This window comes from Xiphophorus hellerii, chromosome 19 (assembly GCF_003331165.1).
Source record: "Xiphophorus hellerii strain 12219 chromosome 19, Xiphophorus_hellerii-4.1, whole genome shotgun sequence".
NCBI classification, from domain to species: Eukaryota; Metazoa; Chordata; class Actinopteri; order Cyprinodontiformes; family Poeciliidae; genus Xiphophorus; species Xiphophorus hellerii.
In genome coordinates, this window is record NC_045690.1 from 7,995,998 (window position 1) to 8,140,176 (window position 144,179).

At 38.0% G+C, this 144,179-nt stretch overlaps 5 protein-coding genes and 1 non-coding gene across 7 annotated transcripts; 1 reads left to right on the forward strand and 5 right to left on the reverse strand.

Annotated features, from left to right (window-relative positions):
- Positions 1-9,927: 9,927 nt before the first annotated feature.
- Positions 9,928-62,444, reverse strand: eipr1 (EARP complex and GARP complex interacting protein 1). Its single transcript, XM_032546834.1, has 9 exons — positions 62,234-62,444; positions 62,078-62,161; positions 54,162-54,294; positions 52,094-52,250; positions 41,800-41,899; positions 33,114-33,250; positions 16,419-16,586; positions 13,373-13,540; positions 9,928-10,237 (listed from the first exon to the last, which is right to left on the reverse strand). The coding sequence occupies exons 1-9, from the start codon at positions 62,273-62,275 to the stop codon at positions 10,063-10,065; spliced, it is 1,164 nt and encodes a 387-aa protein (XP_032402725.1). The 5' UTR covers positions 62,276-62,444; the 3' UTR covers positions 9,928-10,062.
- Positions 62,445-62,495: 51 nt separating this feature from the next.
- Positions 62,496-92,298, forward strand: trappc12 (trafficking protein particle complex subunit 12). 2 transcript variants are annotated; one of them, XM_032546832.1, is made up of 12 exons: positions 62,496-62,563; positions 63,580-64,870; positions 65,702-65,818; positions 80,365-80,478; positions 80,848-80,986; positions 83,804-83,916; positions 85,678-85,750; positions 86,653-86,726; positions 88,077-88,175; positions 89,114-89,217; positions 90,289-90,376; positions 90,552-90,794. In XM_032546832.1, the coding sequence occupies exons 2-12, from the start codon at positions 63,590-63,592 to the stop codon at positions 90,792-90,794; spliced, it is 2,445 nt and encodes an 814-aa protein (XP_032402723.1). In that variant the 5' UTR covers positions 62,496-62,563; positions 63,580-63,589. The 2 variants fall into 2 exon arrangements, with proteins under 2 accessions (XP_032402723.1, XP_032402724.1); XM_032546833.1 differs by lacking the exon at positions 62,496-62,563 and having other exon boundaries at positions 63,590-64,870; positions 90,552-92,298.
- Positions 92,299-92,713: 415 nt separating this feature from the next.
- adi1 (acireductone dioxygenase 1) lies at positions 92,714-96,113 on the reverse strand. The gene is made up of 4 exons (XM_032546835.1): positions 95,868-96,113; positions 95,596-95,715; positions 93,647-93,826; positions 92,714-93,267 (listed from the first exon to the last, which is right to left on the reverse strand). The coding sequence occupies exons 1-4, from the start codon at positions 96,039-96,041 to the stop codon at positions 93,160-93,162; spliced, it is 582 nt and encodes a 193-aa protein (XP_032402726.1). The 5' UTR covers positions 96,042-96,113; the 3' UTR covers positions 92,714-93,159.
- Positions 96,114-97,395: 1,282 nt separating this feature from the next.
- LOC116709456 (kelch-like protein 10) lies at positions 97,396-106,720 on the reverse strand. The gene is made up of 5 exons (XM_032547998.1): positions 106,569-106,720; positions 103,096-103,579; positions 100,810-101,412; positions 99,853-100,002; positions 97,396-97,845 (listed from the first exon to the last, which is right to left on the reverse strand). Exons 1-5 carry the CDS (start codon positions 106,718-106,720, stop codon positions 97,459-97,461), a joined length of 1,776 nt encoding a protein of 591 aa, XP_032403889.1. The 3' UTR covers positions 97,396-97,458.
- Positions 106,721-107,418: 698 nt separating this feature from the next.
- Positions 107,419-107,500, reverse strand: trnas-gcu (transfer RNA serine (anticodon GCU)). Its single transcript has one exon. It is a non-coding gene; the product is annotated as a tRNA-Ser (tRNA).
- A 1,618-nt stretch (positions 107,501-109,118) lies between these two features.
- marcksl1a (MARCKS-like 1a) lies at positions 109,119-111,913 on the reverse strand. The gene is made up of 2 exons (XM_032547382.1): positions 111,599-111,913; positions 109,119-110,513 (listed from the first exon to the last, which is right to left on the reverse strand). Exons 1-2 carry the CDS (start codon positions 111,680-111,682, stop codon positions 109,983-109,985), a joined length of 615 nt encoding a protein of 204 aa, XP_032403273.1. The 5' UTR covers positions 111,683-111,913; the 3' UTR covers positions 109,119-109,982.
- Positions 111,914-144,179: the final 32,266 nt, after the last annotated feature.

Here is a 144,179-nt window from a genome sequence, read left to right on the forward strand (position 1 = left end):
ACATCAAATTATATTGTAATCAAATCCATTGTTTTGAGACAAAAGTGCTACTGAGAAACATACTACATTTCAGACTTAAATGGCATCTTCTTTCTTTGTCAGCATATTAGTAAAAAGTTTTAGCAGGAATAAAACCCCTTCTGGCTTTTTAGCAGTCTTAATTTTCAATCCCTTTTATAGACTTGATAGTTTCCAGTCTATGTTTCAGTTCTTCAGGTTGAATATTGGTAAACTAAAGAACAGCATGTATCCAAAGACACCCGTTCCCCCCTTAATCAAAGTTGTGGGAGAGAAGCACCTCAAAATTAAGTCACTCACTAGTTTTCAAAGCTGAGAAGCGACCACCTCAATTCCTGTTCACTTGACAGGCTAATTCAGAGTGGAGATGTGTGTGTGTGTGTCCACTATGTGTGTGCGTTGTGTTCAGGGGTTCACTAGGGCAATATCACGGCAAAGGTTCACTGCTTCTCCTTGTCACCTGGGCTCCTCTGTCCTCACCTGATGTCTTGTCAGCGACCCAAATGTCAAGTGCATCTGTGGCTGACTGTGTGTGTGTGGTCAGCTGGGCAAAGGAGGAGACAGATCTGGGTCAGGCAGCTCCCATGAGTGTGTCCGAGCGCGCTGCGCCGGATGACAAGTCTGATGTGAGCGAATGAGCAAAGAGGAGAGGGGTGAAGAATCAGCGGATGAGTGAGCGAGCAGCATGACAGAAGAACAGCGAGGGGTCAGGAGAGGACAGGAAAACTGCAGGGAAACACTCACATAGAAAGCAAAAAAAAAAAACATACAAAACACAGGTAGTTTTCAGATCAATTTAAAATTACTAAATTTTAAATTGATTAATTTTAATAAATTTAACTCCCATGTGTGCAGAAGAAGACTGATATTGCACATTTTTATTTTCTTGCAGACACATTGTTTGGTAAAAAAAAAAAAAAGTATAAGAAATCCTACAACAATGAGTTCTTCTGTAACTATACATGCAGACATTTTAAAAAGTTCAAATAAGAACATGAAACCAAACATGACAAATATGCCATAATTTGGTTGAATATGTAAGTTCTCTGACTATATATCTCATCAATATTTGATTTTTATGGACTGATCATTAATTAGAGCACAGACATTGACAAAGGAGTGAAACGTGCAACAAGCAGTTCAACAGAAAGACCATTTATCATCCAGATTCCCTTCCTTTTCTCAGCTACGTCTTCCAGAAAACATTCCCAGGCAAGCTGTGAAATACTTTTCTGTTTGGTTTCTTTTTTCGCATCCTTAGAAAACTCTTAGCTCCCTTCACAGACAGGACCAGCCAGTTCTCCACTTTCCAGCTGCCAACTAATGCCTACAGTCTTGGAGACTGTAATTCTCACCTCGTCTGTTTCAGACTTCAAAACGTCAAACTGCTTCAGTGGCTGCTGGTGGCATCTTTCAGCTAAGGCAACTCCAAACTCTTTAAACAGGAAGTTATTCAAGATTTCAGAGAGATTGCACAATGGCATTGTATCTGAAGTTCCTCATTAATGTTGGAACCAAAAAAATGCGGTGTTTCATTATTTCTCTCAGGTTTAGACTTTCAGACCAGACCTTATAGACCATCAGAGTTCTGTAAACATTTGAAAGATGCCTATTTTCTTCTTTCCTCTCTTTCTCACACATGCTCCAATCACTCTTTGACTTAAGACAATTGTGCATTGTCATTTGTTTCTGATGTGATCATATGACTGTCCAAATGACTAAATATTACATTGGTGTGTTAAATGTATGTTCAGAACACTTGGAATATACAGTATTAGCCAACAATTATTGCACTCCAAATAGACCTCTGTGATATGAATAATGTACACACTGATATTGTGACGATTATATATTTGTGATACATTGTGCAACCTTTTTAAATACACTGTGTCTTTTAACTACATTATGGGAAAACATCCAAAGAGACATTTGGACAACTTTGGTTCATCCTTGTGCACTATTTCCAAATACCGGCAGGTGCCATTTTCACCTGCTATTGCAGTTAAAACCAAGTAAAAAAATAACTGGAATGTTCGACCAATATATTAGTGAAACTCTCAGGAAGGACATAGGTACTGTGTCCCTAGATTAACCTATTTTGGTGCAAAATGTGTACATCAACTTCAAATCAAATGTCTTTCACTTCACAAAAGTGAAAGACCTTGTGAAGTGAATTAAAGCTGGTCGGAGAAAGTCATTATGAGACACACAGTATGAGTGCAGAATCACATAGAGGAAGAAGCCATTACTCCAAAAGCAACTTAAAATGCCAAATTAAAGTTTGGAAATACTCTCCAGGACAAAACTTTAACGTTTTAAACTAATAATAATAACCACTGTCACGTGTTTTGTTGCAGGATAGACTAGTGCACTTAACAGCATTGATGGCATCATGATAAAATTAAATATTCACATGAACAGTAACTCTCAGCAAATTAGGAGGCTTGAGGATAAAAAGGCCAGTGATTTGTAGTGAACATCACAAAGGCCTGGTTTAAATCCCATGTAATATTGGTTTGAATAGCTGAGAAGATGCATGGAAAAAAATAGCGTGAAAGCTTAACTCCAAACAGTTCTGTGATGAGGGAGGGGATAAATTCCAGTTAACTTTCATGAGAAGGTCATCGAAGGACACCTAAAAAAAAGTTCTATAGTTTAAAAGGAAATTAGAGCAAATAGAGAGCATATTTTATAGAGTACGTAATTATTTGTTTTCAGCTGTATGCCTTGGGAACTTCCATTATTAACATTCAACAAAGCTGCACTTCAGCAAATAAGAAACATCAAAACAACACTAAAGAAACAGAAAGAGTGTAAAGGGCACATATTTCCAGAAGAATAAAAAAAAAATGCCTCCGACAGTGAGCTCTTTTTACCATATAATACTTAATGACGCCTCAAACTCTAAAAATATATATATATATATATATTCAGCCAAAAACTCAAAGCTCCAAAGTTTTGAAAACCATCATTAATTCACCATGGACTGGAGAGGAGCTCCGAGCTGTGCAGTTCTTGCTAAATTGGTTTTAATGGATTTCATGGTGAGCCGTTCGCTGGCTGGTGATTGACAAAAAGGTTTGAGAGTCGCTACGGCCCCTGCTCCTGCTCTGTCCCCCAGCCACGCACCAATGATCAAACACATACAGTCTGTCAGTCTGCATTGCTGGGACGCCGGTGACGGGCTCAGCGTTTATTTCCGTCACTGGCCGATCACGTTCCAAAAGCCTGAGACACAAATGCTGACTTTTTCTGCAAATCGGACTGTTAAATCACCAAAACTACACAATATGTTGATCAAGCAGTTCTAAATTATTTCTTTAAACTTGTTGTTATGTACTGCATCCCAATGAACAATCTGATCCACAATGTCTCTCTGTGGCAATTGGCTCTCAAAATCTGAACCGAAACAGTAGGAGGGCAACTGGGTGGCGAGTGTCTAAGGTGGATGTGAGAAATGAGCACAATTATGGCTTTGGAGAGGTAATTATAAGTGTGTTGTGGTAGCAAAGGCTCATAAATAACACTGATAGACTCTGTGCTTGTTCCATAATTGAGGAACAATAAGTCCAGGGAAAGAAGATAGACATATCGTGATAGAGTCTTGTTCACCGAACCTTCTTTTCTCACTCATTCAGCAGGAAGGGATGGTTGATTTCAGACGAATGACATCGGCTACAAATATTAAAATTTATTTATCCCTTAAACACCTTAAAGAAATTCAAAGAGTTGTGTGGTTTTCGGGACCAATAAAATTGTGGCCAAAGGCTGGGTAAGGAAAAAGGATGTAAAAAATGAGAACAATGAAAATAAAATCCAAGTCTGCCCAAAAATCTTTTTTTATTCTTTTTAAAAATGCATGCCAAATATGAAGCACAGGGGTGTTGACATCAAGGCTTGGGTTTATTTGACTGATGAGTGTAGACATTGTTTCACCATTATGTATTGCTTTTTTTTCTTGGGGGGGGGGGAGTTTTTCACCACAAAACTTTGTGGTGAAATATTCATGCTGTGAGCCTACAGATCTGTTCACTGCAAAAGTCAGACTGCTTTGTTTGGTTCATTTGAATATTGCATGTTTACTCTTGAGTAGGTAAAATGTAAAGCCACAATATTATTTTTGTGTTTATATGCATACATGAATAAATAAACTAATAAATAAACAAATAAATGAATAAATACATATTGTGGTGTCGTATTTCTCTCATCCCTGTATAAATTGTAGGCAGAAAAACTTGATATGGCTTAGAGACATGGAAAGAACATTTCACAGCTTTGGCAAAGGCCGTTCAATTTTCTTCGCAAACATAACCCCAAAAAACAGGCAGAGGCTCCTCCTGTAACATCAGGGATGGCTTCATGTTCTCTCCAGTTCTAAAGTAGTTTATCTCCTCGGGTAATAAATAAGTAGCTTACGGCGCACAGAAGATTTCCCCCCCCCGACTACAGGCTGCTTGTCAGTGTTAAGTAGTCATCCTTGCATGCGCCAAGCCAACATCAAACGTGATGGGACTGTGTTTCATCCAGGCTTCCTCTGCTCCGGAGTTGAGAGCCTGAGAACGCTCCAACAAAGAGCGCTCTGCGGCTCGGGTGCAACTAGGTTAACAGCTAACTGATTTTATGCCAGGCCAATTCTCCTGTACGGTAAATTCCTGCCTGTTTCACAGGCTTTGTTTACTTTTAGTTTTCCACAGGTTTCTGATCCTGTAAATGTTCATGTTTGGAGTCCCTTCCAGCTCTGGAATCACTGTATTCTCATAAAAACTAACAGACACTTAAGAACGGACACAAAACGATGGATTTGCATGAATCTGGAAGTCATTAACTCATCATTTACCCTGTCTCTTCTCTCCTTCACACAATCCTCAACATACATTTGCAGTTCGTCTTCTCCCATGGGAGTCTTCTCACTACCAGCCACTTTCTCTTCTTTGTCTTTCTCCCTCCTCTTTCTGCAGAGAGCGGCCTGTTTGTGAATAATTTTCATTTCAAGGGGGTCACATAAACTCCCCTCCATGCAAATGAGTCAAATTCTCAAAGGTAATAATCACCTGAAGCCCCCCTCCCACTCCCACACAAACATACACACACCCCAGGTGGCTCCATATTGCTTAGCCGACATGAATAAATAATTAAATGAAATCTAATTTTTTTCTATTTCATTTCCACAGCCGCTGAATCCAATTCCGCCTCCACCCTCTGAGAACGACACCCGGGCGACCCTCAGGTGCAATTACCTCCATTCAAGATGCTACGCAGAGACTCACTTCTTAGTGATATGATTCATATGGTGGGTGTCATGTCCCAGAGACAGTAAAAATATTTACTGAAAGACACAATGAACAGAAGTTTATATATATATAAAAATATATAAAACACCAGTTTTATGCTAATATGGCAATTTTCTCAATTTAGCCCAGAATGTATACAGAGAAGTACTTTAATTTGTAGTGTTGTTCATTTTGTCTGCACCAAAAAGTGTTTTTTTAAGGAAGTGAGTGTACATGCTCATCATTTCCTCTTTGTTAGAGTGGGTCAAAGATTAAAGACAGTAAGACCGTTGCCTCATTTTGCATTAACCCATGGCGTACAGTAAATAGATATCTCAAGTGTTTTTGAGTGCTACGTTCTAGATCTGTAGCTTAACATATGGAAATCTGAACTTCTTTTAGGTGAACCAAAACACTCACTGATTTAAACAACTTCATAGTTGTATGGGAAACTCTATGATATTCTATTCGTAGAATTTTCCTCTACGCGTAACGTTTTGCATGCAGAAAAAAACGCATGCAAAGCTATGTCTGACCAGAGCAGCTCTTCCATGTTTTCTGTTTAACAATCCAACTCTGCTTGTTCACCAATGTCCTCTCTGAGTCCATCAGCTATAATCTTGGCTTTGCTTACTGATTTGGTGACTTAAGAAACCGGTAGCACTGAATCTTATTTAAGGGCTGAAAACACATGCGCTCAATACTTCTTTAAATTTGTAAAAAAAATTACAAAAAAATTTGAAAAAGAACATAGCTTCTCTTTCACATTACACTTATGTGGTACTTTGTGTTAATGTGTTAAATTAAAACTTAACGAATGCATAGAAATTTATAATTGTAATGTGACAAAGGATAGAAAGGCTAAAGGAATGGGGATACTTTGCCAAGGCATTTTACTGATTAAAATCCTCCAGTGACATTAGAAGACTAAGCAAAAATTTTGAAATGACTAATTTAAATCCCATATGTGGATGCCAGGTTTTGGTTTCCAGCTCTATTGGTGCCCTGGAAGAATATTTAAACTGCCTTCAATAATGTACCCAAATCTCCCCATTGACAATCGATGCGTCATAGTTAATGTAATTTGTCCAGGGAAAGGCTTTCAGGCATGCTAAAGAGATGCTCTCATTGATTCAAATGCAAAAACTCGGCTGTTATTAGTAGACGGATCGACGATCGGTCACAAAGCTGAGCTCATATCAGCTGCTGGAAGTTCCTTATGAAGGAAAGCTCTGACTCTCCTTCACGCACACTGTTTATACATGTGCAGAAAGATTCACATGTTGTTCTCTGTCAGGTTTTTTCACACTCTGGTACAGATTAAAAACAACATGACATATTGCTGCATTTCTACTCGGATCTCTGACTGCAGGGTAATAGAAGCTCTCTGTGAGCCGGTTCTGTGGTCAGTCAGAGAAACAGATTCAGGATTCAGCCACAGAACTGATGATAATGAAGTGTCCATGTCCCTCCCTCCCTTCTCTTGTGTGTGAGAGCATGTGAAAGTGTGATCCCTGAAGTCAAGCTGCAATTAAGAGGCCTGTCGATGATGTCCGCTATCACAGAGGCTCGGACTGTCACTATCGACCAGCCGCAGCACCTACAGACTCAGAGGAGGCGGGCATGTGGATGGCAGCAGGGAGATGAGTGAAAATGCAGCGAGATACAGATGGTGCAAAACAGACAGAATAATAACATACCATGTTCAATTCATGGAAAGACAGAAGAAAAAAACCCATAGCAAATCATTTCAATCACCTGTAAGTAAACGTGCATCATAGCTCTGTTAAGTTTGAATTTACAGCAGCATTTAAGTCTGTATTGGACAGAAGCACTCCCAGTAAAATCAATAAAACTATTTGAAAGTTAATTCAAAAATCAATAGACACAAAATCAACAGCAATTTTGAGATCTGAGTAATGAATTAAGCTGCCTCTCCCTGAAGCCTTTTAGAGTTGTGTGGCTGCATTTGTTATAAAATCAAGACTGAGACACTGGTTGGCGGTAAGGTGTTGTACAGCACACTCCACACCTATAGGCAACAATGGTGAAGACGGGTAGAAAGCCTGGCATAAATTCATCTCACATCAAAAATCAAACCTTTCATTTGAGTAGAAATAATACAGTGGGGGAGAAACAGATTAAAAAAATAACGTTTTATTTGTACCTTCAGCAATTCTCATAAGATAAAATGAGAATTTATCTGACATTGACATTCTTAAAACTTGTGCTTTACTTCTTGGGTTTCCTCAACTCTAAACATGTTTAGGATTTAGATTGTTTTGGTAAAATGAGACTAAAATTGATCTTTGCAGTAACAAACTATGAGGTTCTGATGTATAGTGGGTTTCAACAGTTTGCACAAAGCTGTTAAAATACCAGGTTTTTCTTCCAAAATGTAAGTCATTGATAAATCATTTCATCTTTTTCCTCAATATGTCAATTATAAACGAAAACAAACATTTTTTAGAAAACAATATTAAAAAATGCACCACAAGAATATCAGTGTGATGAATATCTGTGGAAAAAAACACCATGATAGATATGAAGAACTTGGAGTAGAGCTTGAAACAATGAAGTGAAACTTTAGGATGTTGACAGATCCCTACAAAAGATGAAAACATATGCGTATTAAAACATGCATCAGCAGACATTAGTTTAAAAGTGTGGTTGTATACCTAACCAGGCTAATGCAGCTTCAAACAAATTCCAGAGTTAAAAAGGACAAATGTCACTCTTAAAACTGAATATCTCCTAGTTTTGTATCTATCTAATATGCATCACACTGTAAATTAGTTCATCTAAAATCTGAGAGCCTCAGACTCATTACAAAAGGCTAGCATCAATGATTTTCGTTTTGTTTTCCCATCAACCAGAAAGAGTACTTTGTCTGAATCTTACACAAGTAAACTTTCTAAATTAAAAAAAGAAAACTATAAACTTAATTTCAGGAGTCAAGGGAATATTTTTAACTTTACAATCTGTGGGTTGACAACACGAAGTCTTCATGAAATTAGGACATCAATTTGCTGAAAATCTACAAAAAATAATCACGACGGGTAAGCATGAATTAAAGATTACAGCTTATGAAACACATTTAATCTTTATTTGCTCCAGGAAACTGACAGGTACAAGTACGGCTCATTAGGTGAGGATGCAAGAGTGCAACACTTGTTTAAAATTGAGTGCTGGACCAGTTTTAGCTAAGAAAATACTTTAACTACATTTCCATTTATTTGACACTAAATTCTCACTGAATATTTATTATTTAACTCATTGTTTTGGTTATGTGGGAGTGAGACCATCAACTCTCTGTGGCGGAGTGACACAAAAGAATATTAAGTTGTTGTTTTTTTTAAAATTATGCTTCTTACACATAAACTTATAATAATCATATATATACAGTACAGACCAAAAGTTTGGACACACCTTCTCATTGAATTCAATAAGAAAGTGTGTCCAAACTTTTGGTCTGAACTGTATAATACAGACTTTATTAGAAATTGCTTTGTAGTCACATCTAATGCAAAGTAAACATGCATCTGCTTCTATACGTGCAAAAAGATAGAAAAAAATAGAGAACCAAGAAACCACGAAACTAAAAGTAATACATACAGTATATAGCTATAATAATGTCACTGAAAAGAACATGGTAATAATATGAGACGTATAACAATAATAACTCACTAGCTGTTTCAAACCAAACTGCGCCCCATCAAACTCAATTCTTGATTGGGGAACAGGTTAATGAATTACCTTTTATTTTGGGTGAAAGAAACTGACCGAAATAAAAAATATGTGGCACTGATCATTGACCAGAGTTACTCTTTGCACATTTCCCGACAATTCCTTCATGTGTGTCAAGTCTGTTCTTATTTGTGAATAAAGTGGTCCGAAATCAGATGATTTTCTTCTTGTTTGTTTTTGCTTTCTTGTATAATTAATGTTCTCTAATGGAGGGGTTGTAAATAATTTAGGCAAACATCTATTTACGGTAGTATTCTTGGTCTTTTCATATTTTTCTATCAGAGTGTCATTGTTCTTTTTACCAAATAAATACATACAAATCTAAAAAATGTGGTTTCTTTGTAAGCCTATTATAAACCAATGTGAAACTAAGAGTACTTTAATTTGCCAGAATTTTATCTCTTGCCAGAACTTTCTCATATTTCAGTACAATGAAAAAATAATGTAAAAGTGTTCCTTTTTCCCTCTCACATTTATTGCAGACAATGGTTATGGCAAAATTATAACCATTATGTTTTTCTGACGTTATATAAGTTTGAATCAACCAAGTACATTGTGATAATTTAAGACGAGTATCAGTAGTGCTTTAGGAAGGTCGTCCTCTAAGAGATGGAAAAATTAAGTCTCCAATTACCCTAAATAGTTTATGGTAATTGGTATTTCTATGGTAGACTTTGAGAAATTGCATAGTATTTGTTTGTTTTAATTAAACTTCTCAGGTATTTAAAAACGTGACACTGAAATATATAAAATTAGGAAATCCTTTGTTCAAATGTTAGGTCCTGTTGGGCATTTTAAATCAGTTGCATTGGAACAGAAATGCAAGCAAAACTGGAATGTGTTAGGACACAGTTTGCAGATAAAACTTTAAGAGCTCAAATATTAGGCACACTTTGATTCAAAGACTTTACTTTAATGGCAGTTAGCAAGATATTTCCTTCTTTACAATGCTACAACATCCAGACTTAGATATTTACAGAACATCAGACAAAGTTTTAGAGTCACACTTGTGGGGTAGCTTTCTTTCTCACAGAAGGATGCGGTATTTAAGAGCTCGGGGAACCCTGTTGATGACCAGGCGCCCATCATAGCTAAGCGATGCAAACAGCCATGGGTCAGCCGACGACCACTCTGCTGCATATACGCTGTCCTCATGCTCCTCGTAGGTGGACACCACGCTGTCTTTTAGGGGCTCCTTACTCCTGCAGTACAAAAACACATTACAGAAATATCTAAGACACTGAAAAGGAGTGCTTCATGATTTGCTATCTGTCAAAGTAGAATTCTGCAGATTGAGTTTGTGAAAATGTCTCGAGTATTAAATGGTATTCATAAAATCAAGTCTCAACAGCACCATTAGCAAGGGGAAGAACAGCAAATTTACTATTTTATTTTATTCACTTTATTTCCACAAAACTTTCAGAAGTTAAATTGAACTATCAAACATTAAATTTGGGTATTAAATTATGAGTAATATAATAAAAAATCTGCCAACCAATAACGTGTTAGAGTGCTTACACATTTCTGCTGCTGCTACAATACTGAGACAATAAATAACAATTCAAGAATATGATCCAGTATCACTGCCAGCTCAAATTCCCCTCAAACCCCCGGGCTGCAAGCGTTCCTGAGGGGAAAACAATGATTTAAACATTTGGATTTATTTTACACATTTACGTTTTTACTCTGACAGTAGCTGCTCCCTCTGGATGGTGGCCTAAAATAAAATCGCTCTTAAATGTGTCACTTGTATACATTTAGTGAGAAAGAACAGAAAGAGAGAGCACAAGTGGGAGCTCTTGAGTGATCCTAACAAATACTGGGCTTGGTCTCAGTTACACCAGGGATTGAGAGCTTTTAGGGATAATGTGGCTGCACAGTTTAACCACCGACAAACTGCCATAGATCACACAGCTAGGGTCACATATTTAGGAATCTTTAAGTGAAAACTTGTAATTGAAAATTAGTTTAAAGGAGCCGTAATAATAATAAAAAAAAAACAGTCTTGGGCTAGTATATAAAATCAAAGTTTTATAAGTTAAAAGGAACAAGGCAGTTTTTCATTTTATCCAACGAGGAGGACTTGCCTTGATAAAAGTGATGAAAATACTTATTTTTTAAAGATAATTCCCTGCCCATCTCCACTTTTTCTCTCTAAGTGTCCTCTCTTTCTCCCTTGTCGTGGAACCAGAGTACAAACTTCTGGTTTTCAGACTTCTTGTGATTTTTATATGAGGTCAAATATCCAGAACAACTACAAATGAGCAACTCCCTTCAAGTAGATTTACCTAAAATTTACAAGAAAAACATGACATTTTCTGATTACAATTGATTGTGATGAAATCTTAAATTAGCTTATCGCACTGAATCCTACAAAAGGATTCTTCTTTTTTTTTCCTTTAAAAAAATTCTTTATCCCAGATGTTCTGGCTGCAGGTGGAGGATTGAACGCTGTGTTAAGGTACTGTTGAGTAGGACATATGGACAGTAGGTCAACAACAGCTACAGAGAAAGGGTTAAAAGTAAAACTGAGTGCTGGTAATTAGGAAGAAGAGTTGATAATTGTGGATGAGAGTTGGCCATTGAGTGTAAGAGCTGGTAGTTATGGCTGAGAGGGGGACCATAATGGATGTTGGACTGCAGCAAATTTGGACAGCAGTGAACAGTAACAATTACAGAGGATTTTCCTGACTTTTTCAAATCAACTCTGCTAACTCTACAGAGATAAAAAAAAAAAGTCTCCTGAAGTGTTTTGACAGTAACACATTTTTAATATTTTCCTTTTTATCACTGAGAGTTTCAAAGTGTTGTGAGACAGAGGGGTTCTGGCTGTCAGCTTTAATCTTAGGAGGACCATTATTGAAGGAAAAAGTTCAAATATACACTGAATATTTCCTTACAGTCTTGAGTATCTCAGTTTGTTTCATTAGACCCTTTGCACAACTAAAGACAGAGAAGCAGAGACAATATTTTTCTTAATCCTGATGAAGACTTGTGTCTGTGCAATGACTACCCTTCTAAGCCTTTGGGAAGGATTAAAGCAGATCAGACCCAAAAGGTTAAACCTCTCGATTGTCAGCCCCAAAATGTTCACTTGTTACCCAATTGGTCCATGAGGACCCCAGTGTCCTCATGAGAATTAAGGAAACCAACCAGAAAGAAAAAAACCCCACAAAAAACAACTGTTAGCTTAAGACAAACAAACAAGCCAAAAAAAAACAAAAAAAAACTGAGAAAGAAACTTAGTACACTGGATGATTTCAGTGACTTGTAAAAGCACATCTGACAACAGCAATTATATTTGACATGACTATCTGCCTTCCACATTGCAGAGGAAATTGTGGGGTTCCTCTTAGTTACCCCCCCAAAGCTCCAGATCAGCATTTCGATCAAGTTGAGACCTGGAGATTGACCAGAGCCTTACAACATCTGTCATACTTCTACAGCTGTGGCTACAATCTACTAGATGATTCTGGATCACATGAGTAAGCATTCTAATAAAACGGTTGTCAGAAAAATATAGGAAGACCAATTGCCTGAAATAATGCCAGTCAGAACCAGAGCACAAACTGCAACATCTACTAGAATACTTAGATAGTTTAAGCGGTTCAAACTATTTTGTCGTAAGTAGTCTGCCGATACTCTGGTGAATCACAGGTTCAACACAAAGTGCATTTAAAATCACTTGGTAGGGTGCCGGTTTAAGTCTCAAAGAAACTTATTTTCACTACTTTCCTCCTATCTGGATACAATATTTTTTTTATTTTTGTTTCATAAACTTGACTTGGAGCTGGAGACTTAACTATGATTATCTTTGTCTATATCTATGCTATAAAGTGATGCACAAATATGGCATTATGAAAATAATCTCATAAATTTGGTAGCATTCCTCCGCTCCTTCTTTTCCTTTCATCCATTTTTACATATTTCTTGGTCTTGGAAATTCATATTAATATAACCATTGTGAGCTACAATACTGAATAGAACTAAAAAGGAAATGTAAAAATGATGGTATTTGCTGACAGCTTAAATATAATTTGATTTCATCAGCTTTTAATCTGATAATGGTGCCCAGCACATCAACAAGTCTACCAATAAAGGAAAGGTTACGGCTTCCTTCAAAAAGGCTCATTTTGAGTGTCAGATGTTATTAATTCGTTGATGTCACTCAACTTCTTTCATTTCTGTTACTTAAGTTTACTTTAATAAGCTTCTTATTAAAAATAAAATCCCATGTTCCTTCCTTCTAAAAACCCACCAACCACCAGCATAAACCAGAATGCTCAGGAAAGGTGCCGCTGCTAATGAGTTGTTAAAACTCCCAGAATTGTTCTTACTTGTCCTCCTGGTGGTTGTCCTCCCCCTCGCTGAGCTCCTCATCGTCCACCAAGTGTCCGAATGGCTCAGAGGAGATGGACACCATATTGGAGAGGATGAGACGGCTGTCGCTGCTGGCCGTCAACACCAGCTGGTCGTGGCTGTGGTTGTAGCGGACGCTCCACACCCTGGGACACACATTATTCATTCAGAGTTAGACGGCGCAGCAATGTGGGGAGCACTTTTTCTTTTTACATTTATGCATATGACGAAAATGATTGTGAAGAAAGCCGTGTGTGGGTGAAGAGCCCCGCAGCAAGCTCTGGATGCTGAGATAGTTTGTTGACGGTATGTATGAGCAGACCGCACATGCACACTCTCAGCCACCCACACACATCATGCAGAAAATTCAGTGCTCTCACGCAGGCGTTAAAATAGCTCTGTTTGAGTATTTAGATGCCAGTAATAAGGATTTGGAAGCCTGCAGTCTATATTTGAGCTCAGTTCACATGTTCTGATGATCATAATGAAAAACTCCATAATCCTTACTTTATTTCTTTCTGAATTTCCTCATCTCCCTTCCATAACTCTCTCCATTTTGTCCCTTCGTTCCCTTAGTTGCTTCCCTTTTTTTCCTCTTTTTTTGTGCACTCGATCTTTGTGTGTTTGTGTGCCTTTGTGAGCCCGAGGCGCAGCTCAGAGTGCGGTCCCAGTTCCCTCACAGGGAGGGATTGAGGGATAACCGAGGCTGTTGACAGAAAAATCAGCCTCGGCCACGCCGTTCCCTGCGCTCTGCTAATCCGCTTCCCTGCTAAAAAATAGTCCCTAATACCCCCAGCAGCCCCGAGGCCATATCCTGGCTGCGCTCCGACAAATGAGCGCGCACGACAAACACCCACACATAAACGCAGCGCACAGAAGAAGATGGGTGCTCATACAGGCGAATACAAATGAGAATGTGCTTTATAGAAATGTGGGGAGGGAAGGCACACAAACGCATGTGGCCACACAGATAAAAAGAGAGCTCTGCAAAAACACAGATTAGATGATAGTGAACACACACACACGTCACCTATCTCCCATCAGAAGACATCCCATCTGCTGCAATCTACAGTTATGGATATGTTTGCCGAGCCTGCCTCTCTTTCAGAGATAACGTCTGCTCCTGTGCGGGTGTGTGCACGTCGACAAAGTGTGTGGCTGCTCCGCTGTTGGGGTGTGTGGGTGTGTGCGCTGCAGCTGGATCCCAGTTTGGCTCATGCTGATCATCTATTCAGCTCACAGAAGAGACGGAGCGTGTCTCCTACACCGACACATCTGCAGTCGGCTGTTCAGCTTAGAGCGACGCCTGAAGCCTCAGTAGAAGACAACCCGGGGCTCGACTCACCTCCACTCCTCAATAACCAAAGGACTGGCAGTGGATTTAATTAGTAATGAGTTTATTACTGCCTTTTATTACATCAAGAGAAGTCAGGGTATTTCATTAGTTATGAGATAAAGCAATTAATGAAACAGGAAACCAATCACAAGTCCAGCAAATGAGTTATCTTATTTATTGCTATTGTGGGTGTGCTTTACTCAACATGCCTGAGTATCTGTCCTCCACACTGTCGATCTTACTTCTGCTTCTTATGCAGTCACTGTTCCCCAAATCAAAATGTTACATTTACCTGAAAATTAATCGCTATTTGCTTTAGGAATGAATGCAATTTTAAAGTGAATATTTTGTAAACTTTATAAAAAAATTTTTAAAAAAAGATGGCCGAGAACAACACAAAAAAACCTGCTTTAGTTACATTTTTATGAACTGAATCACAAGGTGAGCACAGAATGACGGCAGCTGGTTTCCTCTCCATAGAAGCTACACCTGGTGTTCTGTTTGGCTGTGATACCTTCCTGGAGGGCAGCGCCGGCTGAAATAATGCCACCAACTAAGCATTCTCTCTATTTTGCTATTAACTTTTTGCTTTTTTAATAACATATAAAGTACTCCTAAATCAGTTCTCCTGTTTCTTTTTTGTGCATTCTGCTCTGTCTTCTCAAACTCCCAGTCGGTCGTAGCAGATGGCCGCTTGTACTGAGCCAGGTTATGCTGGAGGTTTCTTCTTATTAAGGGGGCGTTTTATTTTTGTCTCCACTGTCACTACATGTATTCTCAAAATGTGGGATTGGTGTAAATGACACAAGCAAGAGACTGTCTGTTTTCAATACATGTCCATCCAGGAGGAGTAAATGCTGCAAGTCAATGACTTGATGCAATCTGCTGGGTTTCCTTAGATAGAAAACTTCTTAAACTAATTTGAATAATGAACTGATCTAAGTGCACCTTTTGATAACCAGGATCAATTGGAATGCATGTGTGACTGAATTAAAATAACTTGTTCATTTTCTTTATGTTGTTGCTACAGAAATAAAATGAGTTGAACTTCATTTCTTAGGGGTAAGTAGATTGCACCTAAACCATTGCATATCAGTTTATTTTTCTTTGTAGTAAGGCATTATTCTGAATTATAAAGGTAAACGCTTATAAAAACGCTCAGATTTAACATATCATTTTAATGTGTATCACTTTTAATACTGATAGTACCATATCCATTTATTTTTGTTCCAATTCAGTATGGGTCAGTTTACTCTAATAAAATATGATCCATTAGAACCCATGATCAAGCCAAAACAACTAAATGAGCTCCTGCTTGTAGATATTTATTGTAGTCATAAAACCCAATTTCCTTAAAATGTATAAAAATAGCAATGGAAAACTGACCTGCACCCCACTTTAAGGAATGCAGCTGAAAGTGAAATACACCTCCATTAAGGATACAATGTTTCTGCAAGACTCTGAATCTCTTGTCAAGAAAAGACAACAGAGATGAAAAACATCCATAATAATTTATATAAGAATACTAAAGATCAGAGCATATACAGTTAAATTCCAACTCTTAATTTAAAAGGGTAATGAATTTGCCTGTGTGCATCGTTGACTTACAAAGCAGCTTTTGACCAATATGGGAATTAATTATCTCCCTTTCAAGGACCTCCAAGGATTTCCCCTTGTGGTCTACCCACCAGTGTGAGTGCTCCTCCAAGACTTTTACAGGCTCCTGGACATTACGGACGTCCCAGAACTTGACCTTGCAGTCGTCTCCGCAACTGGCCAGGTAGTACTGCCGGTTGGGATTGAAGTCCAGGTCACGCACCAGCTGACCATGGGCATTTTCTATGCAGTAGATCTGACTGGATAAAAGAAGATCAAAAAAAGAAGTGATTAGAATTGAGGCAGAAGATGCAAGGCATGAAAAAAAAGATGAAGAAGTGAAGCACAAAGCGGAACTGGCACAGAGAGAGAAGACGATATAAACGAACAACAAGTGAAAGCATTCCTTAGGTTAATCAAAGCTTTTCTGTGTCTGTCTGTTCAGTGAAGGCCAGACACAAAAATGAAGCTGACGCTGGGCAGAGGTAAATGATGAAGGCAAGTCTCATAAGTGAACAGCCTTGAGTTTCAGACACAGTGAAGCTGACAGAGTGACATGATAAGGAAAAGATGTTCTGCTTAATGGGGTTCTATTTATCTCTCCGAGTCCTACTGTTATCTCCCTGTAAGTTTCTCAGATATTCTTTCTCTGAATATTCTACTATGTATTTGGCTCTTTCACCTTCCATTGCATCTCTAAGTACATTGTTTGTTTCAAGAGCTGCAACAAGTGCATATGAATGACTATTAATCTTAAAATTGGCACTGATAAAAGTTTTTCTTTTATTAACCACAGGACTATTGGAGAAAACAGAAGAGACCAAAGTGGAGATGCTTGGCTTTAATGTACACCACCATGTGTGGTGAACACCAAAAAGTGCAAATCAACACAAACGCTTTATACTAGCAGTCAAGCCTGGTCGTGGTGTTGTAATAATTTGGAGTCACAGTTGTAAAACAATTATTTTACAATGATCTAAGGGAGTGATGCTTGTTCCAAATTTGTGGTGCATAGATGCTGAAAGCTGCTTCTCCTCGTTTGGTTCTGGTTCTGGGGATGCAGAGCAGACCACTACCGGAAGACCTGAGAGGTCTGGAAGGTTGATACAACAACAGCAGATCTTTAATGTATTGTGGTGCTAAGCCGTTCAGTGATTTATAAACTAACAACAGTATTTTAAAGTCTATTCTTTAAGCTACAGGGAGCCAGTGTAGGGACTTTAAAACTGGTGTTATGTGCTCTATCTTCCTGGTTTTAGTGAGAACGTGAGCAGCAGCATTCTGGATCAGCTGCAGCTGTTTAATTGACTTTTTGTTGGACAGACCTGTGAAGACGCTGTTGCAATAATCAATACGACTGAAGATGAATGCATGGATGAGTTTCTCTAGATCTGGCTGAGACATTAGTCCTTTAATCCTGGAAATGTTCTTCAGGTGATAGAAGGCCGACTTCGTAACTGTCTTTATGTGGCTCTGGAGGTTCAGGTCAGAGTCCATCACTACTCCTAGGTTTCGGGCCTGATCGCTGGTTTTCAGTTGTAATAACTGAAGCTGTGCATTGACTCTAGTTAAAAGTGACTCTAAAACCCATTTGAATCATGGAATTAGTTTTTATACAGAACCTTTACAATTTTGGTTTTGTTTTTATGTAATAAATAATGCAAAATGCTAAATTGGATTTACAATAAATTAAATGGATCTAATGAGGCAAAACACAATCTCCCTTGAATTTAACTTTAATAAAACTGAAAGTAACTTGGACTGCATATTACTTTGAATTTCCCAACAGATCCAAACTTGTTATGGAATGGGATTAGAAGTTTATATGACCTACTCCAATGAAGATGAATGGCATATAAGGTGTCTGGGATTTGCTGACATTATCTGTAGATTTGTGTATAAAAATCTGTTTACATCAATTTCTTTATTAACCATGTCATTTTTATGATTTCATCTGTTAATTTTCTTCTCATTGTGAAAAAAGTCACAACAGTGTTTCTGCAAAGATCTGTACGTGTGCAGAACATCTCCTGTCTGCATAATTAAAATCATTGCAGCTTTTAAAAATGCTCCAAAGTTTTGAAGTTCGGTGACAGTAAATGGAGGTTTGGCACTCTGTAATGGATGGCAGCAAGGTACCATCCATCAAAAGCTGCAGAGAAAAACATGGGGACTGCTGACGAGCCAGGAATAAAGAGCTGTAAGGTGTTTTTAAGCTTTTAAATGTACTCTGGTATTAGAAGTTGTCTCTCTGCTTTGTTTTTGGATTTTGGTGTATGTTTGACTACTATGCGGCCTGTCTATGTTAACCTGAAGACTAATCATCCTTCTTCTTGTTTTATTCTGATTTCATTGCATAGATAATTTAACAGCTAAAAAGATAAAATTCAGACAATAAAAATTCTTAAATAATGCATAGTAAGTACACAATAATAATAATATCCAAAATTCTGAAAACTTTATTTGTAAATGTATAAATATATTTAGATTTTAGCTTCTTTTTTTGTCATTTTGGAGGGGGCATTTTCTACACTTTATACCTCAAATGCAAAACTTTATCACTTTATTTTGTGGGGTTAAAAACTGAGAAAGTTTTTTTTTTCCAAAATAAAATAAATAAATAAATAAATAGATAGTAAATAATGAAAAAATAATAAGGCAATAAATGTAACCCCCACAAAAAAGGTGTAATTAATAGCAACTCTAATGTCTTGCGTTCAGACACCAATAAAATACTAAGCAGCTCAGCCACACATTGTGTTCAGAAGCATTTCTAAAGAAAGGGGGGAAAAAAGACATAAGGCTCTTTTGTCAAATTCTTATGAGTATGAATCTGATGTACAGTCTTTTGAACAGCCTAAGTTCCAGACATGATCTCTCTCTAAGCCCAAAGAACAACGTGTGCTTCCAGTTGAGTTTTCCTTGTTATCTGACGTTTTTTATCTAACAGGCAAACAGTGAAGCAATGGTCCAGGAGCACAGCCAGCATGAACACACTCATATTTAAATACACACAGTCCCTGAAAACCCCTGAGTCTTCCTGACCTAAATGAAGCCCAGCGGCCTGCCTCAGGTCATTCTCTTATACCTCCCTTATTTTAATGAGATTTTTAATTAGCATGTTAATTGCCTAACGCAATCAGCAGGGTGACTAGCTTGCTGGCTAGCGACTGCTGGCACCCAACTGGGCCATAACACTGAGGCTTTCCACTCTGCCGAGCAAAACCATGCAGAGCTTTGCTGTTCAAGGCTAGCCTGCAGAGGAAATGGTGTTAAAGAAAACAAGCAGCGATTTTCCTACACACTCACGCTGCCTTTATGGTGAAGGCAGAGTTCCAGATCTAATTAACTCGCAGTTTGTTCTTTTCTCTGACCAACAGTTTTTGCTGTTCTTGCTTTCTTCTGCTGTTCTGAAAAAAAAAAAGCTTCGGGAGATAACAAAGACCATGAACCAATGTAAAACTAAAGTCACATATGAGTTACAGTATGTACAGAGCCTTGAAAAAGCATCTACAAACTACAAATTAGTTGAGGAATTAATGAAAACTTGATCAGTTTGTATCACATATACAACAACAAAAAATTATGTTGCACACACCGGCTGGTTTGCATATAAAATTAGTGACACTGAGTATGCTGACAGTAGAATCTAAAGATTTTCCCTCTACTTGTCTTGAGCAATATTTTCAGGGAAAAATATTGCTCAAATTGGGAGGTATTACCTTCAGCTTTCCGGTACCTTTCTAGTGTGATCAACTTCTACTTCACAAATTCAAGACTGGCTAGAATAGTTTTGTTAATCTAGCTCCACCAACTTGCCAAATTATTGTCATTTGCCATTTCTCATAACTTTCCACAGTTACAGGCTGATCGCTGCCCTCCTTATTCTGCTTTTATCTGATATTTTCTATCAAAATTCACCTTATCCATTTATACATACTGTATATGATCTGATGTTAATTGCACCAGTTTGTCTTGTACCAATTTGCTACTTGCTTAGCTTCAGCAAAGGTAATAAGGGCATGCTTTAATTTCTTGGTTGCTTAGGTGATGCATTTGTCCCTAGGTAACTGTAACATCCCTTTGATGAAAAAGTCTGAGGGCCAGAATATTGTTCAAAAATAAGATCAGTACTTGACAACGGCATTTAAAATATTGACTGAGTTGGAATAGACTCACTGCATTCCTTCTCAGCAACAGTAGACAATTGCAAGAGTTGTGTTGAATGTATTTGTAAAGAAAGTATTTTTTTTATACACAAACGGCTGAGTGCTTTTTCACAGATTTTAAATCTGCTGTGATTGAACCTTAAAGGATCATGTTGAACTGGACACAACCTGCTTGTAGACTATTCCTTACTACGGTCCTGTTTTACTTGCATGGGCCTGTATCACAAAGGGGCATTTGTTTAGAGAACTGCAAAATGTCCCACCTCTCAATCAATCAATGCTCTTAGAAAATGAAATGAAATCAATCAATCAATCAATCAATCAATCAATCAACAGCAGTGCTCAAGTTAAATCTTTACTACTTACTTTCAGCTCAAAAGTAAAAAAATAAATAAATAAATTCTGCCCATCATTCTAAGATTTAGCACATCAAATCTTAACTACAGCAAGTATATTACTTTACATGTTCTTAAGGATGGAATTCGCATTGATAAGAAAAAAGACGGGACATATAAATATTTCAAAGTTGCTCCTATCAAATAGCAGCATTCTGATCTGAGTCGACTTGAAACTTTTAGTGAACTTCAATTTCACTCAAAATAGCAATTTCCTGTGTAATTTTGAGCTGGGGCCCCATGATTTATTTAAACTGAGCCCCCAACCCCCACCCCTACTCTCTGGCGTGTGGCTCAGAGGTAAAAGGCGTGACCTCGGGCTGTAGGGTGGCTGGTGTTCAGCCCGGCCCGCTGTGGAATGGGACGCAGCCGCCGCGTGAAAAGGAAATGGAGCAGGAAATTGGGTTAGTTTCGCTCGTTCCCCCTTCTTGTGTCTCTGAGCAATCCCCCTCCAAACATGCACGCTCACACAGTCATTCAGAAACACGCATAAACTCCCTTGGCCCTGGCTAATAGTGGAGAGACCTGGGACCTTATATATGTGTGCCAGTGTGTGTTTACGTTTGTTTGAGTGCAGAGGATTAGAGTTGTGGTCGGCCTAAGCCACCAAACACTCAATCTAAAGTCATCCAGCCAGCTAGAGAGTGTGTGATGGGGGACTGATGAGGGGACAGGGGACCTATTACACACACTGTTGGGCGCAAGCAGATAAAAAAATATATATATATAAAATAGGGAAAACACACATCCTCGCATACTGTTCCTGTGTGTAAATAGAGAAGATGATAAAGGTGTGCACACAGGAAACTACAAAGGCAGACAGGGAAGCACACATTTGGCCATCACACACAACCTCCTAACTTAGTCTGGGTGATAAATCTCTCCACTGAGGGAATCGACTGGAACACAGATGCTTGTGGTAGCACACAAAATCTCTCACTCTCTTTCTCTCTCTCACACACACACACACACTCCTCTGTTTCTATGACAACTATGGGGGTGGGGGGGCATGAGAAAAGAAGAATTGAAAGAGGTGGGCAATCATTTCATCGCTGATCAAAATTAAAGCCTGGCTTTGAGATGGAGCCAGCAGTGAAAGATGGATGGAAAAACAGGTTGAAGGAGGGAAGGCAAGATAGGGAGAGTCTGCCCATTAAAGAGAGATATCAATATATCAAACAGAATATGCTGTAAAAAAGTCCTAGATTGCTACTCATTTTATAAAATTTTATGAACAAGAATCTAAACTTGGTCATCACTGGCCATGTTTTTAATGACAGATCACACAGAAAATGAACTTTTTTTGGAACGTGATTAATTTTTCACTCATTTTCAATTCGGTTCCTGTAACCTTACTATGTAGAGAGCAATGTTTACTTTGGCTTCTTCGCCAAATCACTTAATATTGTGATTTCATGAGACAGACTTACACGAGCTAGAGCTACACCTGCACCTTTTTAGGAAACGTTACCCATAGAGAGACATATTTGCCCAGTTTTAGGCTCAGCCAAATTGGATGGAGAGCATAATCAATTTTCAAGTATTGCCACAAATTCTCAGTTTTAGCATTAGACCTGGACATTAACTCAGCCATACTAATGCATGAGTTAACCTCAATTTAACCATTCCATCGCAGAAATGGCTATATGTTTAGGGTCAAGTCATACATGGCATATTTCATGCCGCAACAAGGCAATTCAAAGTGCTTTACATCATAAAAGCATCGTAAGATCGCTAATCGTGAAACAAGCAATAAACATTAAATTTTGTCAAATGTCATAAAAACCATCAATATACATCAAATATGTCAATTAAAGGCAACTGTAAACAAGCTTTAGCTTTAATTTAAAGCAAGTCAGTGTTTCAGCTAGAAAATGTTGAAGAGGAACATTTGTCTTTTGAAGCCTCTATGCTTTCTTACAGCTGCCATAGATGTAGCAACATCTCAACATATCAATTTTCCCTGTCCTTAATTTGTCAAATGCATTCCCACATCATGATACTGAGACCACTGTGGTTAACCACAGAGTGTTCTCAAGATGGATTGTGCTTAAATATTTGTTTTCTGTAGGCCAAAATGTATATTTTTGATCTCATTTACTTCAGTTGTTAGCTTAGTCCTGAAAATGAGGCTTTGTACGGCTTTCTTTTTAAACAATGGCTTTGTTCTTGTTACTCTTTCATAAAGGTAACATTTGTTGAGTATTTGACTGATAGCTTTTCCGTTAATGAAGCAGTATTATGAGTTCTACAGCTCCTAAGTAGCTTGTATAATAGGCTCAGTAGATGCATGGTTCCACCAGGTATTTGCTAATTGCTGCTGGCTAGTCAGAGCTGATTGAGGGAGTCAGGGGGGAGGGGGCTGCTCTTGGATACACTGACTTGTCTGTTGTTGCATTTGGTCTCCATGATTTCCAGAATACCCACAGAATCTGATCCACTTGAGAGAATTACAAAAACAAAGTCTGGCTGCTTCAAAGACAAAGATAAATAAATTGGGGACAGCTCAAAATCGTTGTACAGTACTTTACAAGTACTTAGAGTAAGGTTTTCTGAAAAATTAATCACCGTAAATTTCCAAGACAATCTAAACCATCTTTGCCACCATGTATGGTCTTTGATTTAGAATATCTGTATGCAAAATGCTTAGTAGGCGGTGTTTCTTTAAGCCTTTTGGATTAACTGTAAGGTTACCTGCCGCAATCGGCAAATCTTGTGTCTGGCTAATTATCTCACAGTACTGCAGGCGTTTGTTATCCTTTCAAGGACAACAACAGACGATCATTAACTAGTTAGATAAAGGAGAAAAAAGTACAAGCTCAGTTCTGCTTGTGATTTATTTTACTTTTAAAATTTTTTATGAAGACTAACCAGTTTGAAACTGGAACAGAGGGATGCTTTGAGGTGTGTTGTGGGCGGCTCTGCCTCTCATGTAACTTTGTGGAATCAGTTTGACATGTGGTAAGGTATCCATGGAAACAGTAATCACAGTGCACATGGACATATTGAGCTTTCAATCATTATTTTTTCCTTCGTTTACACCAGCAGTTTTGAATGAAATTGGCTACATTGGACTCAAAATGGATCCAAATCCATTTTGGATTCATCAAACCACATCATGTTAATATTTATTATTGTGCGTGTCTGGTCATATATGTCATCACTTCCAAATTAGCCACCAATAAACAACAACCACCATTTAATTTTTAGTACATTTCTTATTAGACAACCAAAGTGATAGAGTATATAATAATATTGCATCCTCTAGTGATTTGACATTCGGGCTGCAAGAAGGCATGGTGACAAACATTCCCAGTCAAATAAACTATCCCACAAGGAACATTATGGCCACTTACTGGACTGGAGTTTATGAATGTTCACAGATTAGGCAAAAAGGCAGTCTTAAAGGCAGACAGAAATTGGGCCGAAGACAGAGTGATTTTTCCGACACTGCCGGAAAAAGCAGAGTGTGATGCATATGATGTGATAATATGCATCACATCATCGCAATGATATGTTTCCTTTGTCGTCGTTTGCAATTGTTCTTAGGAGTGTTGGACTGAAAAATAGTTTGCATGAGAAGCTCAGTAGACTGGGTGTTTGTTCATTGCTGCTGCCACTAGTCTGTAGGGAGCTAAGGGAGAGCTAAGCATGAGCAAGTGTTTAGGCACCACCCGAATGGTTCCCATGGGAGATTCAAGGATTTCTCAAACATGTATGAAAAAATCAAAGCAACACTCCAAGTATGTTTCTGATGAGGGAATAACATTATAACATGAAGTAGAGCTAAAAAAAAAAAATACAACCGCATTTATAATTTAAAATGACGGGAAATGTTGACAGAGGTGCCCCAAAAACAGCACCAACCATGTGCACATCTTCATAGTTCAATATGCAGATGGTTACCTGAATCATGTGGAAGTCCTGCTTTCTGGCACAAAATGACATATGGCTGCTTTAAAAGATATTTTTTAGTTTTTGTTCTTTAAAAAAATGACGGAAATGTTAACGTACAAACAGCAAGAAAAAAAATGCTGCTGTTTACAAAACAAATAATCCCTATTTTTCTTTTAATCAAGAATAAACTATTTTAAAATATTCCACTTAGCCATAACAGTAGGAAAATAAGCATAGAAAATACAACACAGCAATGTTGTGTTTATAAATCCATTTTACTTGAATTTCATTTAGTTATTTTAAAGTACTAAATGAAGTCTTGACCACACTGCTCTGAGAGAAGCAGTATGGTGCTGTGTCTTCTGAAAGGGAGCAGGGACATGAAAAGGTCACAGATGATCAGCTTGACAACAGCTGGGTTCAAAAGGTCGCCCTCAAATCAACAGTGGCATATGGAAATCTACAGTTCTAAACAAAACAGCTTATGTCTTCAGCATAATGACCTGGTTTAAATTTTGATATATGAGATTTTTAAAAGGAAGTTTGGTTGAATATCACAAAAGACAGTAGACAGTGTTTTCTGTCTGGAGTTTTAACGTCGCCTCCTTGTCTTTCCACCAACAGAAAGCTGGCGTTTAGCCTGGGCTGTGAGGGAACAACAGCATATCCATCAATCATTTCAGCCTCTTTTCTGCTCGATAGGCTTACAGTCTTTTTACACACACAAATGCACAGCAGAGGACAAGAGTAAAATCCATACTTCTCTGCAACATTGCTATGCTATTCAGTATGCATCTGGCTGCAGTGCATGGCAAGGCTGCAGGCTTGACAGCCATTACACAGCTCAGTGTGTCTGTGCGACTGCTTCATCCCCTCACTGCAAACTTGGGGTCTAAAAGGAAGCTCAGGAAAATGCGGTGAAATAGCACGCCAGCTACAAACTTCTCTGTCTGTTGCACAAGCACAGACAGACAAAGAAATCTATTATTAATACTTATATGCTCAATTTATTTTCCAAACTTCTCTCCATTGAGACAATTTACGTTTCTGAAAAAATAAGTAAGAGAGAAAGTAGAAATTGCCCCATTTGTGGATACCCTCAGGACTGTAGGTTAGAAAGGAGGATCCTCATCAAATCAGACAATAATTAATTGTACAACTATAAATTTATTTACCATTAAAAATGTTAGATAAAAAGCTGCTGTTCAAAGATCCAAAATGCACCACCTTTTGGACAAAACTAAAAGGCCATTATTACATCCATGAACAGATCAAAGACCCACTCCAGGTATTTTTTTTATAAGAGAACATAACATTATGGAAAAGTCAATTTTACATAACACTGTCCCTGTAATTTCTGCACACATTTAAGATAACAAAAATGTAGTGGCAGACAAAGTTTGAATGTAGAAAGAAATTTGAGATCAAATTCATTTATCATGATGTAAGCTTCATAATACCTAGTTTAATGTAAAACTTCTGTCACAAGATGGGTAGATTTTCAACACTGATCTTTTTTTTACTTTTTAATTATTTGTTTAGTTACAAAAAATATGTAACTTGCGACATCAAAATTTGAACATATCAAAGGAAGTTTTATTAATGAAATGCCAGTATAACGTCTAAAAACCGCATAAAAAAACAGAAAAAAAGTCTAAACTGCAGCTCTTTACAACTGGGAGCAGTCCCCTGAATAATGTAACAGCCAGAGTACACTGAAGCATCATGCAGAAGTGAAAATGTGTCACAGCTTTCTATTAAACACCACTTTCTGTCCCCAGTATTGGAGCGGAGTAGTTCATAATTTACATAATGTTGCATATTACATCAGTACAAAGTAGAACAGGATCTATATATGTTTTATAAGAAGTGTTATCTTTGTTTTTTTGTGTGACTGGGAGACAGTCTGTTCCTCTCCAGGGTGTAAGATAACTTAGATAAGGCATCTCATACTCCTGGGCTGCACTCGCTGTGCCTGTTACTGAACATGGCAGCCAGATTTGGGCTAGCAAAATCAGTGACAAGCCACAGGTCGGAGTGTGTCCAACTGTAGGGGTGTGTGTGTGTTCTCCTATATCTGCTTTTTTGTTGCATTTGCAGGTGTGAAAGAACACCTCAAAGGTCATCGGAGGAGGCATTGGAGCGTGCTGAGAGCCTGCCATCGTACAGCTGCCACGCCAACTGGGCACCAAACACACACACAAAACCACACCGACTCCCACGCTGACAACCAGGTTGCTAAAACCAAACACACACAGAGATACAGGGAGGTACCTACAGCAAAGAGCAAACACTTGTCACAAGCAGGTCACTCACTCAGACAGGCAAACGTGTCTCGCTACTCATTCACACTTGCAAGCTTTACTCTTGCAACCACTTCACACTTGTGCACGCCTGCACATGCATGAACACACACAGACATATAATGTGGTGCCCTTGGTTGCAATCTGTGTTTGTCTAAAACCTTGGACTAAGAGTCAAACAGCTACAGAGATTTAATCAGTTAATCTTTCTCACAAACAAATGGCAAGGAAACCATAGAAACCACAGACCTTTAATTCAGAACCCAAACATCACCTAAAGCTACTCAAATATTTGGGGATTTCATGGTTTTTAGCTTTTCAAAACTTTTTTTTTTTCCTTTTAGGAAAATTTCAAATATTTTCCACCAATATCAGCTAAATTGCTAAATTTCAGGATTTATTATGAAAGAAAGTTTAGATTTTTACATTTAAAACACTATAGTTAAATTTGTTTTGACCGGTTTTTCAACTCGTTCATGATTACATCCACTATGTGCTTGTTATTGCTGTTTCTCAGTGACACCTGATGCATTTGTTTAACTTTTTCTCTAAATGCACTGTTGGCTACACATTCATTTCTGTCTGCTTAATGGTTCATTCAAATGTAAATGGCCAAACCTAAATCATGCTCTGTCTAGAGAGAAGAGGTCATTACCTTTCTGAAGACACCATCTGTAGTTTTGTCACAAGACCACTATTGGTTGGTCCTGGTAACTTCAAGATAATGCTCGTGATAGGAAAATAAGTTAAATTAGACAGCATCTCCAGTCAAATGTTCTCTATTTCATTTGGCTGAGACACAGAGAAAAAAAATTCTACAACAACTTAATGATAATATATCTATATTATCCAGTATTTAGTTTAATAAATATGTATGTCCATATGTGTTTAAAATCAGATTTTTAATATTTCATGCATGCACTTTCTTCCAATAACTGTACTGTTAGAAAAAGGTGGAAGCAGATGTTACTCCCTCTACTGGTTGAAGATGTCCCATAGGAAAAAAATATGTTTTCATAGTCCTTTAAAATCCCAAATATGAGTCTAGGGTCTAAGCCTTGCACTTTACCTATTCCTTCCCTTTGTGAAAATGGTTAAATCAGCTGGAGAAAGCAGCACAAACAGAGCGTGCAGGAACTCTTTAATTTGTTATAGGGAGTGGAGTGAAATCAATGATTCAACTATCTTATCTAGCCCTGTGATACGCATCTTGTAAATACATTCTCACTTTCTCGCAACCCCCCCTGACTCCCTCACGAAGCTCCCCTCTCAATCTCTTTGGCACTTTGCTGTTATCACGGCGATCAATAGCGAGGTGATTATTATTCTTCTAGCACAGCCCACACGTACACACACACTGACCTCCCTCATCAAGTAGCTAAGAAACGCAGAGCACACAAACAAAGCATACACTTGCAATGCAGACACACAACGAGGGGTTGTGAGGTGTGCTGCTGATAACCTGCAGTTACAAGGTTAATGTGTGGTACTACACATGCTCCATGTCAAGCAGGAACATTACGGTTCCACCACTCCCACTTCATTATGTGTAGAGGTGAAGAAAAAAAAGTACTTTCTTCTGCTTGTGAACAATGGATTTTAAGCAAAACGTCACAAGTAGACACAAAAGTGTCCTAAAACTGACGGAGAATGCAACCAAATCATCAATATATATGAATGCATTTAAATAAAATATTACACATAAATACATAAACTAAAAGCACAAAACTAAAGCAGTCTATTTTTTTTCTAGCTTCATATGTATTTTATATTTCCTCTGACCTAATTTTAAACAATGAAGTGATCTTTTTCTAGTAACAACTTCCACACGAAAGAAGATTGTTGTCAGTGTAACATGCTAGAGATTACAAAGGGTGCTTCTTTTTTTTTTTTTTGCTTAAACAGCATCCTAACTATCAAAAAGACATTCATAAGCTTGAGTGAAATCTGTGCACTTATAATGTTCTATAAAAAGCATTTATATAATATTAGAAAAATCTGTCCAGTCACAATCTTTTCCTATATAGTTTCAATCTCTACAAAAGTTTCCACATTGTATCATCTTAAAGCAAGACAGTTGCAAAGACATATATAAAAATCTCTGTTTTTAAAGAAAATGAATAAAATGTCTTCATTCCAAAAGCCTTTTGTTGCAGTCATGAAAAAGGATGTGTTTATTTAGTGTAATTTAAAGTAGTTATTTATGGTTAACTTTCCAAATTTCATCTCAACAAAAATGTTTAGAGGTTATAAAATAATACAGACATATTTACATCATGCATGCTTAATGTGATGCTAAGAAAAACAGTGAACTAGATGGCAGAGATGAGCAGAGCTAAAACTGAATGAACAAAATGCATAAATGTGGTCCAATCAGAGATCTTTAAGACTGTGTTTCAGTTTCTGTTGGTGCCAGCATGAAAACCGTCAAGACAGAAGAACCTTTTCAAGGCAATGTACTGTTATTAAATTACAACAGATATTTGTCTCATTTGTCTTCCAAACTCATTGAGTAATGGTTTTAAAATAATAATGATTTTAGGACAGAACAAAATAATTGTGAGCATTTTTTTTTTTTTTCAATTAACGGGTAGCCATTGTTGTTGCGCAACACCCCCCCCCTCCTTTCTGTCTCTACTGTCTCACTCTCTACTTCCTCTTCTGAGAGGGGAGATGTGCTACCAGCTCTCCTTCTAACGGGTTAATTGAGTTTCCTAAATCTGCCGGGATTTACCCTGTCCAGAACTGAAGTAAACTCTGTTTAAGCTGGTTTCGAGAAACGATTCACCTGGTTTTCTGACGGCCTACATCCAGGTGTCCCACCCTTCTTCCCCCTGTGAATTAGCCAGACTGAGCAGCCTACAGCCAACTAGTTTCACAGAGCACACCTGTTAACGGTCGCTCGTTCTCTATTTTACAACTTGCATTTCTTATTGAACCAGGTAGGTTTTAGTGACTCGGGTGAGTCCCAAGGATGACGTTTTAAATTTGGGCTACCAGCAACCTAAAAACATTTTAAACTTTTTCCTCTCCAGAATCAAACATCACAGCTATTTTACAACCATCAAAGAACCTTAAGGTGACTCATTAACTGAATGTCCACAACATCTTTTAGATTTTCTTTATGCTAAATATTTTATTAGTAAGGCAGTTTTGCAAGGGTCAGTACAGCTTAATTCAGTAGCAGAAATAATCAAATAAGTAAAATCAATCATCTAGTCTGTCTTTCCCTACTGCTGACACTGAAAACTAAAAAAAGGGAACCTTTGAGAGAGACGGACGGAGTTTGACGTTTCGAACCCCAGACCTGGCACGACGACGAAGAAGGTGCTGCAGCAGGAGGAAGACGCCGATCGATGAAGGCAGGGATCTCTGTAGGTCTGATGATGAAGAAGGTGCTGCAGCAGGAGGAGGAAGTTGATCAGCGAAGGCAGGGATCTCTGTAGGTCTGATGAGCTTCTTCTCCGCATGGATGGTGAGGTCACACAGGACTTGGTGCTGGCAGGAAAAAAGGCACCAGTTCTTCTTCTTTGTCTTTGCCTTTGTCTTTATCTTCATCTTTGTCTTTGGGGTCTGAACCCAGCTGATGAGAGAAGTGCGATGTGAAGCCACAGGTTGTGGGCCTGACCGGTTGGTCTCCATGAGCGGGACAGTCTTCGGCTCTGTGGCTCCGGCTCTTCTTCAGCTGCAGAGTTCTTTGTCCATCTCGATCTTGGCTCGAAGCTGCCCGGAGGATCCAACAAAAGGTTCCTCTTTTGCACCCACCTTATATAGGGTTTATCCACCCTTTTGGTGCGTTTTCATTGGCTGTCTGCTTAGACAGATGACCTCACATCCATCACTGTCCTTCAGACATTATGTCCTGATGTCTGTGCTAATGTCTCAGAGTTGCTCAACCTCCTATGTCCATTGCCTGCACAACCTTTTACCTAAATAAGGCGTTGATCATCTCTGCTCTCCTGTTAGTTCCCCTTTTTCCCTTAACCGTTCACCTTTCACCTACTCTCTACCTCCAACATATCAGTGATGTTTAATTGCAGTTACACCCTCTACACCATTTCAAGTTTAATGTCAAAATCACATTTATATCACATTTATTTTCTTTAGCTTCTCTGATTTAGCATTCATTTATAATTTTATAACCATAACTTATATCACATTTATTTTCTTCAGCTTCTCTGATTTAGCATTCATTTATGATTTTATAACCATAACTTATTAATTATACTTATTATAATCTTAATGTGAGTTATTACAGATGTTCTTCTGAAAAGAAACCAAGAATAATCCATGATTCTAATTATTTGATACCAAAGTTACAGTTACTTGTTTTTCTTGTAAGTGTTCCCACAAATGTACGTGTAAATATTATTACAAGTAAACCAATATTAATATAAGTATTTTACTTTGAATCTTATCAAATTACTCAAAATGTTTAGATTTAATTCTTTAAACTTTCATGCTTTAAAATAAGAAATAGTCTCAGCTATTTTTATAAATCTGCAGGCTGGAAACTTCCTCTTTTTCCAGGAAACCTGCTTTTCCTGTTTAATGACTCTCTCTGTCTGACTATGATTTCTTATGATTAGATAGAAAAAAGTAGAATTAAAGCAAAGTTTGCATGAGACAAAACAACACACACAACCAGATTTATTTTATTGACACTTAAGTCTACTGTTGGGCCTAGATGTCACTTGAGTGATTCATTTTAAAGATAACTTTATTTATTATTACTGTTAAACTAACTTTATTGACACTTAAGTCTACTGTTGGGCCTTGATGTCACTTGAGTGATTCATTTTAAAGATAACTTTATTTATTATTACTGTTAAACTAAAATCTCCAGCATGGGGAAGTGGGATGAGCTCGGATTTTCTTGACACCATAGATCATGTCATATTTTCACACCAGGGAAATTTAAAGTTCCTAACATTTAGAAAGGCTTTCTTCCCACAGTCAATAACACTGCTAAACATTGTAATACGCAGAAAGTAAAAAATTCTTTAAAACTGCTGTTTTGGTCAACAGCACTGATTTCATTTCTACCTTAATGTATTATTTTAGCTAAATAATAGATTTATCCAAGTCTGTTAATTGTTTACTATGTATCTTTGATAGTTTTGTACAGTTTTATTTGAATATTTTTATTGAATTTTCAGCAAAAAAATACCCTACCAATACATTCAATTGTATATATTTTTAACTCGTTGTAGATTGTAATTTTAATACTGATTGTATTTTTGGACATCTTTTGCAATTTTACAATAGACTTCAGGCCAACTTTCATTCTTCATTTAGAAAATATGAAGTGACAATCAAAATACCTTGATTAAACCTGAACTAGTATGTAGAAAAATTATTAAAGTACTTCTTAAGTTATTACTGATTGTTGACTTAAATTGGGACAAAAATGTCAAACAAAGCATATAGAAGTAAAATTAAGCACTTTTGTTTGCATAAGAAATTCTAATTATTTGAAAAGAAAGTTGTTCTAAAACACGCTCAGCATGACGAGTATAATTAAAAACACATTTCTGTGTGCAGCACTGAAACATCTTGTAAAGCCATGTAAATACCTTCTGAAACCATTAAGCTCTGACAATTTAACTTACACGACACTTAAATGACTCATTTCTGTCAGATTTAAAAGTATCCCACTCAAACATCCAACTGGCTTTAAGTCAGGTGATAGCAGACAGCTTCTGTGTAAGAAATCATGGCTCAACACTGAGTGGCAAGGAATTAAAAGTGTTATGCTGTGAGATTTTCAACATCAAGGTCTCTAAGTCAAACTTTGATGTTTTATTTGGTAAATCGAGCAAATTCCATAAACTTTATAGTGAAACAGTTGATATAAAGAAACTGTAAAAGCCATGTGGTTTTTGAAATAACATATTGCAACTTGTCTTTCTCTAAACAATAAACAATTGAAGTATTTGAAATAAATAAAATACATACATGTAAGGCATAAGGTTTTATAGGAATTTTACATTTTCAGACCTGCCTCTGGTAATGGAGCTCACCTCATAGTGCGAAGATCCCAGCCTCGGATGGTCGTGTCATTTGCAGTGGCGAGTTGGCTGCAGTTGTGGTGGGGGCTCCATTTTCCAGAGGTGAACTTCAGCTGACCTTTACCTTCGAGGGTGGCAGTGCTGGAAACCTGCAGCACGCCGGAAGACCTTTATTAACTTGTCAGAGCATCCATGGAAGTTTCACTTAAATACATGTGACAAGTTCAGCAAGAACAGTGCATTCAGTCAGAATAATAATCACATTAAGAAGCTTTTTCTCTCTGCCTTAATCAAGATTAAAATATATTCATAAAGGAACCATTTTAGGGTTTACTTTTGGACGCTGTATTTCATTGTTTAGCCAATGCTAGTAAAAGCAAAAGATCTGTTTATAGTATCGAGGTATGTGGTTTCAAAACTGCTTTAATTGTCATAACATTGTTAGTTTAAAACTTTTCAAATTGCACACCTTTGAAACAGAAGTTTTCTCCAGCTGTAAGGAGCCGAGATGCTTCAGAACCCTATCGGTCACCTGCTGACCACTACCTCACACTTTTCTTGCAAGAAATTGAGCGTCGGCTGTTTAGACAGTCACTGAAGGTAAACTACAGGAGTGATACCATTGCTATTATTGAGCCAAATACTTTTTGACGTACAAAAGCTTAGAGTAACTGATGAAGTGTAAGGAGTAACAAAATGAACATATTAATACAAAAAATCCCTTTATTTCTTAGTCTTGTGTGATATTATACTTTCCTAGAAAAATGAACATCAAAAACATCAACCTTTGTAAGGTAGCTGATTTTAGGACAGGTATCAGACCACACAGCTCGAGTAATTAACCAGCAAAAGTAACTTATTTCACTCCCACCATCGCTCTATCAAGATCAGAACAACAAAAAGTGACAATACTTTGCCCAATAAGGTATTTAACTTAACTGTTACTATATCGAGTTACAGATTTTAAAGCAATATACTCTTCTCGCCAACACTGACTTCAATTTTTATCTCACTGCTTGTAGCTGAAGCAGTTTTATAAAAATGTCACTAGCTGGATTGAACCAACTTGTAAAGAAGTATTTTGGCTTAAATTGGGACAAAAATGTCAAACAAAGCATATAGATGTAAAATTAAGCATTTTTGTTTGCATAAGAAATTCTAGTTATTTGCAACTTTTGGGTACATGACTTATTTTTTAAGAGTGATTTTCAACAAAAGTGTACATATAATCAAAATAATGTTGAATTTTTTTTAGCAGCAACTGAAATAACCATTGCATTTATGTTTTACATAAAATTAGTTAGATCATATTATGAATTTCTGTTGAAATCTTAGTATTAATAACATAATATTGTGGTATTTTTACTCACAAATTTCATATTGTGAAAATGTCATACCAGCAGAAGCTTATTTGACACCTTGGTCTTTTAAAAGTTTCCAGTAATAAGTGGATTTAATTAAGAACTATAGAAACCGTGCGCCCTCAATGGGTAGCAGATTTGCGATCGGTGTACTTTATTTTACTCACATAATTCACCAGGTCCACCAGCAAATAAGACCATATGTTTACTGGGAAAAAATGCTCACTAACACATAAAGTTAACTGATTTTTTATATAAAAAAGGACTTCTATTTGAAAAAATAGAAGTCTTCGTGATCACTATTTCTGTTACAGAATATGTATTTCTTTTTTTTTTTACTATTTTACATTGTAACTATTTTACAACTAATTTAAAGCAGAACCTCTTCAATTTTGTTTTTGCTATGGCTTATCTTTCACTCATAGTTTATCTGTAAAGCTCTTCAATTTCAATAAACTTGCAGGGGATTCTTCTTCACTTTTGTAGTTGTTCTATGTATATATTTACACCCTTGACTTTGAATAACACACTTTTTGAAGCATTGACCTTTTTTAGAAGACCTTCCCTTTGAAAGCTTCCACTTTCCAGGCAGGAAACTCAACTCTGATTAACTGAATACTTGAAGACATCCAGCAAGTTTTTTTAGTGTTTTCTTAGTGAAATTCTTTCAGGTTTTTTCAAGTTAAGCCTGTGCAGTTTGCGAAAAGCTCTTACTCAGGCTAGGGTTGTTTTCTGTATTCTGTGACCTATAATCCAAATTCAAGACTCAAAAACACTTTGAAAGGTTTTTGCTACTTCATTGTGCTTGAGAGTAGAGCTGGTATTGGTTTTGAAAGAGACAAAAAGTTTAATGTTAGCAGTGAAGAGACTGATTTTATTCCTCCTGGCTTAGTAATGATTTAGTTACCTTTTATCAAACCTCCAATGGATTTCCATTTGTCTTTCAAATAAATGATGTGTAGTAGGTGGAGATTAGAGCTGCAGGAAATTTTCATTAATCAATAGTTTCCTCTAAATTTGTACGAGTTAAAGTGATTGAGGTAGTTTTTTGCTTTGCTGGAGGTGATTTACACACAAGATCATTTATTTTGGAAAAGATCTGCTCAGCTTTGAGAACGTTTAAAACTGATTAGTGTGAAGTATTGAATCAAAGCTCTGTAGGTTGGTTGATGATCACTGGAATGTATTATGTCATTTATTTTTCAAACATCACTTGGTGTAGAAATTAAGTAGTACAGTGAAGGCCGATTAAACTGGAGCATTTGAGGTTTCTCAAACAGGATAACATGCTTGTCCCTGGATATTTTTTCAGATAGACTTCAAATAAAAACAATGATGATGAATTTAATGAAAGCCAAAATGCTTCACGCCCTTTGATTTATAAAGTAAATTGCTTCATAGGGCTTTTCTTGAAAAATAGAATCCAATTAATGCAGCAGACCGGCTTTGGATAATATCTTTCCCTAAAACTTGTGATGCATCTAACAATTCCAAAAAGCAGAACCACACTACTCCATTTTTCTTTGCTCCCTGACTATCTGCAGGTTTTTGTCCTCATCCTTCTCCCTATCCCATTTCTCCAGCCCTCCCTCTTTCTCTCCCATCTCTGGCTGCTGGAGCAAAGATCATCGATCGGTCCGTCACCACACTGTTCCCTGGTACATTCTCATTATTTCAGCTAGGGAGGACAGAGGGGGGGGAGACGGTAAGCGGCCCATGGAGAAGGAGAGAGGAGAAAAGGAAGGGAATAAAGCAAGAGGGATTAAAGGAAGAAGAATTGTACAGGTGCAGAAAACAGGAAATGGTAGATATTTGTCAGTTGTTAAGTTGGACTGCAAGGTTTCAAGATAGAACACTAAAATTGCACACTTTTCCAGACTCAAATGTTCAGGTTTCACTGTCAAGCATAAATATCTATGTTTACCAGGTTTTTATAGTAGGATGCACCGATAAATCGGCCCCGATTTAATAAATTTAGGAGATCGGTGATTGGCCGATACTTACATGTGAACCCGATCTTATGCACTGATCTTATCTACCTCGGCAAAGGTCTAAAAATCAACGATTGTCCTCTTTCGCTCTGCTTTGAGAGAGGTTTGACTGGCACGCAAGGTCATGTCTTCATGTATGCAGTTATTAATAGTCACCCCACTGTTGCCAACGCAGCAACTTTCTTGCTACATTTAGTAATGTTTCAGATAAAAAAAAATCAGTGTCTGTCCATCCAGACATTTTGCACAGCTGAATGACTACCACAGGAGCTTAAAAAATTCTCAAATATGTAATGAAAGAATCAAAGAATCACTCCAGGTATGTTTGTGATGAGGTAATAACATTATAACATTATGTAAAGCTAAAAAAAGTTGATTGTAACCCCATCAACCCAAATTCAAAATTTTTTAGGACATTTTACTTATTTCACGGGTCTGTATTCAAAAAATTTCCTACAAATTTCAGATGTAGGGAAAACAACATGGAGATCCATAAAACCCACTCACCAGAGACAGAGATATGCTTTCTAACCTAAACATAATATGAAATTTAATCTTTAGTGAGTCATCATTTCAAAACTACTTACACAGCTTTGATTCAATACTCCTCTTCTTATTTAACTTTAATTAGATTTTTTGCAACTAAGCTGTTTTTGAAGATGTTTTAACCACTTAAAATAAGGGCAATAAATGCTGGACAGTTAATCTAGTAATTACGGAAGGGTCCATTGAAAAGGTAAACCAGATTAGGTTTATCATCTATAAATATGGTTTTAAGGTGTCAAAGGACACGTGCACACACATATATAAATGTCTTTTCATGCAACTTAAGGATAGACAGCCTGTATTCGACAGAGAAGTAGGAGCTCCCCTCCCCTCCTCAGAGAACATGAGCTTTCTTAAGCACCAGTAAGAAAACTTCTGCAGGAATCCTGCTCCACTAATGGTTCAACAGCAAAGCTGGAGCTTCGTGCATCCCAGCTTCCCAGCTTTATTAGTGCGCTAACCAAATTAGGGGCCCTAACAAGGCAGTACACACAACACTAGGGGACGCATTCATTTAGGAGGCAAGCAGCTCTAATACAGAGCTTTCTATCAAATCACCATGCAGTCATGCTTTCTTCACACCCCGATGGTTCAGTGTGTGCGCATTAGTTTGTGTGAGAGCAGATGTGCGGGACAAGGTGTGTAGGTGTCCTCAATTCCACCAGCGAATCCAACTGATGAGTGCTGCAAACACACATCATGGGCACAAAAACAATGCACACTGGCATGCTTAAACCCACAATGCTCTCCTATAAATGCATACACACTACCACATCTAACTCATAGAGCCACTAATCCAGGCCAGACCTGAGAGAGAGAGAGAGAGAAAGAGAGAGGGTGAAGAGGGACAAAGAGAGAAAGAGACAGAAAGAAAGAAAAGAGAGAGAGATCTATGCTGTGCTGGACATGACTAGAGATGAACACATCACCCTCTGACAGACTGAAGAGGAGAGCAGAGTGCGATGAAAAAAAGGAAGCAGGGAGGGAGGTAAGAAGATTAGCATTCTCATCAGCAGTGGAGGAATTCGTCTTGGCTGCCTAGCTCTCCCTCCTTTTTTACATTCCCCTTCTCCTCATCAGCTCCACACTCTTTCCTTATCCCGGCTCAGTCTTCCTCCATTCTTATATTTATTTTTGCAATCGACACGTTTTTCCTTCCTCCTTCTTCCTCCTTCCTTCTCATCATATTTCTTCCATTCACATGCATGCCCATGCATTCCCTGTTTACCTCAAAGCATGAATATCAATTGTTCTGTTCAGTGTCTGTTTCACAGACGTGGATCACCTCCGTGGTCCACTCGTTTACATGCTGGACTGACCTACACAGTTCTGTGCAAATTATTACTAACCTTCCCACATTGTCACACTTCAGCCACACTTGATGTATTTTAGTTGGATTTTATGTGCCAAAACAACTCAAGGTCACTAATTATTGTAGAATCGAAGGAAAAATAATACACAACCTTCACTGAAAAGTGCAGTGTGTATTTGTGCCCAGCTCCCTTGGGCCAACCCTATGTTTAAACACACTTTGTTGCAATTACAGCTCTTCAATAGCTCAATATTTGGAAGTGTGGCCAACATGGACTGAATGGCTTTGTTCACTTTCTCTGCTGCCATTATTAAACTAATATATTTATATACAGTACAGACCAAACGTTTGGACACACCATTCTAATTCAATGGGTTTTCTTTACTTTCATGACTATTTATAAGGCAAGAAATCCCACTTATTAACCTGACAGGGCACACCTATGAAGTGAAAACCATTTCAGGTGACTACCTCTTGAAGCTCATCAAGACAATGCAGAGTGTGTGCAAAGCAGTAATCACAGCAAAAGGTTGCTACTTTGAAGAAACTAGAATATAAGGGGTATTTTCAGTTGTTTTACACTTTTTTGTTTAGTGCATATTTCCACATGTGTTATTCATAGTTTTGATGCCTTCAGTGTGATTCTACAATGTCAATAGTCATGAAAATAAAGGAAACTCATTGAACTGAAAGGTGTGTCCAAACATTTGGTCTGTACTGTATATTTGTTTTGGGACACAAACTGAAGATGAGCAGGTGATGTAAAATATCAACCTTTTTTTCCCTTTCCTTTTTAATAATAAAATGACCTAGAACTCAGCATAAATAACCCTGGCAAATATTCAGACAGAGTTAGAGGTCTTGGCCTTCCATTTATCTGAACTACAATAAAAAAACAGTCCAACAGACTTTTAGACTCCAAGACTGACTTGTGTTTGTGTGTGAGCTTGCTGCCCTTTATGTGAATCTACATAAACCACTAATGAGTCATACACTTCATATTTCTCATCACATCTGGCTTCTAATGGATCCCCACAAACACAAACACACACGCACGCACACCCCCATATCCACAAAAGCCGGCTGACACATCCCAACTCGATTAGTTCTTCCCCAAATGCATTCACACATGACACGCGCCATTATTTTGTGGCTTTGAATACACATAATGGCCTTTCTAAGTGCAAAGCTGGCAAGTTGGAGACGGTGAATTTACAGTGAAGAGCCTCTTCACCTTGCATTACAAAGGACACAACCACAGGCAAATTGACCACAAGTATTTACACTCAATTTAGTTACATAGCTTTTTCTCTGTATTAAGAGTCATTAATGAGTATTTCTGCCAGCAAGGGATGACTCTGACAGGCAGCGTTGAGCAATATTTGGGGTTTGTCCCACTCTTATTTCAATCTCATAATACTTTCATAAAGAACTTTCTACAGCCCTCAATTTAGTATTTGGCCAACATAATTTTTTTCTGTTAATTTTTAGACAAAACACAGTCCATTGCTAATGCATTCCCATGGCTTATGATGGTAAAATAAATCAAAAGTTTCTAAATATTTCATTTGGATGTTATGTTCTTATTGATATAAAAGGGGTTTAAATTGTGAAAGGACCAGATGGTTTTGGATTATTTTTATAAATAGAAATCTGATAAGTGTGGTAGGCATTTGAAAGAACTCCTTCTAACTTTGATACCCCAAAATAAAAGTCAACTGAATGTCTTTAAATGTCACTCAATCAAGTATTATAGCCCACAAGTGGAAAATTCTTTTCTAAGTGCAAATGCAGCTTTTCCGTGAAGGGCTGAGAGGTTTGTAAGAGGATATACCACAATAAACTGCATGATGAAGACCAATGAACACATCAGACAGGTAAGGCATAAAGTTGTGGAAAAGTTTATATCTGAAGTTATAAAACAATATCTAAAGCTTTGCTCATGTCATGAAGCACCATTTGGTCCCTCTAACAATTGGAAGAGCTAATTACCACCAAGAGAAGCAGCCATAAGGGAGTAAAGGGACACTAAAGGAGGAACAGAGAACGGCAGGAGAGTCTATCGACCGGTCAGCTACTAACTATGTTAGCTGCATCTGTCTTGCCTACATGGAAAACCTGAGAATGGAGTTGTTCAAAAAAGGCGATAGGACCATTTGTTTGAAGTTTCTTTTTTTTTTACCCCTCCAGGGGGTCTTTTGTGGGCTCTAGTGTCCCTTATATGAAAGTAGGCTGACAGAAAACGGGGAAGGAGAGGGGGGAAGACATGCGGCAAACGTCGTCGGGTCCGGGACTCGAACCCGCGACGGCCGAGTCGAGGACTCAAGGGTCGCGCTAACCACTACGCCACCACGGCACGCCCCATTTGTTTGAAGTTTCATTAACTCATGAATGGAACACACAGCTAATGTGGAATAATAGCTGTTTTGTGCTCAGATGACATCAAAAATAAGCATTTTGACTTAAAACCTGTCAGAAGTTGCTAAACTGGGCAGAAGCTCACCATCCAGCATGTGAATAGCATGCAACCGAAGTTATGTTTTGTTTTTTGGGGGGGAGTGCTGTTATTTTTATAAAGCATAATCATATATTTAAACGGCCCAGTCAAAATCCAGATCTAAATAAAAATGTATTGTTCACAGATTCTCTCTTTCTTGTTTGATTAATCTGCAGCTATTTTTCAAAGACTGAACAGACATTTTCGTTTCAAGACATGCCAAGCATGTAGGCACAGCTGAAAAGACTTGCAGCTTTCATTGTAGTAAAAGGCATTTCAACAAAGCATTTCGTCAAAATGGAATAAAAATGCAAAAACCTCTGTGAGGTCCTAACATGTGAAACTAGAGTGACTTCAATTTAGAGATGCTGGCTTCAGGTTCATTAAGATCAGTTTCATTCATGAACACTCTTTTATCACCATACAATTTGAATTAGGTTCTTTTTTTAAGTTTCTTTCTTCTCACACATTTTAAACACAACATGAATACAGCTGTGCACAGAGAGGAAAAGTTCATAACTCGTTTTGTGCAAGCCACATGACTGCGTCCTGTTCATCACCATGTCTTACGAGGACAATTATTTCTGCTGCACAGCATGATTTCACCACATTATATGCAATAGAGTCAGACAGCACATAATTCTTATAAAAATATCACAAAGTTTCTGTATGTTTTAAATGAGAAAAACATTGTACAATTAAACGAACCACGCTTCGGGCGAATAATGCAGCGATGGACTGATTTCTCAGTTATGACAAGACTCCTACTATCAGCATGGAGAAAAAAGTGTGGCTATTACAGGAGCTCTAACGTAGATCTTTGCAAATACCTTTTATGAACATGTGTGAATAGTGTAAGCAGCTGTTTTGTCAGTGAAAATATGTTTCAGTTAAAACCAAGAAAAAAAAATAAAAACTTGGTTCTCAAATAATAAGTCTGCTACTGTGTAATCTGTGTGAATGTGATTTTCAGTTTGTGTGCGTCTCATACCGTGGCTTGTGTGGAGCTCTCCTGGAGGTCCCAGAGCAGTGCATGGTTATCAGCCAATGAAATCACACGCTTGCCATCGCCCATGGGCTCCCACAACACGCTGTAAATGCAGAAGGACACACATGCAGCTTATAAACACTCAGAAGACCTGAGTCATGGTCAATAAGAGCACAGAGTTTGGTTATATTTACATGTAATCCACACAGTGTAACAGAAAGATGTGATCTACCACATTGAGGTAATGGCCTACTACGCACACAGTGGCCTACTGAACGCACATTATTATTAGCACTTTATAAATTGCTAAATTACACAATAGAACCATTCAAATTAAAACATAAATAGACTGCTTTTAATTAACATTTGCAACTGGGGGTCAACAGTTTTATCACTAATGAAAACACAGCAACAGTATAAAAAAGAAGTTTTCAGTAAAGTCTGTCACTTTTATTAGCTATAAATTATGTTTCAAGCAGATCATGAAAAAACACTTTAAAATCCCATTTGAGGTGCCTTATTTGGTTTTTAGTCTCTCATCAATTCACAGGAAATGTAAAATAATGTAATGCAATGTTATTCAAGAATGACATTGTTCCCCCGGAAATCTTGGTAAGCCCGGTTGTAGGGGCACTAGAGCAACAGCCCACTGTGTTTTTGTGTAAAAAAATAATAAAAGTTGACAAGAAATTTAAGAATAACAATATAATTACGATATTGGAAGACATTATTGAGAATACCCAAGCACTAACTATAGAAGAATAGAAGAATTATTTGTAAACATGAAGGGTCCGCATGCAACCTGGATTTAAACCGTCACCGGTTGCTATGGTTACCTGCTGTTATCTCGCTGTTTTAGGATTAGCTAGCATATTGTCAGGAAACAACTGTTTATCACAGAGTGATCAAATAAGTTATGCTAGCAAACTGATTAGTGAATGGGATACAATGACCCAAATGTGTTACAAGCCAGTGAGCGAAATAATGAAAAAAATGCCCTGAATTTTAGAGGCCAGACGTTAATTACTTAGAATATTTCAAACAATTTTGTTATGGTGATATCATCTGCTCCTAATGAAATGCAGTGAGTTTCTCTATTTAGACAAACTAATCCATTGTGAGCAAGAATGCTGAGGGTTTTCCTAAAACTGTAAATTTTCCTAGAAAATAGGGGTCACGTTTATTGTGAAAGGGGTAAATGAAATACGATCATTTCTACCTATTTTGGTCACAATTAGAGACCATTTTGACTGAATGCAATTTCATGCTAGTCCAGTAAAAAAAATGTATGGCCAGGCAAAATAAAAATAGATTCTGCTTCTGAAAGACCATCGCAGTGATTGGTCACCCTTAAAGAAAAATCTCATGACTTTTACAAATGTGAACACTATGTACCACATAAAAATGAACGTAGTTGCAGCCATCAAGGCAGGTGCTGGACTAAGCCATCAGAAATCAAAAGTGCAGCAGGCTGAACGGGAGGCAGTGCCAAGTGCAGAAGTTCTGACATCTTCAACAGATGGCACAAAGCTGTAGGGAGTTGCGCCAGGCAGAGGTGATCCTTCAAAATCGTCCATTTTGAGTGAAAGATGATGTGCATAATCCACGGTGAGTAAAAATTCAGAGATGCATGACTAGCACGTAAGTCTAGTCATGCGCAGGGGAATGGACGGCACATACACTCTCCCACAGTTAAATGCCAAAGTAGGTAACTTTTATAAAAATGTATGTTTTATATATTTGTTAACATATTGCAGCACTATAGTATGAAGGTACACTGCCTGGCCAAAAAAAAAGTCGCCACCAAAAAATGGTCACACTCTCTAATATTTTGTTGGACCGCCGCCTTTAGCTTTGATTACAGCCTGCATTCGCTGTGGCATTGTTTCAATAAGCTTCTGCAGTGTCACAAGATTTATTTCCATCCAGTGTTGCATTAATCTTTCACCAAGATCTTGTATTGATGATGGGAGAGTCTGACCACTGCGCAAAGCCTTCTCCAGCACATCCCAAAGATTCTCAATGGGGTTAAGGTCTGGACTCTGTGGTGGCCAATCCATGTGTGAAAAAGATGTCTCATGCTCCCTGAACCGCTCTTTCACAATGTGAGCCCGATGAATCCTGGCATTGTCATCTTGGAATATGCCCGTTCCATTTGGGAAGACAAAATCCATTGATGGAATAACCTGGTCATTCAGTATATTCAGGTAGTCAGCTGACCTCATTCTTTGGGCACACAATGTTGCTGAACCTAGACCTGACCAACTGCAGCAACCCCAGATCATAGCACTGCCCCCACAGGCTTGTACAGTAGGCACTAGGCATGATGGGTGCATCACTTCACCTGCCTCTCTTCTTACCCTGATGCACCCATCACTCTGGAACAGGGTAAATCTGGACTCATCAGACCACATGACCCTCTTCCATTCCTCCAGAGTCCAATCTTTATGCTCCCTAGCAAACTGAAGCCTTTTTTTCTGGTTAGCCTTACTGATTAGAGGTTTTCTTACGGCTACACAGCTGTTCAATCCCAACCCCTTGAGTTCCCTTCGCATTGTGCGTGTGGAAATGCTTTTGCGTTCACAATTAAACATACTCCTGAGTTCTGCTGTTGTTTTTCTTTGATTTGATTTGACCAAACGTTTAAGTAATCGCCGATCACGATCATTCAGGATTTTTTTCTGACCACATTTCTTCCTGGAAGACGATGGTTCCCCACCATCCTTCCAGTTTTTAATGATGCGTTGGACAGTTCTTAACCCAATTCTAGTAGTTTCTGCAATCTCCTTACATGTTTTCTCTGCTTGATGCATGCCAATGATTTGACCCTTCTTAAACAGACTAACGTCTTTTCCACGACCACAGGATGTGTCTTTTGCCATGGTTGTTTAAGAAATGAGGAGTTACTCATTGCATCAGTTGGGGTTAAATAACTTGTTGCCAGTTGAAAGATAATCGCCTATCCAGTACTTATCCAATAGGAGGCTTGTACCTATTTGCTTAGTTAAATCCAGGTGGCGACTTTCTTTTTGGCCAGGCAGTGTATAATATAGTATGAAAGTATAATATGATAAAAATTGATTTCCCCTGCCTCCTCTCTGTGGTCCTACTGCCATGTGTACAAATATATACCACTTGGTCAGAAACAACCAATTAGAGCCAGAAGGAGGGCCTTAGCGCTCTCAATCAATCCCATATATGTGCTGCTCCCACCCCCCTCATTGCTCTCTGCAGGGCTACAGTTTCTTTCCACAGCAAAGCCTAAAATGAGAGTTCAAATTAGTGAAAGGGGGATGGAGTTGACTGACCTGGGGCCTATGCATATTTTACCCAGTTCCAAGTAGAACAGTCCAGATCAGATTTGTGTTGCTGGCTATTATGCATCTCACCTGCTGCAGTCTTCAGTCTTCTGCTGCAGTCTTCACTGATTATTCTGTAGGAGAAGTAAATTCATTGCCAATAAAAGTGACAACCTTGTATAAATGAGAGACTACTCATTGGCAAATCCTGCAGCCCAATTCTGTCAATCTAATGCCACAAGAGTGGGACACGTGGCTGCTTCACCGTAGCTAAAAAATAGTTTTTACTGCATACTTTACTTTGATCGCTCCCTGCATACAACCGTCTGCAGAGTATTGATTCTTTATTGCATGCCTCGTGGAGCCGCGAGTCCTCACTGTGCTCTACTTAAAGCATATATTATGAGCACAGGGCCACTTGCTGAGTTTTTCATTGCTCCCTTGTTGGCGACTGGATCACATCTGTACTTTTCTTCATTTCTCTTAGTTCAGATAGCTAAATAAAGATGGGAACAGTGACAAGACAGAAGAACTCAACAGACAAAGCAGCTCTTTAACTCCCAGTCTTACCAAGACCGAGACCTTCAAACGAGTCAAATATAACTATAGTCATAAAAATGCTCCTATTTCCAGTGTTAATTTAATGTTATAATTTTTATTTTAAAAGATAATTATGTTTCAATCTGGGCTGAATGCAGTGTAAATTTGGATTATTTGTAGGTTTGGTCGTCTAATTCTGACACAGCTATAAAACCAGAGTCGTGAGACGCTTAGTAAATGATGCCATTTATTTAGGAAGTTCATCAATTAGACACTTCATTTTCTTGAACTCATTTGTCAACCTGGAGAAGCCACAACAATGCTAATGTCTGAGAGACGAGGAGAGTGTTTGAGAGAGATAAAACAAATGACCAAGTTAGAGTTTGGTGTTGGACTGAATCCAAGTTTCAAATATAGATAGCGCCATTAGAAGAGGCGAAGCAGAGCGCTGGAGGGATTGGGAGAAGTAGAGGAGGGGCAACGGAGCTGTGTTTATTAGGACTGTAAATCTAAGGCTGCAGAGGGACAGCTTTTACTGCCCTCCTGAGGAGCAAACAGTCATGGACTCTGGATGCAAAAACACAGACATAAACACACCCAGCATGCAAACTTATTCGCCTTTAGGGCTGTATCACATTTACTTTAATTCATTTTCAGAAGACAAAGGAATATTTATGCCAAGACTCAACCCCAAAAATATTTTATTAGCAAAAACCAGTAGTTAATATTAGTTTTAAAACTAGGATTTCAGGAGCCAGAACTTAATCTGAAACAAACTGTTGGGGTCAAACCTGCCAATTTCAAAGAAGGGGTTTGTTTGAGAAACAGACTGGCTAAAGATGGACACAGACATTCATTGTTAAAATAAAGTTATTAATGTAGTTGTTTTTTCATTATGTTTAAAGAACAAGTCCATGCAAACTGAGAATAAATTACTCACAGATAGATTTACCTTTATCAGTGACACCCAGACTTTTTATGGTTTTATTTGAAAAAGAAAAGAAAGCTTGGTTTTCTTTCCACTACACATTAAAGTCGTGCAGCACTTTGTGGTGGTCTAAAAGAAAATTCAAAAAGACAGATATGGGTTCTGTATTTATGTGACTGGTAATAACTACATAGAAATTTGTGAAGTTTTTAAGATTCTTCTGGTAAAATGGATTCTTACTATAACTCACTAAAGGTGAACATTGGACCAAGAATAGCACAAGCCCAACACCTACAGCCCCATCTTAAAAACGGAACAGCAGGTGCCAAACAAGCAAGGAATGAGCCTATGTGCAAACAACTGCTAACACAGAAACCTTAAAATAAGACAACAGATTGCTACCTTCTCCCTGACACTGATGCAAAAACACACATTCATCAGGACACCATAGGGCCAATTAAAACATACTCACCACTTTGGGATTTGCACATCACATTTTTCCCCAAAGTATCAATTATCTTATGCAATAGCAGAGCTTCGGAGACAATTACTGAGCAGTGTCTAATATCGGCTTTCTTTCTTATTGAACATTGTAAGTTACATGCATTTGACCTTGAGTGTTGCAACAAGCTAGCTTCTGAAGCAGTATGTAAATACTGTCAGGGAGAGCTGTGGGGGTTTCACAACCCCATACATCTAAGTCGAGGGAAGGGATGCAGTTTTCTCTCTCTCTTTGTCTTTCTATATGTCTCTTGCTCTTCAGATTGTTCTCCTTTTATGCTGTGCTTTGCATGCGTACAAGTTAAATCCCAGTATGTACAAGACAAACACATCGGGTGTGGCTCTCCTCCTTCTGGACAGGATTTAACAGGCACACCAAGTAAAAAATGCTAAACTAAGTGACACCTTTTGCAAGTATGCAAATGAAGTTTATGAAAACTACTATGTGTGGCTCTTATTTTCTTAATTTCCTTTTCTCAAGATTTTGCGAATCAAGTTTCTGAAAAATAAAATTGCATTATTGTAGCAGAGTTTGAAGGTTATCAGACAGAACATTTTCTATCATGAGAATTGAGATGAGAAGGTCAAATCCAAACATAAAAACAAGCTCATTGTGTTCATTCAGGAACACTGAAGGATTTGGATTTTGGTAGCACTGTTGAGCTCTTTGTATGGTGGAAAAGTCAGAATTATTGCAAGAATTTTATACTTTATGAAATAAATAATTTAACTTATTTAAACAGTTATGGCTCCTATTAACAGAGCTTGGATGATAATTTACTCAGAGACAATTCCAGTGTTGCCTAAGGAGGTCAACACCTTATATCAAGGTGTTCATAATTATTAGGCAGATTCTTTCCTTAAGGCAAAATAGGCCTAAACAAAGGTTTAACTGAGTCTGAAAATTAAAAAAGAAAAAGTTACTAAATATCAGAAGAGCTACCAGGAACCCCTAAAATTCCAATTCTGCCATAACTACAACATATCTGTAGTACATATAACAAGATGTTCTGAACTCATAGAAATGGCAAAGGTAAGGAAAGCTGAAACCCGACCACCACTAAAAAAGGCACACTAACGCACGCAAGAAATATGTGAAGACAGGTTTTTCACAAGTTTTGTGGACTGATGAGAGTAAGTCAAAAATAGTAAGCAATTTAAAAAAAAAAATGAAGACAAGGTGAATATGTTGTAAATAACCTGGTTAAAACAACCTGTTCTCTACACAACAGCAGAAATTGGATATTGTTAAGAAAACTCTGGTTTTGTTAATACAATAATACATCCTACTTTATGCAATACACTCTTGTGCATGACAAGGAATAAAGACAGACCAAAACTTGTGATCTTTTTGCAAAAAAAGTAATAAAAGAAGCCCAAGACAAGTACAACCAAAGAGAAATAACTTTTGCTCAAAAACGAGAACACATGTTTCTATGACCAAATACACAGTTGTACCATAGCCATCTTCTTCCATCTTTAGAATTTTTTTTATTTTTATTTTTTACGCTCTGCCATTCCCTCCTAGCGTGCTGATTGGCTCAAATGGCTCCACATGAATCAATTTGGTCAACTGGCAAGACTCCCAATCGAAACTAAGTGCACAAAGAGGAATAAGAGGGCAAAAACCGCCATGGAGAACGCATAAACACACACACACACACACACAAATTTTGCCAGCATTTTTATTCGGCACACGCTTCACAACGGAGCACAGGCTCAAATGTTTGCTCGCCCAAACAATGAGGGGATTTTTGAGGAAGGCGAAAGGGTTATTGTTAGCGGGAGTGAAGGGACAGCACGCGTGAGCTAAACAGGCCGACACGCTACAGTGGATGCAAACACACATGGAGCAGGTGGACAAACATGCACGCAAAAATAAAGTAAAAATAAAACTCCCTAAAACACAAACTCTTTGTCTTTTCACACACAAGCATGCACAGATTGGTGCGAGCTGCCAGTATTATCAGAACAAGAGAGGATGTGTGCATGTTGTAGAGAAATGGAGGAGGCGGGCGGCACACCAAAGCCATCCATCTAGGGAAGCCAATAGTGCACAGCATAGGGTGCAGGCTTCACAGCATCCAATTCACAGCCCAACAAAACAGAAACACACACATATAGACCGCATGTGCACAGTGTGATGCCCTTGTGAGGGTTATAGCTCTCGGGGCGCTGAGATGGTGGTGCCCACAACCATCAATCTTTACCCCCACAGCGTCATCTGACCTGGTCTCTCACACATAAACACAAAGATAATTAGGTTTTCTGATCCCTAGCAAAAGTAAAATATTTGTAACTTTAATTTTAACCCTAAAAAACACAAGTCTTTACCCTGAAACAGAACTTGAAAGGAATGATTAAGAAACAAGCTCAACAAAACAAGCAAAAAGCAAAAATTTTACATCTCTGCATTTTTCTCTCAGCTTCTCCTCCCTCCCAATCTTTATCTCTACCTTGCAGACACCTGCTACAGTACGCTAACTGATTGGCGCGTCTAAAAATGATAGCAATCATGAGGCAGACGATGAACGGTGGAGTAAAAAGCGGAATGACCATCGATTTTCATTCTCATAGGCAGTGAGTTATGGCGAACAGCTCTGACTGTAAGACAAAAGGATCCAGCCGTGACTAAAATCCAAGATGTGGGCCAGTCAATAGTCAGATCCAGAGAAAAATAATAACACAAGCGCACAAAAGCAGCCGAGATGAAGACGAGATGCATTTCAGAGTATAATGGAGTATATGGCTGGTTCACTTTCTGAGGAACTAAAGGCTTGTCAATCTGTCTTCTAAGTTCTTCTAAACTTAAGGGCCAAATGTCATATTTTAGAGCGTAAAAATCTAAAAGGTTTAAAACATAAATATGTCAAAATTGGCCTTTTCTTTGTTTCTCATGGTTTTTATTTTATTTTAAAAAGACACCTTTCTTAAAGACCCTCCTTCAGAATCAGACATGAACTTTCATATTTAGTTGAAGACATTGCATATGATGCTGTATCACCAGAAAAATACATCAATCAAAATGGATTGATTTCTTGATAGAAAATAACTGTTTAGTGGTAAAATTTCAAATAGACATGTAGAAAATTATCAGTGACAAAAAAGAAGTAGAGAGATCAGTTTTGCAACAAAGATTAATTACGCTGCAAGCATGGGCCTACTACTTGAAAGTGAACAGACTAAGAAAACAAATTTCTCCTGACATGAAATCAAACTGGAAAGAGACAATGTCTTTCTTGGAAACACCTTTGGCCTCTGGATTTTGAAACAAGTTTGATCTAGGACTTAAGAGTAATATATAAAAAAGCAAAAATATACACTCAAATGATTTATGCTCAATAGTATTATCATTGTATGACTTGAATCAAGGAAACATATTTGTGTCTAATGTGTTTCTGCACTTGATGCAGTTAACCATCATTTTGCTCCTGCTCAGGCGCTCTGTTCCATCCAACAAATGGGGATCAGCTGCTTCCTGCACATTAGTTATGATTAGAGCTCAGTGATGACTTTGCTTTGAGATTTATTCAACTAGGACAGCCCAACACATAACTGACACTCACAGAATAAGAGAAGATTGTGGTTAAAATTCGACTTATGAACCATTCATACCCAAACAGCAAATGAGAAAAATGTATTTAAGAATGTTGAATGTTTTCCTAATAAACCGATGAGCTTGTTTTACTGTGTGAGCCATCAGCCATAGAGGTTAAACATTGAGCATTTCTTCCAGGGGGTACAACGGTGACACATCCATGTTGACTTTATGTGATTAAATAGGGACCAAATTTGGAAAGGTTCACCCTTGACATTGGAAAAGTCACCCTTCTCTTGGAGAAAACTTTTAGATCAATGACACAAAAATATCTGATGTGTATGTGAATGTCTGTTGTGAAACAACTCTTTTTGCAACAGTGAAGAAGAGCATAACATCTGGCTCCTCAACATTCAGTGACACTTACCTATGGTGCAGGACATCTCAAACTTGAACCTCAATGAAAACAAGGCTGTTTCGGTATTTGCCTATTGGATAAGTCTATTTATATACTTCACAGGTTGACATAGTTCGAAAATATCCTCCGTGATTGTGTTTCAACGAATAATACGCAAGTTTCATGGCATCTGATAACAGCAGAACTGGATGTGTTGCTCCATTGCTGCAGAGGGCTCTGCAATGCACTGTATATGTTTTACAGTGAGTGAGACAGTTGGAGCTTCGTTATAACACACAGAAAGCTGGTTCAGAGTAATTTGACATTCTTTTTCCACTGCAGTAAACTATCCGACCGATGGTATCGTGTTGAAATGAGCCAACTTCTCTTTATGAATCAGACCATGGACATACACAATGAGGAGAACAAACCAATTCTGAGGTAGATGAAAAACGGACTAAATTTTGCAATTATTTCGAATATTTTTTTTACTTGCTAGTTACCAAAAACATATAGAGAAGAACCGAAAGCTTTTTCAATCTGACTTACTGTAGGCAGTGATCACATTTTTGAGGGGCAAGCTTTTTTAGTTTTATTTGTGGATTTTCTTTTTTCTTTTTGCAAATTTTTCAATATGTCTATGACCTGTCATCCACAAGGGGGTGCTGCAACCCACTCAGCACTACAGCTTCCCTGTACGTAGATAACCATCTGGATTAATGGGATTTCTGAGAATACGATCATGATTTTACATGACTTTTGGTTGTAAATTGTATGTGTAATATCTTCAAAGAAAAAAAGACAAACCATGTTGAAGAGAAGGAATGACTTTCTAACTACACAACTAAAAGAATAAATGAGCTCTGTCGACAGTAAAGAACAAGAATTGAGACCAATATCTTTTTAGAAATGTAGTCTTTTTAGAAAGACTAAGGAAAGTCTGCCAAATTGTGGTAGAAAATACTTTATGCCTTAAAAAAACAGACATATTAAAACAAAGCCATTAAGTAACGAATGAGAGCAAATATAGTTTACCTTTTAAACACAAGAAGAATTTGATTTAAAAAACTTTCTCTGTTCAAGGTGAGACCTACCAGGCAGCATTTCTATGGGCACTATCGTCTAGATGACAGAGCAGCTCCAGAGTTTGAGGGTTGTGGGCAGAGTCATCAGGTGACTCGTGGCTTTCCGAGTCCCAGTTGGAGGGCATTCGCCATACTGCAGCACAGGACACCACCCTGCTGTCACTGGCTACCGGAAGACAACACAGAGACACAGATCTGATATTAAAGCTCAAAAACACACCTGAATGTGAGGATCAGAAAGAGAGACAGACCGCTGTTAATATGCTGTGATGTGGACATGCTTTCCTGCTAATCACACATCTAAAATGAGTTATATTGGCACATCCATGCCAGTGCTGGAGCTGCTAATTGGAAGCAGGAGAGTAAATGTAGAACTGGTGCAGTAATTGGAGTAAAAGTTTCAAGCTGGAGTGTAAAAACCAATCACAAGCACAGACAGAGAGCGAACCAGCCTAATTTCTTTTTGGTGTAGATATTGACAGTGTGTAGGCGGCTTCTGGGCTAAAAAACACTGGCATTAAGCCTATTTGTCAAATTAAAAAGAAACACGTGGCTGATGTTCTTGAGTGGTTTTAGACAACCTTGCTTTTGGAGTAATGGGCCAAGCAATCATTATGGAGAAAAGCCTGCTCACACGTTTTTGGTTGCCGCTGAAAGGCTGTATGGAAATGGTACAGTGACGCTCATGTGTATGCGAGCTCATGATTAAATATATTTTATGTGAGTGGGTGGTGTGTGCAGCAGCGCGTGTTTGGCTGTCCAGAGCGGCTGTCACCCTGTGAGCTGAAGCGTGCCGAACTCGGCTGACACAGAGTGAAAGACGACTCTCCTTCCCAGAGGTACCCACCCCGTGTCCCACCTTCTTTTACCCCATGTCCCTGTTTGACATGGCTGTCTTCTTCAGTATGATGCTTGCACAGAACTCTGTGTTTAGCCTTGAAAAGGCAGTAATTGAGATGTTTATTTTCTGAATCTAAAAATATTAGCTTAGCATTACTCTTTAAAAAAAAACAAAACTAGGATACGTGTCATCATCATGTTTAAACTATAATTACTGATGATGGAAACTACATTTGTACCACTGTTCAGCTTGAATGAATTAAGTAAAAATTGCTTAAAAAAGCTGTGAATTGACAGAAATAAAACATTTAAAACTATTACTTATTTATTCACATTGTTCCCAGTCATTTTAAAAGCAGTTTTAAGGTATAAACACAAGGAATATTATCAGATTTTCTTGGTCTATGTCCCTTTTAATTAAGAACCCACAAAAGAGAGAAACTGGATGGATACATTTTAAGGGAATGTAAGTTCCACTAAATCTTCTTTATTTCCTTGTGTTTTTATTTATATATATATATATATACAGTATATAGTATATACACAGTACAGACCAAAAGTTTGGACACACCTTTTAATTCAATGAGTTTCCTTTATTTTCATGACTATTGACATTGTAGATTCACACTGAAGGCATCAAAACTATGAATAACACATGTGGAAATATGCACTAAACAAAAAAGTGTAAAACAACTGAAAATACCCCTTATATTCTAGTTTCTTCAAAGTAGCAACCTTTTACTGTGATTACTGCTTTGCACACACTCTGCATTTTCTTGATGAGCTTCAAGAGGTAGTCACCTGAAATGGTTTTCACTTCATAGGTGTGCCCTGTCAGGTTAATAAGTGGGATTTCTTGCCTTATAAATAGTCATAAAAATAAAGAAAACCCATTGAATTAGAAGGTGTGTCCAAACGTTTGGTCTGTACTGTATATATATATATATAAATAAGATCCATGTTGTTTTCAAAATGCCATACATGGAAAGACAAGAAACATTGCGACAACAGCTTTAAGAAAAAACTTTAGGTTTAAAGACATAGAACATCTCCTGCACTTGAATAGGCCCTGTTTATTGTTGAGTTGTTGCTAGCTCGACTCATAACACAGCTAAAAGAGCAACTTGGCTCCAACACACATGTATTACAGATAACTGAGGTCATGCAATATAAGATTAACACAATAAGAAGAGCATGAATGAAGCAAAAAGTAACAGATTGAAACCGTAGAACTCACTTTTGTTATAGCAGGTGGTAAGTACAGCCTTATCAGCAGGACTAGCAGCAATGTGCCATATCTCTCCAGCTTGGTGCAGGAGGACATTCTTATTGATGATGTTATTCTCATCATCAAAATCAATGATGTGGATCTGAAACAGAGGCAGAGGCAGAGGTAAGAGATGGGCTCAGTGACAAAAAAACATTTGCTTCACACCCACCTAAATGTCATTCACCGTCTATAATTCCAAAAAAATGTCCTGTTTGATGCAATGGATGTCATTTTATTAGTTGGTTTTTTTCCCCTAATACATTTTAGAAGCAATGCTGCATTTGAGACAGTAATATGCATGCTTTTGATGTTACAGAATCAAGGTGCACCAAAAAGAAATTTGCAAAAAACTCATTAGTTGTTGGTTTTATTCCATAATATGTTATTTAAATGGGCTGCTAACAACTTCTCTGTATGAGGTCTTTAAATGTACACTTGAATTAGGACATGTATTGTAATTAAACCTCAAGAGCAGATGATGTTCTAGCTTTAATGGCACCATTATTTTATACGTCTAATTTGCTCCGTTTTGTAGCAAAGCTTTTATTTATCTGGTCATTTATGTCATTAAGAAAACCATTTTATGGTTATTATGGAAGGATAAACAATTTTTTAATGTCTCTGAAACCACCATCTACTCCATCGATATGGGATAACTTCTTCAAAAAAAACCTCCAAGCCGGTTAATGACATCACCAAAATTCTGTTATTTTTTCTCACTTGAGATTGACACAACAGCTTCAGCTTCATTAATCAAACTTGATAAATTTCCCAACTGAAAATGTATTGTTTTCCAATTTCCTTTGCTTAACTACTGTCCTTAAAGGCAAGTGATATGATGATTTTTGGCTTCAAGATTCACTGCAATGCCAAATTATGTTCAATTCAGCATATTTACATGAGGATAATTCACAACATCTCATCTTTACGAAAGACATGGGTCCAACTAATTTCCAGCTATGCACAGAAAAATGCTATAAGTCAAAATCCTGTCAACATAATTAAATCACATAAGCAGATTACATTCAACGAAACAGTGAAATTCAAATCTAAATACAGATCAATTGAATCCAGTTCATAATGCCTGTTGGACAGAAATGACCTGTATAAAGAAGTCCAAGCTAACTGCATAAAACCACTGAGTTTGATATTGATATGAACTATGTTTAAAAACAAATTTCTGTGTGATTTCACTAAAACCAAATGACGACCAAATAGTTTATATAAAAGTTTGACCAAATATCTTTTGAGTCAATTTTTAAATCAAAAAGAATGTGTAATAGTTACACATTTTAAAGGAATGCAAATATCTTCCAGTTATTTTGTTATCACTAACACACTTCTTGCTTGCATTATTTAACAAATATAGCTAAGACAATGACCAGATATTTCTATAAAAAAAGTGTTTCCTAAAATCCCACACGCTTAGAGGGACATGTGGGTGGGCACATCTTGTTATTTGCTTCTCTATTGTCTTAATGTATTAATCTTTTAATAACTTAGTAACAACAATTTCTGGGTAGTTTGAGAACTTTTGTTTTTCCCTTCTAACCATAACAACATGTTTGCATATATTTCCAAAACCTAAAGCAGACAAAGTAATTAGAATATTTTACAAACTTCCTGTAAACATCCTAATTAAGAACTTCTGACCTCAGATCTCTCCTTGAAGAGAGAGATTAGAATGCTTCTTATATAATTACCCTGGAGAAGCATTCTGAAGCATCCCACAAAATCCTCTCCACCAAAGCTTTGACCAATATAAAACTCAGCTCCACTTCAGAGGGTTTAACAGATCAAGCCATTCTGAATGGGACACTTCACTCCATCTTTTATGAGCCCTGCAATGTTACTCGCATGGAAGAACTCCCATAAACTCATCCAGTCATGAGAGAAGCTAATGACTCAGTAGCTAGTAGAACAACCTTTAGCAGCAATAACTTTTAAGTAATCCTTTTCGGTGTGACTTTTTCAGTCTCTCACATCATTGTAGAGGAAATTTTGGTCCACTTTTATGTACTACGTTGCTTCAGTTCATTGAAGTTTGCAGACATTTGTTCCTGTCAAAAATATCTTAAAGTCCCACCACATCATTTCAGTCAGGTGGTCTATAGTAAGTGACTGTAAACTTTTCCAAGCCATGGCCCCCTCAATACAGAATTAGCTTTAGGCTGTGTACCTGTTTTGCAAACACAAAGACAATTCCACAAAACATTTAAAGAAGATGAGTATTTCAATAAGTTATTTAAACTAGTAAATCATTGAAAAACATTAGATTTTATGATAAAAATTACAATACAATATATTAAAGCATATGTCCATACTACATCTCATTTTTAATTAATTCAAAAAAGTACATCAAATTAAATGCTGATGTGAAGGGTGAATAATATCTCTCGAATAAATTGTCATCACAGTATCAGTGTTTGCATTTTTTATATCACAAAGAACAATTTGGAGTGAAATATTGTCAGCTAGTAGTATATTCCAAGTCTTATGAACTTTACTTTCCCATGCTAATCTAATATTTAGCCAGTTGGACAGAGTTTCTTGGGAGCAGATATTCAGCCAGGACACAAATGGCATTGCCCATAATGCTAAAGGTCACAAAGTGTTGGAAGCACAGAGAAACAGAGAGGATAAAAGAAGATAGGAACATGTCTGCAACTGATTTTGTCACCATTTTGTTTACTAATAACATGCAAGAGTTTTCAATCTCATGCAGCCCTAGCTGATCTATGTCATTGACAAAGACAGTGGGAAGTATTATATTGGATGCATTTATTGAAAATATTGGAAAATATAAATTCAAATATTTCAGCTTTGCTGATAAACAATCAAAGATGATCAAGGGGAAATATAGTTCTCTATGCTATTCTTTTCTTTTTCAGCCATTTTATTGTAGAATTCGGCCTTGATGTACAGATGAGTTCATGTTTAACACAGAGACAGCAAGCTGTGGCTACATATGAAGGACATGTCATCAGCCCTTTGTCATCATGCTTAACAGTCATATTGATTTTATACTGGGCTGTCCTAGACAAGCCATATTTGTTCAGTCTTTCTAATAACTGAGACCTATACAAGGCTGTGTTAAGAGTTTCTCTGACAATGCAATTAAACGCACAACCAAAATACAACAAACCAGCCCTGGGAAGATTGGCAGCTGTCTTAAATGCTCCATGAATAATATACCACTCTATAGGATGGTGGACTTAAAAACATTCAAATGTGATCTGATAACCTTTCAGATGTTGATGAACAGCAAAAGCAGTTTCTAAAAGATCTTCATAGGCATTGAGTCAATGCGAGACCGCTCAGTTTGATCACCAGTATCTAGTGCAACTTTGCCTCTTAAAAATCTAAGGAAGTACCAACAGTATACTTAGATTAATGTTTAAATTTTGTTCTGATGATTGTAAAAAGTGAGATTTTCCAAATAATTTGTTCTAAAATCCACTTAAGTTCTACTGGTATTTTGTTGTGACATTTTGCTTTTTTCTTTTTGCCCTTCTTGCTGGGATTTAAGAAATCCTCGAGAGTTTTTTATTCTTATTATATCAATATGATATAATAAGAATCTTATGGATATAATAGCTATGCTATTGTGGCTAGCATGCAGGACTACGTTAGTTCTTGCACGTAATTTTTTTTCAGCTTTAGTTTAAATGCCTAAGTTACTTTAACTGTACAACAAAAACATATTACTGCAAGAACTGCAAATTAATAATTTTCTACCTTATAATCCAAAACAGCATACATGAACTGAGGTCTCTCCTTGATCAAGAGTTTCCTTGACCTGAGGGGTTTAGCTGCACAAGCTCCACAAACTAAACTTTTATTCATAAGCAGTTAATGGGAACTCTTCTTTACTGAGCTGTTTTCATTAGATGCAAATCTATTCTGTGAGGTCCCTCAAGATTGTATACGGTTCAGGGCCCAAAATGCAGTAAAACAGTGAGGGTCTCAAGGTTTGATCAGAGACTTAATGACAGTCTCGCCTATGAGAATGACACTTACAACACTTTGGGGGACCATTAATAGGGTTGCAGTGGACAATAACTCCTTGCAGGCACTTCCACTCCCCAATGTCTGCGCTACTTTTACGGGCTAAACAAGAGGAGGTAGATGGGGAGTAAGAGGGGAGGACAAGAGCACTGGAGCGCCGGCATCCTTCAGCCTCCTCAAAGTCAGCTAGGCAGCTATTAACCTTGGATTGGACTGCATCAAGCAAGAAATTATTACGGCAAGTTATAATTTTATGGTGGTGGGGGAGAAGCACAAATAAATTCAGGTCGGTGGGACAGGGTAATTGGAGGGCCTGGTAATAGGGTCCCCCCCAAATGAACCTAGGTGTAAGAGGAGAGAAGTTCCAGTCCTCCTCCCCCAGGTGATTTATCCTCATTCTTCCAAGCCTGGGGAGTGACTCATAGCCTTCAGCCACTTGGGCACTGAGCCCAGCACTTTTTAATTATGTGCCAGTGGTGGGAGGAATTAAAGCAAGGAGAAGGAGAGAAGGGAGATTTGTAAGAGGAGGGGGCAATGGAGGGATGAAGCCAAGTCGGCTTGTGGCTCCCACTTCACGGGCTTCACCACTAAAGCTCTTTAGCCGCACAGATGACAGTAAGCAGGACAGAGGAGTAGCGAGCGGGTGAGAGGTGCCAAGCTCGGCCGCTTTATCTCGTTAGCAGCCTTAAATGCCATGCCGAGGCGCCCTCCGATCTGTCATTTTCGACTATTGGTCTCTGAGGGATTTGAGAGGTGCTCAGCGAGTTAAGAGAGACATTTCCACCCTGCATTACGCTTAATGGGAGGTGGAGAGGCCAGCAGGCTTATGGATGCAGCAGAAGCTATCAGGGCTGAAATGCCAATTGAAAAAACATTTTTCATGCGAGTTCAAACTCACCTAAGTGAGCTAACCAGTGTTGGCCAGAAAACTTATGCAGAATGGAAAAGAAAATGAGCTTCATGAATAAAACAAGCTGCACAGACTGGGCCCACGATTCAGCAGTAGGGTCATCTGAAAGAAGATGACCTCAAGGATGAATAATGATCCCCTCAGCTTTTCAAGCTCATGATGCCCTTTGACATCAGACACATTTAAATACATATTAATGACTGGTGGGTTTCTGCAAAACAACACATTGTAGATGGGAGAAAATAGAGCATCAAGTAACATCACTCTTTAAAATTTCTTCATCATAGAGTTAATGAAATGTTGACCATTGTTTGCATTAGACTACCGGTACCTTAGTTTTTGCTGGTGGCAGAATTTGAGGAATGTCACAGACTATATGTTGACTTGTCAATGTGACAAAGGAATCATGAATGTTAAATAAAGTAAGGACATTACTGTATGCTATTTACTGTAAGCCAAAATTCGTAGGAACTTTAAGTTGTAACACATTTAATGAAAAGAAAAAAAAAAATTATATGCTTTTTTTTAGGAACTAATCTAACAATCACTACAGATCAAACAAAAATAGTAGTCTTCTTTAAAGTCTTCTTACAAGTAGTTCTCAGTTTCAAGACGACTTCCTGTGACCAATGCTAGCTCAAAACAGAGACGGCAATTAACAGCTTTTATTTTCTCATCAATTCCTGTTCTATACTAGGCATTGTTGCATGCTAATAATCTGTTGCTAATCAGTTAAAGCCTTAGTTAGGTCTCACTTGTTAAATAGTTTGCAGGATTTTGACTAAGAAGAACTTACTGATTTGAGCTTAAGGAAGACACTGAGAGGAAATATATGAAGCTACCGACAATGTGTAACAGGAAATCACACAGAGAGACTAGGACACATTGTCACCATTCCCGAAAGGCTCCGTATTAGCGTCGCTACACAGAACTTGGACTGAACCATGAAGGCATTCAGTGCCAGACTGTTTTTCACACTGAAGTCGGCCAGAAAATAGGCTCCCTCTTTTTAAGGCACACATAACGCTTCCTCTTACTCAGAGAGCTAATTATTTCTTCTCCTGTTTAGAGCCAACTGTTACTGTCATCTGTCTCCGTAATGACCTCTGCAAGATGTGCATGTACGCACATGCACCCTTTCATTCTGTTTCCTTTACACACTTTTAGACACACCAACTTGGTTTACAGCCCCAACAATCAGACAGAAAGAAAAAAAAACAGATGAATGAACACAAAGGATCCTTTAGATCGTCTTTTACTGTAGACAGCATATCTGAAAAATTGGGTGCACATATTAAGACAAACTGAAATAAATTATTTAAATAAATGGCATCAATTTCAATCAATACAGGACTAACTTATTGATTAACTATTTAGATGGGCATAAATTTAAAATCAAATTGCTTCCCAAAAAGATCATCAATAACTGCAGAAGTTCTAAATATTTGGTTTTCTTATCAATTGTACTTTCCTCCTGTTTTGTCCCTGTAAAGAAATTATTTATACACAATTTGACATAAATTGGATTTTAACTATGTAATTTTGTGCTATATTAAGAGTGGAATTAGACTAAAATTCACATCTGCTGTCTTAGTTTCTCCTTTTTTTTCCCTTGAGCTTTAATGTTTTCTTAAATTTAACATGAATTTTTGCAAATGATCATTTCTACACCACAAAAAAAAGAGCTACAGTTCCACCGCAACAAAATTTCTTCCATTATACCCTTCCTACAGTAAACCCTATTTTAACTGGCTGCGTGGAACACTGAGTCATGTAGCAATACCTGTCCCCTACTTAGTGTTGCAAACTGCCGGTCAGCTGCCTGACTGAAAACCAGCACACAAGAAATATGTCTGTTTGGAAATACTTACTGTTGTGAAAAATGCAGAATATGGAAATGTGTAAACTACGAGAGTACCTCTCATTCTAAGTGGAAACGGGCCATTAAAGTGGTGCAGGACATGTATGAAAACTCTGAGACACCAGTGAGGTGTGCTGTAGGAGTGACAGAGGTGTTCAAGGAGGAAGTGGGACTTTATCAAGGATCTGCTCTATGTTCATTCTTGTTTTCTTATGTCATGGACAGACTAACAGATGAGGTTAAACAGGAGTCTCGATGATTATGATGTGTACAGATGACATTGTGATCTACAGAAAAAGAAGACACATGTAGAGGAACAGCTAGAGAAGTAGAGGTATGTATTGGAAAAGAGAAGAATGAAAATTATATCTATGTATAATTAATATCAAAATTAATAAAAACTTCACAGATATTTTTTAATTTAAACAAAACTATGCAACAACCCTGTCTTGTATGAATGGGCAAGGTTGATGGTGGTAGTTTAATGGTGAGGAGAATATGCTTTTGTCATTGTTAGGGTTCCTTAGATGCTTACTGACCTAGACAGCCCATTTTCTGATGGCCATGTTAACCAAAATAATGCCTCATGTCAGAGCTCAAACAATCTCAAACTGGTTTCTTGAACATGCTTCAACAGTCACTAGCTCGTAATCAAAAAGAGCACCTTTGGATATGCAGCTGACAAATCTGTAGTAATGGGATACTGCTATACCAGTACAGATCAACATCTCCGAGAAATGTTTCAAACATCTTGTTGACTGTCTCACAAAGAAATAAAGCAGCGTTATGGGAGTAAGAATTAAGGGGAACTGAGTGTTCAACCTTTTACTAAACATGTGTATCTAATAAACTAAGAGAATATATCTGAGAAACAGACAGAAGAGAAAATTCATTCCATAAGTACAAGAACGATTTATGGGGTCAAACACAAGGCATACGACTGGACTTTAAGACCCAAGATGACGCCAAATTACTTTGTCCAAATACATAAAGCAGTGTATAGGTCTTATAATTGCTGCGTGTATCAGCAATACATTTAGTTTCCATTGGAGAAAATTTACTTTATGCCAAGCTTTCCATAAAAATGCAAAATTATATTCTTACTTGATTGTCAAATTTTAGAGACTGTGTACCCACGAGGAAGCGAATAGCATCAGTCTCAGCTGTTTGGGCCGTAAGTGCACGAGCCTGCAAAAACAATAATAATGTGTCAATGAATAGAGACGAGGTGTTAAGCGACAGAAATCAGGTATTACCTACCTGAAATTCGAGACCATATATGACAGGGGCGTCGTCTTCCATCTTTCACCTTGTCGCCAATCGTTTCTTATGCTTTGAAAACCGATTCAATGAATGATTACCTTAAAAATAACTGCATTTGAGCGGTGCAGCTAAAAACAAACGACACTAGCATCACTTCCGTGATTTAAGACAAGCGTATAGTTACATTTCGTAAAAACAGCCTGACAATGTTCCTCCGCGCTTTTCATTTTACGTAAAACCATTTCAAGAATAGTACTGCGTCATCTATGACGATGCTTTTTTGCGCGGCGCATGCGCATGACGTTTTCATCCGTCAGGGGCAGTGAGGTAAGAATATAGCAATGTGTTTTAGCTTTCGGTTTATTTTTCTGTAATTTAGTCTTGTCGGACTACAAATGCAATTTGTTGCGTTAATTGAAAAAGCGCCGGTGGCCGTCAGCTAGGCACCAGGTAGCCGTTAAGTGAGGGTAAAATATGGTGAATAGCCGGCTAATGTAGCATTAGCCCAATTGCTATGTCAAGAGAGAAACACTTTGAATCATACCCGCATAACAACATAAAACAACGTACACTAAATTTACTTCTGTATCTGTATGTCAGTGGCAATGATATGTTTTGTAGCTATTAGAGTTTGTACTGACAGGAAGTCAAGGTTTTCAACTTCCTGAAAGGAAAATAGGGAACACAAGACAAGGGAGCCTTGGGTTTCCTACCCACATCATTAATAATCTAGAAACTAGGCATATTCCATGTAGACGTACTTCTCAGTAAATTCAAAGATTGTCAGAAAGCATATTTCCGCAAAATTGGAAAAACACATATTGCATATCTCGCATACAGAGCGATACATTTCAAACATTTTATTTATTGTCATTTTTCTGATGATTGTGGTTGAAAGCAAATGAAAACTTCCAAGTTCTGTTTTTCTGAAAATTAGAACATTATAAGATCAATACAAAAAGGACCATTTTTATTAAGAAATGTCAACATACACAGTTTTGGAAAAGACTGTTGACCACAATCAATGACAAGGAGGTTAGACCACAGTTGTTTCTAAAGAAGCAAGCTTGTCACCTTGTGCTTTCTCCATGATTATTAGATGAACAACCATTTAAGATTTAGAAAAAGTCGTCCTTATTGGCTTGTTTCTTACTATTATTTCCATGCCTTTAGAATCAATTGGATCAGGATTTCAAACTGGTTTTGTGGTTATTAAACTGTGCAGAGCTAAAACTTTATTTTTTGTATTCTTTAATAAACTGAATAAAAACGTATTTTAACATAGATATTGTGATATAGGGACAAGCCAACTTTAAAATTGTAATAAGTTTGTCTTTCTTCAGGAGCATTAACATGGACAAAGGGGAAGCTCATGCCCAGCGGCCCGTGTCTTTGGGCATCACGATTGATGATGAAGCTGCAGTTTCAGAGCCTGCTGCAGAAGCCTCCAGTCAGATTCCCTCCATAGATGGCATCCTTCCCCAAGAAGACAGCATCGATCTGGGCGGCACAGACTTTGTCACACCCCCGGGAGATGGCAGCATCACACCCACTGAGAGCTTGATGGACAGACTAAATGATCAGATGATGGAGAGCGTCATGATTTCCGACTCGCCTAACAACAGTGAGGAGGACGACTTGGCTCCTATTGACTCCTATCTGGATGGTGGGGAGCCGGAGAATGCAACCCCTGGAAACATAGAGGAGGACAGTGAGATTGGACAGAACACGACAGAGATTAAAGTTTCAGTGGACCAACTAGAACAGGAATGCTCTGAAGAGGAAATAACAGAGGAGGAGGCCACACAACAGCAAGTCCCAGCTTCTGTCTCACCTCAAAACGATACTTTGAGTCCAGCTGCTAATGATGTACCAGTCAGAGGGATTAGTCCTAAAGATGAGCCTGTGCCAGTGTGCACCATATTCAGCCAGAGCACCCTGCCGAAGTCGTTGGTGCCCGATGGCTTCCAGCCTACCCTGATCAAGTCCCCCAGCTTTACTATGGGAAGTGCGGGTGGAAGTGATGAAGCTGTGACCCCCAGTAAGCTAACTGCTCCCCTAGTTTGTCAGCCCAGCCCTAGCCTCAGTAAGTTCTTTGCTGACAATGGACAAGCCAATCCAGCCTCTGACTTCTTTGATTCTTTTACTGTTCCATCATCCTTTATTTCAGTTTCTAACCCCAATGCTGACCTTTCTCCTGGGGCTGGCCCGCCACCCATGCCTCTTACCCCTGAGCGCCAGCTCTCTTCAGCCTCCTCCATTTCCACCCCAGGAGCACTTTTAGACTCTGCATCTCCCATGCCGAGCCCAGTGTTTGGCCCTGCTCCCACTGAACCAAACACCAACTCCCAACCACTTCCACCCCAGACTGTCCCAGCTCCAAGTCCGGCCCCAGTCCCCATTTCAGCCACACAGGCACAGCCCTTCAACCAGCTCCAAGCTGTGTTCTCAGGGAGCGATGACACGTTTGCGATTGCTCTGAGCTTGAGTGAGGTGGACAGGCGACATGATGCCTGGCTGCCTTGTGAGGAGACGAGGAAAGTCTTGATATCTGTTGCCACCCATCAGTACAGTCCTGCATATGTAGAGAGCAACAAACTCACAATGCCTGGGCTGAAATTTGACAACCTGCAGGTAAGAGAGCAGCTGTCTTCACATTGATTAGTGCAAAAATTAGTAAAGGATCAGTCATTATTATTATCAGTCTCACATTTAATGAAATTAACATTCCTTAAAATTATTTATCTTGCAAAAGCATTCATACCCCTTGATCACATTTCCTCACATCACAGTTACTAACCTCAATATTTTGGGATTTTCTGCAGCAGAACTGTGAAATGTTTGTTGTCTTTTTCTTAAGAGCTCTGGATATACTCACCCTTCAGCAGTTAACACACTGTTTTTTACCTTCACAGTACCATTTTTGCCCCCTTTCCTACAATGATTTTGTACATGTAAACAAACCTTTTTCTTAACAATGAACTTAAAGCATGGTTCATTTATTTATTTTTCAGGTATTTTCACAAATTATGGCACTCCTGCATATAATTTTACGTAATTGTTTAATGTTTTCTAAAACATTTTATTACACCAGTTTCATTCATTTTAGTTCTGATCCTTATTTTAGCTGCTGACACCTAGAAAAGGACAGATTACATCCATGTATTGAACCAAAGTAGCTAAACATTCTACTGCTGGTAGTTTTTATGCATTGGAAATACAATTAAGGCAATTATTTTAATAACTGGTTGATTGATATGGATTCATGCTTTGCCAAGTCAAAAACCTGATCAAGTAGTAGAACCATGGTATTTTTTTGCAAACAGTTGGATGGACTCTAGATGCCCTTAAAGCCCACAGTAGATAGTAGCTGAGATATTAATGCTCGGGGTGTTGGGGACATAATGTAATGGTAAAAATAAGACATTGTGGGTTAACTGTAATCAGTATTGTTTTTTGATGCAGGGAGATGCCGTAAAAGACCTCATGCTTCGTTTCTTGGGAGAGCAGGCAGCCATGAGGCGTCAGGTCCTCACCGCCAACTCTGTGGAGCAGTCCTTCATCGGCCTCAAGCAGCTCATTGTAAGTGGTTTACAATATTTTTGTTTATGAACAAACTGTGAAGTGTCAAGTCTAAAAAAGCTGAGCATTGTAAAAAGGTTTCAAGTCATAAAGTAGAGTTTTGCACTTTTCCTTTGCTTGAAATAATCTAAATATACAGTGCCTTGCAAAAGTATGTATACCCCTTAAATTGTGATAAAACAACACAAAGCAGTGTATAATAGTGAAGTGGAAAGACAAAATCTTCTGTCAAAAATATTCTTATTTATAAGGTATCTGCAAAGTGTTGTACAAGACAAAATGGTGCTGTTGGGAAAAAAGCTTGTTGTTTTACCACAAGTCACATAAGGGACAAACACAAGGAAGAAGGTGCCCTGGTTTCCTAAACAAAACTCCAGGTCACACTGAACGCACTTTTGCCATGATGCAGAATGGTGGTGGCAGCATCATACTGTGGGGATGCTTTTTGTCAGTCAGGATAGGCAATTATGTCAGAGTGGATTGGACGTTGGGTGGCACTAAATACTTTAGATGGAAGCAGAGCATCATCTTCTAAATGTGCAGCTAGAAAAAGATGGAATGGTTTAGCTCAAAGTACATACATATGATGAAATGGCGCTGTCAAAGTCCTGACCCAAATTGAGATTCAGTGGCAAGACTGAAAGAATTATGTTCACAGATGCTCCCGTTTAATCTGCTCTCATTCTGTTTCGCAAAACTGTCAGTTTCTAGATAGATCAGGTAGAGACAAACCCCAAAAGACATAAAGGTATAATTTCATTGAAAGGTGGCTCTAAAAGTATTGACTTAAGCTAGCTTAAGTCAGTATTCTTTTCTATCCATTTCAGGATAATGAACTGCCTTGTGTTGGTTGATCAGAAAAAAATTTCAGATAAAAATAAAAAATGTTAACATTTTATCAACTCTCTTATTCTGCAGGTATACCTGCCTGTCTGGAAAGTAAAAATATTTTGCATTTTATTCAGAACTAATTTCGAGGCTGAAGTCTAATTATTTTAACAGACAGTGACAATATTATTATCCTCCAAAACATTTATGTTCCAGAATGCAGGATATTCTATAGGATCTCGTTTTTATTTGAAGGGCACCTTGAATTTTAATGATGTAATGAGATGCCCACCTCATCCATCATATAAAGTGTTAGCCAAAGAGACAAAGCTAGATTGGACTTTGAAAAGTTTTGTTCCATGCTGCAGACTTCAGATGTTTGATTTGGAGAATATGCAAGTCTTGCGTAAGGCTCCTCAATGAGTCCCGGTGCTAAACATCATTACTCAAGCACAGGCCCTGTCATCGAGCTGCACTTCACTTTCTGGAGGTAAATGACAAAGCTGCAGTAAGTTACTACAGCTTGGCATTCCGTGGCATCTACAGACTGTCTGACCTTTGGACACTCAGCCTGTAAACGTCAGTGATCCTGCTGAAACTGCCACCAGGTTTTGTCTCAGCTGACTGAAAACAGTGAATCATTCACCTCCTTTCAGTTCAGATTATAGTTCTTCATCTGCTGAGCATAAAAATGCGTGACTTTCTGTGTGACCGTGCAGTCTCACCTCATTCCTTTTTCCTGCTGCCGTCTATCCATTTTCCCACCGCCACCCCAGCCTTGATGCGTTCCCTCCATCACAATTCATGACCCACACATGACCCTGAGAGACAGTTGTTATTTAAGACATATGCACAGCAGCTTCAGCAGACAGTGTTATAGACTGGGAAGGGAGGGGTGGAGTGAGGAGATGGAGAGGCAGAGATCCACTCGGCTCACAAGTTCTTTTCTCCTGCTGTGCCCATGTATTATGCATGGGACTGCTGTGCATATTTCAAGGGCCTTCTGGACTCGGTGTATATATAAACACACACAAGCTGGTACTTTCAGTTTCCCTTCCACTGCACTATATGGTGTAGGTGAGTGCATGTGTTTGAGTGTATGTGTGAGAAGATGATATGCCGTCTGCTGATTGGTGTGGGTGGCTCCCTGGAGCACCGACTGAGCGAAAGGGGAGAACTGGGGAGCCGGTAAGGTAATGCAGCCCTACAGCAGAGATGGCAAAGAAGGAGAAAGAAAGTAGTGGTGTGTGTGAGTGAGATGTATAGAGACGAAGGAGGGCTTCACCTGGCCTTGAGCATAAACAGAGGTTGTACCCTACATTATATATGTAGGGCTTATTGGACACTTTGATACTACTTTATCCTAAAAGAAACTGATGAAAGTTTGCAGTTTTAAAAACTAGGGCAACTGTTGGAACTGTAAGATATATCATTAGCAAAATGTCAATGTAGCAGGGGACTGCTTGAAACTCTGAGGCCTTACTGGTACTGATTTTAAAAGACATGCAGGTTGACTTTATTTAGTATTTCTGAAGGTAATAGGTTGCGTTGCATTTTATGCTGGGCTGTCATCCTAAAGGTCTGAATACAAATTGGAAGGTAAAACATGCATCATTCTCTTTCAGCTTAACAATTATGCACCACTTGGAAATAACCTGTCATATGAAATCCAAATGTAATTGTGGTTGTCAACGTGACAAAGTCATGTTGAAAGAAACATAAATATTTTTGCAAGACACTTGCAAGTTGTCACAACTTGTTTTGTCAGGTTTAACATCTAATGTATGATTTAATGATACTTTGCAGCCTGCATAGATGAAAAATAGTGTTTTTTAAATGTTTATAAAAATTGAAAATACATTAGTGAAAATTCTTCTCAACTACTTTATACTACTCAGTTTTTAAATTGAATCTGTTGGTGTTGAACTATGGCATGGTATTAGCTGCTAGCTAATAATTGACTCCTAGTTTGAAACATTTCTTTCACAGTTTTAGTCTAACTTTACCTTTGAACATCAAATCTAAATTGTGTTGTGTTTTAGGCTACTAATTTGATTCGGCATTGCTTTGTGGCAGGCTTTTTACCCTTATTATCCACTAAGCTCTACACATTAATAAAACAGCAGTATTCTGGAGAGAATTCTGTTTTCTAAAAACAAGGGAATTCTATGTTTTCAGTAGAATTGTTAGTATTAGTAAAAGCCACAGAAATAACTGAGAAAATGAGCTTGAAACTTTGAAAGTTTAAAAGTTATTAAATTAATTATGAGTCAAACTGGCTGTTTGAAAAGTTTCTATGGCTGATGCCCATAGAAAAAAATAAAGTCCAGATATTTGATGTTGATTAGTTTTACTCTGTAAAATTTATATTGTTTTTAATAAGTCATTTTTGTGGCATTAGGATTATGCTAAGACATCAATTGTATGGTAGGTAGGTGGTAATGAGCTGAATGGAGGAGTTCCAGAGGAGAAAGAGCCTCCAGTCCAGATGATATCATGGGACCGAATTGCTGAGATCTTTCACTATTTTGAAATTATTGCTGACTAAGCTGCAACTAATTCAAGGCTCTCTATGAAACGTCTGTTTGAGAAATATTGCCATATCCTAACGAAAGCATCATTTTTTGTTGCTGAGTTGTCAGGTTAGCAACTGCTTGCTGTTTTTACATTGTAGACTATTGAACCTCAAAAAGTGTGCTTTTGTTGATTGTCACTTTCCTTTTTGGGCTGATTGCCCAATCTGCTTCTGATTGGCTTAGATATTTTCTGGTCTCTCTCTCTCTCTCTCTCTCTCTCTATATATATATATATATATATATATATATATATATATATATATATATATATATATATACATTGGTTTTGAATCTGTAACAAGCTGACTGTGGCATGTAGCCAAATTTCATCCATTTTGCCCAAATAAAAAAAAAAACTTGGAAACACCACGGAATTCTGGTGTTCCATTTTTTTTCTTTTTTTTTTTTGATTCTTCAGCATCATGCACTGATCTACTCTAATTTTTTTCACCCTAGAGTTGTGCATACTTACCACTTCGACTGTTGAATGTAACTTGAAAGCATTTGATTAACGTGATTTTGTGCAATTATTTATCTTCCCTATCTTCCCTGCTTATCTCCCTCATTTTGTAACCTGATCATGCACCCATGGCTTTTACTGACATATATTTTTTGAAATGCACAGGAAAAGGGTCTGTATAAAACACATATACATAGTTTCGTTGTTGATCCTCTAATCAAAATCACTTTTACCGATGTATGGATCAGACAGCCTCTTCTCCGTTTCCTGCCTTCTCTTTTTGAATTCTACTGATTTACTTGCTAATAAATTATGAAATTTCTAAACTTCTGAGATCAAACAAGCTCGTAGATCAAAGCTGCCGAAGGTGATGTATCTCAAAGAGCTGGGAGGGAAGGTTAAAAATGAGAATATGAGAGGATGTGCACAAGCAAGCAGAACATGCACCCACACACACCATTACTCATATGCAGACAGGGAAATGAACATGTCAGAATGCTGCTGGCCGTTAAAAGCAGATTATGGGTCAAGACGTCCAATCAGTCATATAGTGCGGAAACACCCCTTCTTGTACCTTCTACCTGCTCTTCAGATGTCTGATTGGACATCCACATTCCTGTGTCTGACCTGTATTTGCTTCATGACATTATACATTATGTGATGTTTGCTGTCAGCTGTGATCCTCCTTAGTTTATGGCATTTTGCTCTGGTGACATTAGTGCTCCTTTAATAGGGCTGCTTTCATGTGCGTTCGTTGCAGAGCCCCGCTATGAGCTGGCAGAATGAGTCATGCTGCAGAGCCTTGGAGTGACTGCACCCTATGGTACCATCAATGCTCCCTTTATTCATACATGAACTCACACGTTTATAGCATACACAAAAATGTCCTAAAAAATATTTTTAAAAACTGTAAAGAATAGTCAATTTTCTCTTCTTTGAATAAATGTAGAGGCCTGATTTCATAGACACAGTCAGTTTTCTTGCAGATAAAATTTACACTGGAGAAAAACTTTACCACTACTTTACAGATCTGATGAGATGTCTTTGATGCACCTGCTTAAAGAAAAATAACTTCCTTTGGACTAAAAAAAAGCTTAAAAATATCACTACTGTTTAACTCTGGAGGTGTTTTAAAGAATTTCTTTCTTACTTGCTTGCTTTCTTTGTGACCCTTCTTCTTACAGTCTTGTTTCCTTCCTTCTTCTTTCTCATGTCCTTCTTTCTTATGTCCTACTCTCCTTCTTTAGGTCATAAACCCTCTCTGTCCTCCAATCCTTTCCCTGTTCTCTGCCTTCTTCCTTTCTGTTTTTTTTCAGTTCCTCATTCTTTCATTTCTCTGCTTTTTCCTTCCTTCCTTCGACACCCTTCTTATACCCTTCTTCTGTTTTTCTGTCCCTCCTTGTTTCTGTCCTTATTTCCTTGTGTCCTTCCTTCCATTTGTCCCACCTCCATTCCTAGTATTCTTCTTTCCTTTCTTGTGTTCTACCTCCCTTCCATCTCTATCTGCCTTCTTGCTATTGTTCTATTTGTTTTTTTGTGTTTTCTTCCTTATTAAAAGGAAGCAAAGATATGTATTTCCATCTTTCCTTCCTTCTTTGTGTATTTCATGATCTCCTTCCATACATCTTTCCTTGTGCCCTACCTATTTCCTTCTGACCTTCCTTGTGTCCTACACCCCCTTTCTGTACTTCTTCCTTTCAACCTTTTCCTTTTTTCTTTTTCATTTCCTCTCTTTCCTTTGTTCTTTTTTCTTCTCGTGTCTTCTTTGTTTCATTTTTCCTCTCCACTTTTCCATCCTTTAATTCTTCTTTTTTTATTTTCTTCATTTCTTGTACCTGTACTGTACTTCTTCTCTGCCTTTGTTATTAACCTTCCTTCTTCTCTTCTTTCTTTCCTTTGTGCCCTGTCTCCATTTTTTCCTAGCTTCCTACCTTCTTTCTTTGTTTCATTCCTTCCTTCCATCTTTCTTCCCTTGCATTCAATTGCATACTTTGCCCACTGTAGAAATATATATCTTTAATTTGTAGTCAGTCTTCACAGTGGAGTCTGTAGTGAGGTTTAAAAAACTGAATCAGGAAACTTAAAGAACTTTTGCATGAAGCATTTTGTTGGAACCCTGTTATACATTTGGTCCTTAATGTATAATTCAGATATTAGAAGAACTGTGAATACAAAACTATGCACTCAATTGTTTAATGTCTATAAGAAATCATTAAGCAAAGTTTATATAAGCAAAATTATCTACCTCTGACCAGCAAGTGATTTAAAAAAAAGAACTCTTAATGCATGTTTATTTGGTCCTTAAAAGAACTATAGCTGTTGATGACACTGGATAATCTATGCATAATTCGGGACTGCTTCTCTAGCCTTCTCTCTTTGTCTTCCAGTGACCTCAGTCTCCTCTCTTGTCTCGACTGTGGCGTGGTCAGCAGTGAGCTTGTCTCTGGCTCAGCACCACCCAGGGCTGGCCTCATCTGTCCCCTTCATTAGCAATCACCCACCTCTTCTCTTTCTCATCCCCTCTTTCTCCTACGTCTTTGTCTCTCTCCTTCTTTCTTCTTTACTGCCCGCCAGAGAATCTAACCTCTCCTTCCTCCCACAGTTTGACTCCGTCTGGGCCGGAGGCCAGCATGTATGTTTGTGTGTGTCATTGCGTGTGCAAGAAGAGAGAGAGAGAAAGAGACCCACCTCGGCTCTTTCAGACAGCCTCCTCATAATGACTCCAACGACCCAGCTGCTGCATTGCACTTTGATATCATTGCCCTAACCTTTACTTGTCATTATCATAACCTTTCTACATAGCTGTCATTTCCACCACTAGTTACTCTCACAGACTGGGGTCTGAGAAACGCACTGTCAGCTTTTATTGCGCTGAAGGGCATGTTTAAACCTTAGCAGAAGTTGTTCTCACCTTGCACTATGTACAGTGACTGTGGCCATATGATCCTTGTTGCAAAGTGCAGGTAAACTTCACCCTGTTGCTTACCAACATAGTGCCTTCTGACATCTCAGGAGTGACACAGACAGAAATGGTTTAGGAAATGTTGAAGTAGAATATGACACTTTATGGCGGTATGTCACTGCCAGTATGCCGGTGTATGGGACTTACAGCCAGTGCTTCACATTTAGTCCCCCTGGCACAGACTACTGCACAATAGTACATTGGTTGAGATGACTGACAGAGAAGTCTGCAGCCTCAATAATATGGTGCAAAATTTTAAGTTGGCCTATTGCTGTATTTTAACATCTTCCTCACACTGATTTCAATATGGTGATAAATGGCCCATTTTAATAGAATAAAGAACGATGATAGTTATTTATTGTTATGATGCATTTGCACCATACCACCACAATTCACGTCTGTTCTGTATGTAGTTGCACATTTCAGCTATTTTTAACACTCATTTAAATCAATCTTTTGTAAAATAAGGATTTAAGCTATTTTTGTTTAATCTCAGGCTAGTGCACTAACTTGTGGAAGTGTCCTTACTTTTTAGGTAGTGTATGATCAAACCAACAACTCTAATTTAATAATGATTAGATTGTGTTTCAAGTTGTACAACATTCTTAACTTTCTTATGGTTTATACCTTATAATATTTGCATCCTTTTATCAAGTAGGCTTTGTGTACACCTTAAAATTACATGTTACAAAATGTTGACAGAAATCATAACATTTAAGTAAATCCTAGTATAAATGAAATTATATAGTTTTTTTGCTCATTTTGAAGGATTCTTAAAGTAAGTTCATTGAATTTCTAATGACGCACCTCATGGAAAATTATTGCTACCTCCTAACATTTTCTATATTTTTTATGTTATAAACATACCTCATTCATACCCATAATTTATGTGGATTTTATTTGAAATAAAGTTGTGCATAGTTATTATATACATTTAAATGATGAAATTCTTGCACATTCTGCTATTTATAACAACTCAAGCTTTGCCTGATTGGATTGAGTTCATTTGTAAATATCCATCTGCAAAGGTAAAATAAAATGCATAGTTATCTTCACAAAGACACCAAGGCTTGGATGTACTCCAAAAGGTTCATGAACAGAATTTTGTTTAATTTATGTATGCTTTTTCATCATACATACATTTTTGGTGATTTTTCAGTTGAGAGTAATTTACTGTGTTTTGGTTGATTATGTAGAATACTTTGAAATTTATTGAAGTCTGAAGCCTTAATGTGATAAAAATGTAAAACAAAAGCAAAAGTTCAACAGTTATAAATAACTTTCTCTCACTAGATTTTCAGTTTTAGTTTCCATGTCAACTACCATATTCACCTCTGTGTTGTGCGCTACGAATAAAGACTTACCTACTTTGGGAGCGTTGATTGCAGATCAGGGTGAGCACACAGCTCTGAAATCTGTCCTCCGTAGCACTCTCTGAGGGGAATAAGAAATGCCGTTACTGTTGACAAGCAAACCATCAGGCTTTATCCAGTTGCCCACAACTCAATCAGTGGTTGATGTTACCCAGAGGAACCTCACTTACAACATGAAGCAGTGTTGAGCCAACTTGGGGAGTATTATTGGGAGTTTTCTTGCAAGCTATGTGCAAGTACAGTGTATTAACGTGGTGTTTTATGTTGCCTTGTGTCTCACCATCTCTCTGTGATATTGTTTGAAGAGTCAGAGTGATTGCCTGTGGGAGACAAAACGACTGGTTTGTGAACTGCATATCAGCACAGTAACCATCCCTCAGCTGGGGGGCAATATCTGTCCCCTGGTTCAAGTGTCCGCAGGCCAACAACAGAGGCATCAAAGTGGAGCTAGCCAATGACTGGCATACACTTTTAACATATTACTATATTTTCCTACAGCCTCAGTGTAATCCAAAATGCAGAAGCTTAATTGAAGTAGCACTGGAGCTCCCTGTGTTAACCAGGGCTGGTGTGAGGAAGCCCTTTTAAGTTTGATTCGCCTGGAGGCCCCTGGTCTTGTGAGAGAGAGCAAGTGGGCGTTCGTTTGTTCATCAGGCTTTGTTATGCAGAGGTTTTTTTCAAACTCACCAAAGGATAGACACACTGAACTTCCGATCTTCAACACAATTAAGAAGCATCACCCCTTTTAACTGGCAAAGAAACTAATTATGTGTGTTTGTGTGTCTGAGGGAGTGAAGGACATTATCTGTGCACATTTTTATTGCACACATTTGCATGGGTGTGTGTCAGAGTTTGGGTGAACCACTTTTAGTCAGACTTGTTAATTACTAATTGGCTTGTTATGTGTAGCTTTAAACATACTGAACGCATTTCCATCCATCCATCCATTTTCTGTTCACCCTTTGTCCCTAATGGGGTCGGGAGGGCTGCTGGTGCCTATCTCCAGCTACGTTCCAGGCGAGAGGCGGGGTACACCCTGGACAGGTCGCCAGTCTGTCGCAGGGCAACACAGAGACATACAGGACAAACAACCATGCACACAGGGAGAATTTAGAGAGACCAATTGGACTGTGGGGGGAAGCTGAAGTACCTGGAGAGAACCAGGGAGAATATGCAAACTCCATGCAGAAAGACCCCGGCCGGGAATCGAACCCAGGACCTTCTTGCTGCAAGGCAACAGTGCTACCAACTGCGCCACTGAACGCATTTACTCTGCAAAATATTTTAAGTAGCTATCCTACTTTTCAATTCCTTAATAGCCTTTCTTCATGTCCTTCATCTTTGTAGTGTTTTAAACTAATACAAACATATAGGAGCCATTAAAACAAGATGAAAAATGTAACTTTCCTTCACTGTCTGAGACATGACAAAAAGAATCCCAACACACATATTGAGCTTCTTATTTGATAAGACTGGCAATAAATCACCATGGTAATGCCTCCTTATTTCTTTTGGGGGGGAGCTGATTATAAATTATTGCTAAGTCATTTAAGCTGTGCTAAATTATTAATCACCATCAGTCTATTGCTTAGATTTTTTTATCCCACCACTGATTTTGTGTTAATTGAAATTATTCAAGCCTTTGATTCACAAAGGTCAAAACAAAGAGGGAAGTGATGGGACAAGGAATTCTTTCTTTTTTATTTTTATTTTTTCAAATAAAATTTAGTCAACAGACAGTCATGTCTGCTTCTGAGATTTCTTAAATTATCCTACAGGGTTTTTGGAGATTTTCACTTCAAAGGTAAATGTATATTACCATAAATACTACAATGTATATTTCACCTGTAAGGATCAGAGTTTAACAAACTATCAGGATGGTATTTTCATATGCTATACTGCTCTATTCAGAAGGCAGAACATTTGAGAACACTTTGTATCAGTCTATATTTTTGCTTAGGACACTGTTGGAGTCTTGTTTACATCTATTTGCCTGACATCTGACAGTATTGTGAATAGAGGGATATCACATTCAGGATTTGTTCAACTGAAGCTGGATCATTTTCTGTTGCTGTATTATTTACACTTTTAGGGGTGTTCCGTAGGGCTCAATCCTTGGCACAGCATTATTTTCTATAAATATGAATAATATTGGTTACATTTCTGAGAAAAAAATACTGATTATCAGAACTTCAATACCTCTACAGATGGCTCTTTGTTCTTTTTACGTAATAAAAATATGTTTGAACCATCTTTTTGATACTAAAGGCAGTTTCTTGTGATAATTTTTAGTCCACCTTCAGTCACTCTTCTAGTATTCAATGCAGTCTTTCTGTGTGTGATGTTATCAGTCATCTGCCACTCTCTAGTTACAGAGTCTGTTATAAATACCCCATGCATAAACATGGGGTAGCACAATGTGTTTCCAATTCTTGTTTGCTACTCATCATTGCATTTTTGCATAACCCAAATTCCTTATCTAACTACCAGCTTGTTTGTGTTGCCTGTTGACAGCTGCAACTTTATTGCTGCTAATCATGTTTTGTTGATGATTATTACCTGAAGGAATTTTGTTTAAATTACCTTACAAACTACATTTTGCTCAGTTTGTAAGGTCGTTTAAAGCCGTAGCTGGAATCCTTTAAAAATGTACAAATTCACCTGGACAGTAGCTCATATTTTTCCCCCCTCATATTCATGGGGCTGCATAGCATCAGGAAATCTTCTGATAGCGATAATATTGGTAAACATTGTGATGATATCTGATACGATATGATCTGTACCTTTTATTCTCCTTTTCACTCTTTCTCATCTTTGCATCCTTCAAATTTTGACCTTTAGCGTTTTAGGTAATCTCATCTGTCTCCAGGGTGAGCATCGGTTGCCATGAGACTCTAACTGGCTAAGCATTACATTAGCATGTACTATATATGTTCATAAAACTTGGAAGGTTTTAGGCAACAGTGTTTTGCAATATGAATGTTTCGCATACTCATGTTGTCAATGTATTTGTAACATATTGGGCAGCCTAACTTATTCAGATTGCATGAGAGCAGTGGGGGACGTCTTAAATGTTTCTAAAATATGTGCTACTGTGTGTAAAGACCCATAATGGTTTCTTTTTCTTCAGTTGGCTAAACAAAGATTAAATTGGAAATATATAACAAAAGTACTGCAGCTTAGAACTGTTCCTCAGAAGGCCTGCAGCAGCAGGTTCACAGACTAATGGACCTCATTCATCCTTTAGTCGGCAGCAAAACAAGAAAATGCACAATCTCAGGAAATAAAAGTACTCCCTATATATTTTTTTTCTTCATAACTTTATCTAGATTTGTTTTTTTAATTTTATTCTTAGTGTTGCTCAAATTATTTCTCAGATTGGACAATCTTCTATAATCATTAAAGACAACTTGTGTGCTAATAGAGAAAGTCAGTGTGGCTTAAACCCTGCTCTCTGGCTGAGTTTCAGTGAGTCTGACCTCAAAGATAAAGCGGGCTATGTCAGGCAGGTAGAATAAGGCTAGCCGACCAAATTGGCCTTGAGAAATTGAAAAGATAAAACATGTTATATCTGACATTGTAATGAATACTGGCAGCATGAGCAAAGACCCTTTATGTTCTAAATGTTAGATTAGCATCTGGATACAGTCCCGCCTATGATTGTTCGCATAGTTTCTTTTCATCAGTGAGGTCAGACCTTGGTCTGCTCAAATTTAAATCACAGTGAGCCTCAGATGTCTGTTATTATCCCACTCGAAGGGCGCTCACATTACATCTTCAGCGGAGTCCTGACCCTGTCACCTTGCCACTCGAACAATGCAGGCCGTTAGCTTGCTTCTCAAATCACCACCTCCTTTTTCGGCTCTAATGTTTGGTTTGGTTCAAGACCTAAAATTACAGGGTGGTGTAAGATAATATCAGAGCACTGAGTTATGCAAGGGTGTGATGCTGCATCGTTGCATAAGGACTGAGCTGAAGTTCACTTATTGAGGCTTTGGCACTTTTTTTTTCTTTTTTTGACTATCCGCTTTGCATAAACTGTCTCCTCCACATTTTGCTGTCTGCTCCGCTGGCCACTGTCTCTAGACTCTGAGATCCTGTTTCAATTTTTATAGTTTTGCTTGTTTCCCTCCTGTAGCCAGCTTTAAAGCCTTTATTGTTCCTCTATTAATGTCGGCCAGATTTCTTTCGTCCACATCCCATTCGTGCACCTCTGAAGCCCTTTATCCCTTTCTGTCCCGTCTCCACTATCCGTCTGTGTGTGTATGTTGAGGAATGCAGCTATCGCACAACAATCAGCCTAAATCCCAGCCTCACGAAGACACTTAGAGACAAACGCTTGCACACCTGTCTTGTTTTTATGCCCTGTGGCAGGGCAGCGGTGTACTGTAGCAGGATGTGCTTGTGTGTGAGTGAGTGCAGCTGCTTTTGGCCATCCATGCTGCCTCCTCGTTTTCAGCTTCATTTCCCCCCCTAATGAAGATTCAGAGGCAGTGCAGCTACTGGCGCAGGGCAGGAGAACTGAGCGGAGGAGGGCGGGACGAGGAAAGAGCGAAGCACGAGGAAATGACAGCAGGAGGATGAGGGAGGGAAAAATTAGACCGTGATGAAAGGGAGAGGAAGTGGGAAGATGGAGGGAAAACAAATGTTGGAGAAACATGAAAAAAGAAAGGAAGAAAGGATGAAGTTGAAAGAGAGCATCTACAACAGAGAGGGACAAAGAGAACGCTGATGAGTTTTGCGATAAAGATGACTAGAAAGAAAGTTACCCCCTCTATTTCGCTGTCTCCTAATTAGCTCTCTGGCTGTGATGAATGGCGCGGCACTTAGGACCCAATCGGCAAGCCGACCTTGTCATGTGTGCTGATGGGGTGGGGTGACTCTCACACCTCCGCCTCCTCTTTCCTCTTCTCTCTATTGTACCACCTCCTGTGGAAGCAGATGCTGCTAATATCTGGGTCTGTGTGTGTTTGTATGCATATTCACTCCTTCTCTGGGTTTTAGTGCGCTTGTAGGTCTTGTACATCGGCATACATGAAAACGCAGCCTTTGTTTAATTTGCTGTGTTTTCTATATTTCAGGCTTAGATGTAGTGATATTATCATTGACGTTTGCATATATCTAAACGAGTACATCCTCAAAATCAGCGAATTCCTGTGAGTTTCAGAAATAAGTCTATTCCTATCAGCACATGTGGTTATTGTGATGATCTGCTCTAGGTGCAACAAAAAAAAGAAAGAAATTTATAATACTGCTGCGCTTCTCTGTAGCTTGCTGCATCTGTTCCACAAAAAAATAAATTGAACTTTGAATATTAGTTTGATGTTAATTTTTCAGTTTGCCTTATGTAATTATTCTTGGTGTGGAATAATGAAATTAAAATTTCACACCAAGTGTCTGAAAGTAACCCAGGTACTTTGGGTTATCTTTGGAAACGATTGGATAAATAAGTGTAAATAAAATTGGGGTTTACTTACATTTTTATTAGTACCATGATTACCATCTTCATTACAAGATACAATTTAGGATATTTTAAGTTTTGTAATTAATTTTCACCTTATATTACCTAGACATAAAGAAACAGCAGTTTTGAGCTGGAATGAGATCACCAAATAAACGTATATGAGAATATAAATAGATAAGAACTCCAAGTTCATAGAGTTACAGTAATATTTTTTGAGAAACAAAAATATAAGTATGGAAATGAAAAGAAGACTTTTGGAAAAAAGTGGCTATCCAGGCTTTATTTCGCACCCCAAAGTAAATGTTTTATCTCTCCTACATTATACACTTGCTTTTTTCCTTCTTTTTTTTATTTCTGAATATTTGATTGATTAGAGTTTTTGCTCTTTCTTTAATACGATCAACTTGATTTTGTTTATTCATACAGACACAAATCCACATATTGTGATAAACCTCCAATTGTCAGGTATATAATTAGCCTTAGCTAAAAAAAAACCTCCAGGATAACTTTGAGCTAAAAGTTCAGTTTGTTTCTCATCTCTACTCCTTGCATAGGAGATCTTTTCCTCTATTTCAACATCTTTTAGATTTCAACATCTAAAAGCTCTGGAGCTCCTGTTGGTCTTTTCCATAACAAATAAGCAGTAGAAACAAGGATTGAAGTTTTTCATTCTGCATTCATATTTCTAGAACTTTACAAATTCATGTGTGAATGAGAGAAAGAGCCTTAAAAAAGATCAGATTGCAATGCAGAATTATTGAACTACAGAGCTGTCATTAGAGGAAAGCAGAAATGTTGCTTCAGACAAAATGCATGATTCATAGCAGAGTCAGTCAATCAGTGTGGCGTCCCCCTGACATGTTGCGACTCTTCTTCCCCGCAGAGCACTAAGAACTGGCGGGCTGCCGTGGATCTGACGGGACGGTTGTTGACAGCTCACGGTCAGGGATACGGAAAGGCCGGCCAGCCAACCTCTCACACCACTGACTCACTGCAGGTAGTGACTTCTTTTCATTCATCCATTCCTCTGTTTGTACCCATCGATTGTTGTGTTTCTGTTGGTTGCAGAAATTATAGGAAAAATGTTCTAAGTCACTGCAATCGAATTAGTCTTTAGCAGCAAATAAAACCCATTTAGTATTTAGCATTAGTACTGTTAATGTTAGATTTCTTCTTCTGATGTACATCTGCAAAGGTTGAATTGCATTTTATTACAGATAATGTTTAAGTGGCACTGCTCAGAATGACGTGTATAATAATTGATCTCAAATGAAAAGATAAAAACATTGCTTTAGGTTGATTAAAAAGAGTTGTTTTATCTATTAAATCACATTAGTTTGATAAATTTGTTTGTTTTATGCTCCAGCTCTGGTTTGTGCGGCTGTCTCTTCTCACCAAGTTGAACCTTTTCCAAAATGCTGAACTGGAGATTGAACCCTTTGGCAACCTCGACCAACCAGATCTGTACTATGAGTACTATCCAACTGTTTACCCTGGGAGGAGAGGTACGAGCATATTCACCACATTATTTTCTGGCATTAACATTCTACAGTGCTGTTAGTTTTGACCACACAGGTCAGATGCTCAAAGTTAAGTACTCCTCAGCCGAACAACCATGATTTTTTTTTTTCAAAATTACTTTTCTATTTTATTTGTCCAAAAGCTTTTCCATGAAAATTGCTTACAGAGAACTTGAAGTTTAATAGTATTTTTAATAAGAGGTCTGAAAAACTGAAAGCATGCTCTCAAAGAAGATTCTGCATTTTAACCAAGTTCTTTGGAAACGCAAGCACACCACCACTGTCCTATTAAATATTCAAAGAAAAGTTCTGCCACAAGCTTGATATTAGACTGTATCATTGAGAAGCTCCAACAGCTCTACTTGTCTCCAGCAGTTCTTTGGTTTTGTTTTTCCTCTTTTTTCCTCTGCATGAATTGCTCTCTAATGTATTCCCATTACTTTGGATCTGCTTCGCCCCTCGGGCTACCACAGTGAAGGCAGCAGCAGAGACACAGCTGCACATACACAACATTTGAAGATTCACTGCACAGCCTTCTAAAGAGAGCACCGATTGACTTTCCATTGCTCAATATTAAACGCTTTATGCCCTACTAGGTGTTCAGAGACAAACTGGCGTGAGTTGTTGCCTGGCATCAGAATTCGAACATGTCTTTACTCCGGCTCTTGCATCGAATATCTATTACCCGCGATCACATTCTGTGTATGCCTTAAGTCACGACTGCCCCATGTATCTCTCTTCTAAAGGATTGAGATCGACCAAGCACGCAAATAAAAAAAAAAGTCGATGTTTGTTTGTTATTATTTTGTTTATAAAGTGAAAACTTGGAGACAGTGGTAACTTCACTCTTTCAGTGGAAGCACTTAGGTAGGGGTGGGCAATTAAACGATAATGGTATCTGTCGCAATAGACTTGCGATCAATTTTAACAGAAAATATGTCCAATAGGATGTAGAATTTCATTAATCGCCAATGTTTAATGAAACATTAAACATCTTGCATTTTGGGAGATGTAGGCAGAGAAAAGGCCTTAGTCAGTCAACAAGGTTGATGTGATCAACAACCACTCTTAAATAAACTACCAAAAGCCTAATGGGTAACATCTGCAGTAGCAGTTTCATGTTGTTCCCAACATACTCAGACATTTTTTACTCCTCAAAGTTCTGCGCCCTTGGTTTACTCAAAGCTTTATGCTTTTATCACAAATATAAAAAATCTTAGTTCTTTGAAATAGATCATTACCATTTATTTTGACTCACCCAAATGGATTTTGTGTAAAATGTTTGTTTGTTGTTTTTTTTCAGATATGTTAAAACCAGCAAGCAGAGACAAAATTATCTTTGGCCTGCTAAAGTTTCTAAGAAGAGGCTTTTTTTTGCCTTGGTGTTGTGTTTTTGTTAACATTCATTGCACTCAGAAATTGAATGAACAGAATTTTAACTGTAGATGACACTGTGATGTGGCACTAAAGAAAAATATTACCAAAACTTCACATCATCATTCTATTGCTTTTCTGCTGTCTTTCTGCCTTTCACATGGGAATTGTTGACATATGGTTGGTATGAAATTTTCCATGTTCTTTTTTGTGTCCTCTAAAGCCTAGAATGAGAAGACTCCATAAGTACAAAATGCTGAAGAATCTAAAGGACCAACATTTTTTTTATAGAAAAGTTTGTAATCTGTTGTCTTTCTGTCAACCTAACCATTAGAATCAGACTCTATTGTCATTGTACAGAATCGCAATGAAAATGTTTTTGATTCTTAGTATCTAGCCTCCATAGAAAGTTGTGTGACTGAGACTAAAACTAGAGCTTTTTCCAACGCAGTAATATGGTTTCAGTAAGGAAGGTTGATGGGAGAGTCTGCCAACCTGTTTCTTTAGCATTGTAAAGCAAGCACATAATAAGCAACAACCACAGTGACCTGCTCGTAAGTGTTGAAAAGACAGGATCCCTGGTGTTATGAGGACTACAGAGTTAAGACAGCAGCTATTCATTCACAAAAGAAGCATGCCTAGATTATTTTATTTTAATGAAATAACTATCCATACTGCCAAAGAAACTTTCAAAAAACACCAAATTCTAGCTAACAAAAGTTCTGGCCGAGAAGTAAAAATGAAATTTTAATCTGATTCCAACTACAAGAGCCCAAAAAGACTGAGTAATGAATCACTTCAGAAGATAAAACTGTGTAAAACAGGACAGAATCGCAGACGGTATGTGTTATGGGGGAAAACAAGAGTGTATCATGGCCTCCATTTTTAGATGGCGAACACCAGCGGATAGAGAATATAGATAGAAATTGAGATACACACTGGCAGAAGCAGCAGCCAAAGATGGAGTAGCTCGCAGAGTTTCAGATCAGATGACGGTATCAAAGAGACCCTGATCAAAGCCTGGGGACTCACCTGAACACAGGCTTTTGCTCAGGGGTGTGTGTGTCTGTCTGTCTGCATACTGTGTGTGTGTGTAAGAGTGTGAATGATGTAGAGGCAGGCAGAGGGATGAGGCAGGCAGATGAGTGATGGAGCTGTGCAGCACACAGAGATGGAGAGATGAGAGGCTTTAATAAGCAGCCATACGTAGCTCGGTGCCATCTGTAGGTTCCTGCCTCCAGGGCTGTGTACAGTCTGTGTGTGGGTGGATGGCTTTATATTCTCATCTTTCTGTCTCCACTCTCCTGCTTCGTTCCCATCCCACCCCGTTCCATATTGTCCCCTCTTCCTCACACATTCTCTCCCTCCCGTTCCTGTCTTCCCTCCACCCATCTCCACCCTTTTTTGTTGTTGTTGTTTTTCATCCAGGCTCAATGGTGCCTTTCTCCATGCGGCTGCTGCACGCCGAGCTTCCCCAGTACCTATCCAAACCCCAGGAGGCTCTGGACCGCCTGCACAACCTCAAAACTGTCTGCCTTGCTGTTAGTGAACGCACACGCCCACACACACACAAACACACAGCCTCAAGATGAAGTTTTTAGTCTCCTAACAATTTTCGAAGTCCCTAAACTTCCCTAAAATGTTGATATTTTAATTAATCTGGAATTCACCCTGTGTCTTGAAAAATATGTTCTAGGTCTGAACAAGTACAGAAATAAGAAACATGATGTATATAAAAACTTTTTTTTCTTGCAAAAGCAAGAAAGATTAATTTCTGCAAAAAAAACCAATTTAGTATCTGACACAATCATTTATGGATTTCAAGTTTCTATTTTGCTTATTGACATTCATTCAAACATTTATAAAAGTAGCATAATTGTATAACATTTCTGAGTGGTTAAATAAGCCTCTAAGCTGTTGGAAATTCTAAAATGAACATGAGATTTTCTTAAAGATTTTAAGATTATGACATTTTCTCAAAGATTGTGTTTAACAATAGCAGACTTAATATTTTAATAATAATGAAGTTTTAAGTTAGCATAACATTAATGAGCATTAAAAACTATTTAACACTGGAATTTGAAAATAATAATAAAAAATAATTGTGCCTTAAAGAATCTTGGTCCTAAACCTGGCTACGTAAATGTTCTGACAGAGTAGGATTTGGACAGAAAAGATACTTTAATTTAATTAGAATTACTTTAATTATTTAACTTTTGGAAGATGAAAATCTTAAAAAAATAACTTCAGCTTTAATTAACTGAAATTTCTTTTTAGCTACTTAGCTGATGCTATACAACCACATATCTTTCTTAAATATAGAATGGATATGTTCACTGGATTTATATACAAAGAAGTTACATAGAAATAGTGGATATTAAAAACTGACCTCAAACATTTTCCAAAGAAAATAATAAAGTGACATTAACTGTATTAAATATTATACTAAATGTTTTTGAACTAATAAATGTAAACCTTGAAATATATAAATGTATATATTTAATACATACATATATATATATATATATATATATATATATATATATGTGTGTGTGTGTGTAGAAAAATTATGTTTTTTGGCCACCCCAGGTAGAGAAATGAAAAAGTCTTAAAAACTAAACTTACAGCCAGATAAAATTATTTTTTTGTCCAGAAAATAAAAATAGGGAGAAATCGGCCAAGACACTGATGAACTGAAAATATCAATATCGATGTAATTTATTTTACATGAATTATTAGGGGGTACCAGTAAGTGTGGCATTGAATGAGTATTATAAAATAAAATATGTGTGTGTTACATTTTTTAGGCTATATTTAGTTAAACCTTAATTTTAATATTGCTTTTCTTGTTATAATAAAGTTTCTGCTACTCAAACACACTTTTTTAATGTTTTAGCAGTTGAAATGTAAATGCATTATTTTGTTTAAAAGTATGTATTAAACAAGATTTGGCTTGAAATGAAGATTTCCGTATTTGACTTAAACCTGTTGTCAGTAATTGTTATGAAGTAAGCTGAATGATAGAAGGTGTAAAAGTTAGGTTATAAAGGTGTAAAAGTTCAACTCAACTCAAAATTATTTGATTTGGTTTGTAGCTTATTCTTTATAATTATTGTTGAAAATTAAATTTAAACAGTAATGGTGTTGAAAAGGTTTTTTTATTATTATTATTTGTTGAGACTTGCAGAAACCCTGACTTTAAAAGAAAAAGCCTAAATATAATCTGAGAACTCATTTTATTTGTTAACATGCTTGTGCTATTTAAAATGCAGGCACTAATTTAAATGCCCCTGCCTGCACAGATACTGGAAAACCTGGAGAAAGGCTTGGCAGAGGATGGCAGCATGATCACCCTAGCACAGGAGAACAGGCAAGGTAAGCAAACACACCGCAGAGAATCCGACCTGGCTGCGTTCCCAGACTGCATCGCATCGTGGGAGGAAAGTCAGGTCACGGGCCTGAACAGTTAATCCAGATGCACACCTGGCGCAGGACTGCAGCATACCTCAGCCACACATACAACCACCCAGTCTCAAGCACACACCTATGCAGTAAAAGTGTTTAGCCCCTCACAACTCCGCTGCTCTCACTGAATGTTAAATGTTCTCTACAGCTCTTCACACCATTTGGATCAATACGGATCAATCCTGCCAATCCACTCACATCTGCACTGGAGTGTGCGAGGGAAATTTACCCAGATCCGCCTCCACGCAACTTGAATCTGACCTAGAATCGGGGCCATGTAGCTTCTAAATACTTCTTCAGCATCTGTTTATCAGTTCGAAAATGTGCCCACCGATAGCTTCAGCTGAGCTAAATACTGGAAAATTAGCTGGGTGACTCATGTATGACTGTATCCGTGAGGGCGCCTCGGTTCAGCCGGTTTCTCCCAACAAAAGCAGCGTAATGGCTGTGTCCTCTTTCTCTCCTACCCACACAGACAGTCGATAACGCAGGGCCTTGCCTTCACACATCAGAACCCCACTGAGTGATTAGCTCTTCCCTCAGCTCTGTCTCCCACAAACACAGTGATGAATAGTAACAGGCTCTTCCCACAGCAGACAAAGAGGAAATGTGCCGCAGTGTCTTCCTCAGCACCTCGCCTTAAAATAACCCAGGTGTTACAGCTGGTTGTAATGAAAGGGATGGAGGAGCGAAGAGTGTGGAGGCTTTTCAGAAATCTAGGATATCTCAGGAATACCCAAAAAGCGATAGGAGAGAAAATAGAAAGTCATTGAACCCCTCCCTTTTTCACCATGTCTCTTTCCTGTTTATAGCATCCCTAAAGCTGTGGAGGTCTCGTCTCAGTCGGGTCATGTACTCCATGGCCAACTGCCTGCTGCTGATGAAGGTGGGTGCGTGTGTTTGTGTGTCACTGTGGGTGTGAGTCTCAGAGATCTCTGATGCCAGGCTGGTGGTGGATTCACAGTGAAATCCCCACAGACTGACCACTAATTGGATTCTTGGTCAGAGAAAGAACGAGCGGAGAGCAAAGAGGGGGGAGGTGATAGTGGTGTGGGTTCAGATCAGGCTGAAGAGAGAAACACAGTGCCATCTACTGCAGAGACATGAGATTACAGTCAGTGCAGTTTCATTCCGGACCTGGATTCTGATCCCCAGCATCCTGGTTCTGCATTTTAGGATTGCAAAATCCTAAAATTTGTGAAAAATAGCCAAAATATGCAAATAGAATTTAAATGACCTTTCAGAAACATGAAGAATTTTAGTTCAAGAACCTCGTAAAGTAAATTCAGCATTTTTTGGAATCAAAATATAAATACTTCTCCTTCAAAAGATCACAAAAATCCAAACAAAAATCTGTTTGTATTTTTTACAATTTAGGATTTATATGAGGGATTTTTTTCCCATAATGTTGCTCTGTAAGTTTTTAGTTTTGTCTTATTTTTCTTTGCTTCACAACAGTTAGAGTCCTTCTAGGTTTTCCTGATGATCAGTTCTCCAGGCATCCTGAAGAAGTAGATAATTATTATAATAAAAGTAATGATAATGTAGAAGTAGTTTTTTAAACAAATGACAAACATCCTGTAAATCCAACAGAATTTTTTAATAAAATTTTTTTTTTTTACTACTTTGCAGGCACTAATTTATATGGATTTATCCCTTGAGTTTAGAATGCTTTTTATGCAAGACCCATGACTCAGAGATGGGTGAAACATACAAAAAACTGTACAAAGAAATGTTAAGAAAATTTGTGAAAAATAGCCAAAATATACAAATAGCATTTAAAGGACCTTTCAGAAACCTGAAGAATTTTAGATCAAGAACCTCGTCAAGTAAATTCTGCATTTTCTGGAATCAAAATGTAAAGAAAGGAAGGTTCTGTCCACATTAAACTCAATTTAAAGGCAAAGTCAAAAGTTTGAGTGCATTCATATGCACATGCATGTTCAGTACACTCCTCCCGTGCCCCCTCTCTCAGCTCGGTACACACCGAGTCCACACACACCCCTGTCTGACCTCTTTGCGTCTTGTCGCTCAGCTTTCAAGTCACCAAGTGAGCGATGCGTCGCAGCACATCGTCAGCGTGGGTGGAGGGTCTCAATGTCCTGCTAACTGTTTGACTATGCTCTTTCCAAACTCTGCTCTGTTTACCGCTCTCCACCCTTGTATTTTGTTTCACTCCTTTTCCACTCATTGTTCCCACTCACTGAATGCAATCTTGGAACCTATTTGTCCTCAGGACTATGTTCTGGCAGTGGAGACCTATCACTCCATCATCCAGTATGAACCCCAGCAGAGAGTGCAGCTGCTCAGTGGAATCGGACGCATCTTCTTGCAGGTCTGTTCATCACCAGATGGACGAATGGACTATAAGACTCCCTGGACACAGAATTAATTATCCTAGCTTTGCACAGTATGCCTTATGCTCCAATAGACCAAAAATAAAACCCCCTTTATTTTCTCTTAAAGAGGTTTTGATTAATGTTGTGCAAATGCAAGACCGTAAACCAGCGATTCATATTTGGTCTTTTTAAAGGCAGGAATGGTTTGACTTATTTTTTATGTTAGAGGATTATTTTTCTTTTGACATGCAATAAATATATTTTTTAAAGTGTTAATGTCTTTCAGCTTTGGGTTCATGCTAAACAAAACCCCCTGAAAACAAGAAGTCTATGCAGCTCTTTCTGAGCAACAACATTTTATTGAAAAATGTTGACCCTGCTATTTTTGGCAGTCAAGCAACTTAGTTGTACTTGCTTAATGACTTGACCATAATGCCACCTTTTTAATATTTGTGCTGCATTAAACAAGTGCCACCACACATATTACAGGCATAGAGAGCTTGAATGCATGGTACTTTAAAAATTAGCAAACACTTATTGCAGTCCAAGCTAAGTGGTACTGTGATTACCATAAATTTGTGAGAGTAAAGTTACAAAGAGCATTTTGTTCCAGATGCAACTTTCATTTGTCTTTCATCTAACAGATGTTTTATGTACATATAAAACACCGCTAAACATTTATATGTTGCAACTACTCTAGCAAAAATGTTCTTTTGAATTTTTATGTAATATTGTGGTTTGTTGCTGCTGGAAGCAGATTGAATAACTTAGAGAATGATTGGGTTTCTATTCCAAAACAGTGTTTAGATCTTTTTTTCTGCAAGGATGTTTCTTCCTTGCAGATTTTTCTTCCTTCCCTGTTTTCTTTAGGGGGTTTTTTTCAGGCAAAGACATAGATCAGCAGTTAATGTACAGCTGCTTTATTATTTCCCAGATTGGAGATGTGAAAACTGCAGAAAGATACTTCCAGGACGTGGAGAAAGCCTACGAGACGAAAGGGAGTAACCTCAGTCACGCTACATGCGTTCTAATGAACAGGTACATGCAGATCAAATGTTTCGCACCTATGGGGTAATCTGGGACAGAATACACAAATTTGTGCCTGATTTTCTAAATAGGAGGTAGCATCTTTGCTCTCTAGCCTGAGGTGGTGGAGAGTATTAAATAACACCGTCATGTGTTAATGATTACTTCAGTAAAAGGTCTGAACTTCGGGTGATTGCGACAACATTTTTTTCCCCTTTTTTTGGTGTTCTGTTGTGGATTTGCTGCTATTTTTTGAGTTAATTGGGAGGAAAGTTCATATCATCAGAACTACAGAGATAATCTGAAGCAATGTTTTTCAAATATTAAAGTAAAAATTAAAAATACTAATTCATCCTCTGGATTACAGTGAAAAAAAAACTAGTCTGTGCCGTGTGTCCAGCGGGTGGCAGTGTGGATCATGTTGCAAATTAAACGGAATTGGTCGTTAACTAGAATGAAACTCTGAAGTAAGATGCACAAAATTACAGAGTAATTTTTACAGGAATTTATTTGAACTATAGTGATTTGTTTTTTCATGCCAATGGCTGTTATGCGTTTTATGTACCCTGAAATACTAATGGAAGTATGTTAACATCTAAGAGAAATGCAGGGGACAACTACTGTTCTGTGACTCAATCCTGAACTAAAAAAAATTCCTATGTTGGAAAAACTTGACATTTCATGTTTTACCTGAATATAATTATTATGAATTGGTCAACATGAAATTGTGATAAGAACTTGAGTTTTTTCTTTTGTTTGTTTTGTTTTGTATTTAGACATATTAAAAAAAAAAAAACTATACAGATAACTTGATCTAAGTGCCTTCGTGTTAAATTAATTAATCAAGTTCTGTTGTGTTATCTAGCCTGCAGACCACTGCTCCCCAGAACCATAATTGTAAAACAGCACTACCTGTAAAAGAGAGATCGATGGTGCTGTCTTTAGTTTGTCTTTAGCCAGCTGATCTGCAGTGTGCAGCAACAAAGTGGACATGGGCAGTGGATGAATAAAACGATTGGCTTTTCTGTTTCTTAATTTGTGAGTATAATATCTGAGTGTAACATATTTCTACCTGTTTTTCAGGGCCTTTGTCTACCTCAGTCAGAATAATTACGCTGAAGCACACTCAACTTTCCTTGAAGTTTTAAAAATTGACCCAAAAAATCCAGTTGTAAGTATAACTATATAAGTATTAGAGTCTACACATTAGAAGCTTTAATTGTGATTTGATTTTCTGTTTTTTACCCAGTGGAAAATACAACATTTGAAATATCTTTGAAATGTCCAACTAATTTCTATGGAACGGCCTTTTGTTTTTTTTGTTTGCTTGTTTTTTGTTTTTACAGGCAAATAACAACGCTGCAGTGTGTCTCCTCTACTTGGGCCGGCTAAAGGAGTCCTTGGGCCAGCTGGAGGGCCTGGTTCAGCAGGACCCCACCCAGTACCTCCATGAGAGCGTCCTCTTCAACCTGACCACCATGTATGAACTGGAGTCGTCGCGCAGCACGCAGAAGAAGCAGGCGCTGCTGGACGCTGTGGCCTGCCGGGAGGGAGACAGCTTCAATGCGCAGTGCCTCAAATTGGTCTGAGAGGAAGAAGGACAACTGTTAGAGAACTGTGGTGCTGCTGCTGCCCCGTGTTAACGACGGGTACTGCAGTTCTGTGTTCAGAGAGGAACTAAGCCGTCCTCCTGTGGGACAGTAAAACCAATGCTTGCTGTTCAGTTTCAGAGATGTTAAAAGGGGACGTTTGAGATCGGCTTTTATCGCACTAAAGTGGTCCAGCACTCCTGCCATGTGAGCAGCGACCCAGAAACAGTCCTCACACTTACAGCATTTTGAGACTGAAAGAATTTGTGGTGAATGTGCTTATTTGTTCTGTTGTTTGTGCTGCAGCTCTGCATAAATACTGAGGGAGTGAATGCCTGGGTCCAAGGCAAAAACTAATAGTAATAATAATCCAACTATGTAACACGTGAGCTTTTTAGACCACTTTGAAATCTGGAGTAATGTAAAAAAAAAATTACATTAGGGTCAAGTGAGGGCATAGCTGCATTAATCTGGCTGTATTAATGCAGCCAGATTAATGCTTTTTGTGTTTCACTGATACACAAGAAGACTTGACTTTTAAACCAGAGTTTCTTTTTGTCACTACATATTTCTCTCCTATGTAAACAGGGTTCCTACCCATATTTCCAGACTTTATGCAGACTCAAAATATTCTGAATCCTCAGTTCTTTTTAAGACAGGTTTTAAAGGTATAAATAATAAAAACTTACATTTCCAAATTGGTCTGGATTTAATGCAGAAGTTTAAACAGAAGGCAGAAACAAATGAAACATGGACAGATGGATGGACAAAAATACAAGAAAGACAACAAGATGAAACGCACTTAAAGAGGGATGGAAATGCATAATGATGGAGCCGACATACTGGCAAAAAGATGGAAGAATGAATGTATGGTTGAACAGATGGAAGGAAAAGACTCTTAGTGAACAGAATAAGGAACGAGTCTGGTAATATTAATGTTCTTTCCTCACCCAAACCTAAAAAGCCTCTTAAATAAAATTCATCAGTTTTCCAGACTGCTTAGGAACTGTGTGCAAGAAGCTTTTCTACATCCAGACACTGATCAGACAGAACCCTCAGTTTTATCAACTAAAAGTTGTTTCTTTGATGGTTCATTCTGACCTGAATACAGTAATGTTAGGTTTTCTTTAGCTCTGCTCCAAACATCAGGTTGCATGTGTGCAACATGACTCAAAATCTTCTGGATGGATCTGCGCTTAAATTTTAACTAAATCTGGGATGAAGCTTGATCCACATCAGTAATTTTTTTCTCTCTCTCTCTCTCTCTGGGACGTCAGACACTGATGTGGCTCTCTTTGGGCCCGTCTATTTAAGCCGTCACATGACCCTGTGCTCAAAGATCATTACAGCAAGACCAACCATGAAAACAGCCCCATCTTCTGTAGTTAATTCAAAAAGACACGATAGGCTGCTCTCTAAAATCAATAAACATGTTTCCCAAACATTCCTCTCAGTAAATATATTTTAACTGAGAAATTCAAAATTACAAAAAAAATAAAAATAATGTATATGATCAGTGTTCAGAAACTTTTAGTCAGGAGGACGTGTTGTTACACTACAGGAGCTGCTGGCTCACAGTGAGACCAGGCCTGGGCATTATCCTGAGCTTCAGACTCCTTAAACTTTTTAATGCAGCTACTACAGGATTACCACTAGATTTCATCACTCCTGCAGTGAAAATTAACAAGCCCCTCAGATTGCATCGGTTTCATTCCCACTGAATGGAAATGTAAAAATATTCAAAACCCAAAGTTGTACATATCTGAAGTGTTGTCTTAATTACCTTATCGATTTGTTTTGCTTTTTCTTCTGCTGTTGTCTTTATGTTTATCATATTTATGTATATAAAGAGCTGTTTTATCCTGCATAAATCTATTGTGTCACAGTAACATGCTGGAATTAATAAAAATAGAATAAAAGACATTAGCAGCAGATTTATTTCTAGTGTAATAAAAATGTACATTGATCTGACATGAACACCATTTTGCTTATTTCCTGAGCTTGGAATTAGAAATTAGACTCATGCTTTATTTATTACAAATGAAGGCACTCATCTTTTGTTGCTGGCAAAGAAGTCACCTTTTAGTGAAATTACTTCAAACTTCTTCACCTCAAACCCAGGTAAAATAAAAAGCATAAGTATCTAAAGAAACTAATAAGAGACCCCTTAAAAAGCACTATGTAATCTTTTAAACAGTACAGCACAAATGAGTAATCTGATGCCTTCTACTTGAAGATCTCATTCATCACAAATTATCAGTGTACGTCTTTCCTCATCAGTCTTCTTATGAACCTGCTGAGGTCAAACTGAAGGAGGTGGTTTTAGTGTTTTAGTTGGGAGGGAATCTGCAGCCTTTAAGGATCCCTACAGCGAGGCCACATATTTCTGCCGGATGTCGAAGTCATCTGCCGACCGGTTGTAGGCCTTCCACACCGGCTCCCCGACAAACAGCCGCATGGCTTTGGTGAAGTTCTGCAGAAAAAAAACATTCTCAGAAAAGCCTGACTGACGTCCCAGTTTATTGTCTACATAAACAAAACTGCATGTCGTCAGCAACTTATCCAGTTCACACATATTAATTAGGTTCTGTGTAATGATTAAGGGAAATCGCCAAAAACACGCTAGCAAAAATGTACTTAGAACTTTGGACAAATGCCTCTGTTGGCTATGGCTTCAAGACGCCTCCTTCAGGTGTTTTGGTCCATTCTTCAAATCCTGAAGGTTTTGTAGGCCTCTTCTATGAACTCTAATCTTAGTTCTTTCAGTAAATTTCTGACTCATTTAATGTTTTTGCCCGCTTTGTATATCGCTAAATTATTGAATTATCGGGTGTGTTAAATCTGCGATGTACCGTCTCATCCAGGGTGAAGCGGTGGTAGATGCCTGCCGGCAGGGTGATCAAGTCTCCCTTTTTCATGGCGATTCGGATCCATCGGTCCTCCTTGTCCCGGACATCAAAGTAGGCCTGCCCGTCCAGGATGTAGCGGATCTCATCATCCAAATGTAAATGCTCCTCATAGAACATCTTCAGCTGAAGCATAAGGTATAGTAGTAGAATTAGTATTTGAGACAATAGTAGTGCTGCTAATGATGCTGCCTACATATGTCTATATCAGTAAGAATTGCAATATGTATTGCCAGAGGGTTTGTCACCCATCCTGTTGGAAAAATGATCTAAGTTTATTAAAATTATGAGTTTATATGTTTTTATATTATTATTCTTTTGTTTCTTCTTTGATCCCTTTTCTTTTATGGCACATTATTAACTGTTCTTTGGATGTTTGGATGAAGATTAGAAACCCTACACACTCTTCTTGTTTTATCAATGTTTGTTTGGAGATTAGAAATGCTCACTCACTCTTCTGGTGTTATCAAACTGCCTGTCTTAGACGAGTCAGCTTTGTGTATTGTAATAGTGTCCTAGGACATCCTGTGGCAGAGTTCTCTGATGAAACTATCTGGGTGACTATGTGAAGCAACCCAACCCTCTTTTCCTTAATAAAAAGCAGCTGAGAGGTGAGAGCCGGTAGAGTTGATGCCAGACAGTTGTTTGACTGCGGTTCTCCGTGTCTGGCTTCTCTCCCCTCTTCGGCAAAAGAGTAACTTGTGTCTCTGGTTGATTCCTTGCAGGCTGGGAACGAAAATAGACCCAACACATCCAAACTCATTACTAAAGAACATATAAAAACCTGCAAGCTTTAAAATAACCTGTTTCAATATGTGAGTTTGTCTTTGTGTTCCTTAGTAGTACTGTCAAATTTCTTCACAGCTTCTATTGATTTCTTTTTTTGTTTGTTTGTTTGGTTCCATGAAGATACTGATGCAGGTCTTTTCAGAATTTGTCATTGTTGAAGTACCACTTTCAGCAGCGGGTTTGGGATTATTAAAAGAGTCAAGATTATGGATTGATGGATTGATTGACAAGAGCATGAAGAAATATTAAGCTAAGAATGTTGGGTCACTTATTCTCCCATTAATGAATAATATTAGAAAGACATTAAATATGTGGTCAATTTAATATTCTGATTTTTTTCTGAATATAATGTATATTTATTCCTTTATTTTGTTTTTCATTTAAAAGAAGCAAATACAGTAAATACTACTTCAAATCTATAAAATATATAGATAGGTGTAATGCATAGAGGTTTTGAGCCAAATATGATTTAAACCCCAATCTCTGGTTAGGCTTTTAAGGATTTTAACATTAAATGTTTATAACATACTTATTTCAACAACTTATGTTGTCCACTCATGTTTAAAAAGAACATTTAAATTTTTTTGTCCGTAAAGATGAATTAAACTTTGAAAAATAAATCTGGAATATGGTCATAACTCAGGCAGTAAGAGAGAGCATAAATAAATATGACATTAAAAAATACAATTAACTGCAGTTTGCTGGTGAAGTTAAGTATGATTGACAAGTTGTTGATTTCTTCTGTTTGCAGGGCTTCGACTGCAATGTTTTATCGATATCTTTGTCCTTATTACAACAAAGGGAGAGGCGCTGTGTACATTTTCTGCCAAATATGGCATTTTTTTGTACTGGCCAAAAAGGTTTTTTGTTTTTTTGATTTTTTTTTTCCACTTTTGTTTTGTTCTCAGGGAATAGATGACAAATAGCTAGGTTATATTAACCAGTTGAACAATTCAATTTGTATTCTGAAATTTTCTTGACAGTTTGGTTCCATTTATGTCATTACATCTCCTAATTGCCCATCCTGGTGGAGTACTCAAAAGTTGTACTCAAGAAATTGCACAACTTCCAAAATATTTTTAGACAAGTGGAAGTAAAAGAGTTACCTTTTCCTCATAGTTGGGTAGTCTGTCCCTTTCAATTGTAATAATGTCCATGTAGGAGTATCCTTGCTCTTTGCGGATCTTTTCCAGCTCTGGATCTGTTTCATAGGTATCAGCATTCAGCTGCAGGGACACAGTAAGCAAAAGCAGAGCTGCTCAGAACGGTTTGATTTGTATAATTAAGACGCTGTGAGAGTTAAAGTGGCTGCATGATTATGAGGAATATACTTCTGTCTGCTGGTGTCGAGCAGCAGCTGAGGAATGTGTGTATTTACTTTCCAGTAGAAAACTCCGAGCTTCCTCAATTCGTCCAGGGAGACGGACTGATTCGGGTTCAGTCTATGGGGCTTCCTCTGGTCCTCGTCCGAGCAGTTCATGTACCAGGCTTCTAAACCCATACTAAACGAAGGAGATCTGCGATAAATCCTTGATATCTGACAAATGTGCATTTAGGACTAAAACTCATGTGACTGACGCAGTACTGCTTCTTCTTCTTCTTTTTATTTTTATGGCGGTTGGCAAACAACTTATAGGTGCATTACCGCCACCTTCCAGATTGGAGTATGAATTAGACGTTTACCTATTATAATCTCCCCATAATGCCCGTTCTTCTTAGAAAACAAAAAATACTGCTAAAAACTACATCCCCAGATGATCTCTGAAACAATTCCCTAATATCTAATTTATTTTTATTCCTACTTAAATTTCTAAGTAACACCTCTCTTTCCTGAACATATTTATTACATTCTAAAAAAAATTGTTGGACTGTTTCTAATTGTCCACAATAGTTACAACAACCTTTACTATACTTATTAATTATTTTAAGACTACTATTTAATCCTGTATGTCCAAATCTTATTCTAGATATAACATCTTTTTCTTTTTTAATTCTATTACATTTCTTTAATTCCCCCACTTTTTTTGGATGCTATAATAAAACCTACCATTGCCTCCTCTATCCCACAGTTTTTGACATGTCTTCTTGATATACATTTTAATAATATTCTTTACCTCATTTTTACTTATTTTAATCAACAATATTGTTTTTTGCAGCACTCTTAGCAAAACTATCAGCCAAGTCATTTCCTACCACACCAATGTGGGCAGGAATCCAAACTAGTTTAACATGAGAACCATAATTTTTAATCCTAAATATTGAGTGACTTATATCCAATATAATGCACTACTTGAATCAACTGACGCAGTACGTCTTGTTGTCACGGATTAATCACAGTGAGATGTCCCGCCCAGTTGTCTTTGATCGATCCAATCACAGAGTGAACAAATGCTACGTTCAATTATATCTGAAAAGTCAATATTACATAACTCTGACAAGGAGCAATATAACTGAATTTATCTTCAGATGTGAACATGTACTATTTCCATATTCACTACATAATTAAAATGTAGTATTTCAGACATTTGGTCAATTTAATATCAATTTCACTCAAAACGTCACTTCTAAGCGTAGAAGCCTATGTTTAAGGGGCGGAACATAAAGCTGCATGCGAAATCAGTGTGTCAGGGTTTAAAATAAAAGTCCCACAAACTAAGAGCATTCATATCATCAGTATATGTAAGCCTCTGACCTCAATTGCATTTATGAACTTAGTCTGATTCAGATGTTACAAGTACAACCACATGGTATACAAAATAAAAACAAGGTATACTTTCTCAGTTATGAATTAACAACAACACAGAGACAAAAATGACCTGTTTTAAAGACCTTTGAAACAAACACACTTATACAAATATTTATGTAAAAAGAAATCAATACTACACAACTGTAGTTTAATGCTCTGAGTGGTTTATTAATTGAGTAATGTATTTGTGCTTGTCGTAGTTAATGGCACTGGAAATGATGAATCAATGTCCAGCTTCCATCTCTTCCTCCTCTTCCTCTTCTTCCTCCTCTTCTCCCTCCTCCTCCTCATCCTCCAGCAGAGCATCACGAGAGACCATGTAATCGGCCATGTTTGGGAGTCCAGTTATCACGCAGCAGCTAAGGGCGCTACGGAAGATTTCCATGTCGCAGGCCTCAGTCCACACATCTGTTATGTTGTTGTAACACTCAACGTTGTAGCAAGTGGTATAGCCATTGAAGCCCCCAACAACAAAGAGCCTATCTTCAATCACTTCAATGCCAAAGTTGCTGCGGGTGGTAATCATGGATCCCACGTTCATCCAGAGATTAGTCTCAGGGTTGTAGGCCTCAGCAGTGCGCAGACGCCTGTTGCCATCAAAGCCACCAACCTGTTAGAGAGAAGGAAAGTGTGCTGGTTCAGGTCTTCAAGCAAGTTAGTACCTCATTAAACACCAGGATACACAAGGAACAGCATTTTAAAAAAGCAACAACTAAGACCAAAAATACACACAATCTAAAGTTCTAAATTTAGTAGGTTTTGATATTAAGATGAGCAACTCTACCCAAGTAATTGCTTTGCCATGGTCATTGGCTTAGGTCTGGATTTTGTTGATAAATTTAAGGACATATCTTTAAAAGGATTAATCATCATTTAGCAATGAAAGAAGAATGAAATAACATTGGGAGATTGGACAGAGTTTTATTCTTTGTCAAGAAAAACATTTGTCTGAAAAATTGAGATGTTTCCAAGACTACTGGCATGGTACAGTAATCCCACAGGAGGTGGCTCAGTGAGAGAGAGGATGAATTATGATCTGGGATTTTTGTCCTTTAAGGGAGCTTCAGTTTGTGCATGGTCGTCACACCACGGATAATACAGACCATACAGGTAATACAGTAATCGTCCCTCTTCACTGAGGGTCCCAGTGTTTTCTGTGTTCACCATTTTAACAGGGCAGCAAGGCACGTTACCACATCCATCAGAAAAGTTACTTCTTCCAGGAGAATACCCTCTTTTTAAGCCATCCTACCTGTTCTCCTGATCCAAATCCCACTAAAAACATTTTAAGGTCTGGGTTTACATAAACAGACACCAGTTCCCCAAAAAAGCTTTTACAGTGATAAACAAGAAAATTGGGTCTACTCACCGCTGACTTCTTTTTAACCCATTTATTCTCATTCTCTATTTTTCAAACTCCCTAAATCTATATCTTAGTTTGTCTTTTGCTCCTGTTTCTTTCATTTAAATTCTGAGGTTCTATTTACCATTCTGGATCATACCAGGGTTTTTTCCTGCTTATTCTTAAAATTTTAATGAGGAGTGTATATCAGCTTTATACGATAGCTTTGTAAAACTTTTTACAGGGGTGCCATGGTGTTTTATTTGCAAAGGACACAACTAATGTCAGAAAAACAAACACCTAAAAAAGGTCCAAGCAATGCACAACATAGGCAAGAAATATTTTAGTTATTTTCTTTTATTTCAGATTTCAGTCACAGCTGCAGAATATTGATAACATTGTTTATTATATTAACATAATTTTATAATTACCTTTTTGTCCAATAGATTAAAAGGTTTTTGCATATAAAAGTACAATTTAATTAACATAGACTTGAAGAATCTAAAACGGAACGTCAAATTTTACCCCTTCAGTTTTTGCACACAGCATGACATGATAAAGCAACACTACAAAATTAATTTATCTCCTGTTGTTCACTTCAGATACTTCCTGACATACTTTTGTAATGTTTTGACATTTTTAATTGTGAACTTAATGACATAATATTTCACCCAAACATTAGATCTAGAAGACAACATCTCATGCATGTGGTAAATACCAAATGTTACCACAACACCACTAGTTAATTACAGTACTAGTTGTGATGAAGACAAATATCTGATTTGTCATATTACTTTGATTGCTTGGAGAAAAGCTAACTTCATTATTGAGTGCAATTCTGCATGTTGGTTTTGACTCGACAAGCAGTGCACACACAGACAGCGATCTACATCCCAGAACATTTATATCGCTCTACCCCCATCAAAGTCTTGAGGTCCTGTGATTGAGACCCGTTCATTATTGATCCCGGTTCAAAACTAAAGGAGATAGTTTCAGTGGCTCCAAGACTCTGGACCTCACTTCTCTGACTTTCAAGTCAGCTAAAACCTTTTTTTTTTTTTAAATCTGCTTTTTTTTTTTAATGTTACTTTGTGTATTCTTTTATTCTGCTTGTTGATTTTTATCTTGAAAAGCACTGTATAAGTAAAGATTTACTTACTTACTTACCCTCCCTGCATCTGATCAGATTAGAAACAAGCATTGATGGAAGCCCTCACACATTATAAGTAAAGTTTCAACATCTATCTGTGCTTCAGCACTGTTTCCTGTACTTACTGCAAAAACATGACCTGCATAAGCAATGACTCCTATTCCACTGCGCCGGCTGTTCATGGGGGTAATCAGTGTCCACTGGTTGGTCTCTGGGGTGTAAAATTCAGCTGTCTGCAGGCACTCTGTTCCATTGAATCCCCCACAAATATAAATCTAAAAAAATAAATAAAATAGTCTTAAAGGATTTAACTGTTTATATCACAGACATCATGAAAGTATGTAGTGAAATTTCTTTTTTTTTTTTTTTTAAAAAAGTCACGAGTTGGGCTTTTGCTTTTTACTTTTTTTTTTTTTTTTTTAAATGACAGGATAGTAATTGATTGTAACTTTTTGGGCATAAGGATACTTGGTCATACAGCAATGACATGAATGCCAGGAGTTTCCTTCAGCTCTTACACCTCTTTACAAACCAGCTACAAGGGTTTCAGTGTCAGCAGAACAATCAAATCATCTTTTGAAAGGAACTCTTCTACGAGGTAAATGAAACGTTGCTGCAGCTTTCAACACAAGCATAAAAACAGTGCCCCCTTTATAGTGCCTTTGCCAAAGTACAAGTATGTAAAATATTCAGCTCTATTCATCATATTTTCTATTGATCATATTTTCTGTAATCTGCTGAAGGAAAGCATCCCCACAGAATAAGGCTGCCACCACTGTATTTTACCATTTGGATATTCTTGCTTAGGGAGAGGCACTGTGTACATTTTCTGCCAAATACGGCATTTTTTTGTACTGGCCAAAAAGGTTTTTTGTTTTTGTTGTTTTTTTGTTTGTTTGTTTGATTTTTTTTCAATTTTGTTTTGTTCTCAGGGAATAGATGACAAATAGCTAGGTTATATTAACCAGTTGAACAATTCAATTTGTATTCTGAAATTTTCTTGACAGTTTGGTTCCATTTATGTTTTCAAGCCTTTAATTACCACAGTAGTTTCAAAATAGCACAAAACTCAGTTGACCCACCTTATTGTTAAGAGTGGTGCAGCTTGCATCACTCCTTTGCTCGTGCATGGGAGCAATCAAGTTCCACTGGTTTGTCTCCGGCTTATAGAACTCTGCTGTGTTCAGTCGCCCGTGTCCATTATAACCTCCCATGGCGTAAATACACCCATTCAGCACAGTCACACTCACGTAGCAGCGCCTGTGGTGCATGGGAGCCACCTCATGCCAGGTGTATGCAACGGGGTCAAACTTGCGAACGCTGTTGAAATGCTCCACCCTGTTGAAACCTCCGATGCAATAGACGTAGCCATTGAGGAAGGCGGCACCATGATAGGCACAAGGCCGCTCAAGGTTGTTGCCAACATTGGTCCAGCGGTCATAACGAACATCATATGCCTCAATGGCATTGGTTGGATCTCCACCACTCCACCCACCGATGGCTAGTAGGATAGTATTAGGCCGACGAGGGCGACCGAAGTTGCTGGTCAAATGGGTTCTAAATAATATAAGTTGACTCATGGTTCCCATTGCTTCAGACAGGAGGCCCACACAATGTTTTTTCACCAGCACATTTGGCAGCAGCTTGTCTTTGAAATATTCTATATTGAACAGGGCCAGTCGGATCTAGACAGAGATGACAGGAGAAAATGTATTTCTCTGCATTTTTCTGAATCTCATAAATGGTTGCAACATGTTCACCAAAGGTTTTTCAGTACTGTGTTTTGTTTTTCACAGTGTGTGAAAAACTACAGATCCTTTACAAAAAATCCTCAAAAGGAAATGTATACATATATTTAAATTTACATGTATAAATGTTGGGCATAGTTAAATGGCATCCTTATAACAAAATGTATTATTCTAATTGAACTATTTTTGTCGTTTTTATGACTTAAAGCAAACTAAAAATGTCTATGTCAATGTCAATGGTAGTAGTTTCTGCAGTTGCACGTGAAAAACTGTTTGATTCTGTCTTTCAAATGGACTTCTAGTTCTGTGAATCCACTATGTTAAATAGAGCACACTTGAATGCAAAGAGTAGTTCTTGTCTAAGGGAAGCTTGCTTCACAAAGTGCCATCAAGTTGCTTGCTAATTTGACTTTTGTCACACATTTATGCTGTACTTACGAAGTAAAGAAGCCAGAAGCCCATTAAAATGCTGTCTACATCGTTTTAAACTGTGTGATTGTGAGCGTGAGTGGGAATAAAAATAGCAATAGGTATTTTGTTCCATATAACACAGTAGGAGTGTAACAGGTAAACCTTTTATGGATGCAAATTCGACTAAAAACCCACCTGTTTAGGACTGTATTTGAAACGTAATCAATTACAAATTTATTGATGAAACTTAATGTCGTGTTTTGATTGTTGATTCTATCTTACATTGTGTTTTTGTGTTTGATATGATGTAAAGCACTTTGAAATGCCTTGCTGCTGAAATGTGCTATACAAATAAAATTTGATTGATTGATTGATAAAAAATAAATTGCCCATGTGTAGGACTACTGCTGGGTGATGTGTTTTGTTACCATTGCATTTGTTTAATGTTGTCTGCTTTTGATTTATTTGTATTCTTAATGTAGACTGTATGTTTAAATATAGAAATTGTATCATTTTAAATTCTTAATGTGTTACTATCAAATATCATAGATTTACAACAAAAGCAGTATGAAGAAAATAATACTAATAGTTAAGAGGTTAGTTTTTAAAGTTTCAATTGAAACATGTACAAATGACAACTATCATGGGAATCCAACGAAAAATGTATTTTTTTACTAAAATTTACTTTTTTACTGCTTTAGATATATAATAAAAAAATAATACACGGTACCTTTTTTCAACAAGTTTCCTGCAAATTCTATATCATAAAAGTTTTTGATCATTATACAAGTTAATTATTGTTGCTTTTTTTTAAATATCTGAAGATTATTATCTTCAAATAATGTTTGATTTAATTAAATTATTATATTTAGTGTCTTTAGAGTGTTCTTTTTTCCTGCTGACATTATTTTTTATTTTGCAGTATCAAAACAAGCTGTATATCTTGAAGAACTTTATTCAAACTTTGTCTTCCCACCTTGGGGGAGGTAATGTACACACTTTGAGTTAAAATTATTTACTAAAACTTGCTATAGTCAATTTCTGTAAAAAATGTTTTAGCAATGTACTGTTAAATGTACTCCAGTAAACTCAGCAAACTTCCTAATTAATTTTTTTGCTCTGCTTTCATAGCACAGCCTGAATAACATTGGCAAAGAAATAATGAAATAATAAACATGTGAGTATTTAAACTCAATCTAATGACTACACCTTAGTCATGAGAAGTTGGAAGTATGACTCTCGCTCTGGAAGATCATGAGAAGTCCACTTCAAAAGGGCCTCATACACCTTATTTTCCTTTGTCACATTCAGGTTATCTTTTTCTATGATCTCAGCTAGCTCGTTTGCAGAGAGCTGCAGGAACTCATCACACAAAACAATCTCCTCAAAGTGTTGCAGGATGTATTCAAAGGCATTCCAACGCAGCTCAGTGTGCACACAGATTGTTGCGTACCTCCAGATGCCGATGCAGTTGTCTGGCCTCATGAGACGCTCGAGGAACATGCAGCAGACATGCACTACCTCATGCACATTCAGCTGATCTGCTGCTTGAAGAAGCTCTTGCACGTTAGCCTCAGTGACAGTGAGAGAGTTTGTGTATGCATAGTCGAGGATGAGCCGCATCATTGCAGATGATATTCCTGGTATGTGAAACACCTTTTGTTCTGCGTTGGACCATCGTGTGAAGAGAGCACTGAGGAGGAAGCACATCATAGAATTTCATTAAGACACAACCATGTTTTATTTAATATTATACATATGTTCCACTCCATAACTTCTGTAAAAAGGTGAAAACTGATTAGAGTTTACCTACTTCTCACTTACTGTAAAGTCTGCAGTGAAAATTTCTAAAACATAAAATAGAGCTATTGAGCTGATTGTAATTATTTTCTCTTAAGTACAATATGGTAACAATCTATCAATGAAACTAATTGTGTTTATATATGACAAAGTCTTAACATTTATTTTGCTTTTAGAGTAAAGCAAAATAGTTTTTATGTCTCTTCAGACATACCTGGCATGTTTTGACGTTTTACTTCTGTCTTAGTGAGAGCAGGTGTCACAGCTTTTGTTGAAGACGGAAGTAGAACGTCGAAACATGTTAGGTATGTCTGAAGAGACATTAAAAATAAAGAAAGAAACTTTAAACTTTGGGAACAATGTACAGTACAGACCAAAAGTTTGGACACACAGTGTGTCCAAACTTTTGGTCTGTACTGTAGCTCTGTAAGACCACTTGTTTAAAAAGGTATGGAGTAAAAGGTTTGATAAACCAAGTTTATGACAGGGAATCGATCTGAAAATGGGTAAACTTAATATAGCCATTCAGTTTCTGAATGGCTCCATTATAGATATATACATTATGATATGTAAAATATATAATGCCATGATCATCCTTGACCTTTTTCACTTTTCACAAAGAGCTGCATTGACAAATATACTCATGTAAATATCTTGTCAATTAAAAATATTGTATTGGTGGGCGTCGCATGGCTCAGTGGCTAGACTGGGTATCTAACTGAAATGCATCACCATTTATTTTTTATCTGTACAAAAACTCTCAAATGTACTGCTAGTAGAAAAAGAAACTTATTGGAACATAAATTAATATGCATATGAAATGCCGATATAAGTACAGTCGCTTTAAAAAATATTAACTCCCTTTTTGTAATTTTGCAACAATTACAATCCCGCCCCATTGTCAAAGTGAAAAATTATTTCTACAAAATAATGACAAGTTCAAAAGTAACATAAAATATGTTATTGTATAAATATTAACTCAGTTTAAAATGACTGACCTAATTCAAAAGAGGTCCAGCCATTTGCTGCTAGTTGTCTCACAGTGAATGGAATGGAGAACACCTGTGACTGTGTCGCAGGTGATTAAAAGACACTTGTTTCTGGACATTAGTTCAATGATTAATCAATAACTTCCATTAAAGCATGAAGACCAAAGTAAACTCCAAGCAAATCACAGAAAAGGTTATTGAAAAATATAAGTCAGTTTAGTTCCATCATAAAGACATGGAAGCAATATGGTACGTCCATATTGCCATCCTCCCAAAAAATGATTGACCATGCAAGAAGGAAACTAGTGAGAAAAGCCACCAAGACACATCTGACAACACTGAAGGAGTTATCAGCTGAGATGGGAGAGACTCTGCTTATAACTGTTAAATGAAAAAGGAACTGTTGAAAAAAACTCATATCAAGGCTCATATTATAAAATTTACCAAAAGGCATATAGGAGACTCAATGGTCAAGTGGAAAAAAGTCTTTTGTTCTGAAAAAATGAGCTTTTTAGCAATCAAACAAGACACTATGTTTGGAGGACACCCAAAACCACACATCACCTCCACTGTGAAACATGGCAGTGGCAGAATTATGTTGTGGGAATGCTTCTCTACAGCAAACCCTGGGAAGCTCTTAAAGGTAGAAGGTAAAAAAAAAAAGCAATTTGGAGGATTAAACACCAAATGTTCAGTACTTGTATAACACTTTAAGAAGTCCAGAAGTACTCCATACTTCAATCATTCACCCATTCACTCAAACTCACAATTGATGGTTGTTAGCTCAAATCAAAATAGCTAATGACCAATTGACGTTGTTAGCTACCAACTGATGGTAGCTAACAACCAATTGATGTCATTAGCTACCATCAATTGGTAGTTAGCTACCATCAGTTGGTAGCTAACAATGTTAATTGGTCATTAGCTACCAATTATTGGTAGCTAATGACCAATTAGCTACCAATAATTGGTCATTATTGGTCATTAGCTACCAATTATTGGTAGCTAATGACCAATTGATGTCATTAGCTACCAACTGATGGTAGCTACCATCAATTGGTAGCTAACGGCAATCAATTGGTCATTGGCTAACAGTGAGGCTGTCCTGGGACAGAAGCGAGGCTGTGAATACTTTTTATAGGCACTGTACAACACAGGACTGTACATGACTTCTTGAAAATGCTGTGTACCAAACCTCTTGTCTCTCTCCATTCCTACCAATGTCTTCTTCTTTCTCCAATGCCAGCATCCTGCCACTAATATCAAATTGTTCAAATCAAGCATCACAGAAATATGTTCAGTCAAGTGAGGCCTCATCAGCCTTACTCGGATGAAATGCTTCATGTGCTGTTAAATTAGTGCCGCTTTCACTTACCACTATTAAAAATTAGGTTTGTGGTTTTAATGTTGTGTTTTAGTCAATGGTTACTAGTTAATGTGAATGTGAGTAAAGTATTTGAAGTCAAAACGAGTTGATGAACTAACATCCAAAGGAAATTAGCATTGTGGTGATTGCTTTTAGTGATGTTATGAAAAACATTTATGCTAAACAGGAGATAGTCGCAAAACTCTAATATTTATGTTTCTAAATACTAGAGTTTCTAAATATTTATGTTGTATGTTTCTAATATTTATGTCTTACAATGTTTTACAATTAAATTATGTGATTTTCCCTCTGGGATTAAGAAAGTATATTAATTCATTCACTCATTCATACTTGTAAAACTGCCCTTTTGTTCACTTTGGTTCGCCTTTCACACATGATTCAACAATACCTTTCAGTTTACTCATTATGACTACCGATTATCACCTTAAATCCTCAACTAAAAACAAAATATAGTATCTTTACCTGTTTATAAAAACACAGAAAGTAATCCAGTTTGACCAACTCACCAAAAATATGGGGTGCAGTTACAGAGGATGATCTTGTGAACTGGAAACTCCACTCCCTCAGCTATGATTACGGCGTCAGTTAATTTCCCCTCCAGGCGGAGTTGGTCACTCAAGCTGCGTGGCTTTTCTGTAGTCTGGACTTGTTCATTCATTTTTAACTTTGAAAAAAAAAATTATTTGTTTGCTCTGACTTTGTTTTTGCTTCCACTCACTCAGCTTAGGAAGAGTGGAATTCTGGACATATTGCTTTGTTATCACCGAGTCTTTAGAACGGTAGCTCCATACATCACAATGACTCAGAAACTGCTGATTCCATTGTTTATTTTTAAAACGTATTTAGCTTGTAATAGGTGCTTGCTACAAATGTGCTAATTTCATTATATCAAATTTGATTATAGTTCTGTTCCACAGAGACAAAACACAATGATAATAACAATACTGCCTTGGAATTAATGGTGGGGAGAATAGGTTTTGCAGTTTGCTTACTATTTTGATGTTGTTTTTTTTTTGTAGGGTTAAAGGTGAATGTGCCTAAAGTTCGTACATATAGATCGACATTTTCTTCCCTTAAACTATTTTGTACAGGTATTTAAATTGTAACTGGCCCCGAAATCAATTTTGTTTTTTTTCCTGATAAACTGTCTAATAATTTATGGTTCTATCTTATATTTCTGGAACTAATTTTTTCTATGCTATCTAATATTTTTTAAGATTGGTATGACTGAGGAAGATAACTCTGAACCAAGGTATTTTCCAGAGTAGTAAATGGTTTATTAATGTTTACCATGATCACATGTTAGGAGTTCGATAAGAAACGCATAACGTTATTCTAAGAATGTAGAAAACGTTTCGACGAGGATGGGATTCGAACCCACGCGTGCAGAGCACAATGGATTAGCAGTCCATCGCCTTAACCACTCGGCCACCTCGTCTGACGAAAACGCATCTGTAACGTGTCTGAATTTTTCCAGACTACAACAGAGTTGCATTACTAATATTTGGTTGTGCATATAATGTCTTGATTAAACACGTGAGGTGTTTTACACAGCTCTGTGCCATTCGGGAGAAATTGCAAAACAAAGTGAACGTTACGGTGCAGTTCTTGTTTACCCCACCAGGTGGAGCCAAAGACTGACTCTTTGGCGAGCTTCAGGGATGTTTACGCATGACTTGTTAATTTATTTCAGTTAGTCAGTTTAAAAAGCAAAACGAATCAATCCAGTCCAGCTCTATTCTCGAAGCTATTCACATTAGAACTGAATGGCTTCATCCCCAGGAATTAGTGCGTGTTTCAAGCCTTTCTTTATTGTAATTTTTTATAAAAGTGCTCATACATAACAAAATTCTGTTTTGGAAAATTTAGAAATTGTGTAAGATTAATTTTAAAAAATTATATTTGAACAAAAATTTCAGGTTTTCAAATAGCATGTCAATTTTTATGCTCTCAATACTTGATTAGGCCTCCTTTTACACTGTATTGCTGTATTAATGCAGCTTGGGAAAAAGTTGGTCCACCTCTGACTGATGCATTGAGGAACCCCCCGTTTCTTTGTCAGCAGCCTTCATCTGCATTGCTGGATATTGTGTCTCATCTTCTTCTTCACAATGTTCCATAGATTATCTGTGGTTTCAAGGCCAGGTGACGTTTCTGGCCCACTAGTGCCGTGGTCATTAAACCAAGTGTTGATATTTTGACAGTGTATGTAGGCTCCAAGACACATGGTTCAGAGAGACAAAGATGTGGTACTGTAAGGTCCTCATAAACCACAAGAGGAAAACAAGCAGATGGCATGGTTCCTCAACCATGGAACATGGTTCCTCACATTATGTGTTGTGAAGTTTCCAGATGGAAACTTCACAACCTCAAGCAACTTGAATTGTGTACATCTCCACTTTATCTCCATACTCTGGGACTCTGTTTTGCATAAGTAATGGAAAACTACATTCATCTGAAAACTGGGACAGTGGGCCACAGAGAAACACTGCCCTCCCAATTTTCTCCTTGGCTCCAGTAAAACATTTGTTATTCTCTCTGGTTCAGAAATGGCTTCACACACACAATCTGAGAGTACAGGTCTGTGTGATGGCGCTCTTGAAGACTTCTGGTCCACGACTTTTGAACCCACCACTCAAACTTATGAATGGGCTTTGCCTCACAATCCTCTCAAAGGATTGTTTGAAAGGCTGCTGTTATCCCTTTAGATTATTTTCTACCACTTTTTTCTTCCATATAACTTTCCATCAATATGCTTTTATAGACCACACTCTGAACGAGCCTCTTTAACAATGTCTTTTTGTGGCTTACCCTCTTCTTTCAGGGTGTTAGAAAAGTGTCAAGTCAGCAGCCTTGCCTACACTTTAAATATATCATCTTAGGAGTACAAATTTTGTTGAATTAGCACTTCTCTGTGCTGATATTCACTCACGAGATTCATCTTCAGAATGTATTGTGCAACATACTCCAGAATATGTCTTTATATCCTGGAAAAATTTTAGCGACCATCCTAGCCAGTGTATGTGTGTTTAGAGTGTTAAATCACAAGGCAGAAGTCAGAGAGAGGGGATTGAACATTTATTTTTACCCTTATTAAAAGTTACAATAAAACCATTAACATCTTCAAACAATAGCAAAATAAAGAGAACCAAGAATGTTGGCCAAAACATATTTACAGAGACAGTTTGCAGATAAAAAGCTCACATTTGTACACAACCCAACCCACCCCCCACGCATTATAAACTCTGAAATGTGAACACTGCAATGCTCGAGAAGCTTGAACGTGGTTTTAGCCAAAAAAAAAAAAGCACGAACAAAGACATAGCTCATTTCCAATCTCCCCTCCTGGATTATCACTTTTCTATACATGACAAAATACTTGGAATTCAGAGGGAGGGGGTAAAGCATAGGAATGTAAAATCTAAAAATTAATCAGATCATTTGAAAGATTTATGTGTCCATATAACAGTCTTTTAGAGTGAGAGAGATGGTCTGCTCCAGCTCTGCAAACAGTGGAAATTTTTTTTTTAGATCCCAAAAGAAAGAAAGAAATTGATGTTATAGGGTAGCCACGCTGTTAAAAAAAAAAGATGCTTTTTCCATGAATTGGGAAAAATAAGTCAGTATTCCTAATTCGCTCTGCGTCCAAGCCGTTACCTTTGCCACACGCCAGTCCCTGTGTGTACCATGAGGGGGAGGGTGGAGAGACGCAAGCTGACGCGTTCATCATGAGAGGGCCCGGTGAGATTCCGTCTGTCGAAGAACTAATAAAAGGCAGTGAACTGGTGGTTGAATCAGCAAACGTGATATATCCTTTGTCGTCTTCTTTTGTAGTTTTGTTTATAACTTTGAGAACGTGGCACAAGTCTCTCATATATATATTTATATACTTTAATCTTGGAAAATCAGTTCTGGTGCAGTCACTCTGCTTTGGCCTCGCCCTCAGAGGCTGCAGGTGTTGTGCCCTCGGCGGGGGCAGCTGCCTCCTCGGCAGGGGCAGCATCTGTTGGTGGGGCCTCTTCTGCAGCCTTGGTTGCCTCGCCCTCAGCTGCAGGGGCAGCGGCGGCCTCGCCCTCTTTGGCCTCTTCAGCCGGCGTCTCCTCTTTGGTCTCCTTGGCCGTGTGGCCGTTCTCCTCTGGCTTGTCCTCGGTTGTGGGAGAGGTGGCCTCCTCCTTGCCCTCCTCGCTGCCCTTCTTGTTCTTCTTCAGCGAGATGCCCTTGAACTTGAAGGAATTCTTCAGAGAGAACTTCTTCTTCTTCTTGGCATCCTTGCTGGCCTCGCCCTCCGCCTTGGAAGTCTCGCCCTCGGTGGCTGGAGCGGCCTCAATGGCGTCCCCTGCGCTGGCCTCACCCTCCTTGGCTGGTTCGGCAGTTCCATTTCCATCGGCAGTGGCCACTTCACCATCGGGTTTGGCAGAAACATCGCCGTTGGTCTTCACGTGGCCGTTCTCCTGCAGAGGGACCAAAACCAAACTGCATGAGTCATAAAATTATTAAGTTCAAAACAGATGAATGGCTGAGAATATTTCTTGACCAGCATATAAAAATATGCAGCGCTAAACGTTACGCTGCAAATAGAGAGAGAGCCTGTCACGTCGGTGATAGAGGGCTTTGCTGTTGCATGCAAGACGCTGAACGGACACAGGGGGGCAGCAGTGCGTCATGAAAACGTCACCATGGAGCGCAAGTTTGGGAACAAAGGAATTCCCACCAAAGCTGGTTGCTGCTCTCATCCAAAAACTGAATCGACACGGTGAGCTCTTATCCCAGATAGTTGCAGCAGATAAAACCTTCTATTAAGCAATATATTTAAATATATATAAAGAGAGAGTGGGCCACCGCATAGCACAACCGGGAAATGATTTTAAAATGTAGAATCTAATCTGGTGCTGAATCTTGTCATTTTAATCATAACTGAACAGTTGCTTTCGATAAAGTTTTCAAATAAAGCTATATAAACTACGGGTTTGAGACAAGCTTGAAAGTATGCGGCTTTGGGGGAAAGGGGGTTTGATCTGGCGCCTCTTCGCGCTTTGTTTGCAAGTCCGCAAAATGCGCCTCCAGCAGAGCGCATTTGCATCATTTGCACCGCTGCGCCTCGCATCCTTTGTTCGACACTAAAAGCCGCAGTCTGACCCAAAACCACCGAGTCATGAGAGAGAACACGCAGCAAACGCCAATTTCGACAAGAATCTGAGACATTTAAAGTCAGTTTGCTGGTATAAAGCCCCCCTCCCCACACACACACACAAATACACACACACACACCCGCAGACAGAATTAACAAAGACTTGAGCTGGGTGCGCGCTAAGCGGGGACGCGCGAGACTAACTCGACAGTTTATCTGTTGCCATTATTTTCAAATTCGGTATCATTTGTTTCCCCAAACAGAATTCTAAGTGGGGGTTTAGTCTGAAGGGGAAACGGGGCGCAGGAGTGGCTCTGAGCCCCACGGTGGCACCCATGCTGCCAGTGGGCGTTGGGTTGCCATGTGGCTCCCCGCTGATGCGCCTCCATCTGGGCCTCTTTCACTCACCTGGCCGTTGGCTTTGGCAGCAGCAGGGTCGGCGGCGGCCTTCCCCTCCACCTCCACTCCACCCTTGGACAACTGGGCTCCCATTGTCTTTTTCCTTCGCAACAAAAATGAAAAAGAAAACTCGAAAAAGAAAAAAACCCGAGGAGGCTTTTAGAGATAAAAGAAAATCCAACTCCGGGATGGATTAAAAAAAAAGGTCAGGCCCCGGGGTGGTGTAAAAAAATCCTATCGGATCTCCTTTTTTTTCTCCCTCAGAAGATGCAGAATTAGAAGACCCCCCTCTCTGTGTGTTTGAGTGCGAAGCCCACGGCGGCTGAGCTCAAATTAAAGGATGGCAGGCAGGCAGCCTGTGTGTACTTCAACCGCGCCTCAAAAATCGACCGGAGTCTCCTCCTCCGGGCGTGGCAGCCGAGCGTTGTCCAATCTGCAGCGAGAGGACGGGCCTGATAACAGCTGCTCCACCAGAGGACCTGCAAGACTTTGTTTTGGACTGCTGAAGACATTCGGAAACTTATAAATGTTTGGTGCCAAAGACGTTTAAAAAAATTAAAATAAAATCAGTAGACCCATTGAGAAACTGAGAGTAGATAACACAAATCTAAATTCTACCATTTTATTAGGGATCCTTGCTTTTCCTTCCTACTTTAAATAAAATACACTTATTCCTGCTTAGTATCTATTTCTAACAGTTTCATTGGAAAAGTTCTCTACGCATATAGAATACCAATTAAAGAAAAAATATTCTATTCAAAAGTTGATTGATTTCACGCCGTTGTATTTTCATTCAGTAAATTTTGATGATTATGTTTTACATTTAATGAAACTCACAATCAATTTATCTGAAAATATTAATATTATATTAGACCAATATGTAATATTGCTACCATGTTATGGTTATTATGCAGTGCAGAGAGACTTTTCATTGGCAGACAAACAGGTCAAATAAATGTTTTTTTTAATAATCATATCTGTATTATTTTTATTTTTTATTTATTTATTTTTTCTGAGAAATAATATACAGATGTTTTGCATGAGCTTAAAGTCATACTAATGCAAATTAATAAACACAAAGTGATTTAGGTATATTACTGTGTAATCAATAATGTATTATAATGCCTTTTTTTAATTTCATTGCAAACATAGATTAACCTTTTACTAATAGCTAACACTACATTAATTTTCTTTACGCTGTAGTAAAAGAATACTCATATTTTATGAGAAAGAAACATTTTAACGGCCTTCACCAGATTTTAAGTGACAGGATCAGCTTTCTGACAGTAAACTGGTTACATAACATCAAGCACTTGGAGATGGCAGTGAAACTCCTTTTGTCACCGACACAGACGGGGAGACAGACTGTCAGACAGTAACAACATCTTCTCAGCCAGGCAAATACCAGAACAGTAGATTGTGTTTGCCTGTTTTTTGGGGAGCCCACATTTTGATGTAGTCTTCCTTGTCACACCATGCTTCAAGCTTAAAGAGCTTGTCATTCTCCACTTTGCTCTTTATCCAACAAGAACCAATTGTTTTCCCACAAATAAAACCCTGCGGGAATGTTGCATTGTCTTGCAAGACCTACTCATTTCCCCTTTCTTCTGAGTCATATTTTTGGTACATCCATCTCTCTCCATCTCTTGTCCCTTCGTCCCTGACAGCATACACATCTCCCCACCACATGCTCACATCAGCATGTCACAGCCATGGTATGTGAGGCATGCAAAGCCACCCAGAGAACAGCCCATTCGGCGGTTGAATGTACCCCGAGGGCTTTAAATTTGACTCCCCCACCACTATCACTACATGCATTCCCCCTGAACTGAGTCAGTAAAAAGAATCACACCAAGCATTTTGGAAGCCCCACTCTCACCGTCTCAAGCTTGGTTTGACATTCTTTGCAGGTCTCAGATGAGGACTCCTGGGTTGACTCTGGGGATGTCTGTATGCTAAGGTGAGTTTCAAATGATTCAACCCAGGCTGATCAGAGTTAAGTTCACAAGTCTGTGCTATTCAGACACTTGCAGAGATGCTACTACACAGTAAAAATGCCAGTGTTGAATTAACACCCACAGTGTTAATTTTAACACCCACAAAGTGTCTATATGTGTCCAAGTCAGCTGGTGTTAAAGTAACACTTTTCAAAGTGTTAAAAGGTTGACACCCATTTTTTGTTAAATTAACACCAGATATTGTTAATATTCAACAATACCGAGTGTCACATTAACATTACAACGGTGTTAGTGTTCAAATATAATGTCAAAAGTAACACCAGTGTAGTGTTAACCTCAAAACATAATGTGTGTTAAAAAGGTAAATAACTGACCCCACAAGGTGTCAATATTAACCAAATCCAGTGGTAAAAAAATATTCAAAACAATACACAGAAATGGAAAGTTCAACTTTTATTAAACCCATTTCAGTATTACAGACCTTCAATACACAGCTCATACAAAATAGTAGCGGGGCACAGAAGTACTACTCAATGTGTCATCAGCACAAACATCATCAGTCTCAATACTATCTGTTCCAACATTGTCCACATAAACAGAATCTATGGCAATAGTGTCTCCATGTTCTTTCATCAAGTGCTTTTTGAACCCAGAATATGTGTAAAAAACAGATGAACAGCTATGTTCCCCACATTTCAAACGCAACTTGTGCCCTGGATACAAAGCATAACTAAATTTCAAATGCTGAAAAAGAGTTGAAGAATTTCTGTGCTGAACCTTACAAATGTAACATGTTGGCATATTTAAGTGTTGTTAATTCTCACTCTGATTTCCTTGACTCTGGGGCTCTCCTTTGTTGTTGCCGCATCAATCCCATAAACTGTTGTTTGGATGAATGTGTAGAAGTTGAAGAGGGTTGCATCGTAGGACACAGCAAACACAAAGTGCGCCTTAAAAAGTTCATCGAAGGCAGCCACTGCAGTCTGTGCCACACAAGGATTGGGCTTCTGATCCAGGATGATGTAGAACTTCTGAATACGGCTCTTCTTCTCTCCAACGCAGAGGAGGAAGGGCTGTGCAGATTCAACTTTTCCAAGGAATGTCGCCATGCTTGTCCCCACCTAAGATTAAAAGACAGCACATGGTGGGGTTTTAGTCCCTCACTAGCAACAAATTAAGAACATTTTCCACCTTCCTTTAACTGTGAACATGCCATAAAAGGGGATGCGACTTGCAAGGAAACTCCTGTGAGCTTAAGTGAAAAGATCAGTTCTAATGGGCTCATACAATTCTTTGTGCCATTATTTTCCCATAACCAACTTTTTGTTCCATTTTGTCATAAAATTAACCCTGATCTCTCCCATCCCCTCCAAAAATAACTATAAATTTATAATACAAATAATGCCAAATAATGACTTTACATTTTACAGTCTTGTAAAAATGAGATAAATTTACAGTAAGTGAAGCACAATAATTCATGTCAAAAACATACCTTCATGAACTTCACAAGACGATCAGCTGCCTCAGTTGCACTAATTTTTACATGTTTCTTCCCTTTGGCGGTTAGAGGCAAGAGATGAACCAGCAGGAGAATGGCTGCCAAGTCGCTATCCCATTCTGATAAAATCATAACAAGCCATGTTGAGAATGCATACATAGAAAAGACTGTTGAACATATTTATCTATCAATACATACCATAATCACTTGATTCCTCCTGAGCAGACAGAAGGTCATCCAGGTGAACGCTCTGTCGAAGGCTTTTGCTGACAGTGATGACCTTTGGTTTGTAGAACGTTGGCCATCTTGCAATGAACTTCCCCGAGAGGTCTTCTCCAAAGAGCATGATGAAGTCCTGCTCAATCTAACAGAATAAAAAATACCATTAAAAAACCCAATTCAAAAGTTGGGTAAAAGTATTTCCCACCTTGACACAACTCACATCTTTTGCCATCTTGCCGTCAGGTGGTCCTTCAGCCAGTCGTCATCTCTGTGCTTTGGTGTTCTCTGTGATCACTGTAGAAGATGAGATCGCTGAGCTTGGAGATTGAACTGACCAGGCTGACCCATCTTCAGAACTGAAGGAAGCGTCTGTTACCTCACTCTCGTCAACGGTGCCCACTGTATAAAGTTTAGAAGACTCATTAGCAAACAACTTAAAATTAACTTCAGATTTATATATTTTTAAAATGCATTAGAAGGAACACTTGTTTTAATGCTTTTAAATCTTACCAAAGTGTTAGTTACTACTTTGAAAGACACTGTAGCAGACCTCAGGAGTTCATCAAAAATATCAGCATCCACATCAACTCCAGAAGATTCCTTCAGGTCTACACAGATTTCACTTGCCAAATTGAATTTAACATGAACTGGAAGGAAACAAATATACTAATCTTAACATGCTCATTATAGCATATGGTTAGAACTGGTAAGAGTCAATTACATTCATAATTTGAAAATATTTAGAATAACATTTTCAGACAACGAACTGGTGGTTGAAATAGTACATTTTATCTTTAATGTTCCCCATATTGTTTGACATAACCGTTTTTATGAAAAATAATGACATAATTATTACTTGAACACGGACAGGGGTTGGTTAATAAGCATTCGGGCATAATTTATGATAAACTACCTTAAGCTCACTTAATTTAATGGCAGCTGCCACAACATATTTAGTACTCAACTTACCCTCGAGCATGAATTTCAAGTAATCATAGCAGTCATCCGTCACTGGAACCCGAACCCATTTCTGGACGGTCTGATACTCCACTTGAACCAGCATTTCTGCATAACAAAAAAGGGACACGGTCCAAGCTTTGCCACCTTACAGATATTTTAAACCAACCCTTTATCACTTCCACTATCACTTTGAACACGTCAGCTCTGTCAACTATATACACTTCATCCAAGCTAGAGTGTTGAGCTAGCTAGCTAGTCAGAATCTGCTACCGTTTGCAAAGTTAGCTTTTTAGATACACACATCGCCAATATTTCAAATAATACAGAAATACAAGTATTATCCATGGTTTAAAATGACAACTAGAACTTACCAAATATAACAGAATTCAAATTTACCGTTCGCCTAGATTTGGCAAAACGGCGGGACCTTGAATTTGGTGGATTTTCCATGCAAAATGGGTTGAATATCGTGCACTCTTTGAAGTCTCAAACTAAAAAGCACATTTCCAACGAAACAATGGTCATGTATGAATATTTAGCTCACCTTTAGGAAAGAATTGTGTCTTCCGTGTGCGAAATGAAGCCGTACCGACCTACTGGCTGGTGGCGTGACGACAGAAGGTAGAACGTGCTCTGCAGCCGTTACGCGAAGGCGGGGCTTAAGCAACACCAACCAATTAACACTGGAATTTAACAACGCAAATATTACGGAGTTTACACTTGCAGTGTTATTTTAAAGCTGTGTGGTGTCAAAACAACACTCACATTCTTTATTTAATACTACACCTGAGATTTTAACACTGGCATTTTTACTGTGTATATTCTCTGAGCTATATGGACCCACTGTAAGGATTTTAGAACTATCTAAAATTTGGAACTAACCAACTATCATCCTGGTTTTGGTGAGAACGTGAGCAGCAGGGTTTGGGATCAGCTGCAACTGTCTCATTGATTTTCTTAGGGGGACTTATTGCAGTAATAAATGCAGCTAAAGATAAAAGCGCATATAAGTTTATTACAATATCATGATAATAGAACTTTGGAGGACTAGGGCAACATTTTTAATTCAGAGCAATTATTACAATCCAACAACATACCTGAAAGGTGGTCAGGAGATATCAAATTAAAAACGTGATTATAGGAAAACAATCTAAGAAAAAATATTTTGCTGTAAAACCATAACAGTGCACCACACAAGTGCAATGTCCATCTTGTGCAAACGAAAAAGACTTACCTCTTCAATATGAAGCATTTAACATGCCCACAGTAACTTTCCTTTGACCAAGAAACATCTTGCATCATTCACAAAGTGTGTTGTCATGGTTGACAGGTAAACAGTGCACAACAAACCTCAATGACTGTTTGAGGCCTGTGTTAATAAAGCCAGTGTATTAAAAGAATACAACGTTGTACATTTATAGCATTGAAGACATAAAATATTTCATGAAGGGGATCTCCTGTCTTCAAATCTACATGTAAAGGAAATATTTCCAAAAAGAGAACAAGTTATGTTCTGTGAAAAGACATACTTTGCATAGCTGACAACACCTTCCCAACTGCATAGCATGGGGGTGGCAGCATCATGCTGTGTGGGTGTTTTTGCTGTAGAAGGACAGACTTTATTGTGTTTTTTTGTAACAAACCTCTGTGGCCTTCACAGAACAACTTTGTACAGAGAATGACTTATACACAGGTGAACTTTATTTAATAACACCATTTCTGATAGATACAAATACATGCAAAAAAGTTCAGTTTTTAAGTTGTAAATAATTAGCAACACCATACATAATTTTCTTATTACTTCACAACTATGTGCCATTTTACCATTTTAAATCACAAGAAAATTACAGTGAGATTTATTTGTAAATTCAAAGGGTTTGACTAATGTATATATACTTTTACAAAAAAGTATATCTAAAGAGCTTTTTTCATTATTACGTACATTTTTGACACAAACATTATGGATATTTCAAGTGCAGAATATCTTAAGAAATAACTCAAATACTTGCTGTGGAACTTCCTGTGTCCTCTTGCTCGTTAATTTCTTTCATATTGAGCATGATGCTGCTTCTCCTCTTCACACTCTTCCTTCGCCTTCCCTCTGAGCAACTCAATGCCCCCATTTGTGCAGTTGCCCATTTTTCATGCTCTTACACAGGATGAGCCCTCAAACGCTCAGTAAAAAGCCTCCATTGTCCAAGTCTCAAGGAGCCCACTGATGAGCATCCCAAGTAGGAGAGAAGTAGGGGGGTTAAGAGCAAAGAGAAGTGGAATGAGGGAATCAGAAATGTGTCTTCGAGGTTTCTTTTGACACAGCAAGGACAAATGTTCAGACAGTCACCTTGAGCAGATTGCAAAAGTGCACCAGCATGATGATTATGGTAATTTCCCAAGTTTGCTCTGTTTGGAAGCAGATCATGCATATAATCACTAAAAAAGTGCAAGATGTTTCCTGTGTGCTTTTAAATGACACTCTCAAAAGGTGGTACATTTGTTTCACAGCTTAGTGGAAACTCCCCTGCCCTCTATAAATCATGAGGCATGTCAGTATTACATGACAAGTTACACCAATAACACTACTTAATACTATTTTTTTTTTTTTTTTTTTTTGCTCAAACTGCTGTATCCTCTGAGTGGGCCAAACCTAGAAAACCTTAAATCAAGAGCTTTTCTTTTGGGCTTTTGGGCTTAAGACATTATTGCAGACAATGATCTAATACATCCACCCATCTCCCCTTTCATCCTACCGTCACTTATGTACAAAATGCTGCCCAAAGGGAGAAATCTATTGTTTTTTTCAGTTGAGATCCATTCAAAAGTCTGACTTGGAGAAGCCAGACTTCTCCACAGCATGCTTTGCTGCAAACCAAAAAGCAAAGAGGGAACCCCGGGGTTCCTCAACCAGCCACCTTTCTTTCTACAACTATTCTTAGACATCTTTTCTGGCCTTATAAACAGGATACGTGTTTATATGCAGGAAATGTAAATAATGCTCTTGCTTTCGATATTAAAGAACCAGATAGCCCTAAAACCCATCCCAGGCACCCAACCCTACAGGAGCAACCCTCATATTATACCTTTTAAGAGGTGTGGCTATAGGTTTTCTCCACATCTAGCTAAAGATGTGAGACATTGTCTTCACAGTTCTTTCTAAAGCTAGAAATCCCCTCCAATACCCTAAAAATTCCTAGGAATCCTGAGAAGGATGACTCCTCAATAGTTGAAAACCCTTTCTTTAAAATTTGGACCTAGCTCTAGTCCCTATTCCACAGTACAGAATATGAGGACTATAATTCCACAGTTCTCCATGCTGCATTACACCAATTATCATTTTTTTTTACTTGAGCCTAGGCTACAAGCTATATACACTAAAGCATTAATTATTGATCAAGAATGGTAAATAATTTTAAAAACCAATAGATGTCCATTTCAAGTATTTTAAACAGCCTTAAAATAAGCCTCTGCGGTTTGTTGTATTTTGGGTCAGCAAAACTTGAAAGCAGCTTTATTTGCACTTCAAGATGTAAATTTGATTGTATGTATCTGATCTAGTTAGGCCTAAGCACAACATTTGCATTGTCAAGCACCTAATTACAAGAAAAATCAGGTGCAGAGCCCTCTTCACTACCATGAAGTGGGGAGTGTGGACTTAAAAGAAAGCCTTTTGTAATGCTAATTAATTCAATCAACTGCCTTATTGACTGCAAAAAGGCCCTCACCAGCAGGCGACCACAAAGCTGCACACGGCAGACATCTTGGCTGGGAGGGCAGACGTATCTTTCTGTCGGGGTCTGGCAGCAGCTCTCAAAGGTAGATGATGAGGGATGCAAACTCACACATCTGTGACTTAAGCTGGCCTGCATATTTAGACTCACCCCATTGATAAAAAATAATCACTCACATCACAGGAGAGCTCAGAAAATGGAGGGAAAACAACAGCAATTGTCAAAATGCATAGACTCGCTCCTGGTGTCGTGTCTCCTCAGGTGGCAGACATGTCGCGACAACTGTCCCCCCTCCCACCAACACCAGACATTTCTGTGAGCATGCAGACATGCTACAGAGCCAGTTACCATAGCAACTGCCTCATCTCTCATCCTGTATAAGGGTGATGGTTATGGAGAGACTCTGGTTTTATTGGGATGCCAGTTACTAGGAGGAAAAAAGAGGGTTTGACTCATCTTGTTTATGTGAAATGAATATGCGTATTTTGCAGTTTCACTGGAATTGTAAAATTTTTTCTTTTTTTTTTCTTGCTCATTTGCCTGACCATATGGCAGAGTAATGTCCTTTTTGCTTGTTTGGTATTTTTTATGTACGAGCCCTAACCTATAAATCATCTAGGTTGAAACATTTTTGCAGCAATAAGGGGATTTCTCAAAGAACTACTATGAAAATGTTTCATGTGGTAATGATGAACTGAGGAATTAAGAATCTCTCTTGCATTGTTGGAGCTTTGCTGAATTCTTACTGTTTCATAAATTTATAGCTTTTCTTTTCTAGGCAATATGCTGCTGTGTTCAAGTAATCACTGGCCCGGAACCAAAGCTCAAAGAAAAACCACAGAAGACTCCAAGAAAGCATGCAGAATTGTTTCACATCTTGCTGCTTTGGAAGAAAAATACGAAGAAATGAAGAAATTTGATTCTGGTTTAAAACTTTTGGGAAACCTCTTTGCCTATCTTTTCATCAGGGCTTGTGCAAGCAGTGACTTTGTTTCTCTCCTTTGTCATAACATGCAGATCAGGTATGAAGGCAGCAAGGGATTTGAGGCAATACGGGTATGAGGAAAGGTGAGCAGGTTAAGGCGTGGAGGTAGGAAGAGTAAAGCCAAAGAAGCAGCACGGGATATATGCCATGCATGTGTGTGTATGTTTCAGACAGAGGTGCACAGTAGTAGGCCAGCTCATCCCCACTGGCAACAGCACTGCAGCGTTAGTGGGTCAGTGTGCCATCATCTCACTCATCATTACCATAGTCTACTCTCCCTCTCTGTTTCTATCGCTCACACTCAATGTAGCACTACACCGAACATTTATACACACACTTGACAACAGATGTGTCAAATAATAACATCTTATAAATAAAACCAAAGTAGGATGTCAAGAGATTGAAAAAAGAGGAACTATTCATGCCAATGTTTAAAACTGACTGGACTTGAGTTTATTCCAAACTTAGCGCTTGATTAAGACCAGAAACCCAGAGTCTCTGAGTTCAGTTTTTAGAGGTGGGCTGCTTTATTAATTGATTCGAGGTTGTTGTTTTTTTTTATATGCAAATCCCTTTTATCGATTTGTGCAATGCATTTTCTCTTGTTAGTTTACTGCTTTGGGAGTTTCTACCTGGTAAAGTAGCATTGGATGGATGGGGGAGGAGAAGCTCCGTTACTTTATGCTCCACACATGTGGAAATAACATTGATCACTGCAGCTTTTTCTTCGACGTCTCAATAATGGACTTTAAATTGTCAAAATGAGTTGATAAAACTTTTCAAATTATCATTTAATTTTGGCAACTAATGTTCGTGGTATTTTGTCAGTTGAACCCCTGTTGTCCATGGCAATTTGTCCTTTTGACAATTTGTACCAGCAGATAATCTGTTACCAGCAGCTGCATTCCTATTTCTCCCTTCCCTACAGCTATTTAATACTTAAACAGAAACCATTGTGTACTCAAGCTCTTATAACACAATGCACTCATTGATTTGTGCTTGCTGCTAACAATTTCCTTAAATTATAGGTTCATAAAGGTATTCAAATGTGTGGAAGCTCGTTTCAGCCACTGTTAAAAATTAAAAAAAATCTCATTATAATGAGATAGTATCTCATTATTTTGAGTTACTATCTCATTATAATGAGATATATATATATATTTTTTTTACAGAGTGGCAGAAACGGGCTTCCATACAAATGTCATGTATAATTTAATTCAATTGGATATAATTATTAGCTATCTAAAAACTTTGTATTACACCATTTATTTTTTAATCCTGTTCTGACCAGTGGACAAAATATGGTAAATCATGACCTCAGATCAAACTGAATTTCTTCCGAATGGTAAATGTTCCTATTAGGAGTTTTCTGTAAAAACAAAATCAATCTGTTTTTACAGAAAACCTTGGTCAGAATACAGAAAATTGCCAACTGACAAATCAGATATGAAAAGTTCCCTGGATGCACGTTTGGTATGAAACATTCTCTAGTAGATGGCACCATTTTGTGTCCAAAACAAGACTTAACCCTAAGAGGGTCCAAATAGAGAAAGAGGAAACTTATCAGCAGTTATTGTAAAACATAAATAATAACAAAAAACATTATACTTTGAATAGTCTGTAGTTACATATTGTTTTTTCTGTAAAGTTTATTTCTATTATTTATTCAGACAAATAAATAGCGTCTACTCTCGTGCAAGCATATGCAAATGTACCTTATGGTTGTTTTTTTTTTTTTTGGCCAGTCTGTGAAATCATCACTCTCTCTAAGCCCGCTTCAGTTTATTTTCCTTTCCACTGGCTCCTTGAATCGCTCAGCCTCCTGCACCTCCTCTCTAATCATCATTGTAATGCAGATTTAGAGATCGGATGGGGGATGGAAACTGGGGGGAGGGGATGGGGAGTGAGTTGGTTTGTAGAAAGGCTGTGGTTGGTGTTGAGTATGACCCGGCTGGCCTGCTGTGTCCCAGCAGGCGGTCCGGCGTAGACAGAGGGGGGGAGGGGAGCCTGAGTGAAAGAGAGGGCTTTCAGGGTTATCCTTGAGCCTGTTTACATGACTCAGACATCAGATATCATCATGATGTCAGTCTCATTTTGACAAAAGATGGCAGACCCCCCCCCCGACCTCCCTCTAGGTCCTCATACAGCAGTAATCTCACTCAGGGTTAGGCAGGAAAAATAAGATGTTCTATGGTGTTTTGTGCTGTCTAGACATAATGAGCTTAATGTCATTCAGGTCATGTTGTTCTCTCATTTATAGCCTAATACTACATAAAACAAACTGGACAAGCATCCCTTACAAAAGACCTCATTCTCTTTAATGAATTATTTGGATCTCAATAATATGTCCTCAGAAACTCTTGGTACATTGTGCATCATGAATTATTGCTGTATATTTATTTATTAAATGTCCCGTGCGTATGTCGCCTCAGTCTGAATATATGCTTTTGGGGTGTTAGCTGTTTTTTGTTCTGTAGCTTAGTCTGCATTCTCCCTGGCTGTAGCATTTTCATTCAAAGACAACAAGTCAAATCTGTACTTGCCTGCATGTCTCGTACCCAACAGGCTAACAAGTACACAAACACACCAAAATGCAGGACAGAGATGCTGGAAAGCAGAGAAAAGGCCTGCAACAACAAAAATAAAATATCTAGGATACACTATTGCTTTGCATCTCTTATTCTTAGTTGTTGAATTCTTACTCAGTGTTTGATTTTGATTTATGCTGGCAACAGACAAGCACAATGCAGTCCAATTAGAACTCTGAATGTGCAGGCAGAAATGTGATAAATGCAATAATTAACCAATAATGTTCAGCATCATGTGCAAGTGTAAGTGATTCGAAATCCCTTCATCTGGAGGTTTGTTCAGCTTGCATTGTTTTGGTGGGGTTTTGTTATTGGGTTGTCATTTTGCTCTATTTTTCCAATTCATCCATCTGCCTCTGCAGATGGGTTGTCATGGAGCATCGCTGGAGTTTGACCTATTTATAACCCATTCCCTCCTATCTGCTGCCCCCAATTTCCTCTTTGGTCCTTCTCAGGTTTATCACAACAGTTACATAAAAAAGGCTGAATTATTCACAAGGTGAGGTTATGTGTTGCATCTGTATTATTTAACTTCCACTCCAGAATGATATTTTTAGCTCTGGAGTGGCAGGAAAGTAATATAGGTTTATTTAAGCTTCTAACTTTTGCATCTCTTTCCATACAACCATCTGGCAAACTAAAATTGTAAGTGATTTTACTAACATTGATTTAACCTGTACCATCTGCTTTACCCTCCATCCAGCTTGGATCCATTTTAGCATGTCTGGCTGCAGTCTGACAGTGATTGGAAGTGATTGATTAGGAATTGATTGGTCAAAACAGGGAGATGGGGAGGGAGGTGTCGTGGAGTTAGAGTGTGGTGGCTGTGGGCAGTTATTTACATCTGTGTCTCATTGGGAAATGAGCACAGGCAGGTTTGGCAAAGAAGAACATTTACTGCCTGATTTTATTTCCCCATGCATTCACTCCATGTCAAAGACAAAGACAACATCCATTTTCTGTATACCCCTGTCCCCTAGTGCGGTCAGGAGGGATGCTGGTGCCTATCTCCAGTTAATGTTCTGGACAGGTGGCCAGTCTGTTGCAGGGCAACACAGAGACAGACAAGACAAACAACCATGTACACACACACCCTCACCTAGGAAGAATTTAGAGAGACCAATTAACCTAACAGTCATGTTTTTGGACTGTGGGAGGAAGTCAGAGTATCCGGAGAGAACCCACACATGCACAGGGAGAACATGCAAACTCCGTGCAGAAAGACCCCGGGCCGGGAATTGTGGAAGACACCTGCTCGGACAGGAGCACTTCAATGGGTCCAAACAGAACCTGACTCTTTGTATTTGTCTTCCTCTTGGGACTAACTAACATCATGGGTGATGTGATGGAACTGGTAAAGAATGGAAAGAATGTCTTTTTAAAAAAAAAATCACAACATTCGTTTTTTGTTATTTTAAAAAAAAAAAATGACATTCAAAAAATGTTTGGACAGAGTGATTCTTAGGTTTTATTTCAGAGGTTATAAAACCCCACAATGAGCAGGAAAATGCAAAATGCAGGTGATACAAATTTAAGTTTAAGAAAAATTTAACAAAGATTCATACAATCTTGACATCGTAACATTTTGTGGTTTAACAATACATCCAGCTCATAGCAACACAGTATACATCCCTATTTTTTGTTTTCAGAAACAGAAAAACAAAGGTTTCACAAATTGCAATTGTGAGGTCTGATAAATTTAGATATCTGTTTTTTTCTTCAGTAATTTAAACAATTAAGAGGTCAAAAATTGCTGAGATGATTCATTCTTGTGCTCTCGCAACTAATTTTTGATACATTTTAAACTGTTTTAAAAAATATCTTTGTGTGGAGTTATCAAATTCAGGTTTAACCAGTTTAGGTCATTAAATTTTTCAGAGTTGAACTAGTGTATATATATCTTTATTTTGATTATTGGTTTGAAATGAAGAAAAGACAGAGGTATCCCATACATAAATTTGTAATATGCCTTTGTTGCCACTGCCGTCAATACATTTGATGATATTTCATAGAGCAAATAGAAGGTTAGGTGGTACTTTGTTGATAAAGAGGAAAGAAAACAGTCTTTAAGGGATACTTTGCTAACATCTTGTTTGCAGCAGATGAATTTCTTTTCATTTACTGTGAATCCAAATTAGCTAGTTTTTGAGGCTGAAGTTAACTGCTTACAGAGACATTTACCATTTAAAATGACATAAAATGCCACAAAATACGCATTTTAACATTGTTTTATAAACGCTTAAGCCATAATATTTTTTCAGAAGACGATGACAATTTACATTGAAAAGAGATAGAAGACAACATGCCACCAGTGATCTGTGTGAATCATGCAGTGAGAGCAGATCATACAAAGCATTTGCAGTCAGAAAATCTGACAAAAAAGCAGTAAAATGCAGTTGAAGTGAATACAATTTCACTGAATTTTTCTAATACCTTAAATTTCTATTCTATAGTTACCTTGACTGTAAATGTGTTACGTGTTCCCTTCTCAGTCCATGTTTCACACATGGTGAACACCATATGGTGGTTCATTTGTCAAGAAAATAATGATCAGTTTCTCAATAAAAAACATCCACAATGTAAACATGACGATGGTTTCAAAGTTCAGAAAATGGTGTGAGAGTTTTCTTTTAACAGGGTAAAGATCCACTGCAGGAGTGGCTTCTCTCAGAGTGACAGCTAGCATCATCAAATTACTTATAAGCTAGATTTGTAATAAATGAAGGCACTAAGAGTGTTATCTACTGTGGGATACTATTAATTTTGCCTATAAATTTTTATCGTCCAAGTTTATGACAAACTCACTTCAAAAGTCCTTAAGCAGAACATTAAATATTCTCTTCAAATATCCCCCCTTTCAGAAGCTCCACATAAATGACTGTGGTATTACAAATTGGTTTCCTAAAATAGAATGAACCATTTCAACTCCTATTTTGTTTCTCCTCTTGGCCTTTGTCATTCTCTGTAGTAAACAGCAGAAGCAAGACATTTTAGTGTAGTCAGGTGTGTGTAATGTGTGTAAAATATAGTGTCCTCTTCCCCCTCCACAATTCTTGTACTTGCAGCCTTCTTTTTTAGACTTGCATTTTTCACACAGTAATTATTTCCTGATTTGGGAGACACTGATGAGGATCCCTTGTATGTGTCAGAAGGATACTCCACGATTATTATGTTATTGCAGAGTTGGTATTTGGGCCAAGTATGGAGTAGTTCTCAAAAGGTTGTTTACCATATGATCAGGTGCTCCAGCGTGACATCCTCAAATACCCGACATGTAAGCCGATCAGGCACCATTCAGGTCTATGTGGGAGATAATCTGCTTGAAATCAAGAGTAATGGTTTATATACATAGATGAAAGCCCATCATTTGATGAGATTGTCAGCTCTTTATTAATGTTAGAGTGGGATTTAAGTGTATAGATGTGCAACGTGCGCATATAGCACTCAGTGACGGAGATGACCAAATCGATGCACACTGAAGCAATTTGATCATTGGTCACTGTTGCCATGTTTCAGGTTTGGGGGCATTTTTTGCTTTCTGAAGTTTCACTCTGACGAGCAGACAGTGGTCAAGTTGATCTGTTGTCATGATTTAGACTGTGGGGCATACATAAAAGAAGTCATAAAAAGGGTCTGAATCCTCGTCTATTGAGAAACCACTTCTTGCTAACATTTGCCCATGATGTAATGCATCAGTTCACCGCTATAAAGCTAGCTGGAAATTTCCTACAGTGTAAACAGCCATCCCTCACTGCGAAGAAAGAAGTACTGAGTCTAATGAAAACAGACAGAGCAGCTTCGTTCACTTCCACCTCTGCGTTTGCTGAAACTACAGATTACAACTCTAAAACAGCATAGAAATTGGACAACATTGTTCAAAACTCCTTCTGTTTGTTGATTGGTTGAAAGTCTCCCAGAGAAATCAAGTTCAATGAGAGAAATCCAAGATGGAATACAGAAAGGAGATGAGAATCGAGCGGAATTGTATAGGAAGTCAATGACCCAGCTAATATTTTGGAAAAAAACAACAAAAAAAGCAGCTGTTTCGGAAGTGGATGGAAAATTAAGATGGTCTCAGAATTCCCATTATCCTCAGTTCCAAGTTCCAGTCCCACTAAACATTACTAGCGTTTTGGATGCTCTCTGCAAGTTTTCAGTTGATCTTTGAAGGAGATTTATGGGGACATCATGGGAAAGTTGTCTGGCTGGATTCAGGTTGTTCCTCCTAATTGGTTGCGTGACCCCAGCTGGACCCCCTCAAGGTTACCACGATTTGAGTAATTAACGAGCAGCAGCGAAGTGCTTTGACCGGCTTCTTTATCTTGGCCTCAGCGCTATCATTAAAGCACTTAAACCTTCAGATAGTCTGGCACTATTCTGAGTCAACACAACAGCGCACTACACACCTGTGCATGCACCAACCACACAACCCCTGAAGTCAAGGTTGTCCTCAGCTTGATCGATGGGCATGTCACATGTGTGAATGTTCCCAAAGTTGCTGTGTCATGGACTAACAGGAGTCTTTCAGACAAATAATGGCTTGGCTGTGTGCAGAAGCAAAGCCTAATGAGGAGAATGTAGAGCCACTCAGACCTGAACACAAACAGGAACTTCATATGTCCTATACTATACACTCGTCTCTTTCGGTTCTCATCCAACCAGGGACTGAACTACCTAATAAGGTCTGAAAGCCTCACACAGTTCTGCGTTAAGGCAGCATGTGTTTTTCCTGATGTATGGTCTCGTTATTCCAAATACAGGAGAAGGAAACGGCCGATTATTGATATCTGCTAAGCGCCCTGGAAGAGTAATGTGGCTGTCAGAGCGAGCGGCTGTTCACTAAGCTTTTGGCAGGTAGAGAAAATCAATAGCAAGACGCACCTTTCGGATGAGGATAACGTATGAGAGGAGAGCACTGTAATGGAAAGATACCTGTCTTTGCTTTGGCCCAGGCCTCCACTGCAATTACAAGGATGACAATGTGACAACAGTGATGAAGGCCAGCACAGCCGCTGTTGGAGTTCAAACGTTATGTGTTTAAAGCAGCCGTGTAAGTGATACTGCTGAGAATTGGGACCAGACTATCGCAGATTCACCTTTTGAGGTTTCCACTCTAAAATCCTTGTTCACCAGTTAGTTTTTTTCTTGTCCAGCGAGTGCAGAGTATAGAGTAAGACATCTCTCATCTTTAAATGTGTACACCCTGCAGGGATAAAACTCATTCCCTTTTTGAAAGCCTCCTTTCACTTTATATCAGCTCGTATCATTAAATGTCACACATCATCCCAGGTGGCTCTGCCAGTTTTTGCTGAAGCAGAAAGAGACATAGTGAGCTAATTTTCCTATTAATTTATTGTGGAATATACAGTGCTCTCCTATTGTTTTTTTTTTTTGTCTCACATAATGGTTTCTGATCAAACAACTTTTAAAATCAAACAAAGACAAGCTCAATAAATACAAATTATGTTTTCCCTTATTAACAGGAAAAAAGCTTTCCAAACCCATCTTCCCCTAAAGAAAAATATGACTGATTACTTGTTAAATCATGAATTAACAACATTTTACGAGGTGCCGTTTCACTTGCCACAGCCAGGAAATGACTTAGATCGAAACTAACAACACAAAACAGGCCTAAAGATCTTGACATCAAAATAAACTGAAGAACACGTAACAACAGAAACAAAGTCAGAAACATAATTTAGCCTGAAAATAATTTCTAATGGCTATAAAACTCCAGCAAACAGCCGTGTTTTCTACAAATGGAGAAAACATTGGATAGTGGAGATGCTTTCCAGAATCAGCATCCAGAACTGATCTAAATGCACCACAATGAATCCTCACTGAAACCAAGAACAGCATCTAAGCAGTGAAGGTTGCTGTTCATAATTCAAGAACAAAAAAGAGAGTAAGTTTGTACCTATTGGTTAGTTGACCAGACAACTGATCAATAGACAAAAGACATTGCTGATCAAAAAAATTATTTATATCTTGTGGAAAATTAACAACATTTAAGAAAGAGAACTAGCTTGATGGATCCATGACTTTGGGACTTTAACATAAAATCCCAAAGAAGGATGTCAGGCTATGAGCTTGTAACTGTTAGCTCAAGCACACTTGGATCTTAAAGCACAACAATTGTTTAATTTTCTGAAGTATATTAAACAAGTCCACCCCTGAAAGACAAAAGAAGGAAAATAAATATTCAAGTCATTCATGTAGTACCGGGTTGGTTTGTGTATTTTTATCCCTTGAATTAAGTCACAACTTGAAAACTGCTTTTCCTGTTGGCTACATAGGCTACATAGGTTACAAATGTAGCTACAAATGTAGCCTATGTAGCCTCAAAAATAAATCTAACAAAAAAGGCAAAAAACAAAGCATCTGCAACAGGCTAAACATTTTTTAACATTGTAGGTGCTCTTGCTTGGCTTTAGGTGTTAAATCTTTATTTCTCTTGTTGGTCTCTGGCTGATCCTTTCTTGCCTGCCCTGTCGTGCAAATGCATTAGTCTTGTAGCTCAGAGTCTGAGGGGAGATTAAAGTGGTATGTTTGGATCATGGTGTGGTGAAATATGCATGTGTGTGTTTGTGTACCTGGATTTGACATAGGGTATGAAAGTGGGAAAATAAAAGAAAAAGAGAAGTGAGGAGTATAAACTTAGCAGGATTTTCTGACGAAGAAATATGCTTCATTTTTAATGTGTTTACCACACTGTGTCATGACAAAACTAAAAAGAAGAGTCAAGCTTTCATGTTATCAGCTTCAGATCAAATCTGTGATTGGAATATCTTCTGCCCTCTCAGGCAAATGTTGCCTGCAAAGAGCCCCGAAATAGAGTCAGATCCATTAATTAACCATGTACCTGCTGTGTGCCCCAGCTTTTTCCTCAATATTCCTGCAGGATAGACATAGAAGAGGATAGTTACAGCCATATGAATGAGGAAAAAAAAAATATTGGTGATATTTAGGAAAACATTTCCTCCAAAGCATTTTTGACTTTTGATTTTCTTTGTTTGATCTGTTTTTACCACGTTTTAATGTTCAACTTCACTCTAGCTTTCCCTGCTGATAATACAACTGCATTGTTAGAAGGAATCTTAGTGACAAAATTCTTCTGTGATAAAGCAAATATAAAGGAGGGAACTTTATATTTCTGAATCTGAAGAACTTTATACATTCAATCCGAGTGCGGCTGGAGAAGGTGAAAATATCCAGTTGACACCATATATTTACATCCACTTTAAAATGCAACATTTATTATCTGAAAGTAAGTTAGGCTAAACTGTAATGGTTTTAGTTTAGCTAAAATAAACACAATTACTTCTATTTCCAAAATGCCAAAAATAATGACAATAATGGTGATTTTTATGACAATATGTTATAAATGTATATAAATTCAGAGGTTTGAATAAATACACAAAAAGTTTTACATTTTTAAATATTTTACGAAAATTTGGAGGATGGAACCATGGCTTTGTAAACATGAAGGAAGCCAGTGATTATCATAAACCTTGTTTTTGTTTTTCAAATTCATTTCCTATTACTTCTCCTATTATGTCTTTGTTTAAAATTCTCAGTATATTATGATTTATTTTGAGAACTTGTTTTTTATTCTTTGCTTGTTTCCTGTTGCTTCTGTGTTCTCTTGTCACCTTTTGGGATTGAATCTTGATCATTTCTCCAGTTGGGTTGTCTCACTTCTGTCTGATTTTGTTACATTTCTGTTTCCTTGTTTCACATGTTTCATGTGTATGCTATCAGCCATCTCTCTTATTTCCTCAATTCAACATCATTTATTTGTTTTGTCTTAAAGAAACAATAAAAACTTGTCTAAGAAAAGAAGAAAGATCCTTACAATAAGTTATAAAATTTATAATTTTTTTTCTTTGCAATCTAAACAAGAGCAAAAGTGGCTCCACATTTGATAGCTAGCTTGTATATCTAGAAAAAGCTGTGGTATTTAAAAGTTTTTAAAATCTCCTCACTCACCATTCTTCTGGAGCCTCCTGTGGATAAACTATCATTGGGAGGTCAGAGTGGGCGGGAACAGCAATATCACATTGGATCCATCATGGCTGCCGCAGGCCCCAGCTGCTACCAGCTGTTGTACATTAAGCAAAGTGCAGCAGGCGGATTTGGCTGAGCCAGTTATGGGATAATTCAATAACATTACCGTGTTAGAGGCGGCTTTGAGCTCTTTATTTCATAACGCTCTGTGGCTTTTACCGCCAGGAGTTTTTGTTAACTTCTGCACTGATTATGCTTCTTTGTGGTAATTTGGGGATTACTACCAGCCTCTGCTCATTTGTCAAGTCCTACTGCTCTATCCAGTCTTCTTCATAAGAGAAAACCATGCTTTCAAGCAAACCAAAATAATTTCTTTGCGTATAAGAAAAGTCTAGAGAAGTATGGAATTTAAGTTTAGCATTTTTCCATGTCAGGGTAAGCATGAAAGAAAAATATTTGGATTGGGAAAAATGTTTGATTTTACTCCTTAGTCCAGTACTTAAAAATAAAATAAAAAATTGTCAAAGCATTTGATTTTATGTTCATCTATTTTGTGATGAGTTACTTTCACTTTTATTTGCCACCTCAGAAATTAAGTTTTGTTCAACCTTAAGCCATTTCTAGTTTTTTAACTTTTTTCCTGCCATCTAGTCTCTCTTAGTAGAAGTTCTTAAAACTAGGTCTGATTTGAATGTCAGATAAAAAGGTGATGCTCCCGGTAGTGTGTGTTGTTAGATGTGTGGAAATTAAAACCCCAAAATAGTTAGAAATTTCTGTTCAAATGTCTGGAATTTTTCAAAAACTGCAAAATGTTATTTTTCATTTTGAGAAAAGAAAATTATTTTTTTAATGGAAACTTTTTAGGAACTCTTGTCTTAAAAGCCACATGTAGGCTTGTAAATTTAAACAGTGGTGGTGGTTTATTTTATTTTATTTATTTATTAAGTTTATTTGATAGGGACAGACACATAATAACATAGACAAACTGAATAATACAGAAGTCCCATGACTGTATCGTGGTGCTTAAGCGTGAGCTAATTTGCTGCACTTGTGCCTAGATGGGCTTTTATAAACAATATACCTAAGATACTACTAAGAAATGGACTAGTAAAAAAAACCCAATAAAATCATTTAATTAAATGATGATTAGTTCTTCAGGCTTTCTGTATCTCCTTCAATGTTTTTGGATTATGTGATAGTCTACTCATTTGCCACTGAACTCTTAATTCATCTGAAACTGATTAGGTACCAGATTAAAAATGGAGCAAAATGTGAAAAAATGATATGATGGTAGCTTAGGGAGCTACTGGTTAAGTCTGCAAAAGAAATTACAGACTGTTTGGAAGGAAAATATAAGGAAGAGAGAAATGATTCAAGACTTTTACACAATACTATGTGACCACAGGAGCTTGACTCAAGTGACCAGCTATCTGATCAGCTATTTTTTTTGGCCCATGTCTCATACAGTTGCCATGACTAAGGCTTTAATGCTTCTCTGGAAGTAGGTTAAGTGCTTCATGCCAGCATGTTGCCACACAGCAATCTGGCGTTAATGGAGACCACCACAAGTGCCACACAAGAGCTCCTCTGTGAATTGCTGAAGTTTTCCGAAACTCTCCTCGACAACGGAGAGAAAGGGAGTTTTAAAAGTCAGCAGTTTCTAAAAAAAAAGAAGAGGAAAAAAAGTGTGGTTGTTTCTAAGAAACCACAACATCTTTCAGTCCCTCGTGGATTTGCTGTTGGTCTATGTGTGTTTAATCTGTGTGCATGTGCAGGGCAGAGAAAAGAGAGTGTAATATGTAGCAGGGCAGTTTGACAGTAATTGTCTGGGATGGAGGTGGCAGCTGTGGGAGAGCTGCAGGGCAGAAAGGTGATCCCTTCCCCCTAATGCCCTTTGCCCCATCTCAAAGCTTAGCCAAAACCATATCACTCTGAGACACATATTTGAAACAGCATCTTTTTCTCTTTGATTTGGCCTCCATCCACAATAAAATTGACTTCTGCCACCACTACAACCTATTTCAAACTCTCTTTAGTGAATGTGTACAAAGAACTCGGTTCAAATTGAACAGAAATGAAAATAAACCTTTTTATATAATATTTTATTGAATGAATGCGTAGCAGCTAAAAGTTGTATTTTTAATAAAGGTTATTATTCCTTGTGAATTTTCGGATCTCTTGCAACAACATTACTGTGTTAGAGGCAGCTTTGATTTATAAAATATTGAACCTATAGAATCCACTGTATGACCAGAAATATCTAACAAAAAAAACACAACAATTTTATCAAGTTAAATATGCATGTTTTTAATTTAATATATCATCGAAATAATTTATGGCCCTTCCTTGAAAGGAAGTTGAGGTTGGTTTAGAGAAGAAGCAAAACATCTGGTTTCTAAGAAACAGTTCCTTACATATTTAACATCAGCTGACAGATCTGAAGCTCTGGGTCTGTTTCTACAAATATTTCTGTAATGTCTGTGAAGCTTTACTTGGAGAAAAGGTAAGAGAGCATGACGAGCATTATAATAAAAATATGTGCCAAGTGTTGAACTAGCTTTTGTATCATTCCTGTTGCTTTGCAAGTTAATTGTTTTTTCCAATAGTGCTTGGGTTTAAGAAAAACATAGTTCCTAAATCTAACTGCCAAGCCAAAGAGTAACTCCAGTCAGTAATCACAGGTTCTGGTCAGTGTTTGGGCCATAAAGCCTCCATTAATGGTTCAGACTTCTTCTCCTGAAATGGTCTGACTCAGCAGGAAACATGGCAATTAAGTTATGTCTAATTTGTCCAAAGGTCCCCATCAAAAAGCAGTTTTGCTCTAGCAATTTCTGCACCTCCACTGTGTTGGCCGTAATTATAAATCATTTCTCTTGAAGAGTATATACATATAATTTCACATAACTGAAATACAAAAATAAGATGAAATTCTTGGAGAACCATCCCTTCCAGACATTGACAGGCTTAATGTGCCCGTAATGTCTGGTTTTGCTTGAAGCCATCTAAAAATGCCCCATACTATCTTTTGATCTTATGCTTTATATCTCTTGTCCATTGACTGTTATTTGTCTCATATTAGGGGTGCAAATACCTTCAATGGGCCTCCATCCAACAGTCTTCTTGTGCTTCATCCTGTCCTTCACATCCTTCCTGTAGCTCGATTCCTTTTCTGTCTGCTTTCCTTCCGATCATGTCTATTTGTTCAAGTTGGAGGTTGGGCCTAAGATAACTATCAGGAAATATATATATAAATTTGCTACACAGCAGGTTTGAGTAAGCACATAAACATAGGAAGAACAAGACAGAATTAGTTTTCAAAAACGTAGCAACATGTGAGAAAGTCATTAGTGTCTGCTGTTCAGTGTGACAACTTCACAGTGATGGACTCAGTCTAAGCGAGGGTCAGAAAAGCTCATGCAGACCCGCAGGCTATTCGCTGAATGGAAGGGTAGGGGGTTGGCGTATATGATCTGATTTGGTGGTTGTTGTAATCTGGGTCAATCAGACGCTGAAAGACAACCAGACAGTCCTTCAACTGCATGACCTCATTGCTATTGCACTGTCATTATTTTCTCCCTCGTGTCTCTATACCCCAGGATTTGGGTAGAGTCAGAACCAGGAAGTACATCCGATTCACCCCCCGGCACCCTCCTTAAATAGTAAATATGTTCACATACGCATGTGCTTATTTATCCAGGGAAAAGGAAATGGAGCTGCAACAGTCCTGAACTTACAGGGCAAAGGTTACAATTACAAATGGCCCAGTCTCACGTTCAAACCGTCCAGCAGACAAACTAATCCCACACAAACAAAATTCTAAAGTTTTGAGTTAAGACTAAAAACTTAATTTGACACATTAACATAATTTTTTGTGTATCTTTTGTACAATGTTCAGTCTGACATGTAGCAAAAATGTTTTCTACTGTGGATTATTTTGACTCATTTTCCCACAGAAAATGTAAAAATGCATTAATCTTTTAAAAAGAAATAAAGCACCGGTAAGATTTCTGAATAAACCAATCAGGAAGTTCTTTTATTTTAAAGAAATAGAAGTATCTTTATAGCCTCCAAGCGATAGGATAAGTTAGATAACTTTTTTGCTTTGCTTTGTTTTGAAATGACACAAGCTTATTTAATCCAAAGCTTAGTTTGAGAAATATCCATGTGGGTTTTATTTTGAGCATGGAAAGGTTGTTAGAACCTAACAATAAGCCACGGTCCATAGAGATTCTGGATTAATAAATAGAGCACTCCATTTAATCAGCAAATATGCATATCTTGTGGTAAAAACTCATTTGATGATAGCACTAAACAAGTACAGAGGAACTTGAAGGCTGTTGTTAACCTGTTCTGCTGGCATAGAACCCATACAACCATGCATGTAAAATTTTGCCATGCCACTCAGTCATTTGTATACAATGCACCTTGATAAGGCTGACTTACTCATATTAGATAAAGATATTCCAGTGTCAGTCCTTGATGATCCTGTTAATAAGCCCAGACACTGCCACTTTCAAGTCATAAAGAGCCTGAGCCGAGTCTTAATTTTATGTTTTAGCAACTTAAGTGCAACTTGAGCTTAGGTTGTACTTTGAGCCCAAATGAAGAATCTTTGCAAGGCTTTCAGCAAACCAAACTAGCTTTTGGTCAGATTCAATATCAAACATTTCAAGAGATCATAAAAGTCTGTATGCCTCATTTAAATTAAAATAATAAAAAAATAAGTAAGTTTTGAACTTTTTCACACTTTTTTAAGTGAATCTGAACTGCTTTCTCTTTCCTCATTGGGCCAATGCATATTTCCACGGACAAAGCTTTTAATTACCTCATCATTCAAATGGTTTCCCCTATAATCTGTACACAAAAGCTATCGGGGAGAAAAGAAAGAGCGTGACACCTTTGCGCCTGAATATCTGCTTAAATCTCTGAGGCACAAACGAGCCGCTCATTCATCTTTCACCACCTCTCTGGCTCTCTCCTCATTTCACTTCTTGCTTCATTTCTCCCGAGCCCCTCTCTCCCTCTTGAGCCGTGAACTCCTGCCAGTAACTGTTAAAGAAATCTGATTTGCAATGATTACATTAACATTCTCCAGATGTTCATAGTTGAGTATCTGACACATCTGTCCCATAACTGCCTCGGTTGGGGTATGGAAGACACGAGGCTACGCAGCGCTGGAACGAGCACCGTCTTTTGGTGGAGCGGAGATGAAGTTGGAGGCTGCTCAAACAAAATAAGACTTGAACTTTAAAGAGAAATATTGCTGAGGTAAAGAGGAATGAAAGCAAAGACAGGAAGCCATGAGTGATGAATTAAGCAAATGAACTTGATGAAAAAAGGGCACGAGATGAACATAAGGATTGAGCGATGGTCGGAAATGAATTTGAGTTTAGAGGAAATGCTGCCTGGTCCATCTGTCTGGGTTTGTCTTTATGTAATTTAGTACTTGCCGCATGGCCACAGGAAGTTGTCTGCCCCTTCGTGTGTTTAATGGAGAATACGATCCTGTTAAGAAGCCCAGACACCGCCACCTGAATCCAAAGCCCCCTGGGGTTCACTTTTGGCCTCAGTTTGGCCTTTAAGTGAGCTGAGTTTGTCAACACCCACAGGGGAGCCAAACGCTTCCTCATAAACAGGGCAAACACTTAAACATCACAAGCTGCAGAACATGTTTCATCAGCATGGCTACCAGAGAGTCAATGTCCAGTGGCACTCACTGCCAACACCAACTATCTTTAGGTCAGAGTGATTCCTTAAACCCAAGTTGTATTGTTGATTTTTGTTGATGATGTTTTTGTGGTTCACAGTGCTCATAATTGCTTTTCTAAAATTTGTTTTCTTAGCTCCATTTCATCCCCTCAGCATTACCTTTGTTTCTTGCTTGCTTCCTAACCTACTTTTTCAGGAACAACAAATTGATAATCAATTAAAACAGCCAGTTTCAAATGATTTATTACTGGCAGCAGAAGCCTTACCTTTAGTAGAAAGATTAAATATAACTGTGGTATTTAAAAGTATGCCATTTCTCAACAGATAAGTTAGGTGCTGTTTTGTTCATCCAAACAATGTGTTTCTTTGTGAAGTTGCACTGGTGTATCTTATGAACTGTGTCAACCTGCCAGACCAGCTGTGACCTGCCAGCCTATTTTAGTTCCAACAATAATGGAGTAAATTTCACATCAATTGTGCAGCCACATCAAAGAAGCAGCTGATCTGCTAAATATCAGCTAAGAAGGTGGGTAGGTGGGTCGTCTACTCCAGTCCTCGAAGGTCAGTGTCCTGCAAACTTTTGGATGTGTCATTAGCAGGACTCAGGAGAGCTTGACTCCATACTGAGGAGGTGATTCAGCCATTTAATTCAGGAGTGTTGGGCCAGTGACTCACCTGGATTTGAAGATCCCTGATGTAGATTATGTTAGACACACTTTATCAGTGCATGGAATTTTGTGGAATTCCGCTTTAGTTTACTTCTAAATTTGTTTTATTTCTTTATATTATATTCTTTATTATTTATATTCTTTATTTCTATTTGTTCCTTCTGTGGACTGCAGCAATCATGCAGAGATAACTTCAGCGCACAAAGTGAAGGACAAATACATGGTCAACAAAGACTTGTTTCAAATGGAAAGTATCAATCTTCAAAAAATGTATCCTTTTTGTTCAAAAGTAACCCGCATGACTCAAAAAAACCCCCCAGTTTGTTCTAAAACAGCATTTAAAAGATGTTTTAGGAGAAAAACAATACCACAAGACTTCCTTGTTTTTGTTGAAATAAAGCATAGTGGCAACTGTATGTTTAGGGAGTTCTACAAAGTTGTTAAAAGAAATATTGAAAAAACAAGAATGGGCTTTGTTCATTTTCTACGCTTTACTTACCCTGTAGGACAGATACAGTTACATGTATGTATTGTCTGCATGCAAATTCATAGCTGATATTCTGCAAAGACAACCACAAAAAACACCCAGTCTCTAGACATCTACAGCCTTTAATTAGTTTTCTTTCAGGATCCCCCCCTCCACCCACCTCTGATCAATTTATTTTTACAAATATTGCCCACACAGGCCTGCAAAAAGCAGGTCACAGCTGGTCTGAAAATGCACAAACAGCATTGTTTTCCAAATAATCTGACACTTTTTGATGTTTCATTTTTTTTCAGAGGGCATGTGCATGCCTGGCCACATTCCTTTTCTTGTTTGTGTCAGAATAAGTATCATGTTTGTGGCTCTTCCTCACACATACTGGATATTTGTAATCTTGATCGCTCTGGGATTTTCTGTCATACTTAGAGAATGCTTGTTGACTAAATGTTGTAATTTTACTGCTCTTTAAGCGATACTCTTTCTTTGTATGACTGTTTATTATAAACTGTGCCCAAAACTACAAGATATGAAGCTGTGTATAGAAATCATATTGTGATACCAGTATTTTATAAGTGTGAATATTGTCAGTATCTAAGCACCCTCTTGTTCTGTCTTATAATACACAATATTTCTGCTTATTAATGATATGTTCATGAGGGCAAAATGAGATTGTATTTATAAGGACATAAACTGGGCTAATAAAAGTCCCTTTTAAATTCTCAAGGATTTAAAAGGGTTTAATTTAATTATCTCAATTTTAGCTCTTAAAATGGCTTAAACTTGGAAGGATTGATGGTTTCATCAAGAAATTTGAAGATGGTGTTGGAAGGATCCAGTTGTGTGTGAAGAGGGTAAAACACACAACCTTCTGGTACACCTGCATTCAGGATGGTTGTTTATGTTGTCTAGCTTCCCAGCTGACATTTTGTTTTCAGTCAAACTTCTTCCCCATAGAGCAGCCCTTCCTTGTGCTTTTCCCATTCTGCCCCACCAGACTAGTAGCAGCAACAACTTGCCATCACCAGGAGGAGTCTGCTGAGCTTATCAAACAAACTACGTAAATCATGTTTTGAAATATATACTGTAGCATTTTAATAACAGGAGATGACATAGTTATTTGATTGAGCTATAAAGTGGCAATACATGCCTGGAAAATATGTAACACCACTCCTTTAATTTGTCTCCACATGCTACAAGAGTCATTATTCTTGAAATGTTTTTCCACCCTGTTGTTTCCTCCTCTGTTTGGTGTTTTTTAATACCCGCTTTCCTGTTTCCACAGGACTTGATAATTCAAATGAAATGTTTCTCGACATGGCAGTGCATATAAATGTTGTATTAAACATAGTTTACTCATGCCACATCTTTGTTAAGAATAATTTGAAGCACTGATGAAGTTTGTAAAGGCCTCAGATGTTTCCTAGAGAACATTGGAGCGCAAACAGAATCACAAAGATGAAGAACACATCACCTGTAACACAACACCATGAAACATGGTGGTGGCAATGTGACGCTGCGGGGGACATGATGTTTAGTTTTATCTAAGAATATTATATATAGTTTGTCACTGCTCCTGAACAGAAACCTACAGACTACTCCCTGGCATGAATGAAATAAAGATACCACTTTATTTTATGAGAGAGGTTACACTCAATCATCTCACAGCAATCGCAACATCATGTTGTGATAAAAAAATCAGTTTCAGGATGACGAGGGCACTTGGAATGCTTGTTATTTGGATGAGTACCTGGACTGCCTATTAAATGTTGATTTCATTCTCTTAGGCATTTAGTTCCTTTTGCCCCGACCTCAATATCTGCCCCCTCTTTTACCTCCCGAGGTGCACAGGAAGTGATTGCTCTCCCCTTGGGCGGCAGAGCAAATGCAGGATGCCTGGCCTCCATCCAACAGGAAGAGGAAGTTCCCTGACGTGTTTTCCCCCAGGATGAGTGGGAGTGGCAAATATGTGACATGCTGTCAGAAAGAGACAAGGAGATGGGTCACAGTTTGAGGCTGATAAATCTTCAAAGAATGTACACCACACATTAGAACATATAAAAAAGGATATTGGGTAACAATGTCTACCCAATGGCTGAGTCACAAACTAGTAAGACTCCATAGACCAAACACTGATAGCAAACCATTTGTTGTTTGTAATAAAAGGAATGGACCACTCAGATGGGTGGAGTCAATAAAGTAAGAGTCATGAAAAATTAGTGTTACTGGGTGCGCCTACTCAGAGGAAACAGGAAATCCTTTCATAACCAGCGAGCTTCCACCTGAGAATAACAATTTCAGTTTAATATTGATAAGGAGGTAAGAGGCCTCTGTATATTCTAGTTTTCTGATTTGCAAATACAGCTCAAAAACTTGGAATATTGTGAAAATTTTTTGTTATTTTTTATCAATGGATTCATTACACAGAGGGAAACATGTCAAGACTTTATTTTATGTCATTTTGATGATTATGGTTTGCAGACAAAGAAAATCAATGTCTAAAGTGTTTCTTATAATAATCTAAAAACTCAAATACTATATTTATATAGAGTTGAGTGGAAGGAAAAAGTGAACAAAAAACAAGGATACCCACAGGATTGAGAGGATCCTGTGGGTAGAGGATTGTCAGACAAAATTCATTCAAGAATTTGAGGGAGTCTCTGAAGGAGTCTGGAGTCAGTGCATTAACAGCCACAATGCACAGACAACTAGTACAGATGAGCTGCTAATGTTGCATTCCTCATGTCAAGCCACGTGGACACCAGAAACATCTGATTTGGGTTAACGAGAAAAAGAACTGGACTGTTTCTCCGTGGTCCAACGTCCTCTTTTCAGGGCAAAATAAAGTTCGCATTTTATTTGGAAATCAAGTTTCCAGAGCCATGGAGGAAGAATAGAGAGGTACAAAATCCCAGTTGAATGATGTCGGTGTGAAGTTTCCACATTCAGTGATGGTTTGAGGTCCCATGTCATCTGCTGGTGTTGGTCCAGTGTGTTTTCTGAAGTCAACAGTCAACACAATCCTCTACTAGGAAGTTTTAGAGCACTTCATGTTTCCTTCTCTTTATATAAAAGATCCTTTCACTTCCAGCCAGGCAGTTGGCAGTTGTAATAATGTATGAAGAAACCCTTCGTAATGTTTGTTGTGTTAAGCTCTTTCAACTGCTCTTGTTTGGTGTTTTATTATTATTATTATTATTATTATTACAAACAGCTGTTATAAGCCTAATTTTGCAGTAGGGGTTAAGTAATTTTTGGCTAAACTGAACTGTTTAGACTATAGTTATTCATCCCCCTGCCAGATTCAAATGAGAATTTATTTTTTATTCAATAAGACATTTGCTTTTGATAGAAAACAAGACTAGATAACACAAATGGAGAATCCAGTTTTTATGAACAATTCTTTAGAACTAGCATGTCAAGAAATATTTATACCCTTTTCAATAAAAACTAAAAAGCTATTTTTTTAATTGCTGGATAACATTTTTCATATTATCACTAATATTGTATATTTAAAGTTGGAAGGCCTTCCTGACATCAGCCTAATCTTTAGCTCTCCACATATTCAAGTCACAACTCTGGCTGGGTCAGTCCAAAATGCTAGTATTATTTCAAATAAGAAGAAACATGTTGGTAAAATAATAATATTAAAAACAAATTGCACTAAACACAAATGAGACATGGATAACTGATCTTAACTACTCATTCCCTCCGACTCCTTGTATTGCTATCTGCTGCTTGTGAGATACTGATCACTGATGGGTATTTTACAGAACACCAGACAATAATCCTAACGATCCATTTATCATCCCCAAAACACTATTTCTTTCAGCTAACTTCCCCAGGGCAGATGGCTATAAAAATTAAATTAACAATCCCTACTGGGGAGATCAGAGGAGTTGATTTTATGACAGTGGCCCCGCTCCGGCTGCCTCCTGAAGGAATTCCTACGTCACTTAGGACTTTATGGAGAAACCAGATAGATAATTGAGCTGTCAGTGCTTGAGAAAAGATGAACGTGATCAACCCTGTATGTCAGCTGCCCACCTCTGGTTCAAAAGTAGTTATACATAAAGATGTTAATCTAATCTTTGCTGTTTAAGAGTCTCAGCTATCTTCTGTCTGTCAAAACGACTGGCTTACATTCTTTCATGAAGTCCACTCAAAGGGGGATAATTAGCCAGATACTTTTTCTACATTCCTCCAAAATTCTCGTGGTGGGATCTGCAGTGATTCCCGGAGTAAAAGGTGAAAGGTCAGCTGACTTGCTTGTGTCCACGGTCTGACTAAATTTCCAAGAAATGTAGAATTTCATGTCAGAACATTTTGTGGCTTCAAGTTGAAACCTGACATGTCTAAACAACCTCTGTCCCTTATCCTGTCACTTCCCTTCAGCCTTTTATATATATATATATATGTATATATATATATACTGTATATATATATATATACACATTCCTAGCATTCTTAAACAGATGGCTCACATGTGTTTGTGAGAATGCTGTCTGTGTTAAAGACCTCCAGGCCATTAACAGTTAGGGGAAAAAATAAACCTGTCTCAGAAAATTACAAATGCTTATTTAGAAAGATTTGTAGCCAAGTCTGTGTTCACCCTGGGATTTGGTTTGGGTATTCTTTTAGCTAAGGATGTTTTCCCTCAGCTCTTCCCAGCCCAGCTGTGTGAGCATGGGAAGTCGCACTTCTTTTAACAGGAAACTCCACACACACCAACAAGGCAGGAAGCTCTGCCAGGGGTTAAACCCCACAGTTTATGCAGAAATATCAACCAACTCGTTCTCAGTAAATTAGAGGAAAATGATTCTCATGTGTAATAAGAAGACCGCGTTTATTTTGGACTGGTTTTAGAAACTGACAAATACTGGAATGAGATCTGAAATGTGATTTCAGATGAACCCCCATTGTCCTTAGATGAAAAAGCTTTAAAGTGGAGAGGAATTTCCTGGAAAGATGGAGATCACTCAGTTTTTCAGTCTCGCTCCCTCCTAGTCAGACACACACACTCAGAGTTAATGCTTAAGGTGACCCAGAAGACGAAACTAATTTCAGAGTGCGCAGAAAGCAGCCTCATCATAACATTAAAAGGATTCCTGCCATGAGGGCCTTTTTAAAGTTACTGCACATTCAAGAACTCTTAATCTATTTTATCTGGACAGCCATCAAAAGACATCATAAAAGGACGCCATAACATAGTGAAGACACATCCATTCTAAAACTTATTTCGCAAAGCACTGAGAAGTGAGATTGCAAAATATTTTCCACAGGAGACCACTTTTCCCTTAAAGGGAGAATAGATAAGTCAACATTAAGGAGCATAACGGAAACGTCAGAGCGAGTCATCTGCCCAGACTTGTCGTTTGCACAGCCTGTGGAGTTTGCTGATGAATGATTTAGTGTGTACGATGTGTATGACTACGTGGGAGCGTATGTGAGTAACATCTGGCAGGTTTCGTGTGCGACAGCAAAGTATAAAGGGACGTTTCACAGAATCTGACGGAAAGCAAACAGGAGGGGTTTGGTAGGTCGTCATTGCAACCTTTGACCTGTAGTCATCCTGGCTGCATTATCAGAGGGTTGTGCTGCTGCAGCATGCCTCTCATTTATGGACATTCCAATGAGGGTTGGATTTCCTTATCATTGCAATGGTCAGCCTTTTTCCATGCCCTCTTCTTTTGTGGTAAAACCAGATGCTGTGATTATGCATGATAGTTAAACCATGACTCCTAATTGGTTGGAAAATTGTGTATATGATGCTAGCTGTAGACAATGTA

Bases quoted from the DNA above. Each gene is read 5' to 3' on its own strand.
- eipr1 (XM_032546834.1), bottom strand. From the start codon at position 62,275: ATGGAAGACGACGCCCCTGTCATATATGGTCTCGAATTTCAG. The intron at 33,251-41,799 runs GTATGAGACGCA...GGCGTGCTGCAG, and splicing joins AGAGCTCCACACAAGCCACG to GTTTCCAGCACTGCCACCCT. The intron at 10,238-13,372 runs GTAAGAACAATT...TTTGTACTGCAG, and splicing joins GACAACCACCAGGAGGACAA to GAGTAAGGAGCCCCTAAAAG.
- trappc12 (XM_032546832.1), top strand. From the start codon at position 63,590: ATGGACAAAGGGGAAGCTCATGCCCAGCGGCCCGTGTCTTTGGGCATC. The intron at 88,176-89,113 runs GTCTGTTCATCA...ATTATTTCCCAG, and splicing joins TCGGACGCATCTTCTTGCAG to ATTGGAGATGTGAAAACTGC. The intron at 90,377-90,551 runs GTAAGTATAACT...TTGTTTTTACAG, and splicing joins TTGACCCAAAAAATCCAGTT to GCAAATAACAACGCTGCAGT.
- adi1 (XM_032546835.1), bottom strand. From the start codon at position 96,041: ATGCACATTTGTCAGATATCAAGGATTTATCGCAGATCTCCTTCGTTT. The intron at 95,716-95,867 runs GTAAATACACAC...GTGTCCCTGCAG, and splicing joins TCGGAGTTTTCTACTGGAAA to CTGAATGCTGATACCTATGA. The intron at 93,268-93,646 runs GTACATCGCAGA...TTTTTTCTGCAG, and splicing joins GCTTCACCCTGGATGAGACG to AACTTCACCAAAGCCATGCG.
- LOC116709456 (XM_032547998.1), bottom strand. From the start codon at position 106,720: ATGAATGAACAAGTCCAGACTACAGAAAAGCCACGCAGCTTGAGTGAC. The intron at 100,003-100,809 runs GTGGGTCAACTG...TTATTTTTTTAG, and splicing joins GCACCACTCTTAACAATAAG to ATTTATATTTGTGGGGGATT. The intron at 97,846-99,852 runs GTAAGTACAGGA...TCTCTCTAACAG, and splicing joins ATGCAGGTCATGTTTTTGCA to GTTGGTGGCTTTGATGGCAA.
- marcksl1a (XM_032547382.1), bottom strand. From the start codon at position 111,682: ATGGGAGCCCAGTTGTCCAAGGGTGGAGTGGAGGTGGAGGGGAAGGCC. The intron at 110,514-111,598 runs GTGAGTGAAAGA...GTCCCTCTGCAG, and splicing joins CTGCCAAAGCCAACGGCCAG to GAGAACGGCCACGTGAAGAC.